The 142,946-nt window shown below is 47.3% G+C and overlaps 3 protein-coding genes across 5 annotated transcripts in view; 1 reads left to right on the top strand and 2 right to left on the bottom strand.

Moving 5' to 3' along the window:
• Positions 1-37,630: 37,630 nt before the first annotated feature.
• Positions 37,631-38,165, top strand: CRH (corticotropin releasing hormone; the record flags this gene model as incomplete). Its single annotated transcript, XM_082480122.1, has 1 exon — positions 37,631-38,165. One exon carries the CDS (start codon positions 37,631-37,633, stop codon positions 38,153-38,155), a length of 525 nt encoding a protein of 174 aa, XP_082336248.1. The 3' UTR covers positions 38,156-38,165.
• Positions 38,166-38,230: 65 nt separating this feature from the next.
• TRIM55 (tripartite motif containing 55) lies at positions 38,231-78,506 on the bottom strand. Of its 3 annotated transcripts, none has more exons than XM_082480119.1 (10): positions 78,223-78,506; positions 77,645-77,817; positions 69,840-70,005; positions 68,018-68,113; positions 63,806-64,039; positions 62,740-62,762; positions 62,523-62,647; positions 60,086-60,360; positions 57,923-58,210; positions 38,231-40,965 (listed from the first exon to the last, which is right to left on the bottom strand). In XM_082480119.1, the coding sequence occupies exons 1-10, from the start codon at positions 78,409-78,411 to the stop codon at positions 40,846-40,848; spliced, it is 1,689 nt and encodes a 562-aa protein (XP_082336245.1). In that variant the 5' UTR covers positions 78,412-78,506; the 3' UTR covers positions 38,231-40,845. The 3 variants fall into 3 exon arrangements, with proteins under 3 accessions (XP_082336245.1, XP_082336246.1, XP_082336244.1); XM_082480118.1 differs by lacking the exon at positions 38,231-40,965 and adding an exon at positions 55,307-55,567; XM_082480120.1 differs by lacking the exon at positions 57,923-58,210.
• A 24,397-nt stretch (positions 78,507-102,903) lies between these two features.
• The window catches only part of DNAJC5B (DnaJ heat shock protein family (Hsp40) member C5 beta), a gene marked incomplete at both ends in the record, with an annotated part of 53,131 nt that continues 13,088 nt past the window's right edge, over positions 102,904-142,946 (bottom strand). The window contains 3 exons of the mRNA XM_082499703.1: positions 102,904-102,998; positions 108,564-108,738; positions 112,612-112,825. Of these exons, the coding sequence (XP_082355829.1) occupies positions 102,904-102,998; positions 108,564-108,738; positions 112,612-112,825 (484 nt within the window). The remainder of the gene's footprint in view (positions 102,999-108,563; positions 108,739-112,611; positions 112,826-142,946) is intronic.

Genomic DNA, 142,946 nt, shown 5'->3' with positions numbered 1-142,946 from the left:
TCTTTCTTGGCTGCCTCATAGCCTCTGTCTCTCTAAACACTTACTGCAAAATAGACCAACCTGAAAAGGTCAAACTGCATGGATAACCCTTGCCTACTTTTTAGGACGTTCAAGAAGAGTGCAGTTGAAGGACATTCATATCCACTGGTGGCCTTTTTCAGGGTGGGGATTTCAAAATAAACTCCCCTGTCTCCCAGTGGGCACCCCAGCTACCTCCAGTAGACTGCTGTCAGGTGGTACAATCCCAGCTGGGAGCTGTATAGGACACTGGGCAAATGTAAGCAGAAAGTGACTAATGTGCCTCATGTTTAGGCTCCTCAGGAAGGTGAAAATTGTAGGACTTTTTTTCCCCACAAAAAAATGTAATACCAACCAATTAAGATATTGGGGCTTTTCTTGCCTCCCCTGTCCTCTATTCCTTCCAAGTGGAGCCTGATATTTAGGACACTCTTTGGATTCAGCTCCCGTCATACAAAGGAGATAACTGCAGTCAGGTCTTCCATATCCAAAGAAAGAAGAATGTCCTTTAGGGATCCCAGTCTAATTGATTAAAGACTAGTGTACAAGCATTATCTATAATTTTAATTTAGAAAATGTTGGGATCATTGGCCTTTCCCTTCCCAGAAAAGCCAGCCCTCACCATATAGCTTGGTGTCTGAGAGGTCTCATAGGCTTCCGGCCAAAGACATAGAAAGGAGCACCACACCATAGTATGAAAGGGGAGAAATCCAATACACTTTGAGGTCAAGTGAGTCTTTCCATCTGTTTTGATGGATCTTGGATCAACCTTCAGGTGATGTTCATTTGCCACCTTTGTGAACATTTCACTGCTTGCTTTATGCCTGAAAGAAATATACTTAAACCCTGGTTGTTATACAGCATGAAAAGTATACCAAATTTAATGGGCCTGATTTTCTTCTCTCAGCATAAATTCTTGCTGGTTATAAGCCTAGTGATATCACTGGTACTATACACATACATCATTGATGCAAAAGAATGAAGAACGAGGCTTATGGACTGTTCTATATTAGCTGGACATGAAACTGGTGTGCTTTATTTTAACAGTACCACAGAAGTTCCACTTGTCTTTAATTAATAAGTCACTTGCATTCAAACATTCATCAGAAGAATCCCTAGAGGAAAATTTTGAATAAGTCTGTTATCATTTCTGTATCTTACATACATAAACATTTGATGATATAAACTCTTCTGGCAATTATCATTTAATACATGTAACACTAGTATAACTTAAAAAAATAATAAGATTGCTGTTATCTTTTCAGGATAGACCCATTTGTTTTCCTTTTTCATCATATCCTAGTCTGATATTTTTGTTATCTCTTTCAGGTTATCTTTCTGTTTTACATTTCTACTATATATTCAGGAGCATCAGAATAGACAAGGCATAAACCATAACATTTTACTTATATTTACTTAAAGAAGAAAGAAATAGTAAATATTTATCAGTGCATTCCAGTATCCTGCAAAGGTAGAAGTCCTCTTTTTAAAGGGCAAAGCAGAGAAATGTTTGTCAAAGTCTTGGTGCTGATGGCCTAAATCTACTCTGCAGTATTTTGCTGTTCCTATCTTTGTTTTCCTTCTCCTTACTTCCCTCCATGATTCAATTTCTTTTCTCTATGGTGGTCCCCAAATACAGTGTTTTAAAGTGAGATGCCCAGAGGATATGGGCATTTTAAGACTCAGCATCTTGGAACTGACAGGCAGCATCAGCAAAAGTCTGTATGGTTGGCCCCAGGGCAACAGGGGACTTGGTTTGAATTTTGTAGTCATTATTGGAGTAATAGTCTAAGGACAAATTTAAGGAGGGTAGTAGTGAAGAGATAATAGGCATGCTAAAAGATGTGGGCAAGATCTAAAAAGCATTGTCACAAAAGATCTAGGCTGGCAAGAAGCTTCATCTTGATGTGAGTCAGAAATGCTAGCAGGAGAAGTGAGGATTCCTGACAAGAGGTCAAGAAATATGGTCTTAAGAGCTGTACGTTGACTTGCAGTTGCTAAATGGCAATCGAAGTCTCGGTATTGACTTTCTTTGCAAAACCCAATTTCCTGCCACTTCTTTTGCAAGCTCTGAAAAATCCCAGTGTTTGGAGTAATTTTAATTCAGCGTCCTAATAATGTTTCACACATGAGCAGAAACTAACCCCTGTGAGCAAAGGAGTTAAGCTCTGACGTTCAAGGAGGCAAAATTTTTTGAAAGGCTGGCTTTTTTCTGCATATACTTTGAAAAAACTGGTGGGGCCTTTCCTGTCCATTGCATGTCTTTACACTGACCAGGGAGCAAACAAACAATCTGAACAAGTTTATTTTTTCTGTAAAGCGCTATGTGTTGGGAATTTATAAATAAAATGCTGTTGTTCAAATATCAGGAAGAGTTCCTGAATATCATCATGATGTGTGAGAAATGTGAAACTGGGTCTGAATAAGGAGTCAGCTCGGGAGTCTTAGAGGATTTAACTTCAGGACAGACAGTCACCTGCTTCATTTACTCAGAATTTCTGTGGATATAAGTGAGAACAAAGTCTCCCTGGTATCTTAAAAGGCAGATTAGTGCTGGATGTGCCAAATCAGTCTGGGAAACTTTGTGTTTGGGTTGGGAGAAAAACAGTAAGAACTTGCACAGACTGCAGCAGATAGGTCAGTTCTTCACACCTCCAACCTTGGATGGAAAAGAGAAAACCATTAGATCACTGGAAGATGTTACAGATGTGTTTAAAGTAAAGGTCACTGATTTGATTTATTTCTGTTGGGTACTTAGCACTTTCTTTTCCAGAAGTAGGTATTGCAAAAGTCAACCTGAGCCTTTCAGGTATGGTGCATCATTCTGAGAAAGGTCAGAGCAAGCAGCAGCTCCTCTTCTTGAAAGGAGTCAAGACACCAAAAGGTTTCTATTGAGACTTGTTCTGCAAAGTAATGCCTAGACTTTGAGCAGACTATTTTCAGATGCAAACAGAAAATTTTTCTTACAGGAGAATTCTCTCTTTCAGGTGTTTTAAGATATGGTGAGCCAGTCTGTTAGACAACAGCTGTCTCATGATAAATCAATAGTATAAACCATTTTAAATTGAGAACATAATAGGATTACTTACTATGGTTACATTTATTTTTCCACCAGTAAATGACCATGAAACTTCTTCGAATTTTTTTTATTCAGATGGAGCCATGCAAATTAAGAATTAAAAGTGCAGTATATAGTCAATTTGGTGTAGTTGGAAGAGTTTTTTTACTTCTGCTGTCAACTAAATAAACATTTATTAGCACAATTCATGAAGTAAGGAGTACTTTGTATGTCAATGGTTACTCTGGCTATTTAAAGTCATAACTCTGGTACTGCCATTTTGTAAGATTAAAATGATGAGTGATATTAAAATGGTAAACTGGAAATGCGCCCACGATATAAGAACGTGATACAAAGGTAGAAAAATCAGTCCAAGAGAAGTGTATCTGGAGACTGATGCGTGCGTTTTCCTGTACAGATTAAGAAATTTTGTACACAGCATACAAAACTGAGTGTTGTGAGCTGCTTGCTGTTAGCTAGATATCTATGCCAAATACATATGATATTTAAGACCAAATTTAAAATCTGTAAGGCACATAATTTGTAGCCCTGCCCCAGTACGTTGTGAGTATATCAGACCTCATTTGCTGGGTAACTGTGGAGTCTATTGCAAATCCAAGTATCATTTCAGGAATAGGGTGTAAAGTTTCCAGCTTTCACTTGTGCAGATATTTGCGTCAGACAGAATACATATAAGATGCTAACAGGTCAGGGTAGTAGGGATATATTGCCACTGATGTATGTTACCAGAATTTTACCGTCTTCAAGGCTGCCTCTCACTTGGCTTCTCTTGGCTGGAGCCTCTGTGCTGGCCCCAAAGTCTGCTGCTATAGTTGGCCATTAAGGAGTAAAATAGTGAGCTGTTATTGCTGGCAGGATTGTTGAGACAGAGAATCCAGCTTTATTCTGTTTGCTTTGGGTACAAAGACACCATTTCTGGCAATATGGACCATAGAGACTCTATGATTTCCTGATGATCAGTGTATGCCAAGATGAACCGAGAACTACACTGGTTATGACTTTTAACTGGAAGAAGAGCAAAACAAGCTCATCTCTGCCTGCAGAAATCCATGTAGACATATTTGGCTGTTTGATGATCTGCCTCTTGTATCAGTGGAGTTGATTTCATTAAAGCTGAACTTCCTCTTTGTCACTTCATTCTTTTTCCTTCAGACTAATACACCTTCTGAATGAACGATGCCCAGAGGTGCTATCAGAGTCCACCCAAAGGCAGTTGTTCTGGTACAAGATTCATTCTGGTGATAACTCATCCCCCTTAGAAAACTGTAGCTCTTGAGCCATCCTAGTAGAGCTACAGTGAGAAGGTTATCGTAGCATAGTTAAAGTTGGGCTGATGGAGAAGTGCAGATAGCTGGAGAACTTGTTCTGAATCTGGAACAGAAGTAGGTCGCACTTGAACCAGACATCTTGAGTATGCCCAGCCTATATCTGTGTGTGAGGATGGGCAGCTCATGAGTCTACACTCAACAAAAATCTAACCTCTTGTTTTTTGCATACGTATAGGGTAGAGAAGACCCAAGAACATTATTACTGGCACTGTTTTAGATTATCCTTTTCCATTAAGCTGTGGCACAAAGCTCAGTCTGTTGATTGAAACCTGACTGAATCTTTAGTGGGTGCAAATCAATGCAGCTCCACAAAAGCTGATGGGTTCACGCTAATTTATATCACTTAATGGATGTCCCACGATTTGCTGCTGACCTCTTCAGTCTGCCCAAATCTTTGGTGCCTTGTGCCTCCTATAATCACTTAAAGCTTTACTGAGGGACTGGGTTAAGATAAAGCGTTTTCTGTTTACTTGGCACTGAGTGGGCATGGGTTCTGAAGGAACTTTGGGATAGCTGAATCCTACTGAATTCCTTTAGAAGTTGGACATCTGCCTCCCACAGGCTCTTTTGAATATCACTTCCATAACCTCTCAGTCAGATGTAAGATCGGAGAGAGCGGGGCCCAGAATTGGCTAAGAACTGCAGTAATAACTTAAGTGACTTCAAGTGAGGTAAATACTAAATATAAATTTCAAGTCTGAGACAGAATCCACTGACAGCACCATAATCTGAGATCCTTTCATCATGCATGATTATAAGCACTTATTGGCATGAGGCACCTATCTGTCACATTTATAGTTAGAAGCAGTGGAGGCAGCTGACATCTGACAGGGATGAGGCAGACCTGACAGGCACCCCCATCTTGGCTTGCTTCTCCTCTCCCTTTCATTCTTGTCTTTCAGAGGCTGGTACGACATCTCCCTACGGCACAGGCTCTGCCTGCCCTGCTTTCACTGCCACTGGAGGCAAATGTGCCTTTATGGGATGACTTCACGACGTCACCGCTGTCCTGATGGTAGCCATCAGGGCATGGGTCTTTGAAATGGGCAAGTAATTCCTCAAAGAACAGAAACCCATTTCAGGCAGGGCACGCGCACATTCTGTTTCCTCATGGTCAGGGACTTTCTCTCTACCTGGGTACACTACCTAGGTACCTTTTAAAAACTCGGTGGTAGTGGATCCTTCCTTAATACGGGTTTGGTAATATGGATTGCTGTGGCTGTGTGTATTTAGCAGAGTGCGACGATCCTTCCAGACCAAGCTGGGTGCCAGATCTCTGCCATGAGGAATGTGCAGTCTATGAGCTGATTAGCCCTACAGAAATCAATCCTACATTATCAGAGAAGATGACGAATAACCGAATAGTGACTAAATAAGTGTTTTAAACTCTGTTTCTTTGTCATTCCTTGAAGAGGACGATGTCTTCCTGCCCTTTTCCTGGCAAAGCTCACCTCTTTCCTCACACTTGTTTACTGCTGGAAGTCATCACCCTGGGGGAGGTCATTGTCCATCCACACCCACTCTGTGGTGACTCACTCCCTCCCCATCCACAAATGGATCAAAGAATCAGCTCAGAAGCTGGTGGTATCCTGTTCCCTGAACACAGTTAATATGTTTATAATGCTTCCTAACTTTGCTCAACATACATATAAAATTGTCTATAAAATAGCTTCAACAAACCAAGGGAGCACAGTGAATACGGTCAGTAGTGAATGAATGAATGCACACATAAACATTCATTTTATTTCTAGGATTTCCCTTCATTTTTGCTAAAACTTGCTATGAAAAGGACCAGGAATTTCTAACAGTTTATTTCACTGTATTAGACTGATGCTGTCTAAAGCTGAGACTTGTTAATAAAATTTACCTTTGATACCTAACAGGCAACTATCTTACTTATCTTCTGAACTGCTATACCACAACCATGACACTTTTATGGTCTTCCCATTGCTGAAACAAGGAAACACAGTTTCCTCTTATTTTCTTACACCAGCATAAATCTCAAACACTGCCATTGAACTCAGTGGCACAATTTGGCCTATCAACATTTTGTGAGTTTTAAAAACAGCGAGGAATTGAAAAGAAGTCCGTTGTCTCCAACTTTAGAAGAGGAACTTTATCTATCAGGCAGCTGCTGTAGTCTACCTGCAGTTGATTGATGTTAGCTTAATAATGATGATCGATTAGATCATCAGTGTCATCCTTAGAAAGAATGTACTTTAGCTAATGACATCAGTTGACTAATAGATTCCTGTTTAAATGTCAAGGGGCCAGAGAAAGACACTCTGCTAAGTACTTACATTATACCTATTGAAAAAAATCACATCAAGTCGACCTTACAAAGGACTTTTGTGCCATAGTTATAAGGCCTCTATTTCCTCTACTACAGACAAGCAAATTTTGCTTGAAGTTACAACTGTGTAAAGCTGAGAGTTACTCCATTTGTCTTCGAAGTTTGGCTCTTTCTAGAGACCACCAGATCTAAATCCCTGAGCTGCTGCCTGAACGCTTCTTTCCCTGCTGTCCTTACAGAGGGCACATCTCCAGCCCTGAAGCCAGAGGTGTGGAAGGTGGGTTCTTTGTCCACTGCTGTCTCAGAAAAATATGTTTTGGGTTGAATTTTCTCTTCCAGTGTGTTTGCTTTTGGAGAAACTCGAATTCTCTTCTTCTAACTATATGCACTTCCTGTGAACATCTTGAGAATATCTCACATCATTATTGCTGTAAACAAACTGCATTTCCCTTCCCCTCAAGCAGAAGATTCTGAATAAAGCTTACATTAACTTATGCACAAGCTAATGAATCCAGTCAGCTATATTGTGCTGTGAAACTTTCAAACACAATATCCAATTGATTTTTAAATTAGCATTAAAGGAAATACTTTCTTAAGGCAGACTTGGAGTGGGTAAATATGAATGGGAATGCTATTCTATTACTACCTTCTGTATAGATTTCTTATGGAGAGGTACAATTTATGACAAGATGTGACTAACGTTTTTCTAATATAAAGAGGTGGTTGAATGAGGGGCATAGTATTCTGTGTACAGATGCATAATTGCACAGTAGAAGAGAATTTTGTACTTTGAATTTGAATCAAAATGCACAGAACCATGAGCAGACCAGTTCACCTTATTTTAATAGTATATCTAAAAACTTTCTTACACTAAAGTTAAATTGCCAGGCAGATTTATCACTGCCAGTACAAAAATAAGTTGCAGAGCTGACTGAGCGAGCATTTCAGGTACATATATAAATTTCTTTGTCCACAAGCAACCGTGCATTTAAATCCAGCTGCCCACCCAGCAGCAGTTATATTTTTATAACTGGAATTTGAATGTGTTTAAGTGAATGAATTATTTGCATGACTCTGGCTCTCAAAAAACTTCATGGGAAGTCAGCCAAAGATGCTGCCTGAGCAAAACAAACAAAGAAACCAAAATTACCGAGTGAGGATATTTGCTTAGAGACCATCACAAATTCAGTTGCTGCTGATATTCAGTTCACTTGAACACGCTCCTTCTGGAGGAGGTCGATCGGAGAGGACTATTGCAGGCAGCAGCAAGGAAAAAGTGAATTAGCACTGCTGATCCCGAGAGAGTCAGAGGAGAGTCTCTACCTGAAGGATGATCTGTAGCTGCCACTGAGGTCTCAGGGAGGTGGAGCAGGGCGACAGCTTTGCGGAGGAGAGATGCTCTTCCTTGTTTATCACTGTCCAGAGCAGGGGAGGAAGGAAGCTAGGGAAATACATATGCAGGACAATATCCCATCATCCCAGCAAAAACCAGGAGGATGAAACACTGAGGCTGGTGTGAGTATTTGCAGCATGTAATTTTACTTGTCCGTCTTAAGCAGCTAAGGTTATTCAAAGCAGGCTCACCCCCAAAAGACTATTATTGGACTGCACCCTGACTGGCAATGGACAGAATCTACTACAGCCTGAATTCATACCAAGGTTTTTCAACTGGCATCTTTGGCCCTCAGCCATGCCACCTTGCTCCATCAGCGTGGAGGGTTATTCACAATGTATGAGCATCACAGACTGGTGCTCGCTTTTTTTTCCTTGCATCAAACTACCTTGCACTGCTGGGAAGGCAAAGACAAAGGCAGTTCAGCGGCTAACGCAGCCATGACCTTCCTGGATGCAGAGAAGGACTTTGTTTGTGGAGGTGTCTGCTCTTCACAGGTGCAATGTAACCTGGAGAGACCTGAGGAAGTTTTAAATGAGCTAGTTCTACTCCCAGAAAAGCCTAGATACAGCAGTATGGCACTCGGAGTGAAACAAGCTGTAGTCAATCTCTCCTGGATGCGGCTCTGCCAGTAGAAGATGTATTGCTCCAGCTTTTCATCGCTACCCACTCTCAGGGGCTATTGCTACTCTGATCTGATCACTCAACTACTTGTGCGAGTGCTCCCAAACCCATCTCAGTGCAAAGGAGCAAAATAAATCTGAATCTGCTGTTTAAATTAGTCTGCTTAAATTGACCTGCCTCACACAAGCGGCTCAGTGGGCAGCAATAGAGAAGCCAGCTCTGTGAGCTGGGAGGTCATGGAACGTGGGGAGCTGTAACCACAGCAGTGGGCTCTAAGTTTCTGTCTGTGCCTCCAGTGTGCCCCCATGCACAGACACGCTGTGGTCCCTGTCAGAGGAGGGCTGCAGCTCTGTAAAGATACTTCATAGTAGGCTGGAAGGGTCCAGGGGCTTATTTTTAAGAGCATGACCTATCTCTCATATATGTCTGACTTCAGGGGACATGGAACTGGGACCAAAGTTCCAGTGATCCAAAGATGCTGAGATGCTCCACAACACCCAACTGCTAGATGACTCTGTGGGGCTCAGGTTCTGCTGTGAGCTCAGGGGACCAAACGGAGGTCAGACAGAAGATAAAATCCTGCTATGAAGGTAACAGCTCAATAAGTGATGTGAGTTTGAAATTCAACCAGGTATTGTCACGAAAGTGCTAACAATACAGCTCAAAAGCTCTTTGCAATTTCAGGATAAGGAGAAGCATTCTTTGTCTTGCTGCATGTTGCATAGCTTGCTCATTTCACCTTTATCTTATCTAGAGAATAAAAACATACTGAGAATGTCTTTTAGCAAGAAGAAAAACAACTTGAAAAGAACATTTCTATCGCTGTCTACCTACCTATCTATCTACCTATCTGTTAATTTAAGTCTTTAAAAGAGAATCATATATTACAACCAGGAATCCAGACCTAAACAACGTATGAAGAAGAATTTGGCATTTTTAGAAGTTTTTTTTTAATTATTTTTTTTAACATTTTTGTTTCCCAGGATGAAAAATGAAATATTTTAATGGTGGGTTTTGCAAAAGCGTCTTTTAAAATTTTCTGCCCAATACATCATGCTGTGACTCACGGCATAGAGTTGTATAGGTCACATCAGACTTCTTTCTTTAAGAAAAACATGATGTCACATATATGGCCCAGTGTGATGTGTCAGAGCACATGAGAGGTCATGCCTGAAATGTGACAGAAACAGTTCTCAAATTCACTTAAAATCTAAGGACAAACAGCAAAGTGCTAGATAAAGCTGTCTCATGATGTTAATAGTATTAACTCTTATGCTTTTCCATAGCACCTTTAATCCTGAAATGTGACCATCTCTGCAACAAAAAAATAAATTTCTATTTTAAGTATGGTTTAACAGGATCTTTTTTTTTTTAAAATATGTATATAAATAATTTTCCTTAGGAAATAATGGCTGAGATTGGATCTCTTTATTTTAGTGACCTACCTAGATTTAGGCTACAAAATAAAATCTTGTGAGATACTGAGAGCCTTAGGTATATGGTTTTGATTTCACTTGATGTGGTACTCTTGTGCCAAGAGTTTTGCTTCAGTAATAACATGAAAAGAAAGGTATCACCTATAAATCTTCCTCCTTGAAGATGTTAAAAAACTGTCTGGACATGGTCCTGGGACACTGATTCTGTACAAAATCAATCTGAAAGCAGACAAACACATTACTCAAAGCACTTGGGAAACCACAGTAATAGGTATTTAACCTATTGGTTGGACAAGATGCCCTCCAGAGGTCACTTCCCACCTCAGCCATTCTGTGATTCTGTGAAATCGGCAGCAGTACATTGACCCACAGCTACAAACATATCCTGAGTCCACGACTAAAGACAGCTTTTTTTTAGATTTAGATTCCCTTTGATGACCAGCAGCCCTATGCAATGCTTGGGTCAGTTAAATGCCTATTACTGTGGCTTCCCAAGTGCTTTGAGTAATGTGTTTGTCTGCTTTCAGATTGATTTTGTACAGAGCAGCACCAACGACAAGAAGGAGGTTTCGGTTAAAATAGACTGACAATTACAATATTTAAATTATTCTCCATCTGAAGCCATGAACACATGTATATACGTGCATTTCATAAATTAATAAAAATTTGAGTTTTATTTTTCTGAACGTAGACACATAGTTCTTCATAATATATTTTATGAAAGTGGCCACAGTTATCATCTCAATAAGAATTTACTCTTAATATTTAATCCCAAAGTTTCTTACAAAAAAGAGGAATCCATTTTACAATATAACATTATGATAAATCTTTGACCGGATCTGCTCAAAAGTCTGCACAGCATTTCTCTTTGCTTAAGCTCAGGCCTGCTTTGATGCGTGATACAGATTCATTTCTGTATGTGGTAATTAACTGTTTCTAATTATTCATCTATAAACCATTGCAGCTCAGTTTTGTCTCAATTGTGTCACATTGGTGCAGTCTTTTTTTCCTCTTTACCTGCACTAAGGCGAAGAAAATTATGCACTGTGTTCATCCCACGAGTCTATCAAACAATAGATCTATATTGCATTACTGTATTTGTATTTAAAAAACTCAGGATTTCTAAATATTCCTTAACACAGCAACTGTTAATGGGAATATTTGTCAGATGAAAAGTATTATGTCTAAGTTGTCTGCTTATTAACATTTAGCAACTTCTTTGGAGTAATTAATTGTCCTTTCCTATTGAAAATCTTCATTGTTTGGTAAAAGTGCCAGGTTTTTTGAAGTGTGGGACCAAAATTCATTTGATCTCTTTGCCTAAAAAAAAATCTTTAATTTCCTGACTCTTCTGTGAGAACAAGTGTGGTTAAAAAGGGCTGATTGCTCTTTTCTCGTGCTGCCATTGGAGTTATGTTCAGGGAGATGCAAGTCATCATTTCTTCTTCTCCTAAGCTCTTCTAAAATGTCACTCTTGACATATACTGTATATACACTGCAAAGTGTGCCCAGATCCCAGATCCAGGCTCAGATCCAAACCTCTGGTCTGGCCAAATTTTTGTTTTTGACTGCATACAATCCACGCGCATGCCTTTGCTTCTATTCTGGTACCTCACTTTGGAGAGAGTTTGGTGCGAAGGAGTTATAGGAAGGTGTCCCAGACTCCTTAATACCCCCTTAAATAGAGCCACTTGAAGGACTACCTCATGGGAGAAACCTGTCTGCCCATCAGCTACCTCAGCCTGTGTCTGGTGTGCCCCAGGCTGAACCCGGGCAGGCACACGTTTCCCACGGGAGGTGACTGGATTTACTTAGTTCCTGGTTTACCTACTGAGATGAGGAGGAGGTGTCTGGCTGTATTTCGCTGTAATGAGACCCGGGTTTGGTCCAGCTAAATCAGAAAAAGTGCAGAAGGGGAAAGCCAGGCCCTGCAGGGGCACAGACCGGCCGAGCATGGCACAGCTGGTAGGCAAGGCTGAGAATGAGAATGGGGCAGCAGTGGGGACCTGTCTTTTCTGCTTACTGGGCATCACAAAGCAAGCATGACATGCTAAATTAAAACTAATTAGGCGCTAACAAATAGACATGTTTATACACCACAGTCCCAGTGAGAAAGCACCTGGGCCCGTGCCCCGGGGAGCAGCAGCCAGAGATATACCCCAGTTTACAGTTGAGGAAGAACCAGTGCAGACACATCTGGGCAGGAGGCAGGGAGTTCTTGGGCTGCGGACTGAGTCACTGACAGGTTCCCGTCTGACCAGTCTGGCTACCACAGGCTTTGCAGTTTTATACAGACAAGGTACAGAGTCAAGAAAGGTTAACCCCCCAGCAAAATACATTCACTCATCTTCAGAGATACATCGGCCTCCATGAATAACACCTCATCCCAAACCCTTGCTTCAGTTTGTTCCCTGCTCCTGTCTACATTCAGAACAAAAATGGAAGCTAGCTCCTTAAAATATTTATAAAGCATTTTGTGCAACTAGTTTGAGTTCTAAATTTAACTTTCCCCCTAAAGCCACAAAACATTCTTGGTAATAAATTATCTCTTTTTTCCTATTTGGGAAGGAAAAGAAATTGTTTATTTTTAACAATTCAGTTCAGAGGAAAAATTGTAGCATAGTGAATAGCAAGTAAATTAGCATTTCTGTCTATTATCCAAACCAGCAGGTCTTCTATTAACAAGGGCAGTTTGTGGCCCCTGAATTACGAGATCAATCAGGCAGTTCATTTTTCTTTAATTTCAGGGAATTAAGTAATTGTGAATCATCAAAAGCAGCATATAGGACTTGTATTTACCTATGCACTGAGTTGATTGAGCTGATTTAAAACCACTTTCTTACTCGTTCTGATTTATCTTTTGAAGCTGAGGTTGCTGGTTGTGTGTAATTTATCCCAGATTAAGGGCAGTTATTAAGGACTCTCTACAGCAAATCTGAGGCAGACAACACCTTCACTCTTACTTTAAGAAATGCGTTTAGACAGCCTGATGCTCAGCCAAAGGGATGTTAAAGATACATAGGCTGGGAAAGGGGAGCTATTCCATCTACTCTGTTTTGTTTGCAAATTTAATGGCAGACTTTTTTTTTTTTTAATCAGGCATGTATCTTGGCACATAGAGCAGCTGGTGGGTTAGCAGGCCAAGGAAGCTCAAATGAAACTTAAATGCAGAAGTCAACTTTCATGTCCCCCTTCTGAAGCTGGATTTTACCCAATTGTAGTAGAAAGCTCTAAGCAGTACATAGAGGCTACCATTGTGCATAGAGGCTAGGATTGAGGAGGAAACATCCAACTCTGTATTTTCTCTTTCTTAAAAAGACAAATGAGACCAGAGTTCCTCTTTACATGTAGGTCTGTACTGTCTGCTGGCCATGCCTAGGAAGCAGGAAGCCTTGCATTTGGTTTCTTCTAGATCACTTGACTACCCACAGACATTTGCCCTGTGTCAGCCTCCAACTTTATGGTCCAAAGGCAGTAGCAGCTACATCTGTACATGCACCTCAAGCTCTTCTTCTGAACTGATGCCACTGAGTGGAGTCAGATTCAAACCAGTTGATGCTGGGAAGCCTGGAGTCTGAGCTAGGGAAAAGAGGATCATGGCGAGATGATACTACAGCCATTGGCCTCACCACCTCCTGCAGCCTTAGAGGGACATGAAGCCCAGCAGAATTGAAGACTGCCCTGAAATATGCCATGGTCTAAATCAGTTTCTTGGAGCCAGAGGTGAACTGAAACCGTGCTGGTAAGCTCTAGGGTAACTGAAGGTCTGTTTTATGACATAGGTGCACAACCAGAGATCTTCCTTAGAAATTCAAACAGCAGTCAACTGCACTGCTGGATTGCGTCGTTCCACCTCTGAAGATTAAAAGAATTGGATGGCTGAGATTAAAGTATATTTTTACTGTGTGAAGGCATACAATCCACCTACTCAGAGAATTAGATGAGTCATTCAAAAATTCAGTGCATCGATACATTATTTTTTAAACGCAAACAAAATCTGAATTGATAATGGCAGCGAGTTTGAAAATGATGTGAATGGGCACATACTTGCTTATGAACCTTTGGTGGAAAACATTTATGGTGAAGATGATGCCAGTTTTAAAAAAATAAAACGTTTTCTAGAAAGGTTAACATCAGATGAGAGATAGTAGATGTACTTCTCAAGGTTGGTCCCTGCTGCTCATTCTGCACCATCAAGGACAAAATAGATACGAAGATGGATGGTATTTAAGGCCAGAAAGCATCTTTAGATCATCTAGCCAGAAATCCTTTGTGTATCACATACATGCAGGTCATTCTCACCTCTAAGTTGGATTCAGTAACATGTTTGACGAAAGACCTCCCAGAAAGGCACCGAGTCCTGTTTTGAAAACACTTGAGAACTGGAGAGCCTAGCTTTTGACTAGGCAGTCTGTGACAACAGTTACCCTGTTTCATGATAAAAACGGTATGTCTTGTCTCTGACTTGGAGCTCACATTTACCTCCAGCACCCACATCTTCTTATGCCTTTCCCCACTGGATTAGAGAGCTCAACGGATCAGCGCAGTTGGCACCACTTTTCCGTGGATCAGATGTCTTAATTACAATGCCAGCTGTACGGATGATTCAGGAGAGGAGCTTTGCTGGAGCACCGAAGGCTGTAGCATAGGCTAGGACTGCTCTGCTGCTCCCAGGAGGCTGCGTTACCCTCCACAACTGTAAGACTGCAATTGTGCAAAGGTGATTCAGCTTTTTAGGACCCGGTACCTCAGGAATAATGGTGTGGTCTGTACCCTGACTGTATTCTTCCACAGAAGAATCTGTGGAATGCTCCTCCACCCTCACTGCCCTGTGGCTAAGGGCAGAATCCAGCCACAAAATTAACGGCAACTGTAAAATGCGGCCAGCTCCAGACCATACAGTCAAATCACCTCTTTTTGGCAGCATAAAGGTTCTTCAGTTCTGCTTTGGCAATGCAGAGGTGCCTTACAGTGAATAACTGTCGTATTTTACATTCACTTAAAGGGATCTTTTTGTTGCCAAAGTAGCAAAAGGAGGCCATAACTGAGATGCAAGCTGACGTTTTGGGAAGATGTATCTATGCTATGCAAAGGAGCAAAATGCAGAAATTCATAGGGCAAGCTCCCTGATCTAACTAGTACCTCCACAATGTACAGGACAGTCATAGAATCATAGAATCGCTGAGGTTGGAAGGGACCTTTAAGATCATCAAGTCCAACCATTCACCTACCCTGACAAAACCACTTCTAAAACATGTCCCTAAGTACCACATCTACCCTTTTTTTTAAACACCTCCAGGGATGGCGAATCCTCCACCTCCCTGGGCAACCTATTCCAATGTTTAATAACGCTTTCAGTGAAAAAATGTTTCCTAATATCCAATCTAAACCTCCCTTGACATAACTTGAACCCATTTCCTCTCGTCCTATCCCTTGCCACCAGGGAGAAGAGGTCAGCCCCCACCTCTCTACACCTCTACTCCTGTGAGGCAGTACTAGCTTGTGTCTTCTATAGGAGCTAAGAAGTCCCACCTCTCAGTAAGGTTAGCAGATGTGGGTGTAGTGTGTAGCAGATGCAGTGGGACTGCTGGTGGTTCCTGAACAAGAGGTCTACAGACCCTCAACAAAGCATATGAATTGATGTGTCAAAACCCTGTGCTCAAGCTTTTGAACTTGCAAATGTTAGCAGTCTGCAGTTTCTGTGATGAGACATGAGTGTGTTGATTTGGAGGCCTTTACTACCCTGTTCTCTTTACAACAGTGTATAAATGGACTCTACTGCCTGGGCCTCATCTGGAAAAGAAGAAATCCAGCTGTACATGTTCTAGTGCTCCTTCAGCTCTGCTGCCTCATCCTTGGGATGACACATGTCGCAGGTGATATAATGTTTTCTTCCAGAGCTCAGGAGCAGACTTGTTAGTCATTGGAGAACTCAGCACAACTCAATTAAATTTCTTCCACTACCTAATTGACATTTAGTCAGCTAGGAAGAAAACAACACCAACAGAAAACAGTCCTTGCTTTCAGTTAAGACGTTATGAAACTTCATAACATCCCAACTGGCCAAATGTGAGGAAGAAATGAGGAAAATCTAATTAGACATTGCATGGCCTCTCCTCCAAGATTAAATGTAATATATTTGTGGTTACAGCTTCCCTTGAGGATCCTCCTACTCATGTCAGGCGTACAAAAGTGTTAAAACATCTGTGACAGCGTGGTGCATAACATAATACGTAATCTGTGGTCACAAGACTGGGGTTAACCCTTCTAGCCAAAGAAGGCAATATGTCTGCTGAAGGGTTGAGGCACTGAGCATCTGTGGTAAACTTAATCTCTGAAAGTGAGATGGACATGCACAGCCATTGCCATAGTAATGTGAAGCATGCATCAGCTCTGAATGTTGTAGGAGATTGCCCTTGAGAGTGACGCAGGATGGTGTGTCCATCTTTGGGAACACCTTACAGTTTCCAGGACTTACCAACCCCTAACACCACTCTTTGAGCTATTGTGTTTTTTCCTAACAATTCCTGAAATCATATAAACTTAAGAAAGCATATAGTCGTCAGGATCCTACAGCCTCTTAGCTAAAGTACTGTGACGCTGAGACACAAAACATATGGACTCTCATTTTTCTCAAGAACTTGGGAGGAGGTTAATCAAGAAGAAACAGATGAAACTTGACTCCAATAGATTTTTCACACTGTCACAGGGGTATTTGTCTTAAGCAGTATAGAGGAACCTGGTCTAGATCAAGTTTCTTTCTGATAGTCTCTGGACTGACCTCTAGTCTTTTGTAAGATATCAGAGGTGAGTTGCAAAATGATTACTAACCACAGTTAAAAAGAAATGTGTGCACATTCCCATGGATGGGGGGAATGCAAAACAAGGAGGAAGGAGAAATAAGCTTTCATCTAGCTTTCACCACACCTAATTCTCATGTGGTGACATTGCACATGATGATCCATGGATTTATTTTTTTTTCAAGAGTTGAGTGGTTCTTGTTGAATAAGGTTGAAGAAGATTGCTCTACACGAAAATGCAATACAGCCAGTGCAAATGTAGTTTAATAAACCTTGTTCAGACCATAGTTACAATTACCTTTCCAACTGAGGACATGCATCCAAGGAGTTATAACCTGAGCTTGATACTCAGATTTTCATTAATGGTTTGGATGATGGAATAGAGAATACACCTATTAAACGTGCATGTGACAACCATCTGGGAGCATAAATGGCAAAGGACATAAGTGTTCTTGACAAACTGGAAAAAAAAAACACTGGGCTAAAAGGCTGCAGCCCAATAAGCAAAATTCTATTATTAGGAAGAAAAAATGCACAAACTTAAAATGAGGGTCTTCCGTAGACAGAGATCTACTGAGAAGAGTCTAGGAATTACAGTAGATCACAACTGAACTTACATTAACCATGTCACGTTGTTTGGATAAAAAAGCAGACACCTCACCAGGATGTGTAAAAAGGAATGCTTTAATCACTACTGATAAAGCTTCACTTTAGTCTTGTGTCCACCCTCCTGCAAGACAGGTGTAGGATCCAGAGGAGAGTAGTCTGGGTGATGCAGTCCTAGGAAAAAAAGTGTATATGGATAGACAAAAGCAACCAAGAGGGGTTAATACAAAGAAGACTGGGTGAGACAGAGTCACAGTCTCCAAATAATGTTTTGATAGGATGAAAACTCATGGGCTGCGTCAATATTGCAGCTACGTGTTACGAAACTGTGGCAATGATAAGGAAAGTTTGATACAAGAGAATGTGGAGTCTCTGTGATCCTACCTTGAGGAAAGATCATAGAATCATAGAATGGTTTAGAGTTGGAAAGGACCTTGAAGATCATTGAGTTCCAACCCCCCTGCCATAGACAGGGACACCTCCCACTAGACCAGGTTGCCCAAGGCCATGTCCAGCCCGGCCTTGAACATCTCCAGGGATGGGGCCTCAACAACCTCTCTGCGCAACCTGTTCCAGTGCCTTACAACCCTCAAAGTGAAAAACTTCTTCCTAATGTTTAATCTAAACCTGCCCTCTTCCAGTTTAAAGCCATTCTCCCTTGTCCTATCGCTACGTGCCCTAGTAAAAAGTCCTTCCCCAGCTTTCCTGTAGGCCCCCTTTAGGTACTGGGAGGCCGCAATAAGATCTCCCTGGAGCCTTCTCTTCTCCAGGCTGAACAACCCCAACTCTTTCAGCCTCTCCTCATAGGAGAGGTGCTCCAGCCCTCAGATCATCCTTGTGGCTCTCCTTTGGACCCGCTCCAGCAGGACCATGTCCTTCTTATGTTGGTGACTCCAGAGCTGGTTGAAGTACCCCAGGTGGGGTCTCACGAGAGTGGAGTAGAGGGGAAGAATCACCTCCTTTGACCTGCTGGCCACACTTCTTTTGATGCATCCCAGGATACGGTTGGCCTTCTGGGCTGCTATCGCACATTGCTGGCTCATGTTGAGCTTCTCGTCAATCACCACCCCCAGGTCCTTCTCCTCAGGGCTGTTCTCCAGCTATTCCCTGATGAGCCTGTATTTGTGCTTGGGATTGCCCAAACCCAGATGTAGGACCTTGCACTTGGCCTTGTTGAAGTGCATGAGGTTAGCTTGGGCCCACCTCTGCAGCCTGTCCAGGTCCCTCTGGATGGCATCCCTCCCCTCCAGCGTGTCTACCTCACCAAACAGCTTGCTGTCATTGGCAAACTTGCTGAGGGTGCACTTGACCCCACTGTCCATGTTGCCGACAAAGATGTTGAGCAGTACAGGCCCCAGTACCGTCCCCTGAGGAACGCCACTCATCACTTGTCTCCACTAGGACATTGAGCCATTGACCGCAACTGTTTGAGTGCGACCATCCAGCCAGTTCTTTATCCACCAAGTGGTCCATTTGTTGAACCCATGTCTCTTCATTTTAGAGACCAGGATATTGTGTAGGATGGTGTGAAACGCTTTGCACAATTCCAGGTAGATGACATCAGTTATCTTCCCTTGTCCACTGCTGCTGTAACCTCTTCGTAGAAAGCCATCAAATTTATCAGGCATGACTTGCCCTTGTTGAAGCCATTCTGGCTGTCACCAATCACCTCCTTGTTTTTCGTGTGCCTCAGCAGAGTTTCCAGGAGGATCTGCTCCATGATCTTGCCAGGCACAGAGGTGAGACTGACTGGCCTGTAGTTCCCTGGGTCTTCCTTATTTCCCTTTTTGAATATAAGGGTTATGTTTCCCCTTTTCCAGTCAGCAGGAACCTCGCCAGATCATGACAAAATAATAATCTATATTTCACCACATGGTTCAGAAACCACAGAAGGCCTCTACTATTCAGATATTAGAGAGTATAGTAAGAATTACTGACAAAGCTGAGGTTCACAGTGTCTGTAAAGCAGGTAGGGCTCCTGAGTATGTAGGAAACAATAAAGGAGACAAGTTGCACTAAGCAGAACGTAGCAGTTAAGAGTAGTGCCTTGAAGCAAGTATGTTTATGGCTGAGGGAAAAAACAGGCTCAAAGAAACTTGACTCATGATATATTATCATAAGATCAGCTTCAGTCCCAATGGACTTAAGCTTCTCACACTGATTTTGATTAAACTCTTGTCACATGTAATATTGATTTCAACTGAATTATTTCTGTTTACACAATGTGAAAGAGGCGGTCTGTCCCTATAAGCGTCGAAGGTCTGTGCGTCCTTCAGAAAATATATAGAAAGTAGTCTGCCCTTCCAGCATCGATTATTGTTTCAATACATGCAGGAACAGGAAAGCATTATGCATGTGCATTTCCCAATGGCTAGTTTCAGCACTAAAGGGAGAAGTAACATTTGCATTCCTTAAAGAACTGATTGAGATTCTAAAAACAGATTGGAAACTTAATGGTAAGAAAGGCACAGCTTGAAAGTCTTTACTTTTTGGCATGAAAGTGTGGACCAGATTGACACAATCTGTGACGTAGTTTCTAATGAAGCATTTGTAATGAGACATTTAAAGCAGCTCAAGAGGCCTCTCTATCCTGTTGGGAAAGGAACACAAGGAGCACATATTTGAAATTCATTCAGCAATGAATACATAAGCTGATCTTGACATGAATTTAGAGTAGGATTCAATTGTAGATAGGTGCTTGGGGAAGAAGTTGCTTGTAGCAAAAAAAAAAAAAAAGGAAGAAAAGAAAAGAGAGAGATATAAATTAAGAGCTAAAATAGTTGGAGGAAACTCTTGGGAAAATTACCAAGAAGAGAGAGAGGTTTCTGCTTGTTGAACTGTTGAATCATGGAACTGATTTCAGTTGGAAAACTTTGTGCTGAAATTTCATGCAGTGACAAATTTGGTTTTCTTGGTAGTTAGGTGGGAAGGATGGAATCTCCTGAATTCTGTTTCTTGTTCACATTTTGCTTACCCCAGGCAGGTAGGTGTCTTTGGTGCTCACGAACACACTGTAACAAGCCCATTTTAAACCTCTGCTGTAGCTGGGGGGAGTGTGAGATAAACAATATTTTTCTTAGTGTTTAAATGTTTATTAATTAGGCAACTGAAAACATCCCACTAGGCTTGACCTTGACCCACTAACATCTGTTAAAATCATAGTTTACCTTATTTCCCTGTTGAAAAACACCTGTTTCCCTACAGAAAGCCACAACAAATGAATGACTGTGCTCTAATGATCTGACCTTGCTTCTGTAGCTCTGTTTTCTGATCCTAAAATATTGTTTTTGCTTGCTTCCTTTGCTAATTAGTTAGGGATTAATTTTCTACCTAATCTGCTTCTGTAGCTCTTTGAATATAAAGTGTTTTAAAGTGCCAAATATTGCTGTTACTGCTGATTAGGTTATTAGGTAATAATCAGTAGCCAAAATAGGACTTCCCAGAATGAGAAACAAGCATGGCACTCCTCCATCCTCTTTCCCGTCTGTGGAACGGCTGACTCGCCCTGAAGCGCCTGTACAGCGCCCTGGGGCGTATATAGCTATGTGACATAGTCATATATAGAGGGGCGCTTTAACACCTGATCATGAAATTAACTTTTGGATGCAATGGCAGCTATGGCTTTCAATGACTTGAGTAGCATGTGCCACTCTGCAGCCATCCTTCAAGACAATAATCCAGAGATGTGAAAATCTGAAAAGACTAATGCCTTCGTTCACGTGGTCTGACTTTTGCCCCAGTTTCTGTGCCTAATATTTCCTCTTGGCTGGCTGCAGGCCTTCAGAGGTGCTAATTGAAAACACTAGGCATGAGGAATTAGGTGGAAGTTGGGCTGAGTGAACCTGGGCACAAGCTGTCTCACGTAGCACACGGACGTCAGAGAAATGGCTGATTGAAAAGCTATCATCTTCCTCAATAGTCATGAGTTGAAGTCTAGCACAGGCACGGGGAATATCCTTGTCCTGGAGACTCTTTTTGATTGATTTCACTGTCAGGATTTAAGTCAGGAAGGCGCTCCCAACTTTAGCCTCCAAGACTAGGTCTGCAGCGTCTTTTAGGCCTGGGCTGATGGTACTCTGCTGAACTGCGTCACAGAAGGAGCTGGCTTTATGTTGTCAAGTGCAATAAACCCAAATGTTAGTACAAATTTGCTAACAAATGAAGGTAATTGGGTTCTTTAGGAGGGAATGAGATGACAGCTTTTACTGTACTTCAAATATCAGTCCCAATTACTGTAAATACGATCATGATGCAAAACATTAATTAGGAAAATCTGAACTGTTTGAAATGTAGAGTCCCATATGAATGATTAACTACATGCAAAATATTGTGCCTGATTAGAGGCATTCTACTGAGACATCCATCTGTGAGCTCTGAAATAAACGTGGTAGGAGAGGAGAAGAGATCACAGCACTGAGGGAATGGCACAGCTGAGATGACCTGGGAACCTACTGGGCGATCTGTATCTCGTATAGGGTCATAGGGTTTCCAGGACAGTAATGTCTGTGTACCCTCTATTCTTTACTGTAAGCATCTTCAGAAAGAATATTTCATAGATAAGGAAGTCAGGCACTGAAAGAGTACATAGCTTGCCCAAAGTCACCTAGGATGACAGCAGCAGAGAAAGGAACTGAGCATTGGTCTTCCAAGTCTCAGCCTAAGTCTAGTTATTGTTTCTTACGCAAGGGTGGAAGTGACTGTCCACAAAAAAAGTGGGAAATAAAACTTCTCAAAAAAGACAATAGTGAGCACACAATTATGGAAAGACCAGGTATTGCAAAGTTGCTGCTAGGGCACCCCAAGTGCTCTTTCTGGTGGTGTAAATTCTTGTGATATCTCATTAGAAAGCATTCAACAACTGCTAATGAAAGAACGTGCGTGGAAATGCTGGGTCCAGGTATTTCCTACGGGATAAACACATCTGCCATTTACCTCCACCGAGTCATGGGCAAAGCCTAAATGGTGAAGGACATTCTACTGGGCCTTTAGGACATAATAGATTTAGGGGGAAAAAAAAAGGAAAGAAATAATCTCCAATCATGTGACTTCGTTTTATGTGTGTGTTCTTTGGCAGAGAGGGGGACCATGAGAGCTCAAAACACTATCTGCTGGTTTGTATCTTATTTGAAATGCATCGGTCTTCTCAGTTTATTAAAAATACTAAATAACTACGTTATTGCTGTTTTATTATGAAACTTGCATACATGTTGCCAAATGGGCTATTTTAAGCAAAATATTCTGTTGTAGTCTAAATGTACTATTGTTCCCCATTTGGACATGAGTCTGTAGCCACTGAAACATAAAAGCTGACAAAATGGTGTTTCTTTGTCAAAACCTTGGTGAAAGAATCAAGCGACAAAGGATAATTGCTCATAGTTTGGACTCCTTTTTCAGTCAGCTCTTAGCCTGAAAGTCCCCTCTCTTTTTTTGATGGTGGTGCCACATTCATTGCTGGTAGAACTGCTCACCACCAGATCACCCACCGATCCAGCTGGAGCATGAATATATGCTCCCATTTCTGTCAAATTACTCGCATCACGTGCTGTGGTATTTATACTGCTTCCATCTCCTGTGCCAGCTTTAGGGGGAACAGATGATACCCAGAGCCGCACAAACCCCGCTGGTACAAAATTAACTTGCTTTTGAAGAATTTTGATCCAGCAGCACTTTGCACCAGGTGGCTGCAGCACTTTTGATCCAATACTGGCGGGCGCCAGGTCAGATTTGCAGTGCTGAGTACTCAGAGCTCTGTGCCCAGAGCTTGCTCTGATCATGTCATGAGTTTTTCTGCTTTTCTTTCTCAGCAGCTTTAGTCTTCTCAGCCTCTTTCAGATAGATAGTCTTCCAAAACCAACATCCAATAAACTTCCCCTGCTAGTTATGCTGATGTATGGCTTTATTGGTGACGTGTGCTCATTTTGGGGACAGAGAATAGTATCGTTTATTGTCTGATTCTCTAGAGTACTATAATTGATGCTTACGTTTATCCCAAAATGGAAGATGGCTGTTACATTGTTCCAAAGAAAATTGGTCTAGTGCATAACAATGCAATGTTATACAAATTATATAAGAATATAATAATGAAAAATTACGTAATATCCTAGCATGTGAATTTGTTATCTCAGTATGCTCTTTTTACGGTGAAATAAAACCAGGTTTATTCATAAGCAGCTTACAAAAATTTCACTTCAAGTGCTCTATCAGCTAATTATTTAGGAGTTCCTCAAGAAATTCCCTAACCAATGATCATGATGCTACAATTTATTAGCTACCTCTTGTTGATTCTGAAGTAACGGTCTTTAGTGGGCTGTTTTCATAGGATAAATGAAGTAGATGAAGGAGACTTAATTGTCCAGATTTTAATGGAGATAAATATATAAAACGCACTGAAGCTATAAGAGGAGAGTTCTTTGGGGGCCTTTTAAAATCAGTTGCTAAAGGGTGGTGCAGGTAACAAACGACAGGTACTGTTAGCTGGTATTAAAAATGGTAATCCACTGCTCTCATTGTCTCTGCTTTGATTGGTTTGGAAAGGTCTGTGCTGCAAAATTGCTACTGAAACCTCTCTGTGTGGTTCTCTCAGCAGACACGTACCTGCTCTTCCTAACTTTGCTCAAATTTCCACTGGCAGCACCAACGTTGCCCTTTGAGGATGGCTGTATAGAGGCAACAATTCCCAGGGCAGTGATTTCCCAGTTCAGCCATACACCAGCAGGGCAAGAAAAGCCTCAGCTATGGCAGATGCTCCTGTCAGTGATGCTGTAAGTATCTCCTTTGTTCTTCTTGCTTTCTTACTCAAGGCCCTTAACCTGAAATGTAGTGCGATTCACTGCCACTGAAAGAGCTTCTGGTAATTCATCCCCAAAGTAGGACATTTGTCACTGATGAAAGGCCTGGTGTTAGTTTTAAGCATGATTTGACTCACGCATATTTGGTAGTGTTGCTCTAGTGCTCAATTTAGGGACAATGAGACGAGATTAACTCATGAATATTTGCATCTGAGGTAGTTGTTCTCATTATATTGATAATGAGCGCTTCTGGATGTAGCCGAGGAGTGAACAGTTTCAAGACCTTTAGGAAGCGAGCAGGAAGAATTGAGGATGATTGCTTTCCAGAACAGCTAGCCCCTAAAACTACAAAACAGGTTATACTCTTCCTAAGAGCACAGACAGCTGAGAGAGACTAAACAACATAAGTTGGAAATACTATAAAGCATAACGAGCACAGCCATCTTTTACATCTTTCCACCTGAAAACCAGATGGAATAGATGTTCGCTGGGAACAAGATAGCTGAGTTCTAGCACCACCTCTTGGCTCCCACCTGTAGGTATGGGATGTTTCAAGCTAAATAAATGAATAATGGGGAATCAGGAAGCTTAGCCTTTTTGGATAAAGATCATTTTATTCTTCTCTTTTTCTTGGAGGTAGGTTATTTCCTCAGCTAGAGGCACAAAGCAAGCAGTCTACCAGCCTTACAAAGCACTGCTGAAATTTCTGGCATTTCCACTGGAAATCTGAGCTGTGAGTGCTCATCTGCATTGTTGAGGTTGTAGAAGAATCAATGCTTCTATAATCAATTGTAAAATCAATTCCTTCCTTTTCCAGTGTAAGGCCAGCAATGTCAGGTGCAAAGATGTCTTTCCTAGGAAAAGCAGGCTCTCGTGGGTTTTGTGGATGGATTGTATAACTGAAGTTCTCTTTTTCCTATCGCAGTCACGTTACATGTTAGGATCTGTAACGGGGCTTGTTTATTTTTAATGCAGGTGTCATTCACAGACGGAGCACTTCTCAATCAATCTTTGCTCAGACATATTCATGAAAGAAAACTCTATATTATTCCATTAAAATTCTATTCTGTTAAACACAAAGCCTGTCACTGGATCACAAAGTCCCTAAGCTGCAGACCGCTTCCCGTCAGAGCTCCGGCGCAGAGAGCTGCGTGATCAGGCCCTAGCTGGTGGAGTAGGGGGCAGAGAGCACCATTTGACTGAAGGCTCAGTCAAACGAATGACAGACCTGTGGCGTATTTGTGAAGTATGGTAAGTCCTGTAGTAGTTGTTACTTCTTCAGCACTCAGAAAGATAGTACAGTTGAAGCCACAGCTAGTTTATGGCTAGGAAGTGAGGCATCTGTTAGTTCCCAAGGGAAAAATTAGCTCAGGATGAGTGCAGTCAGGAGATGCAATCTGAGACTGGCATCCCGGGTAGTGGCATGATGCTGATGCTGTGCCTGGAGAATCGGAGAAGGCCAGTGCCCCATCTGAAACTGTGCTATCAAAATATTACTTTATATTTCTCCAAAACCACCAGGGGTTATACATGCCATGAGTTCACAACAACTTAGTTCATTCGCTGTCAGAAGAGACAAGCCACTGGAAGATTTATTTCAGCTTAGATTCGTGGAAACATCTTAGTCTGTCTCAAGCTACATCCTAACCATACCCAAAGGCTGAAGGATAAGTAGACTATCTGGTTTTGATAATGAACAGACATTGGTTATCTGTAGGTCTCAGTGAGCATGAAAAAATTCACCAGACTGTTGTCTGCAACTCCTCTGCCATCAGCATTGATCATGTCCAATTCTTAGAAGACAAAAGTCACGCTGAATAGGATCTCTGTGATGCTGTGGTGGAAATACACACAGATGGAAAACTTATTCCCTGTGGCTCATAATGACAGATAGTATGCAAAGATATTTAAGCTACAGCACTCGTTCTTTGGAGCATGAAGTGGCTCTGCCTCAAGCTCCGTGTAGTATCTCAGGCAGAATCGTGCAGAGACAAGGCTGCACTTCAGGATGGTGTTCAAGGTTTGAAATTTGGCCTTGATCGCAAAGTGGGACTTTGTTTTCATTACAAAGGAAGAGTCAAATAATGCCTTTATTTTCCCCATCAGCTGGTTTTGACTCTAATGGATTTTTGAAGGGATTATTATGTAGGTCATTTTTTGAAATGAAGACCTGTTCTGAGGGGCCAAAACTGGGATGTTTTCCCATTAGATAGGTATCTAGGATGTGTTGTTTGTTAGAAGTTTGTCCTCACATGCCGCTAAGCAGCTGAAAAGGGGAGAAGCAGCAAGAGACACAGTTCCCAGCTACAACAAAAAAACCACGTGCCACAATTCCTTCACTCTCAGAATGGATTAATACCTCCTTTCCTTGATCCCTGAAAGACCTATGGGAGTGTTTCCTGGGCCTAGATAGAGCTATGCTGGAAACATTGGTTGATTGTAAAATGTACAATATTCCTTCTTGCTCATTTCTTTATTTTGAGGTTTGTTAATAGAAATAGTAAAAGGATACAGACAGAAATTCCACCTCTTAGGCACAGTTACTGTAGTAGTGAAATTGGAGGGTATCTTGAGTCACACATATGTACCTACTGTCATTGTTCCATTGTTCTTGCTGACATGATAAAGACATGATGTTGCAGTTCAATCACCCATTGCCATGTAGAAGCCAGTTCATTTACTGCTGCTCTTCTTTTCCAGTTCACCAGTTTCCTGTTATTGGCATCTCCTTCCCATTCCTGTTCTGCAACAGTCAGCCAGCCTCCATCACACGGCTCTGCCAAAAGCTCTGCCAAGACAAATAGGAGGAAAGTGTGTGCTTTTCAGTTTGGGGCCAAAACAAGTTTAATTACAGTCAGTGTCAAAACCCTAGATTTCAGGATGCATAATTTCATCCCCCCCTGAGTCAAAGCCAGTACCTTTTCCCCCTCAGGATCATTAATACAGGTAGGACAAGCAAAAGACTGAGATGTACTCCCCACATTACACCCAGGGACCCTCCTCCTTCTCCTACTAGCAGAGGGAAAGACTTTTCTCACTCTCAAACCTAAGCGCAATTCTGACTAAGCTTGAAGTGCTTTTGTGTCAACCCTTTTATTCGATGTGTTTCCAGGTTCCTCTGAATCCGTCTCTCATGGCAGCGGCATTGCTGAGCAGACTTCCTGGGATGGCATCTCTTGGAGGTTCAGATGAGCTGTCTGGTTGAGCCAAGGATTTTTAAAATCTTCCTCGAGCACAAGATACTCGTAGAAAACTGAAAAGAGACAACCTCAGGGAGTTTATTATTATTCATGCTGCTGTCTTACAGCAACACCCAAAGGTCAATGGCACTCACTGTTAACACCTCAAATTTGTCTGTTCTAAAATTATTTTTCACAAAGCCTTCACTAAAGGAACTGAAAAAGCCTTTTAGGGACATTCCCAACCTTTGTATGCCCATATACGTGGCTGCCTCAGAAGAGACACTATCAACTCAAGTATTGCTTAAAATTAGATTTCATTTACTGATTACAGTTCTGGTGTTATTTTTTTAAATTTAAAAAAAGCTTTGGCCCCCCTGGTAGCAGCTGTCTTCTCCCATTTGAAAGCATCCTAGGAGGAGCTGTGAAGTTGTAGCTTCTAATGTATTTGAGGCCACCCTATGGCTCTCTGCTTTAGTTATTCACTCCTAAAATCTCATCCTTCCTCTGTCATTTAGTAAAAACCTCATCGGGATGAGCCAGGTTATGTCAGAGATGGGTGCTGAAGAGCTCTTGGCATTTATCCAGATGGTTTTAGCCAAGTTTCAGTTTAACTCTTGGTCCAAGGGCATGTACAGCAGAGCACAGTCAGAGCGCTGAGCTACTGCTGCTCCAAACCTATGTGCCTGCTCTTGCAAAGAGAAGTGAGGAGCCACCGGCCCTCAGCAAGACTCTTACACAAGATGTGGCATTGCGTTGCCGGAGCAGTGTGATGCAAGCTTGAGTAGTCCAAGCATCTCTGCGCCCATTACATGAGGTAGGCTTGCTGGTAACACCCCCATCCTGCAGCCTTGCTTGGATGCAGTATCCATTCGCACGTCCTGGTGCTACTTTTAGCCCAGTCTGTGGGCCTTGATTCTGAGTGGTGTTGGACTATCTCGGTACAGAATTCATTTCAGTGCTAAACAAAATTAGGTATATATGGCTATTCATTAACTTCATTAACTTCAGTGGTAATATTTGCAAAGCAGTTTGAGATTTGCTTCTTATCAAGTAGCCTGATGTCAGGCCTCTGGTACTGCTCTTTCCTGGTGAAGGAGAAATAAAAAACTTAGTGCCTAGGAATTTTCACAGTCCATCTTACTTGATTTTCATATCCACTAGCTTGGCATAGAGGATTTTTTAATGACACCCCAGGGCAAAGGTATACCTGCTTCTAAGTTTACTGAAAGCTCCTAGTTGTAGAGAAACAGCTACAATACCTCCATTGTTACTTGCCTTTGCCCTCCTAGCATCAGGAGTTAATACTAAAATCTTCCTCTTCTGCTAAAAGAGTAAGATATGATGATGTGCGTATGGCAGCACCCTCCATAGCCCCTGTCATTAAATCTGTGATGTGATGATGACAAAGCAGAAGAGAGATGAAGGAAACCATCCAGTGAGTAAATTCATTAAGTGCATGCTTTGCAATAGCAGTAACCCACAGTGAGAATGGGAACAGTTGAGAAATCTGGAGACTTTTTCTGGTGGAGACCGATCATTTCTTCCACTTATTGGTTGGCACAATTTGTGTTTTCTGTACTTTGATTCCTTCACCTAGTCTTTCATCTTGGCTCCGTCAAAACCTACTCCAGTGCTTCCAGACACTGCAGCCCTGAATTAGAGGAACCAGACAAAAAGTCCTGCCAAATTCCTGAGAGTAAACTGTAGGTTTGTGTTAGCATTGTCTTCTCCTCATAAAAATGAAGCATTTGCAAACAAAACTCCATTGGCCCCTGGCTTAGAGAAATGTTTGTTGATCCTGTACATCAGAGATGCTGATGAAAACCACCTTCATGTTCCCAGCTAATTTAATACCACTATTTACTATAATGTACTGCTTGAATTGCAGTAGCACTTAGGATTCCTAGTCACAGACTAGGGCGTCACTGTGCTAGACACCAGGCAGGCATGGAACAAAAAAGAAAGTCCCTTCCCTAAAGAATTTGCAGTCTTTGGCATGAGTATGGTCATTATAAAGATAACAATCTTTTTTTCCAAGAAACGCCTCATCTTGTTCATTATCCCTTGCAATTAGTCTCATGGGGCTCCACTTCCAGCAACACGCACCTGTTGATAAGTGCAGCCTCGTCGGAGCTTAGAGAGACTTTGATTCTTCCATTTTTTAATGAACAACAAATGGTGCATTAGAGATGTTTGCTCCTTCAAATATGCAGACATCTGAATTTCTAATTGTTTAGCATTAGTCATAACTTAAGTAGGACAGAGCAGATTCTATATATAGCTCGTTGCCCAGCCATTCAAGACAGATAGTGTGTTTGTATTTCTTCCCATATTTCCTCACTTGAAAGGAGTGAGAAGGCAGTTGCAACATCTCTAGCCTCGAGTATTCCAAAATTATGCTGCCCCCATCTCCTTCTCCCCCAGATATTGAGATTCTTTTCAGAATCATGAGATTTTTAAAGAAGATGACTTTCTCAGCTCTTCTGGTGTTTATTTGAGGGTTCTCAGCCCTGACGGTATAGCTGAGTGATGTCTTTAATCTTGAAGGCCTAACTTTTTTTTCTTTTTTTTTTAGCAACAGTTGAGGTTGTAACAGGATTCCAGGAGCAGGAGTTGCCCTTGGTATCACAAACCTCCTTTAAATTGCACTGATCATTTTCCCTCTCTACTCAGTTTTCATTTCTCAGTCTCATTCTCACGTTGTATATGCTCTTACATGTGAATGTATCACGTGTCTTACGGTACGAACGAAATCCTCGCTCTCAACAAACACACACGGTGGATGCTTTGCCATTGAGTGAGGGTTTTGCTTTCTGCAAATTCTGACTCCAACTTTTCTCCCATTATCTTCTCCTCCAAGTGGGACAGCAGTGGGTTTGCCACTGAAAAAAAACATAGCCCCAGAAGTTTGCTCAAATTGCTTCTGTCTGGATGCTGAAAAATGCCACACCAGCCCAGCTCTGCTCAAATGTTTCTCTTGATTCTCATGGTGGTGCTCAGATCTGTCACCCCAGCAGCATGGTTTCCCCATGTCTGTGACATGGCTACAACTTTACAGCTGAATGAACTCAATTTTGCTGCTGGCGCTAATGGTGAATGGCAGGCCTGGTGCTGCATGTGAGGAGAGCAAGGAGAGGTCCCTGGGTCAAGGGTGTGTTTGATGGCTGAAGCCGTCACTGGCTCAGTGGCCCTTTCCATTGGGATGTCACAGAATGGTCAGTTTTGGAAGGGACCTCTGGAGATCATCTAGTCCAACCCCCCTGCCCGAGCAGGGTCACCTACAGCAAGTTGCACAGGATGGCATCCAGGCGTCCTAGCTGAACAGATGGGCTGTCATCTGCTCCTGGCCTTTGATGGACAGTTCCTCGCAGGCTCCCTGGAGCCAGCCCTCAAGCAGCCGTCGGCAGTATGGTCATAGTGTTGTGGACTCCCCTCTGTGCCCTTCTCCCAGTGCTGAATAAAGGGGCAGCTCTGGGCTATAACTTCCCAAGGGCAGGGACGTGCCTGGGGAGAAGCAATGGGGGGATTCCCACCTGCCCTTCCCTGAAGGCCCACCCCGGTCTCCCCTACCTCCCCTTGGCTGGTGGCTTGGGTGCACAACTCCTGCTCTCCTCAGGTTCAGCACCCCCCCTCCTGCTCACTGGAGCCCGTACCCTGCTGCCCGTACAGGTTGTGTGTGTCCTTCTCTCTGCCACTGCGGACTAGGGTGAACCTGGTGATTTCAGTGGGTTGTTCCAATGCGTGTGAGATGCAAACCCAAACCCCTGTCTTTGCCCTGGCCTATGCCAAAGACAGACAGGCAGATCAGACGCTCAGCTAATCAGTAGTATAACCAGTAGTTTCTCTCATTACCAAATGTACCCAGACACCAAGACAACCAGGAATACCGATTCCTCGGTGCTCTCAGGGAGTGCTTGTTTGATGGATTTCCTTGTTGCTACCAATAATTGTGAGATGAGTTCCTGCAGCATTGTCATTAACGGCATAAAGGGCTTGCACATGTACCCCTGCAGCCTTCTCCAGCCCTTGTTTGAGAGCGAGAATAGCAACTGATGAGTCTTGTGAGGTAAATATAAAGGTCAGCTGTTGCCTCCCTGGATGAGGGCTGTCAGGTGGAGAGAGGAGCAGCCCTCGCCGCCTGCATGCTTCTCCCAGCCTAGGTCTGCAACTTCCCTTCCCTGCTCAGGAGAGAGTAAGGCCATGAGGCCTCCAAAAGTGCTTTTTAGTGATGTCCAAGAGGGTATGGGCTCAGCTCCTCCCCATGTTAAATGCGCTGGTGGGAATACCTGCCCTGCCCCGGGCATGTGGGGTTTCGGGCACAGGGAAGGTTCTGTGCTGGGGCAGAAGGTCCATGCTTGAGATTCCTGAGCGGAGTGTGCTGGCGTCTTCTCAGCTGGGGGTCAGGCTTTGGGAGGAAAACCATCCCTGCAAATCCACCCGTGCGTGTGTGCCTCTGTGAACCGGCTGTGTTCTCCCCAGACATGGTGGAACCGAGAGGATATTCCTGAGGAATTTTTCTTGCTGCTGGGACCCCTAGCCCAAAGAAGTGTATATGGTGGGCAGCCGCCCAGCCGCCTGGGATCAAGAATATGAACATTAAGTCATGAATGAAAATAGTTCTCTGACTGAGCTTATGAACTTGGTCTCAGAAAATGCAAGATTCACTCTTGCCTTGTACACAAATCCTTGAGGTACACTACATAAATCCCTTCATCCTCTCATGTTTTTCCCCACTGGAAAGTTTGGGAAATTAAGGTGCTTTCCTCTCTCACACAGGATGGTAGGAAAACCTGTTATAAGTTACAGGTGGAGGTCTGATATGAGATGAGATTGTTGTGGTTTAACCCCAGACAACAACTAAGCACCACGCAGCCACTCGCTCACTCCCACTGGTGGGATGGGGGAGACAATGGCAAGAGTGAAAATGAGAAAACTCGTGGGTTAAGGTAAAGACAGTTTAATCGGTAAAGCAAAAGCTGCGCGCACGAGCAAAGCAAAACAAGGAATTCATTCACTGCTTCCCATCTCCCCAAACGCAGGGCTCCATCACATATCATGGTTACTTGGGAAGACAAATGCCATCATTACGAACGTCTGCCCCTTTCTTCTTCTTCCCCTAGCTTTTATTGCCGAGCATGCCATCATATGGTATGGAATATGCCTTTGGTCAGTTGGGGTCAGCTGTCCCAGCTGTGTCCCCTTCCAGCCTCTTGTGCACCCCCAGCCTGCTCGCTGGTGGGGTGGTGTGAGGAGCAGAAAAGGCCCTCACTCTGTGTAAGCGCTGCTCAGCAGTAGCTAAAACATCTCTGTGTTATCTACGCTGTTTCCAGCACAAATGGAAGACATAGCCCTGTACTAGCTACTATGAAGAAAATTAACTTTACCCCAGTCAAAACCAGCATAGGCATACCACAGAAAATCCCTGTGACATGAGCATGTGATTCCCTCCCTGGAGTGAGATCACTGAAAAACTGGAGGGGAAATTAAAACTGAATGAGACCATTTTGGAGACTTCTGGGGTCAGAAGAAAGGGCAGGCAGCTGAGCTCCTTATCAGTTTTGTTCTTCATCCTGACCTAGAACATACCCTTTTGTATTTAATTGATTTATTTTTATTGATTGTTTTATAACTCACTTTAATTGAGGTTCTCTATGACTGGTCTAGCAAATTCAGTCTGCTGAGGAGTAATAGGCAAATGTATTTTGTTCTTAAAATGACTTACCAACTTCAGGCATAGTAAGAAACCTTGAATTTTTTTCTTTTTGTCTAGATCACCCTATAATCCATAACATTTATGATCATCAGATTTTGATTTTGTAGTATTCGGAATACCAATGGATGAAATGGAAATGGAATGTATAGATGTGCCAGTGTATGATTGCTGGCACCTCGGAGTGGGCGAGATGCACCGAGCTCACCTGAAATAGTCACAGAATATAAGATCGCATGTTAGAGAGCTGATTGCAGGGACCAAGTAACGATGGTGATCGCACGCAGTGGTTATGTGAGATGATGCAGAAATTCAACAAGACCAGAAATCCTTACCTCCTTCTGACAAAAGCTGGAGTGGTAATGAAATAATATGCCATGGTAGAAAGCTGATCTACATGTAGTGTGTGTTCTTCCATGTTTGTAGTTAGACATCTTCAAAAATACCTGGGATAAGAGCCATGCCCTCAGTTTAACATCATCCCTTCTGTAATGCTGTTTTTAGAACTCTGTGATCTCTGCTATGGTCAATCAGTGAGGAGGGGATTCTTCTCGCCTCACATTAGCTATCTAAATACTCAGTGACGAGGTGAAGGGAGTTGTCTGCACTCCCCTTATAGGCAAGGGAATGAGGTGAGCTTCTCCAGAAACCTGAAGGTACTATTTTGCGATGGGATGTATCATGCTCTGGGCATGCTTTTGCTTTCCATTAGCTACCTCAGAGTAGCTATAATTGCCCTTCAGTAGGTGCCTGAGTTTGAGATCACTGAGGCTAAAGGGCAGGCGCACCCAACCCAAATCAGCGGAGAGGAGATGGGCCTCGCTAGCGCTTTGTACTTCAAGACAATGTTGTTTTGTGATTCACTGCAAAAATTCTGTTTGCCCCGATGTTTGCAGAATGAGTCAAACATGAATACTTTTCTTGTGAAGGGTATGCTAATCTCAAACTATATCACTAAACGTAAAACTCTAATCCAGATATACCTGCTCTCTGCTTTGTCTCTCTCTTTTCCCTCTGGTGAGAATCCAGGATTTCTTCTGTTGTATCCTCCTTCAGGAGTGACAGCTGAGACTTCACCCAGAAACTGGTGACTCCGGAGAAGGGATTTCTATGTTCCTAGGTAGTCAGTTCTACATTTGAAGTGCTGAGGGAACTACTTTTTGGTTTGTGTATCTGTGATATTTTATATTCCTCCTTATCAAGGCATCCAAATGTCTCACAGTCTTCCTTGCATTTAAATTGTTGTAAGCCATCTCACACATAATTCAGGATCTATGGGGAAAATGGGGTAATATGACCATTTTGGGTAAGAAACAAGCGTGTGTGAGACACTGCAGACCCTGCTCCCAGCCAGGGGTCAGGAAAAAGGGGAGAAGAACCTGGCAGGTTGTACAGCTCTTGTGAAAATTGCAGGAGCTCTCCTAGCCCGCTCTTGTGCTCTATTTGCTACCCTTGTAATTCTTCAAGGGACCAAATTGTCTGCCTAAAGGGACCTAAATAATATTGTAAATGATGAAAAACATAAAATAATTTGAGCCAGTTGTCACTGGCATCAATCTTTTGGAGAGATGCAGCTCTATGTCTTATTCAGATCTCACCCACGACAGTAAAAAATGTATTTGGATCAGAATGCTTCCTTCTTTACATTTATGTTCACATTATTTTAAGAGGTTTCATGCCTTTAAAAGTTATATTAAACCTAGAAATGGAGACACTGTTATAAAACCCAACCCAGAGTACTTCTGGAGGGTTTGAGTTTAATAAGTGCCTGCCTCTTGCATTTTCCATCAACTGATTGAACTTAGCTCCTGTTTCTTTGAACCTCTTGTTGTTCTCACTGAAAGCTGTGCTGACATGCTTTAAAAGCATACAAATAGCTTCTGCTGTGACTATCTACACAATGTATTCCATTCCTTTTTCCTTGTAATACGCATTTCAGTTCATGAATGCCTGAGCTAACAGAGGTAATGCAGAGATAAATCTCTGGTATTACTACTTGTTTTTCCATTTGTTTCTTTATGATGCACAAGATCAGATTTTTTGGCACTTCACCAACAGCGTCCAAGGCTGGAGGTAGGTATAACAAAAATTAAAGTGTATAGCATCCCTAGGGAGATAGATACTCAGAATTGGGCTGTGGCCAACCTCATATATTAAGTTGTTTGAACTTTGTTATTTTATTAAGGAAATGGATTTCAGATTCATCGCTGATTTAACATTGAAAGCATATGACCACCTTCCATGGTCTGTTGAAACTCCTCACTGTGGTAGGAGACGTGCAAGTACATGACCCCAAGCATTTACTGTCTAGGCAGGATAAAACCAGTAGGTTTTCTGTGCATTTAAAGGGAAGGACATGATTAACGTTGCAACAGAGGCAGTGGAGAGGCAGGACTGAGATGTAGTGGCAAGGCTGATGGGATGCAAGAACTGAAGAAGGCACATTACGCATGGAATGGGCGTTGGGCAGAAGTTATTTCTATAGGTAGCACTACCTCCTCGAAAAGGAGGCCTGAGGGTAAGCAGCCCAGCTGGAGACATTGGTGGAATACAGTCTGGAGCCTGCAGACATAATGGAGACGTCACAGCACTTCAAAGAGAGCTCAATGTGGGATTAGGACACCTTGGAGGGTAGGGTCTTAGCTGAGGAGGGCAAACAGGGAAACACGTGGCCGTGGGAGTGAAGAGGTGGGGAAGATCAGCGGGGGTGGGGGGGAGGGGGAATAAAGGAAAAAAGAGCAGTTGGTAGCTCCACGCGAGAAATGGGAAGACTATGGAGAGAAGCAAGGGCCAGAAGGAGGGAGTGGGAGCCGGCAGCGCGGAGGCCGGGCCGAGCAGGCGGCGGTGGCGGCGGCAGCAGGGGAGGAGGAGCGGGCGGAGCGGTGCCCGGACTGCAGTCCCCTGCCCCGGCGGCGGCATCCCCGGCCCTCCCCGCCGCCCCCGCGGTCCTTCCGCCCCCTCTCCCGGCGGCGGACCCCCCCCCGCCCCCCCGGGCGGGCCCGTACGACGTGACGGTGTCGGCGGTGCCGCGGGTCCCCGCCGCCACCTGCCCTAGCCCGGCGGGGCTTGGCCGCGCTCCTGCCCGCTTCGCAGGTGGAAGCGCTGCCCCGACCCGGGGCCGGCCCCAGGCGCCCAGCAAAGACGGGATCTGCGCAAAACCCGCGCCCCGCGGAGCCTCCCGCGCCGGCCGGTCTCAAGCGCCCCGTGCGAGCGGGCCCGGAGGCGGCGGGGGGGCGGAGGGCCAGGGAGCGCCGGGGATGGGGGAAGGAGAGCGCCCCGGATAGCAGCCCTGGTCCCGGGCGGGTCGGGTCCCACCCCGCGGGCCGGCCCGCGAGTGGAAAGTTTCCCCGGAGTGACCTCTCATAGTACGCGTCCGCTAGGAGATCTCATTCAAGTATTTTTGTCAATGGGGTGTGTGTGTTTGGGGGGGGGGGGGCACCCTGCTCCCCGGCCCCCGGCCCGGCTGACGTCACCGCAGAGGCGATAAATATCTGTTGATATAATTGGACGTGAGATTTGGGGTTGCGATAGCGAAACTCGGCCCATCGCCGCTCCGACGGGCCCCCATGATTTATTCAGCAGTGGATCGGGGCACGCAATCGGGCTGTCAGGAGAGCGTCAGCTTATTAGGCAAGTTCTGCGTGATTCCAGGAGAGGGTCTAAGCTATAAAAATCCCGCGCCCCGGCTCTGATTAGGACCAAATCTGATCCCAAGTTCGCCGGGAGCCGGCTCCGAGGGAGACCGAGAGGAAGGGACGCCGGGCACCGCCGACCCCCGCCGCCGCCTGCCCTCCCCTGCCGCCGCCGCCGCCCCAGGTAGGTGCGGGGCCGCGCCCGGGCGCGGAGCGGGCTGCGCTGCCCTGCGCTGCCCTGCGTGGGGCTGAGCGCGGCGTCCCGCGGGAGGCGGGGAGCTCCCCCGGCCGGGCAGGGAGCGGGGAGGCGCGGGGGAGCCGGGCGCCAGCACCCCGCAGCTCCTGGGGACAGCCGCCCCGCCGCAGGTACCCCACGCTGCCCCCCGACCCGGGTGGGTGAAGAGGCACGGGTCCGCGCACACGCGTGGGCTCTCTCCGCGGGGGCTCAGCCCATCCCTGTCCCCGGCAGCCGCTGCCGACGGAGGCTATTCGTGGGTGGGCGGACGCTTCGACGGCAGGGGCCGGCCGGGCCGGAGCTGAGCGCGGCCGGGCCGCGGTGTGCGGGGCGCGGAGGGACGCGGAGGGACGCGGAGGGGCGCGTTTCAGCACCGGGACAGCGGCGGCGGGGGGCGCCCCCTCCCCGGTCCCGCGCTGCCCTCCCCGCCGCCGCGGCTCGGCTGTATAACCCTCCTCCCCTCCGCCCCCCCCCCCCTCTGCCCCCGGCAGGTTTGAGCCCCGACCATGAAGATCCCGTTGCTGGTCTCCACGGGAATCCTGCTGGTCGCCCTCCTGCCCTGCCAGGAGTGCAGAGCTCTCAGCAAGAGCCCGGTAGCCACCCACGGGGCTCTGCACCAGCCAGATTTCTTCCAGCAGCAGCAGCAGCAGCAGCAGCAAACTCTGCCCGTCCTGCTCCGCATGGGAGAAGAGTATTTCCTCCGCCTGGGCAACCTCAACAAGAGACCCGTCGGCTCTTTCTCCGCCTCTTCCAGCGGCACCAGCCACCTACAGCCTGAAGCCTCCGCCAGCAACTTTTTCCGGGCGGCTGTGCCACAGCTGCAGCAGCTGCCCGAGCGCTCGCCGGGGAGCCCCGAGGAGGGCGAAGCCGAGGGTGAGGCCGTGGAGAGGGAGAAGCGATCCGAGGAGCCCCCTATTTCTCTGGATCTGACTTTCCACCTCCTGCGAGAAGTCTTGGAGATGGCCCGAGCCGAGCAGTTAGCGCAGCAAGCTCACAGCAACAGGAAACTGATGGAGATAATCGGGAAATGAAACGGCCCCTCCCCGCCTTGCCAAAGAGATTCCGCAGTTAGCACAAGAATAATTACACCGTCCGATGTACCATAGTGCTGCTCTGATGTCATCTCTTTATTTTTATATAGCTTTAAACCTAGAAGGGTGTACTCCGAACAGCCTCTGTCCCTTGACTAGCATGCACAACCGTGTACCAAGTGCAGAAACACGAGTGTCGTTCGTAACCTCCCCTACCTTTATTTATTTCTCCATTTCCCAGTTATTCTAGTGCCATCGCTACGTAGGGATGTGTGAGCATTGGAAGAAATGGTGCCAAGAAGACAGATAACTTTTCTGCTGGGGGCAGGGAGGTGGGAGGGGGAATCTCTGTAAGCTACTTTAAACCCACTTTTTTCCTGTAAACATTTTCACAATAAAACATCTTTTCAGCGCTCGGTCGATTTTGTTGTGTAAGAGAATGTTTAATATTTATATTTTTAATAAAAGCTGCAAAGTAACGATGGCTTGATAGACTTTCTTGCCTAGACGGCCGAGGGCGGCTCCGCCTCCCTCAGCGCTTAACGGGGCGGCGGGCGGGGGGGCACCCACGGCCGCGGACACCCAGAGCCGCGGAGAGCCCCAAATGACCCCCGGGGATGTTTTTTCCCCTCCCCGCCCCGGGGAGCCCCCGTCCATGCGGGGTGTCCCAGGCCCGACGTGCCGCCGGCCCCGGGCGCCGGGCAGGGACTGCCCCACTCTGCCGCCCTCGGCACCGGTTGCTCCCGGGGACGGGGCACGGGGGTCGGGGCCGGTCGGTCCCCCCCAGCCCTGCCGACTCCCACCTCAGCAGCCCCCCGAGGGGGCTCCCCGGCTTCTGCCGCTGCGGCAGGGGTCGGGCAGAGCCTCCTATAGGCAGAGCGCAGCGATGGGAAACGGCTGAGGCGCTGCCGCATCTCTTTTCTGTTTACTTTCTCCTTCTGCTCATCCTCCCCGCACCCCAAAAGGGCAAGTTCCTCCCTGCTTCACCTTCCCCCCACCCCGTCCCAGCGGCGGTGCCCAAACCGGGTCCCTGCCAGGGGCGCTGGGGAGGTGGTGATGCCTGTGGGGAAACTTCCCGGGAGGAACGGAGGAAAATCTGCCAGGACAAGAGGGAGAAAATAGGAAATCCCTCACCTCAAACCACATGCCGGGGAAAAAAGCTGCTCCAGCAGCCGGAGGCGATGCGGTGGCAGTGGCGGTGCAGAGTGGCTGGTCTGTGTGGGTCTCAAAGCCCTGCATGGAGCTGGCCTACACAGCCCTCCAAAATTCCGCTTGCAGGAAGGTTTTCCAGAGAAACGGATACAAATGAGGGTCGATGAGCCTCAGCCCTGTAGCGAGGGATGGCCGGGAGTGGGGCTGATCCCTCACAGCCTGCGAACCAGGCGCTGCCTGGCGCCTGCCCTACCACCTCACCGGTCCCGCTGGGGCGCAGTGCAGCCCTATGCCCTGGCACCGTCCCCTGCCAAAATGGTGTGTGTTTAGGGCCTGGCTCAGGGCTCCTGGAAAGATGCACACATAACTCTAGTGCAGAGCTTGACACATGGTCCGCCATGGCACCGAGCACTCCCAGAAACCTGCCAATGTCTCTTAAACACTACTGAGCATTGCCACCCTGTCCCCAGTGACAAAACTTGCAGAGTGTCACCTTCAGTACAACTTGTAGAGCTTCTTTTAAGACACTAATTTGATTTCATTAGATGGCTCAACATCTGCCATGCACGCAGAACAGGACATTCGGCATTTACCTTCTATACAGGCCATGGGGCCTTCAAATTACACCCTGAATAAATACCTGCGACCACCTCCCCGCATCCTGGTCTCATGCAGGAACACTCCCCTTTTCCTACACACATGACAACATGACAGAGAAGACATAGACACAGATAATAGCTGGGCAGATGTGGGCAGCACTCTAGTGTCTGCCCCACAGGCTCAGAGCTGTGTCCTGCATCCATGCGCAGGGGGTGGCCAGTGCTTTCGGCATGTGCATCATCCTCATCCCTGTTGCTGGGCACCTTCCCTACAAATAACTGTTTATGTGAGTGTTATCTGTTGTGGCTTAGCCGGGGAGAGCAAGTGCAAAGGAAGAAATGGCAGCTGCCTTCTCCTCTCCCATGTTCAGCCTCCGCAGCCGAGGAGGCACGGCTACTGCGGGGACTATGAGTGACTGCAGGGAGGTGGTTAGACACAACCCTGCCTTGGGGCTGCCAGGGGCATGACAGTGTCACTGAAGTCACAGTGCTGACGAGCAGGGACGCGGGAGGGTACTGAGGAGAAACACTATGTTGGCAAAGGGTGCTACTACTGAATTTCATACCAGCGTTTTAGCTAACAACATTGGTGAAGCATTTACACCTATATGGGGATGTGCCCAAAAGTGAAAAACAAAACACTAGCAGTGCTCAGCCCACAGCTGTAAGTGATGCTATCTTCCCCTTGGAAACAAGAAATTATTGGAAAACACTCTGACTACAATACGGTATAGCAATTTGTCCCCATGCTTCCATCCCTCTCAGGACTGTCATCTCAAGGGCCAGGTACGATGTGGAGGTCAGCTGAGTTCCTGGGAACGAAACCTGCTCGGATATCCCTTTCCAGGCCAGTTTCTTTGGTGATTAGAGCCAGGCTGCCTGCGCTCGCGGTCCCTTCGAGGAGAAGCACACCAGAAGCCAGCCGGAGTGACTCATCATTCATTCATTCAGTGAGTTCAACCAGGAGAAGGAGAAGACATGACGAGCCGGCTCGTCACCCCTCTCATTGCTCACGGGAGTTTCCTCCACTCGTCCTTGAGGGGATGGTTCAGAACCAGTCTGTAAAGGAAGGAAAGGTTGACAAATGGAAGAGGAAAAGATGAATTGCAACAAAATCCTTAAGATTTCACAACACACAGAAAACCAGAATGAAGTGGGAAAGAGAGGAAAATGCAGGGAGGATGAAAATTCGGCGAGGCCAGCCAGGCTTCTAATGCCAGAGAAGTCGGAGGGACTTTTGCCACGGACAGTGGCAGAGGAAGGATTACGCTGGGTGAGCGTGTCACACCTGTGCAAAAGGCTTAGTCCTGATTTGGACCTCTGGAATATTATGGCACCAAAGGTGATAACTGTGTGTTTAGAAGTGATCCTGAGCCAGCTTGGCTTGTGTAGCTGGGCCTCCAGATTGATGTGGACCAAAGCCAAAAGTTATTGTCAGTGCATTGCCACTCAAAATGATACTTGTTCTGCTGTCATGAAATCTGCCTTAGATGTGTTGTTGTTTTTTTGTTTTTTTTTTTTCTTTAAAGTCTTTTATTATTTATTTTACAGAGATAGAAGCTTCTGCTTATATCCCAGGCCAAACTCTGCTTTTGTTTGCACAGGTATCCTACGCTTACAGTAAAAAAAGGAAGCTGGACATGATATGCTGTAGCTGCTAATTACAGGAATTAACATTATTTTTAAAATTAGCTGAATATTTAACAGGCCAGTATGATATACAGAAATATTTTTACTAGTTCCAGTGGTTTCAGATCCCTTTGGCAGAGAATGAAGACCAGCTTTGTGATAGTATCAGAAATCCTATTAAAGATAAAATATACAAAAATGGATGATTAGGTAGCTTGTGTCTTCATCATTAAAATCACAATTTAACGTGCAGTATACAGGATTTTTTTCCCCCTCTACGTTCCTAGATATGCACATACATTATTGTACATTCTTAAAATTAAAATAGCCAATACTGCCAGCCTTCTCTGTGCAGGGTTTCACCTTATTTTGGGAACTTCAGCATGATCTCAGGAGAACTATTTGATGTCAAGATACTACTCGACAGAGGGAAAATGACAGAGCAGCGTCCTCTGAATTTTAACATGTCTCAATCATTTATAATACTGTCCTAAAATGGAAAGTGATGCTAACAGACATATCCAGGAACAATGAAGCAGGGATGCTTGTGAGGAACTGAAGCATGGGGTGGATGGTTTTCATAAGCATTTTTGTAAGTGCTTAATGTTAAAGTGTACCACGGGAATTAGTCAGAACTAATGGTATGTTAACTATAAATTGGCTACTGGGCTTCATTCCAGTTACTACCTATTTGAGTGTCATGACACCAACAGACAAGACAGCATGGAGGTATGAAAAAAGTAGCTCCCTATTTCTTTATTTATATCTAATTAAAGTTCATAGCTCCTTCTTTAGACCCAGATCCCCAGTTACTCTAGACTGGAATAGACCTACTTGTTCCAGTGAAATACTACCTGAGAACCTGCTTTAATATTTGAAATGCAGACTAATCTTCGACTTAGATTCATATTTTCAAAGCAAGGCACTCACTGCTACTCACTGCAAAATACAGGGCTCAGAAAGGATTTTTATGGACAAGGATCTTGTAGGAGAACATAGGCTTTGCTTGCTAACTTGATAATGTACTTTAATGAGAGCACAAGCATGGTGAAACATCTGGGAGAAACAGCTGCCTACTTGAATACAAAAGTCCATTTTCAGCAATGCTGGTGAGAAGGGTTGTCTCTGAGGCTTATGCAAAAGTATTGTAAAGAATTGGGCCCACGGGGCCAGATCTTCAGCTGAAAAGGCAGGTAGCTAATTGAATCCTGATTATAGAAGATCTGCCTCTCAGCCCAGGAAAGTGCGGAATGCAAACCTTTCAACCCGATTACAAAAGTCAGGTATCAGCAGTAAATACATGGCTCAACTTTCTGAGTCGTAAGGGATTCTGCGCTCTCTTGTTCTCGGTAGATGCAGGAGTGTAGGTGGTTTATTAGTCCTTCGTGATGTTGAAAATTTTGCCTTTTATTTTTGGAAGGACAGCCAGAATGCCTGGACTAGCAAAAAGTCATTTTGAAATTGGTTGTGCAATTCTGTGCACCGAGCCCTTAGCAGTGTGTGTAAGCAGGCGTGGGATAGCCCTCCTCGCTTCTCCTCACTCTGCAGAGGAATAGGACTGACAAGAGGTTTAAAAAAGAATTTCCTGTGGTTTTATTCTTTTTTACTTAAAAACACACTGTCACCTTGCAATTTCTCTTCCTGTGCAAGCACTTCCTCTTGCTATTTCAACCAGCCATAATCTGAGCATATACATTAAACTAAAATTCACTTTGAAGCAAAGAACTATCCATGGGCCTAAAGTTAAATAGCTTGTTTCATAGGATTTGGACCTAACATGTTAGAAGAAATAACACAGTGTAATGACTGAGACTGGCCAGGTGACTGCATTATCTTGTTAACCAACACTGCTGGTACTGCATTTCAAACAAAACAATCTTTGTCTGCATCACTGCCAAAACTGTATTTCATAATGTGTTAACTCCTTCATATTCTGCTGTGATGACATCTTCCTGTGTCAGCAAAACAATTTCGGGGCTCCAGCATATTCCCACTGGGTTTGGCTGGATGAAGCATTTACTCCCTGCACCTCGCTGGACTCAGCAGGGTGCCAGTCTGCAATACCTCGATGTGCCTTTCCAAGAGCAATCATTTGCCATCACACCCAGCCAGGAGTGAAGCAAGCACAGAACTGACAATAGAGCCATTCCTTGGCTTTTAGACTTGTGTTTTCACTCCTTTGACACTTTAGTATTTGTGCTCTGAGTCATACAGTGGCTGAGGTATGCTATCCTCATGGGAGGCAAGAGACCATCAAAAGGTGCAAGGAGCAACTCTCTCCACATTATTAAGTCTGTTCCCCCCTTCCAATGGCAGTCCACACAACTCAGTGTTATACAGTGTGCTGGTGCTGTCTGAGACAAAGAATTCAGCTGTAGACTTTCACAGAAAACAACTTTTTTGAACCAGGAGGTGATTCAGAAAGCAAAAGTAGGTTCCCTCAGTGTCAGCAGCATTTGGGCACCCGACCCCTCTATAGGTGCTTGCAATCTCACCCAGGATCACCTCGCTCTCCCTGCTACCGCAGCCCTACTCTGCTGCCAGAGAAAAGTTTTCTGCTGAGCACGGCAGAGCCCTTGGCACATGCCTTTCAGATGGTTCAGATTCAACACTTCATTGTGTCTCTTCATTGCTATTAGGTAACTGTTGTTAAGCTTCTACCCGAGCATTATCTTAGTCTTGGAGATCTCATGGGTAGGGCTTGTTTTCTCACACTACCTGGAATAACAAGTCCCAACCCTTGATTTGGGTCCCTAACAGTAATAAGGAATAACTGAAGTGTTTACCTCAGATTACATTAATCGCATTAGGCCAATGCTGAGAGAGTGCTGAATACTTACACTTTGATTTATATTTTCCCCTGTGGTGTCGAGTGACATCAGATGATGCTTTCAATAAGCACCAGGAATTTTCACCAGGCCAGCTCATGAAGCGGGGAGGGAAGCACACCCTGCATGACTGATGGTTGGATTTGTTTTTCCCATAAGCAAAGTCCAGGCTGGAGTTTACATGCCAATCCTTTGGAGGTGCTGAGCAACCACAACTCCCACTGAGCAGCCATTCAGCACTCCTCAGCATCTGGCACGCTAGAATTAGCATGGTTAAACAGTATAAGGATCTCGGAGTTTAACCTGATGAGTCGTATCAAAGTTGCAGGTATTCGGCATCTTTCAGCATTTGCTTCCTTAAGCAGAGCACTACTTAAATCTGTATAAGGGTTTTGTAAAACGTGTGGAGGGGAGGAAAGGGGTGAGTGGCATGGCTTTGTCATAACGTTTTCATTTATTAGGGCTCAGCAGTTACGCTATTTACACTGGGGAAAAACAGGCAGTCTAGGCCTTCTAGATATTTGAAACACAATGAAGTCTACACACTGTTTTCTGCTTTACCACCGCTAACCTTCATAGTCTTTAGGTACCAAAGACTGGGATCCATGTTACCAAACTTCAGTCATCCAGAAATGAGATATCCACTCAAGCAAACGGTATTCATCCTCTCTAATGAGCGTGATGTGAGAAAGGCACCACCAGAGGGTGATTTGTCCCATCCTAAAAGAAGTGTCTAGAGGGTGGAGTGTGCTCTGGAGGTACCTGTTTCTCTCTACTGACTCCAGAGACACTCTTGGTGACCAGGTTAGACTAGATCTGGCTTTTAAGTAGTACACAAGAAAGATTCCAGACAAATACTTCAGGATATCAGAAAACTGCTTGAGAGGAATTGAGAACTTTGACTGCACTATCACTTTTTACAAGATCAGTAACTCTTAAATTTAGGGAGTGGGGAGGAAAGGTGAAGGGTCTTCACAGTCGTCTTTGGTTTGCTTTCTGTTTGGCAATTTTTGATGACTTCTGATAAGGTAGAATCTGGAGAAACTATTGTTATAATGGGTCTCTCAGAGGTTATATCACACCAACTTGCAGGGAGATGTGAGAAATGAAAGAAATGAGGCCCGAAATGATTGTTTCCTTAAGGGCTGTAGATCACCTAGCAGTAAGTTTTATCTGGATTGAGCGTAACTAAATGACAACAATTTTTGGTAATTAATCAGAAAAAAAATGGTTGCTAGTTTTATGCCAGCCGCAGGAGAATTGATTATGCCTTTGTTGACATAGCAAAAATGACCTGCTCACATTTTTGAAGAAATATGGTTCTTCCTAGTGAATTTGTAGTAGTTGAACACTTTTTGTCACCCAAGTATGTTATTTCTGACCTACTGCTGAATTCTCCAAAAGTACATTTACCATCTCGTGGAGTCATGGTCTCAGTTTTGACCAAATTAATGAGAAAGGTCTAGATTTACAGTGAAATAAGTAAGAAAAGAATGCATATTAGAATTCAGTATGCCCTAGGATAGGCGGTTATTCCTTACAATTACGCAGATAGATGGGATGGTTGGTTAGAAATAGCCTTCTTGTGCAGCTATATGAATGTTTTCTGGAGCAACAATGCTAACCAAAGCAGGTCCTGCCCCTTGGCTCCCCATCCACCTTCTTCCTGCTTTGCCTCTATGGTTCACTGTCCATTTGCATTGCTGCAGCTGTTTGCAGGGCTGTGCTAAGAACGGGAATGTCACTGGAATGACATCAATTTTGGGTTGTTTTTTGAGGTGAAGGAAGATATTTTTAAGCTGGACTATTTGATTCCAACACAGCCCAACACACAGCTGCCTCAGCACAAATGCCACATGAATGGTGGCATCCGGGCAGGAATAAGAAGCAGGGCCATTTGGCAAGAAACTCCTAAATCACCTTTGCTGACAAAGAAAAACATGGATCTACACCCTCAGAGGCATGTGAACCACCCAATGCCTTCACTGCCTCCTCTTGATCCAGCAGGAATGCAAGAGTGAGAATTTGTTAAAAAATGTGGGTCTTGGAGAGAGAAGCAGTGAAAATACAAGCTTCTTGCTTCTACAGTTTCTGTAGCCTCAGAAAATGATTTAGAAACTAAAGCTAATTCACATATTTTAGCTGGCTTGTTTAGAAACAACCCCCAGTGTTGACAAGAACAGGCATGATTAAAAAATGCTAGCTGGTCGCAAAGCCATCACAGAATCTGTAGGCTCGATTTGTCCGCCTCAAATGTCAAGTGTTACACTTCTGGCACTCAATACTTCCAGGCAGCGGAAACAAAGGGAGCACAACAGGTTATTTTTAAATAGTTTAAACCTTAGTTCAAGCATTTTGTTTTCATATTTTTATGCAGTCTAGCTCCTTCAGCATAACACCTGGCAGCTGTCACATATATCACAACAATATTGTTTCAAGCTAAGAGGCTGCTTATTTTGTATGGATCTTTTCTTTTTATTAGTGGGAACCAACAGAATATTCTCGGAAATAATTGCTACAATTACCTGCCACGGAAACACATATGGTGGCAGACAAAATAATATGCATAGACAAGCTCCATCACTCACAGTACTAGAACTGTTGATCTCCTAGTAGTGGTCAGTAATGAGTTTTAAAAGTCCATTGGGAGGAAATGCCTTTCTTCAATAGATTTTCATTAAATGGCAATTAACATTATGTGGGTAATGTCTAATGCAATGTCTCTTACATAATGACCTTAAAGAGACCAAATATAGTTCAGAAGATAACAGCCCGGCTAGCTTATTTCGGTATGGGATCTGCACACCTCCCGTGGGTTCCAAAGGTCCAGACACTTGAACCAGTGGTGGAAACAATTTTAGAGAATGATGTGAGAGAGCAGCTTTCTTCTAAATGTTACTTGGGACAAAGGAAATACAATTCCCTTATTTATGCCACCTATCTTTTCCATGACTCAAACAAAAAAGCCAGAAATAAGACACTTGTTTAATATTTCACCCATTGCTGTCCCTCACTGACATTGCTTTTTGTTGAGAGGGATTAACTACAGATTTGTATGAAACCTAGTCCCGCCACTGTCCAGGAAAATGAAGGAAACCCAAGAGGAGAGTCTTACAAACATGTGAATGTTAAGGCTGCATGATCAGAACAGTGTTTTCTGGACCTACCGACACCATTCTTCGTTCCTCTCAGAGTGAAGTTTTTGAGGACCTCCTGATCAGTCAGCTATCATTTCTGCTCCCTTCCAGCCCTGCTGGAGAACTGTCTAGAAAAGGAATGATCATCCTGAGAGGCTGTTGGAGTCAGTGCTATGAACTGGCCACCAGTGCCAGAAAGCTGCTCGCGCCTACCAGTCCTCCTCCCTTCCTCCTACTTCTATTTCATCAGACAAGTAGATATGACTTCACATCACCAAGTTAAACGTGAGGTAAAGACCTTCCAAGAACTTCTCTGTGGCAGTAACCCATCCAGTCCATGTCAGAGAAACTTTCTTACTAGCTTTCAGAGAGAAGTAGCAAACATAGCAATGGCTTAATGTTATGTTCGTCTCTGTCATATAGTCTTTCCTTTGAGTAATACGGGTGTTGCAAATTAAAGCTTTTTCTTCCTCTGCAAACGGTCTTTTTGTAAATCCAATGAATGAGACAGAATGCCAGTTCAGACTGTGACTCACCCTGGAGCTCCATTCACAGGATCAGATAACGGAGCCAGTGTGGAGACACATACCATGCTTCGGAGGTTGGAGCACTGTTCACATCATGAAGGACTGACTTACTTGGGCTGTTGTAAATATGTGGAGGGTAATATATATGAGCTGTGGACACAGCACACCTTCTCTGAGAGGCAAAAACACACTGATGGAGATGCAGGAAGAAAGGCTGTAACATCAGCTAAAGCAGCAGGTTGCCATCCTCTAAAGCCACCATGAAACAGAAACTGTCTTGGCCACAGTTCAACTATTTACCATTTTCCCCTTATAACCTGTTGCTGCTGTTACTTTTCTTTAGTGTGCTCATTTTTGTATGTCTTCCTTTGCCTGAATCTTCTTCTTACTATGACTACAGAAACCGAAGCTGGTAGCCAAGAAATGATTCTACTCCAACAATAATACATTGCTCAGTGAGCAGCACCATGACTTCCTGGACAGACATCTGTCATATCACATCTCACTTTGTAATCTCTGCTCACCCACTAGCAATGCTGTCTTGCTTGCACAGCACTCAGCCAACTGATGAGCAGGATATTAAATCAAGCTTCCTTCTGCCCATCTCGCACTGTTCCCAGGGTAAGTCCAAGGAAGCTGTGATAAATACTCCTCTTAAGGCCTTGGATTCAATCACAGTTATTGACTAGGTTGTTATGGAGTATAGAGCACAGATTGCAGACAACTGTTACCAGAGACAATCTTGGAACTGACCTGCATCTGGGCAGGCACCAGGTCCGTATTTAAAAAAAAAAAAAAATCAATTTATTTTATAAAATTAAATGATGAAATTGTGCATAAATATAAAAATAAATGTATTTAAAAAAATAAATCTGGTGTCAGACATTGAAAAGGCTTACCATCACTGAGTTGGGAAACAACTACCTTTCCTCGATAAGGCATTTTGTAATAGAGCGAGTCAAACAGCAAGTGTTTCATCGTGAAAAATAGCCACTTCTTCTGTGTGCAGAAGTGCTGAGCCAAGAGTGCTCTAAGAGACTGGGTCTGTATTTCGATCACCGCCTTCGCTAGCTGAGATAGACTCAGGCAGATTCTATAGAGTGCTCTCTAAATTAAAAGGAACAATGAGAAATTTAGATCACTTTGTCTCCAGAACTGTGAGATCCTCATTCTCTGCTCAGTCAAAGGTGTGACATCTAAGTCGGACACCTGAAGCATGATTTGACCATTGCTGCACCTATCTATGTCCATTGGCCAGTAGCCTGGGATAACAGGTTTTCTGAATTAGTCACTGGTCTCTTACTTAATGACCTGAAGATCAGTGTAAAGATGTCAGGAATATGTATCATCTGCATATGTATCATGCTTGATATGTTCCTCTCCTTTTTTTTTTCTGTTTCATTTTGGCTGTACAGGTAGCCACCCAACCCATAATTCCATTTCAAGCAACAGGTAGGTGGGCACAGAATCCTGCAGGGTGCTGCGGTCCAGCCTCTTGCCTGCTCACAAGTCAGGAAAGCCTAGAAGTGGCAGGATACGATATCCAAACACAAAGACTAAGGCTCAGTTTACTAATTACTGCCAATGGGATTTTCAGTCAGATGATCCATCTCCAGTGGTTACAGGATTACAAACACTGCTTTCCACAGACGAGTGTATGGCTAAACTGAGAGCCTGAACTGTCTCAAAACAGTAGGATGACAACTCACCAAGTGTTTTACAAACAGATGGCTTGTGTTGTTTTGACACAAATCTACTGTAATGTGATATAAACCAGCAACAGTTCATCTATGATTAAGAAATATTTTTTGTTTAAATTCTATTTTCCTTTCCGAACGCCTTAACAATGAGCAGAATGAGCGATGCTTGGAGGAGGAGGTCGAGTGGAGGTAGGGTTCAGTACATAAATGAGCTAGTCACAGAAAGACAACATCTAGGTGAGCCTGGCTTTGTATTAATTTGAACAGGAGAAATAATTTTGTCCACACGGTCATTGTGGAGGTCTTTTTGCTAGTAATGGACTGAAAAAAATGAAATACACATAAATCAGATGGTATCTATGACTCACCAGACAAATCACAGAGCAGACTATTCGAGGTAAGACTTCAGGTGAAGTATTTGCAGCCATATTAATTATGAGAAAGTGTTGTCTGAAAGCCGGTCTTAATGCATTGCCCTCACGACTCATCACTGCTGCCTCTGAATCACTCAGATAATTCTCAGAAGCAAGGGAGAGGTGTTTAAAGAGGAACAATCAAGACTTTCCTGATTTTCTCTGCATGTATTTGCTAAACCGAGGGGAAAAAAAATCTCACCTGAAGCACAAAGTCAAGACACAAAATGGAAATTTACAGGTGGAATTTGCCACCGACTAAACATCAGCCTGAGTGGCCACAGACCCAACCACAAGTCCCAACTCAGTCAAATTATGGAGAAGCAAAGGTGGAATTTTTGGACTGTTAACTGAGATTCTTGCATCTAGTATTTGCCCTGTATTTCAGCTACAGGCTGAGCACTTGCCTCCCCCCCCCCCCCCCCCTTTCTTCCCCCAAAGTGAAATTTAAGAGATGTTTAGGAAGAAGCTTCCAACAGAATTTAATTTGGTCTTGTATACTAGCTGATTCATGGCTCTCCTTTAAAAGGCTCAACTTCACGGAGGATAGATGACCCGCTTTTCATTCACTCAAACCTTGCAGATTTTTTAACTGTACAGAAATAAACCCATCCAGTTTTCTACCTAAGAAATGATACAGTACAAGTACACCCAGACCTAGATAGGAAACATCAAGTTGACTTTTGCTCTCTGCATTCCCAGATCTTTCATTAGCACTGAACGTGGTTGTTGCAGGGAGCAGAGAGCCTTCAGAGCAGCAGCTTCCTGGGAGAGAGCTGCTTGGGCTGTGCCCACCGCTGACGCTAACAAACTTGTCCTGCTCTGGGGGCAAACTGTGGGAAGGCTGTGTCGAGTGGGCCAGGGGGGAGGGAGACCCTCGCCTAGCATTGTTCCCGCAAGATCCAGCCTTGCAAGACTGCCTTCTCTCGAGCAAGCAATACCCTCTCTTGGAGCAGGTGGCTTGAAGAGGGGGACTTAGCTTCCTTACCTGGCAGACTGGCAAGACTGAGTTTCCATTCGGAGAAGAGAAAGGAAATTATTATTTGTGTACCACCGCCACGCTTGTGCAATCATTCCAGAGCAGCGCTGCACTAAAATGGGACTGTACCTTTTATAGAGTGGTGGAAAAGCAGAGGTACATGGGCAGCGAGCACAACGTGATCTCTCTTGGGCTTATTTTGATTTTAAATGATCGTATTTTGTCTGTGTTGTCTGCATACTGACATCACAACCAATTGGCTAAAACTTAGCTATGTACTGACCTCTCTGACATGTGATTTAAAGCTGTCTCATAGAAAAATATTTGAAGGATCACCAGCTGAAATTGAAGTATTCAGCAGCAGGGTAAAGAGAACTACAGTACGTGCATACAGAGAGGACTGTCCCTATGGTAATTCTGGCAGATGGCATAAGGTTGCAAGCAAGTAATAGAAAATTTTAAAACTAATGAAACAAGATTAACATAGGCCACTCCATTAGTATTTCTCCTCCCAAACAGCTCAGTCCTGATTATATTTTATATCCTCATGGAATTAAAGCACTGTACTTACTGGCAGCAAAGGGAAATTAGATCAGAATACTGTTTGTGGATGATTAACTCGCATTTCGTTTCAAACTAAATGTATGCGCTTGAGTCCTTCGGAGCAACAGACAGCCACTTTTCCGACAGGTAATTTGAGCAACAGAATATGGGGTCCAGTACTTCAGCTTAGCTGAAATAAACTGGATAACCAGAGACCCAGGTGAGTACAAGACTTTCATAAACTCTCACAAATTTATATGGTGTCACTGCCTGAGGGATGTTGCCTACAAAAATCTGATTATGGAAAAAACACAACAAACTTTTCCTTATGCATCCATTGCCCTCTGTATTTTAACCAGACTGAAATAATTTGAGCAGTTACAAGGTATTTTGGATCTGCTTTCTTCCAGTGACAACACAAGTTTTGTTATAAAATACCTGTCACTGCTGATTTTTGGGATTCATCTCTTACAAAACAAGGGGTAGAGTGGTTCCACATGTGAAGACATTTTTAAGGACTACACATGCCCAGAAAGTGGTTTCACTGTTCTTGATGGGCATGGCTTTCTCTAGCTATCAGAGGTCTGCACCTCTGAGGGAATTGAAGGGCAGAACTCAGGGCCAGCTTTTCACGTTTGGTTGCTTAAAGCTGGGCAGCAAGAGGGGCTTACGTACCTGGCTTGTTAGCTGGGAGTATCGAGCGTTTGCACTGTTAGAAGTGATAGATGTTCAGCACTCCTGCAAACTAATCTTACTACTGAAGACGACTCAGTGCATATTTAGAAGTCAGATTTCCAAGAGCCTGAAGGGCCATATACCCCTTCAGGTGTGCCAGTCCAACAGTTAGATGTCACAGGCATTTACAAAACACACATCATTCTTCATATGCCTAAAGCTTCACACCTATATGCCTTGGTTGCATCCTCCAGATATAAAGAGTACAAAACCATGTGCATGAGTCCTGGAATGCGAAACAAGTGAATGAGTTTCTGAAGTCTAATGCACAAAACATGTGTTCTTCTTCCTAGCTCTCTTAGCCTGTCATAGCCTGAGACCGAACACAAGAAGAGAATTTATGACTAGGTGAAGGCTTGCTTCACCTTCTTCTGTAACTCATCTCACAGTCTGTCTCTAAGCTGTCGAAGTTTTTGGTTTGGAATCCAAGATCTCTTTCTCCCATGCACTGGAATGAGCTTCTTGTTAATGTTTACGTCACCCTCCACTAATACGTTACTCCCCATGGTGGCAAGGCAGCTCATTGATTCTATCTGTGTTTTTTAATCATTCACTCCCGGTCGTCATCTGCAGAGGCTCAGACTCACTTCAAAAGACTCCCCCAACTTTAGACATTGAGCAGAGGCACCTGGGTTAGGAGCGATGTCACCTTACACTCAGCGGGCAGGTGTGAAGATGTGCCAAGTGAGAACCAGCAGCAGCTGGTGAACTGTCTCTCACTGGAGATGCCTCTCGTCCTCTGTCAGACGCAGAAGCAGCCTGTGGTGACTGTACTTCTGCCTTAGGCACTCCCTTAAGCAGGATGTGGCTCTCTAGTGCTGAGTTATCGATTTTGTTCATGCTGAATCATTTCCTTCCATCCCTTCTTAGACCAAGCAATCTGTACAACTGTGGGCTGCACCTCTTATTGCCGTACCCCTGCTGATATACCCTCCTGTGCTCTGGAGGAAATTTCTTAGTGCATCAATACAATTTCTTAGAGTGCACCGGCCTTTAAATAAAGTAAATTTTGGGAATTAATAGGTGGAACTGACCTATTTTTGCTGCTGAAAAAACAAGGAAACCCCTACCAGTACGTTCTATTAAATAGCCTGAAAATAAATTATATGCTGCTTTTATGATGACAGTCATGCAGATTTATATTATTATTATTATTATTATTATTATTAATTATTATTACAGTTATTTCAAGTAATTTTGTTATTTGGCGTTCACGGGCTCATCACACAAAAAGAAAAAGGGGCAGTGACCTGACATCTCTCACGAAAGATAAAGACACATAAACTGTCTAAACAGCCACCTCATGACACATGGAGAAGAAAATAATTTTTATGCAAATAGAGTCTGAGACCAAAATGCCTTTCTCCCTCACCTCCTTTCTATTTCATGATTAAATAAATCATCAAGCTGTCACTAGAGACTGCATAGAAAGAGGTCTCAAATGGTAGAAATGAGAGCTCTCTGCATTTGTCTGTTTTTAATTTCAAAAGGTATTTTGAATTAAAAAAGAAAGAGAGGGAAAAAAGAGCATCGTGCTATTCGCATGCCTGATTTCCCAGGAGTACAAACAAGCTCTATGTCCTCTTGTCATAATACAATGAATTTTCAAAACCAAAAACAAATAAATGAAAATTAAACTATGATCCATAAATTTAATTGAGATTCACAGTGTCCAATGCTTTTCAAATTCAATTTACCACCAGACAGTGCATCTTTTTGCATAACTCAGGCAACTAAACAGTAGCTGATAACTTCTCCCCTCTCCTTTTTTTTAGGAAGAGATATACTTCATAGTGCTGGAATTTTTGGACATAAAAGCCGAATAATAATTTATCATTTTTCATAGATGCACAATATCATGTTATACAGTCCTTAAAGTGCAGTACAAAAAGTAGCAGGGAAGAACAAGCATTTTTGTCTTGAAGAATAGACTAAAATTGAATTCTTCTGTTATTAGAGCAAATACTCAAAGGTAACTACAGTTGCTTTGTGTCAGAGGCTTTTGGTCTCCAGTAAATAAGATTACACATCCCAGTGGTAACACAGAATTCTCTGCAGATCAGGCATATCACTTTGGAAATTGAATATACAGATATGTCTTGCCTAACAACGGTGGGAATTTGGAGCTGGAAGAACTAAATCATGGACAGTGTCTACCAAAAATAAGCTACTCCCCAAGAAATATTACAGAATAGTTAAGGTTTAATTTACAGTATCTGCACTCAGGAAAGCTTCACTGGGTAGTGAAGTTCTTAGTCCTTGATCTTGTAGGTATTTCAGCTCTTAATTAGTGTGACCTAAGGAAAAAACAGCCTTTGCCACAGAAAAACATTTTTTAAGCATGGATATTTAAAAGCACACATAGAGCGTTGGATGTCTAAAGGGCTGGGATCCCCCCCAGCTATATGGGGATGCATTTCAGGGCCATGTTTGGTACTCCACGCTCACTGGGAATGTGGGACAGGTGGCTTTGGATGCCTTTTGGTGGAAAAAGGACCTGAACCCTCAATGTGTGGGGTGTGCTGTGTGGGCTAGGGTGTGAAGGGGACTCTCTCCATGGTGGTGTTCCCTCAGGGATGTGACTCAAATCCTGCTCTCTGGAGGTCCTTGAGGGAGCACCGTTGGTTTGATCACAGTGGGAATCCTGGCAGAAGGATTATTCAGTGGATTTTTCTTCCTGATGTTTACCCCTCTGATGATGAGCATTGCTTCCCAGATCTTCCTCCCCTATTTTTTGGACTAAAAAAGGTTGGGGCTCTTCACGTGTCCCGGTCAACCCACAGGTTCTCCATCCTGCTGGTCATCTGAACAGCAACTGAAATATAAGCCCATATACTGAGGGAATAAAGGTATCTTGTAATTTTGAACCAGGGAGGTGCGATGTTTAACCATGCAGGAGTAAGCTGAAGGGTGGCGTTTCAAAGGTGTGAGGAAGAAATGTTTTAGGCAGCTTGTATTGTAAACTAGCATGATGTTTTTGGATGGGAAGAAAGGGAAAAAATCCTTTAAAACTATGTAGGAACATCACCAGAGACACTATTTTAACTGTTAGTTAATGGTAAAACAAAATATTTCCTACCCATGAAAGTACAAATCATGTATTGAATCAGATTCCAAAGATGATGTAGTATGATAAGAAATGCCAAAAGTGATATGCAGAATGCTAACTCCTGTGAGAAAATAAGAAGAGTGCTTCACCAGTGTTGTCATGACACGAAGTAGTCATTATCACTATATTCAGTGAAAAAGCTCTGTTTCCACAGCACTTTTCCATGATATTCTTTTAATTGGAGGAAGGGAGTAAAAACAGTGGTGTGAGGAACATCAGTAGCGGTTTCAAAAAAAATAAACAAATACGGCATTTCAGAGTGGGTTGTGTAAAAATCACATGCAGGAAAAAAACAAAGTTGAAGTTCACATACTTAAAAATGATCACTGCCACATGACAGAGGCCATTTTGCTTGTAACATAGACACATTTCAGCTCAGATCCACAAATCTGACCACGGTGTCATCTCACGGCATCACCCTTCCTAGATTCGTCACTCTGCTTTTTCTGTTCTTCAGCACACTTCGCACCTTTCTGCTTCCCGAGATCTCCTATCCCTTCCTCTATCTCCAGCCCAGGGACAACTCAGTCCTCAGCTGTGTTCCCTTCTCCTTTCTCCCCCCATTCCCAGGATCACTTGCTACTCTTTTCAACATCCTCCTCCTCCCAAAATGTCAGTGTCACTCATGGGAAAATATCGAAACCCAGCACCCCCAAATTCACATGCCAACAGGAACTGGCATCTTTACCATGTGCCTGTTTTCGTTCTGGGTACCTAATGATGAAGAGAGCTGGCTACCATATTGCTGCTTTGGTGTGACTGAAAACCACTGCCACTCTTTTTTCAAACAGCTGGTCACATCAAACCTTAATTTTACTCCTTTACTTGCTGCTGGTAAGTTAGGACCCAGGGAAGAGGACCACAGTCAGGCAAGCTCCCAGGGAATTTACCCAGTAAGGACTTTACCTGCCTCCAGAGAGGTTTGGCTGCCCAGTAATTAGTTGAACTGATACAAAGAAACAGCAGCAATTAATTTCACTGTGAATTTACCTGCTTTTACCAGCTTGTTTGAAATATACTTGAGAAGACAAGACCATAGCAGATTTGGTAATTTTAAAATAATCTTTTTTGTTGTTGTTGTTCCACTCAAATATTCTCAAACCAAACCCTGACTTGAAAAATAGCTACTGAAATTTGGGGGTCAAATATTGTTTTTTTAAGACTGAAGTTGGTGAGGATCCTTCCATCAAATTCAAGTGTCACTGATTAAAGCCTCCAGCTAAAAGATAAGTGCCCCTTTTATCATATCTATATGAACTCCTTCTAACTTTTTCCCCTCCATGTGTTGATTTATCATGGTAGGGCTGCTTATGGATGCTGAATGTTCTACTCCAACTTTAAAGGAAACAGCATGAAATACTTACTACCCGCTTGTGCTTTTTCACACACACACACACACACACACACGCACATAATCTCCTCTTGTCGCACACATACAGGTAATCGCTCTGTGAAAACATATGGCTTAAGCCTGTAAATCAGGACGTCCTAATTTAGAGAGTGCTGCTCATGGGCTGGTAGCCAGGCACTAGAGTAGGAGCAGGTGTAGTGTGCAAATGCTTCACACACAGGTCCCTTATCTCTGTTTCTTGGATATTTAATCCCTGTGAAGTTTGTACATATAGGCAGAAGAAGGAATATCCAAATTCAGGTTATCCCAACTGATAACATTGTCATTTTAAAGGAAACACCCTCATGTACCCAACACATCAGTTTCTGTTATTCCATCATGCTGCTGGTAGGCTAACACAGAACTGGAATATTTTATCTTCATGCTCTCCTTTAATCAAGTCCCAATAATCCTTGGAGGAAACCTTCTTCAACAGGTCTGAACCCAGGAAATCACACTGCTTACTGAGAGGCAGTCAAACACACAAGAAGGCTCCGGGTATTTGCACAGCTGCATGTTCACATGGGGAAGCCATATGCTCCAGGTGCAGCCTTAAAGCTGCAGAAGGCAAAGCCAAGCCATAGCTGCTCTAACAGTAGTGGTAGGATGGCATGTGATGTACACGGGCTTTCAACAGGTGACGAGAATAATATCATGCACAGGATTTGTCTGCTACTAATGCATGCAAACATCTGACTGCGCAGAGATATCGCCAGCCTCTCCGACAGCTCCCGAACGTGTCTGTGAGCAACTTGGATAACAGCTCGCACAAGCGAGGTGCACTGGCAGTTAAGCACAAGCAACCGTCAGCATGCTACTCTGAAGCTGAAAAGTCAGCCTGTCACATACTGAAACCATCTGTAAACCCAGTGGATCTGCTGAAACAATTTATGCTGTTTCCATATTTCTGAAATTATTCTTATTCTTTAGCATGCAGAAGAAAATTAAGTCACATTTTCCTTAACAATTGCCATTCCCGCCTTGCTGCCCATCACAGCACTCTAGGGTGACTTCGGTAGCACTGACCTTGGATGTTGCTGCAGTGGCATTACTTTCCTTACCACTCCCCGGCGCACTCTCCTCGATCGCTGGCGCTGCTGGGGCTTCTGCCTTCTTTGCACTTGTTTCCAGAGAAACAGGAGGCCCTACTTTCCCCAACCCACTCACTGGGGTTGAGCTTGAACTGCTTGATTGCCGTGACTGAGCCTTATACCAGCTAGGGTAAAACAAGGGATCGATGGTTTCTGCTGTGGCCGGCACTTGAGTGTCAGACTCTGGGGTCTGTTGAGAACCACTTGGTGTCACAACCTCATCCTTAATCAGGACAGATAAAGAGAAGAACAAGCAGAGTGTACCACGTTACGTTCCTGTTGTAGCCATGTTGCTCTGCATGCCGTGTTTTTTATATCTCACTGCAAGGAATAGATTTACCCTAATACATGGTCCGAAAGAATTACAGCCAAAACATGAAGCAAACGCAACTATCATTTGATTAACACAGATATGGGAAAGAAATACATTACCCCAAAAATAGAACAGGAGGGTAGAATTATCTGGGAAGGGATGCTGACTGAGAAAGGAGTGAGCAAGCAGTTCCTTAATTCAGATCAACACCCAACTCAATCCTAAAAATATAAGAAATTCTGCATAAGAACCTCATGAACTGGTACCAGCCATGAACGACAGGGTAGGTACCTTCAAATGACTTGTTGGGTTTTGTGTTAAGAACAACACGTTTGCCAATGAGTCTTGATATAAGCAGTCAGAATAAGGGGAATACAAAGACACTGGAGAGAAACATTTGCCCACCAGCCTTACTATCAGTGCTATAAGTCAAGCATGGTTGCTCTGCCAGGAAGAGGAATAGCCGGCTGAACTGCACCTCTCCACCTGCATGAAGCTCTCAGGGCTCACCCACATGGTACCTGCTATCACCACAGCATTTCTGCTTTGCCTCTCTTACACCAGAAGGCAAAAGCTGAAATACAGGTATCCCACACACAGCAATACCCACATGCCATGTCTGACTCCACGTCTGACCATCTCCTAATGTCATTTCACAATTGCTACAGCAGCATGCTGTACCTTTCCCATGTTAGCCTTAGAAGCGAGGGACTTCATGTGAGTGGGCAGAATTACTTATGTCTAGTTCTCATTTGCATAAAAACCTACATATATTAGGCAACATAATTTTAGTTAAGTCAGTGGAAATGCTGAAAAGAAACTTTGGTTAAATCAAGAAAGACTGATTTAAGAGCATCTTCACATAACTGGTGCAAACTCATGTATGACTTTAAATCAAAGCAAGAATGAATCTATAGTATTTATTTTCCCTTGTTTTATGTGGGGAGCTTGCTACAATCAAAGATTCTTTATTTGTTCTCTTGTTTTCACACTGGCCTCCTAAAATATCTTCAAAGCAGCCTTTACCCGCTCAGCAACTTCATTGGGTAAATTGCATAAGAGAAGAATTTGCTAAGTTAATTGTATGTAAGACCAGCTAAAGTAGCAGATGATGTGTATTTTTTATGTAAGTCTTTTAGAATATGCGGCAATTATGATCTCATTGTAATCACATTCCTTAAGAAACAGTGCTGGCCTGAATTATTCACACCCTGAATCTGTTTGCTACTAGGTTGTACGAGGCAGTTTCCTCTCCTGTTTGGTGTATGATATCCCTGCATCCACCTGGACGATATCCCTAGGATGACCAGAGCAGAAGGTAGCAAAAGCCATTCACAGAAAACAGATTAGAAGCATGATCTAAAAATTGGTGGTGGAAAGCTTACAAAATCCAGAGGGAATGCCAAATACTCTTAGTATAAATATTTTAATATTAATTTGTAATAGTTAGTCTAAGTTAAATCACAGCAAGAAGAACATCCATTGTAATGTGCTTACCTCCTGAACTGAATCTTTTATCTATATCTTATGTGTCCCATATATATCTCAATTTATCTAGCAGCATAAGTTTTTGCTTATCAAGCGATATATACACAGGTCGAGAGGACAGGGTACGGTTGTGTATATGTGTGCAAGGGCAACAAACAATTTTGCTCTCCAGTGCATCGACTCCCTTAGCTGTGCTCCTGATGTATAGTACCTACAGGCCACAGAGGAGTCATTTCTTGCTCTGCCAGGGCGCACTCAACATAACTGGCAGGACAATGGGGCACTGGCGGCACTTACCTGACCAGCTGGGGTGGCAGGCTGTGGCACTGGAGCGGGTTCGACCGGCTGTGGCACCGGAGTGGGTTCGACCGGCTGTGGCACCGGAGCGGGTTCGGCCGAGGGTTCTCCCACTGCACTCTGTGGTTCAGGGTCCTGCTGAGGTGGCTGTGATGCTTTCTCAGCCCCTTCCTCCTCCACCTCTTCCTCCTCCTCCTCTCCTGATGTCTCAGTGTGGACTTCATCCAAATCTTCACCATCCACTGTCTCTTCCTCTTCCTCTTCTCCCTCCTCCTCTGATAGGACACAGGTAAAAGGATAGGGCTGAGCACCACATGAAGTCTTTATGTAATTAAAAAGCCATTTACAATTGCATGGCAAAGCTATTGATAATCTGTTGCCTGGCAGAGGACACAGGCTGGGGAGAGAGCATTGGGGAGGAGCCTGCTCCCACCATCCTGGACTGGGCATTGCCATGGAGCTTCCAGCAGGCGCTTCACAGCAGGGAGGACACCGAACACACACGCTTGTTAAAATCTTAAGCTAGCCCTTTCCATGGGAAGGAGTTACCCTCATGAGGGATGTGCAGCACGGCCCTGCAATTTCTGGGGAAAGGATACCTGGTTTGGCACAATCTGCCAGGAAAAAAAGTCCCTCTTGCAATTTTAGGTATCTATTTGTTTTAATTGCCATTAACCTTTACCAGGTCAGTGCAACCTCCCTAAGACCAGACTGTCAAACTTGATCAAACCGTGGTTTTTGCGTCATCTGACAAATCCTGTTGTCAGCATTTGTGGCTCGGCTTGTTTCCAGAGGGAGCCCTCTAACAATGCATTTTCTTTTGCATAATCACACTATTCATCCTCACAAACGTCGGATGTTGTTCAGAGCCATCCTAGCACTTCAGAGAAATAAACTTAGATGGATGCATTAACCCAAGCTCCAAATTGGCTGCACATTTTGCACAGGTTATGGTTCTGCCTGAGTATGTAGGTGGAATGTAGATCTGCAGATTAAGTAATACCCTCATAATGGAGAAATATTTCTGTAGACAAATATGCTCCTATAAGCAGAGTGCTGAATCTCTGCTCCCATGTCCCCCAGCTGCAGAGGACCTCATTGACTGTAGTAGGAGTTTCAAATGCAGGACTGAACTCCCAATTGCCAAAGCCCTTGCTAACGCCTTGTCCCCAGGAGGCTGGTGTCACATTCCCCATCACGTGGTGGGGGTGTGCGCCTGGAGCATGAGGTCACGATCTTGGCAGATGTAGGTGTGTGGCAGGGATGTGGCAGCTGTGGCGGATCACAGGAATGAACTGAGCATGAGGCTGTGACTAGGGATCATCCCTGCCAGGACAAATCCGTGGAAGTTCATGACCCTGCGAGATGGCACCTGGTGCTCTGTTGCTGACTGGTGCCACAGCTGCTGTACCACTACATGGACCCCTGTGCCCAGTACTGCTAGTCTGCAGATCCCAACCTACAGACTGCACAACAGGCACCCAAAGTCCCTCACAGGGAGCAGCCACACACTCTGAAGTTAGTATAAGTTGTGGCAGAGGAGTAAGTGATGGGTACCATCTACATAAGACTTAGCTGGGCTGATAAAGGTGAATGTAAATATACTAGCAGAATCCCATGCTAGCAAGAAAATTAGAGATATCCAGGTAAATATTACTGCTGCCTTTTAGTAAGAGAGATCTGCTTATTTATCTCTGTTTATCTCCATTAACTTCTTGTGGCTTACCCTGTAAGGTAAAGCATAGATAAGCCTACTTTGGTAAAGGTAGAATTACAACTTTGCATTATTATGTAGACATATTAAACATGTTTAGTCATGATGTCATGACAAATGACATGGCACAAGACGTTAAATGCATGAAAGATGATGACATTTTTTGCTTCACTCTATAACTCTTTGATCTTGAATTTCGATTACATTTCTACTACATTACAATTATTATAAAAAAAGAGTTTAAAAAAGGTGTCTTTCATGAGTACTTTTAGTAGTAAAGAATCTATTTCTTTAATGATTTTCTAGAGCAGACAGGCCACAGAAATATGGCATCTTTTAGGGAAAAAAGGACTTTACAGACCAAGATAAAAGCTTAATTTTGTGGTCCCTTCATAGGAGGAATCAGTAAAGATCACGGGCTTAGGAAAGTGTTGAAGCCACATAAAAGGTAAGATCATAGAATCATAGAATCACAGAATGGTTTAGGTTGGAAAGGACCTTGAAGATCACTGAGTTCCAACCCAAGATGAATGGTGTCAACAGGTTATGTGATGTTTTGTCTGGGATAGATTTTTATTTTTTATTATAATTGATACAAAATCGTCTAGATACACTTTGGGATGGAGAGAAATATCTGATTCAAGCTTTCCTACTCAGCATCATCATGTAAATTACACACAGCTCCAATTTAAGAAAGCAATTTAGGTGAAATAAATTACATACCTCTATCAAAATCAATTTCTCGTATTATCTTTTCTTCTCTACTAAGGTTCACTGTGAATTGGTTCATATTTTCATACCCATCCTCTATTTTTTCCATTTGAAATCCTTTAGATGCTTCGGTAATTCTAAAACAGAGAGATTGGTTGTTGGCATTTGGATTTGCAGATAAATTTGTAATTCATTATAAAGATCAAGAGTCTCAGGTTTAAATACTTACTTTTGTAGCAATGTTTTGGCATTCTGTGAAAAAAAAAAAAAGGAAATAACTGTCTTCTTAAAAGGTTCCACTTTTTCAGAGATTTTATGCATTGAGATCTAATTCTTACATTGGCTGCTTCTAAACGCACTAATATGGATCTCCTAAATGACAAACATGAGATCTATGAATGAGATCAAATTTAGATGGTAATTAGTATACAGCTGAGTAAACCTTTTAGTTCATTGAAGACTTTTTAATTAAAATATGAATATGATGGGAAATACATACAATTTCTACAAAAATGAAATGGAAATATTTTTTCTCTTTAGTGTGTGTGGTAACAAGCAAGTGTTCCTTTACCATCTTTAGGCATGGTAACTGTATCTTTGATTATCCATTAGGGTATACTTCTGGAGACACAAAATTTTATTTGTCTGGAAAGAATATTGTACTCTTCAAAGGCAATTCTTTGATGAAAATAAGGGAGTGTTGTGTGGTTTATTTTTCTGTAGAAAAAACCCTTCCACCCTTTAATATAGAGTAATTGTAAACTTGCAGGACAGAAATCCTACACAAATTAATTTAGTGGACAGGCTGCTAATCATTTCCTAATCAGCTCTCCTAAGTTTATAGTAAGAAAAGAGAAGAAAAAAAAATGAAGTGAAGGCACAAAAATGTGACTTAGAACGTAAATATTTAATTATTGGAAAGTTAGTCACTCTGTCAGTATGCAAATGAAACCTATAACTCATAGAAGTTCATATACACATATATTATAGTGGTGGGACAATAAGGATATGTTGGAAAAAGTTAAAATTTCTAGTTCTTCTTTGGGGACCAGATATTCATACATGGGATAGTATATATTGGTGCAAATAGCAAAATACTCACGTTCTTGGTTTGTATAGTATTCACAAGAAGACTAGTAATTTCTCTGTGCTGATACAAGATTTTAAAAAATGAGTTTGCATAAATGTTCACTCAAAGATGACCAAACTCTGAATGTGCCTAAAATTGAGAATGCTTAAATAGTATTTTAATAAACCCATCATTCTTTTTCTATCTGTATTTCTAGACTTTATACCTGCAAAAACACAGCCATTTCTGGTTCTTCCATGAACTGGATTCCCGATTCAACCAGCTTTGACACAGCTTCCAAATGATCCGCATACTTCTTCATCAAGGAGCGGACGTGTTCCAGTTTCTCCTCTTGGGTTCTAGTGATTATTTGTGTCATCTCATTTTTTCTTTCTTCCAGTACAGAATAGAGATAATCAAATTTTTCACACAGCTGCTCTTTCTGTCGTCTGCAGCATTCCTGTGAATCATTTGGTTTATGTTAAACATGTTATGTTCTTAAAAGAGTTTCTATTTTTATAGTTACTTGGAAGCAATTTCATCAAAGAAATTCCTCTTTCTGAACAGTGCAAAGGATTCTGAATGACCCCAGAGACTATTATAATTTTCAAAGTCCAAGCTATTGGAACAAAAGTTTCTAAACTGTTCTCAAACTCTGAGTTTCACGCCACTGAAAGCTCCCAAACAGGTAATTGTATAACTTGTCAGTCTGCTAAAAATTGTGAAAGGTATTTATGATGTCTGTAGTAATACATCAAAGTCTGCAGAAAAAGTACCCCCCCCCCCCCCTCCCATATTAGCAGCTGGGTTCAGTTGCATGAACAGAACATTTTTTAAAGGAGCTATCATCTCAAATCAGCTCTGGAGAATTTTCTTTTTCTACCAGAGATCCTGGAACTGTCCTGGCTGGGCTTGGTTTTCACATATGCCCTCTTAGACTCTATTTAGACAATAAGTGTCCATCATATTCCATTTACTGTGCACTGAATGAGGTAGAGGTACCACAAAGAAAACGGTGTGTGACAAAAGCACAAAGACAAGAAGGAGGAATCAGGCCCCAATCCTACCTTCAGGCACTGATTTCACATCATTTTTTGTGACACCTATATTGTCCTTCCAACCAGACAACACTGCATATTTCACTGAGTAAGGAGGCTGGGTTTGATGACTGCTTCATTGAGCACTCTCTAACAAGAACACACCGCACTTGCAAGGGAGGATTTATGGGGAGGAAATTAGAGACAGGTTATCTATAATGTCTGAGGTCTACCAAATAGAAGTACTTGAGTCATCTGTGTGCCTCAGGGCACACTGATAGGCATAACCTTATTGTGATTGTATCTGGTTGCGGATGGTGGTGATTATTTAAATCTCTTTCCTAGGAGCAGAGGCTGAATCAATTCCTCATCTTTGTCCCTTGAGGCATAATGCAGAGATCCTGGCAGCACAGGATTATTAACAGTCACACAGTACTTTTGGAAGTGATAAGACTGATTATTCATAGCACTTGACCAGAGAGAATCCCACTTTTTTCTTGACTGTCAGCCAGAGCTCTTTCCTATGAGTGGTCACAGTCTGCTCTGTATTGTTCAAAGGAGAAAGCCTTTCGAAGATGGATGTGTGGCCAAAAATCACTGTCTGCGTTGAGGGGTGGGGAGCAAATACAGATCTTGTTGCATCGACCCAAGCATCTGCCTCCGCTTCCCCATGAGGAAGACTAGGCTGAACAGGCACTCCTAATTTAAAACTCCTTAGTGGGGGCAGGGGATGAGTGGGCTTGTTCTGCCCTTCTGGAGGTGCTTGCCACTTCCCAGAAATTCTCGATTAGTGAATTATAGGGTGGGGATAAGCAAGCTTTTGAATCAAGTGCTTAATGGCTCCTGGGTGTCATTCTGTTGTTCAAACCTCATACAATCTTCCTCTCCTCTTTCACTCCTCTCCTAGCTTTCTCCCAGTGTTTCCTGCCATTCCACTTGCTCCAGACTCCTCTTTGGTTCAGTCTACAATGACCTCCTCTGAAATGTCACTCAGATCACTTGTTAAACAACCTTAATTTCAAGACAGGTGTGTGCTATCTTTGCCATTTGACACAGGACAAGCTTTAGGGGAAGAAGAACAACAGAGTGATAGCAAGGTGCCTTTACAGGTCCTTCCCTATCTCTAAGCTCTAATGTATAATATTTCCTGTCAGCAGACACTACAGACTTGTGAACCTTAAGTGAGAGTGCAAAACAGGTTCCTAACCGCAACTGCTGAAATATTTCTGAAATATTCTCTTTCTGTATAAAATGTTCCCATACAAAATGTCTGCCTGATGGAATTACCCTAATCAGATTCTGAGTAATGAAAAAGGTTAACAAATACATGACTTTCCATTCTAAAAAGTTCTCAGGCTTTTTGTTTTTTAAAGCTCAGCTACAGGAAAAGAAAAGGAGTCCTTGCCACTGAGCATGAGTTACACTGCTTGCGCTGAAGTATCTGTATTGACTGGCCTATGCTATTTGCATTTGAAAGAAACACTGTAATTAGTCTGTCATTATTTGACTCATATTGTTTACAGGGCTAAACAGTACCTAATTATTTATTATTCTTTTCCAGTATTTAGTATTTTATATTCCCTTTTTTATTTTCAGTATGATATGTGAGTTTGGTCTACCTTTCAATCAGTTGAAGGCTGTACAAGTATTAATCAGGTTTTTCTCTTTGTTTTTCTTTTTAGGCTTGGATAGGAGCAATAGCTAAATATAGAACTGTAGACTATTTCTTGCTCCAGCTAAAAGAAAAATGATCATGTATTTTCTGCTAGAGCACATATTTATTGCTCTCTGCAAAGCGTTAAGTAGAGAGAAGAGACAATCCTGTATTATAAGCGTTATTTCCATGTGTGCACATTTCTGAGCTCCAGATGTAGCTTTTCATCTTCAAGGACAAACTGATGTTGATTCAGACAAAGCTCTTGTATGGCAGGAAATGTGATTTGCTTGAAATGTAACAGGGAAGTGGCAAGGTAAGCTCTAAGATCTATTTTCTGCAATCTTTGTCTTTAAAGGTGAAAAGCCTGTTAAAACATCTGAAGGTAAAATGGCTGCACTTTCTTTGGGCTTTGAGTTTAAAGGTTAGACTTTAAAATGAGTGGATGAGTCTGAGGAAGCTAGTTGCAGAAACTGTTGTATTTTTTAAGGTATTTTTAGCACAGTGTTTTCTCCATACTTCAGACTAGATGTTTGAAGTTTTGTTTCTGGTTCAGCTGGTTCAACTTAAATGAATATAATCTTTTGCTTTTGTATCATTCAAATTTCTGCAGTTAACCTACTTGAAAGGCTCATTTCTGTCTGCAAAGTCCTGATAGCAGCCAATTTCATCCTTGCGACGTGAAGGCTTCCTGACTACAAAGTTCTGACTGTTGCTAACACGGTGCTCTCATTTACTTGAGCTAAGGGTTTTATGTTCTTTGAACCAAACTTGGGACATTTTCTGTTCTTCCTTGCTCTGAAGAAATAGGAGCCTTGGGCAATTGTGTACATAGATTGTGGAATCAATTTTTCTTACCAATTAGAATCTATACATCTTGGATTAACTTCTTTTTGTTGGCGGTTTCTCTTTTCTACTCTAGCTCTGAAGGGTCAATATAATTCTAATTGGGCTGAGAGGGATGCAACTCCTTCACTAGATGCTTCATCAAACTCTGATCATAAAATCAATTCATATGAGCTCCTTTCAGCCTATTGCTCTGTGATGCTCAAATTGGTCAGAACTGATATTTATATTTGCTTTGCTGGTGCAAACCTCTTAGAGGAAATGAAAACCACTTCTGCTCTTGAATGACACAAAACTAATTCCAGCGCTGCCAGGGCAAGACCATTACCAGAAAATCCAGACTTACAGTAAGAACCCAAACTCTTCCCTCCTATGAGCAACAAAACAAGACTCCTTAAAGGACAACATAAGCATATTAAGTAACTACTTCTGCATAGGAGGCAAAGTAACCAAAGACAGAGTTCACTGACATACCTGGGAGCTGCACTGTGGCTACCCTGTGGCTGAGACTATGGCTCTGTTCACAGGACCCGTCAGGCTTTAGACTAATACCGGTATTTTACAGCTTTAGCACCTGATCTTAGATGTTGAATGAACTGGGAGTTGATGGCATTTTGTTGGATCTGCTTTTAACTTCAGCGATATCCTATGCCACTAAGAATGCTGAGCAAGACATGCTGATGTGGATTATCCTCAGTTTTTGTCCTCAGCCACGTGGCCGATGTCAGAGGCAGGGTGCCAAGCAGAACATATCCCTCAGTTGAGGCAGTACAGCTGATACTGTACAAAGCCACTGATTATGGTTTAGCGAAACGATGTGGCAATGTACGTCGGTAAAATGTCTGTTAAAGAATGATCATTACCATCATTTAAAAGATGCATATAAAGTTTTGGTACCTACCTCAACTGTCTTGCAGGTCTCCTCCAGCTGTGTGACTATCCCTTGCACTCTGTCATTGCTCCCCACCAGGACTGCAATGCCATCACTCAGCTCAGACTAGGCAGTAAGAGAAGAGCAAGCGGTAGGGGGTTAGACACCATCCCACTTCAGGGTGGTACATCTAACTGTGGGGAGCAGGGGACGAATGAGCCGTACCAGAGTATTAGCTCTTCTTTCCACCAGAACCGAGGAAAATTGGAGCTTTGCTTGACCACAAATTACCCACTAGTACTTTGACATTTGTTACATCTCCCAAAACACTGTGAAAACATTGACATTTTGAAACTTTTTATGGAGGAGAAGCTGTGATTTAGAAAGGAGGAAGCACTTTGCCCTAGGAGGCCCTTCTAGATGCTTTTGGCTGAAGCGCTATGTTTCAACAGCCCCAAAATATTCCCTTTGGGTTTGTTGAGAGAAAAGTCTTTGTCTCTTGAAGGATTTATTTTTTTTTTTAGTGTCTGGGTCTACCAGTACCACTGTAGTATTTCACTGAAGACTGTAGCTCTCAGAGAAGAGGTGGCCCACGGACCTGGAGGGATCAGGGTGCTACAGAGCCCCTAGCATAAGTGCAGTGGGGCTGGGGCTGCGGTGAGACGGGAAGGAAGGAAGAAAAGGAGGAGGAGAAGGTGAAGGCTGAGCTACTGGCATGAGGGAAACAAGTGGAAGGAGGGAATGGCCTGAGTGTTGTGAGTGGGATTACTGTGGGGTGTCCTTAGAAGAGGAGAGAGAGCGAGAAGCTAGTCCCTAGGGAACTAAGTGAGGGTGCTGGGGAGGGAGAGGGGCCCTTGGCACAAGGCTGTAGTGACAGAGGCAACCGTCTCCGTGGCCTCCACAGCTTTGTAAAGGACCCTCTGAAGCACACATCCTCCAGCCTCCAGGTTATGCCTCCAGTCTTGGGCATGACAGCCCGTTCCGCAGGCACGCTGGGAGGGAAACCACTGCTTGCAAAGCTCCATGCAAAGGGAGTGATCAGGGTGATGGATTTGGTCCAAGAAATGTCTCCCCCTTCTCCCTCCCTTTTTGATTGGAAAGGATGTTTGTTACTACTTTCCTAAAGTGACTTCTCATTTGTAGTTTCCACACACAAGCATCTGTGTGACAAAGTTGGAGGCTGGGATTGCAAACTTGGCCTGTCTGATTGCTTGCCCCACTGGGGCCCTCCAGAAAAATGAGCTGTTTATCTCAGGAGGATAACCCAGTGAGTCAGGTTTTAAATTAATACTGTATTAAAAATAAACAAGTCTTTTACTGGTGACAGCAAGGGCAGAGGATGTTAGGTACATCCTGTGCTGCCAACTATTGAATATTCCTGCATTCACTTGCAGGAGGAGGTTTTTCACTTAACTTTTCTTAAAACTGGGATGCTTAAAGGCAAAAGTACCTGATAGATAACTATTTGATTCGTAATGGTCTGTTCTCTTTCCAGTTCATGTGTTGGAAATCCCACTTGTTTTTCTGATCTAAAAGCACTGAAAAAAAAGAGATTAGGAACCTCAAAAGAGGGATCCTCAGCTTCACATCAAATCGCTGTCTAAAATGTTTGCTCACTATACTAACAAAAATTGGGACACCGTAATATCTTTCTGTGTGATTTCTCATAAATTTGTTTTCCTGTGTTCCTAAACGGTTCCTATAGATTTGTGTGAGCCTTTCCCTCACACACGGGAATGGCAAAAGCACCTCTACACCCCTTTGGAAACTCGCACGAAGCCCATGGGAATAATTCCCTGTCGATGGTCCTGTCAGTTGCTGGGAGGACTATGAGATACAAAAAGATATTTACCTTCTGTCGCTGGTAAACGTTTGTGAGAGGAGCAACTTGACAGTCTTTGTGGGCACCAAAGACTTTGCACAAGGAGCAGGTGGGCATTTCACAGTTCAAGCAGTAGATATTAATTCTCTCATCTTCATGTTCTTCGCACATTGGCTGGTCACACTTCCTTTCGGGTCTGCAAAAGAAAACAAGTTTAAAGCAAACTGGGTGCTCATGAGTTTCTGATGACAACACTTAGGGTATCAGCATGAAATAGGGTAGACTTAAACCTGCTGTACAGGATGACTAAATAGACAGTGGTTCAGCTTAATGTCTTAACACAACAGGATGTGATGACAGTATAGCAACATGACTTCACATGGGGATTCCAGCTGGGAGTGTGACTGAACCCTCGCTCATATTTAAAAATGTAAATAACCTCACAGAGATTAATCTCAGACTACTCATGTACTTTAATCAGCAAGTTATCCAACATCTGTCTGAAATATGAAACGTATGTAATTCCTTTAGAGTTCATCATGCAAAATGTTGGGCACTTGGCCTTAATGCAGCAAAGCTCTTATTCAGGGGGCTAATTTGAAGTGAGAGTTTGTAGGTATTGATGGATCTTCATGCCCTTAACTTTATATCTCTGCTGATGAGCTTTGTGAGATTGAGGTCAGGACTGTCAATATCAAACAGAACTGGGTCCTTATGGCCTTTACACTAGGCCAGCAATCAAAACAAGGTCTCACACAAATTAATATTAGCTGGGTGGCACTTATCTAGCTTGTACAGTGTTGAAGTTTTAACAGTAGCTACTCAATTGTACCAATCACCAAGGACATGGGTTACACAAGAATTGCTCCTCTCCTGTGCTAAGCCAGGAGCTGTCACCAGTCTATGGCTCAGTCCTGATCTTCTCTTCACCAAAATGATTTAGCCATATACACACAAGTCAATCCCTGCTATTTTAGGAACTAATTTAGTTGTAGCTTCCTTTAAACAAGCCACTTAACAGACATTCCCAGTGTAAGTGAAAGCTCTGGTCCAGTGTGAGTGGGCAGGCTGATGCTTTTCTGAGCCCACGCTTCAGGCTTAGCACCCTGAGCACGTCTGCAGCAAGCACGTGAGTGTGTGAGGATGTGGTACCAGAGCACAGAGTTAGTAGATCAATGGAGGGAGCGGACCTGGAGGTTCAAGCCTCCAAAGGTTGCCACTCCTACTGTGGCAACATTAAATCTTTCCAATATAGGCCATTATCCATTTCTGCTACCATTTGGAAGGAGAACTATGACTACGAGCAGTAGCAAGTGGAGCAATGGCATCGCAGAAATATATCTTTTTGTCATTAGATAGAAAATATTTTCCAAAACTATAAAATTTAATGGAATTAAATACCAACAACTTTTACAAGCCATTCTAGAGAGCTTGGTAGCAAGGAGGCAACCAGTCATGCCACTACAAGTTTAAAAATTTATGGAAAGATAATTATTTTAGATTATATTACAATAGAGTTTTCCCATACAGTTTGGTAGAGTGGACATGGCATTTATTTTTTAATGAAAAAATTTTTTACAGTTTTTTTCTTCTGAAGAGAATGGAATGTGATCAATTAGATGTGTTTAAAAAAAGATCAAGCACTGAAGAAAATGTCTCATGCATTCATATATTCTAATTTCAGGAGGGAACTGGAATTTAAAGGGTTCATAAGGAAAATTCTGTAATTTGCAATATAACACGATACACCAGAGTAAAACAAGACAGACACTTCTGAAGGAAGCCTGTATTATTTGGGTCAAATTTCCAGCATACCTTTACATAAGGCACTCAGTGTGTCAAATCCAGAACCATTTCAATGCTAGTCAAAAGAGGTGTGTCTCCACTATAAGGAATGCTTTACATTGTTTGCAAATGACTGCAAACAGCCCCTAATATATTCATGTTACAGTGCACCAGTGGGAGAGCCTGTGTCCCCCTGCATGCGAGGGCAATAACAGACAATGAATTTCAAAGTGATTAATTAAGCCTGAAATAGCTGCTTTTCCTGCAAATATTTACAGGACCAGAACCAGAAACTACTAGAATGTTATCTGACACTGGAACTGTGCCACTAGCGTGACAGACACATCGCACAGGGCAAAAAGGCGATGGTGTCAAGCAAGTTCAGCCAGAAGTAGCCAACCTTCAAAGGTGCCGCAAAGAGCTGAAAGAAACCTGGCAGAACTCCCTGAACTAGTGAGGCCCTTAAGACAGTGACAGAAGACTAGAAATAAACAGCTCTACTCCCTAGGCTTTGCTAAAGGAAAGAGTTTTAGCAGAACGTTCCCTGACTTCAGAGGAGATCCTCTAGGTCTATGTAGGTGCAGCAAAGGCCAAAACGCAACCTCTGAGTTTAAAATGGTGGCTACTCCTGAAATGGATGGTTAAAGAGTAGTCAATAGGAATGTGACAGCATGGCTTATGCAGAAGAAAAGATTCATCACAAATGTGCTTGTGACCAAAGAAGTGGCAGGCAGCTTAAATGACCTAATCACTTTGAGCTTTTATTCTCTGACTCTGCTCTTTGAGATGTTAAGCCTGTGTTTGACTGCTACAGGCTTATTCTTTTCCATTAAAATTGGGTTTGGACCTTAACGTGTGGAGTGTTGTGCATGTTTTACGGAGAGGAAGATTCTCAGCACTGGTGAGGCCATACCTGGAGTACTGTGTCGAGTTCTGGGCTCCCCAGTATACAAGAGATATGGTCATACCAGAGAGAGTCCAGCAAATGGCCCTGAAGATGATTAAGGGACTGGAGCATCTCTCCTGTGAGGAAAGGCTGAGATAGTTGGGACTTTCAGCCGGGATGAGAGAAGGTTCAGGGGGATCTTAACAATGACCTTGATCTTATCAATACCTTCAGATATCTAAGTACCTGAAAGGAGGGTGTAATGACGATAGACACAGGCTCTTTGCAGTGGCGCCCAGTGACAGGACCAAGAGGCAATAGGCACAAACTGAAACACAGGAGGTTCTCTCTGAACATCAGGAAACACTTTTCCACTGTGAGGGTGACTAAGCACTGGCACAGGTTGCCCAGAGAGGTTGAAGAGTCTCCTTCCTTGGAGGTACTCAATAACCATCTGGACACAGTCCTGGGCAACTGGCTCTGGGTGGCCCTGCTCGAGCAGCAGTATTGGACCAGGTGCCCTCCAGATGTCCTGTCCAACCTCAGCCATTTTGTGATTCTGTGATTTGGTGAGAAAATGCAAAGTTGCTGGGCAAATAAAGGAACACACCTTGATTAAGGACATAGTGAAAACTTAGCAAAACCACTGTTTAATTAGAAGACATGTTTTCCTTTGGATTTCTACAAACCCAGAAAGGTCTCTACTGAAATCCTGACTCCAACTTTGATACTGTTTTTACTGAGGACCTTAAGACAGCTGTAGCCCTTCCTGCATCACCACATCACCTAGTGCCTGCACCTGGTTCCAACCAGGATGGAGAGAATTTGCATGACTGTACGACACACAGTCAGGTCATTAGTGAAGATGTGAAACTGTATTGACCCCAGTATCAATTTTGGTCATACACCACTAATGACTGTCCTCCACCTGACTTCATGCTGCTCACCGTAACCCTTTGAGTCTGGCAGTTCATCCAGTTTTCAGTCCACTTCAGTGTCCACTCTAGACCTTATTTCATCAGTTTGTCAATAAAGTTGTTACAGGGGACAGTGTCGAGTCTAGGTAAGCAACATGCACTGCTCTCCTCTCATTCATGACCAGCCTGTAGTTCCCTGGATTCTCCTTCTTGCACTTCTTGGAGTAACATTTGCTTTCTTCCAGTCCAGCTCTCCGGAACCTATCCTGATTACCATGACATTTCAAAGATTATTGAAAGTGGTCTTCAAATGATGTCATCCAGCTCCCTCATCACTCATGGGTGCCTCCCACTACGATGCCCTTTTTTTTTAATGTTCCCTAACCTGATCCCCCTCCACTGAGGGTAAATCTTCCTTGCTCTAGACTGTCCTGCTTGTCTCAGGAACCTGGGGTTCCTGAAGGCCGATCTTACAGTAAAGACCGAGGTCAAGAAAGCATTGAGTACCTTGGTCTTTTCCATGGCCTTTGTCACAGGAGCCCCTGCCCCATTTAGCAGTGGGTCCACACTCTCCCTAATGATCCTTTGGCTGCTGATGTACCTGTAGAAGCTTTTCTGGTTAGCCTTTACGTCCCTCACCAGATTCAGTTCCAGATGGGCTTTGGCTTTCCTAACTCCATCTGTACATGCTTGTACAGTGTCTCAAAATATTCCCGTGTCACCTGCCCACCTTCTTTTTGGCTTCCTTTTAAATGTTTTATTTTTATCAGGGGATCCTTGTTAAAAAATTTTGGTATCCTGCCACCATTACTTGAGTTCCTGTATATGGGGATGGACCATTCTTGAGCTTGGAGGAGGTGGTCCTTGAAAATCAATCACAATGATGAACTCTCCCAAAAGCAGTGAAAAGTTCATCAATACCCAGGGTAGAAAACTGAGAACACCAAAAAAGTTCATATGGACAAAGGGATTCCTGCAGCTCCATTACACTAGTACTACTGTGAATGCCTGGCCCAAGAAAACCATTGGCATGGGTGAGCTTGGGGCTTTGACTCTGTGGGGAGTTGGAGATGATCCAGCTGATCTCTCTCCTCATCTGTTTCACTGCACAGTCTGTGGGTCTTCTCCTGCAGCTTCCTTGCTTGGTGACCTGTGGGCAGGGAGTCCATCTCCTTGGCCCAGCCTATCTGAGATCCCCAGGCATCCCTGCAACCTATCCTGGAGACCCATGTCCTCCTTTTGGAGTTCTGCCTGAGGCCTCTGAAGTGTCAGGGATAGCTGCTCCTGGTGGTGCTGGCTGCCCTATCCTGCAGCACATCACCACCATTGCAGAGCTAGTGCATGCTGCTTTCAGCCCAGTGTCTGGTCCCTGCTGAGCACACTGTTGCATGCACTGCTCCATATGTGCTCAGGGATGCAGGGACAGCCTGTACCTAGGGCTCTCCCTCATAGGTGCACAGCAGAAAAAGCACTCCACCCTCTCTGGTCAGAATTCAGCTGGAAACAAAGCTCAAAACACCTTTTGATCAGGCATAGCCAGCCAAGCTTGTTAGAGGCTGCCAGAGCATGTGAGAAGTCACAGCCTCCTGTTGCTACTCTTTCCTGGTGGCAGCAGGCACCCTGATGTTCCTCAGATAGTTCAGGGAATCAGTGGCCTACAGGCTTTCAAGCATTGGTTTAATATTTTAGCCAACTCTTTTTCCACTGGGTTCAGTCCTTTGCCCTCCTTTAAAACTTTGTAGGAGCCACATCCTGATTGAAGGTTTTTTTCCTTGCATTGCTAATAGATTCTAAACTGGGCAACAGGCTACGCTGCCACCAGCTGGAATTTGATGAGCAATGGGATACAAGACCACACGATGTGATTTTTAGTAATAGGAGGGGCTGTGTGTGAGGGCTTGGGTAGACCCTCCCAACCCCATAGCCCAGCTTCTGCCCCAGGTTTTATCTAAAAAAAATTCAAATAGAAACTCAAATTAAAAAAAAAAAAAAGAATTAAATTATTTTTACCTAAGCAGGAGACAAAGCTTGTTCCCTAGCTTTCCCTCACTTTCCTAAGTTAATGTGAAATGCAGCTGGGAGCTGGCATCATTCTGGCACACGCAGTTATGGTCAATTATACCCACAGAAGGACTCGGGGGGACGAGAGTCCTGTCTGTAAATCACAGGTGTTGCCAGTTTGAAGGGATGTCTTGGGAAGAAACAAGGAGGCAAAAGTCACATCTCTTATGTAACTCTGCCAGACCCCAGCGTACAGTTTGGAAGAGACTGCTAGAAAAGGAAGAAGCGGAGAAGACTTGATTTCCCTTGACTTTTGGGTTCGGTGGGACAGCACAGGGTAAAGCCATGGCAGATCTTGCTCGCACTCTCATGGGAGTCTAAGGAATGTTAGGCAGAGGGAGATAAGCAGCTGAGGCCTACAAAGTACCAAATAGTTTAGATAATGCTGCTATGCATTGCTGCAGCTATGTAACCCTGATGATAACTTTCATTCTAAGGTCATACATGAAGGTTAGCTAAGCACCTTAACAGACTAAATAAACGAACCTTTTGGACAAACATCTAAGCAAATACATGTTCATATTTATATTTTTTTCTATTCTCCCCTTTTATTCATCATGCTGTGTTTTACTTTTGTGGAATTTAAGAAAAAAAAAAACCTACTAAATCTCTGACATTTCTATTTAACTGAATTTTGTTCCAATTGCCCATGAACTGCATGGGAAAAGGAACTGCATTATTTTATTTTTTACGTTAAATGCAACTGTGAGCTAAAAAAAAAGAAAAAAACAAAATGAAGAAAGACATGAGGCCACACATGTCCAGCTTATTTGGTCAAAAGCAAAGTCCACCACCACAGCTTTGCTGATTCATTTCCTCTGAGATTTTCCTGACTAAAATAATATTTGGGTATCAATGACACACACAAGGGTAGCTGATCTTCCCTTGGCACTGAGCGCGAAGGGCAGCAGAAAGGACAATTTTAAGCCAACTTTGTCCTCTCTGACACTTTGGAGCTCCAGCCTATGCCCAGCTACAACAGTCCCCGATGGGATTCAAACAGCAAAGAACAGCCAAAGACACCATCAGGCTCTTAAAGCTCCTCTCTGCTGGTGACTGTCCTCCTCTGCCGGAGGAAGGTAGAAGTGCCCTAAGCCACCAGAGGCTCTGGGGTCCAATGGTTTGTGTCCACCTGCTCCAGTAATATCACTTCATTGTGCCTGTGAAACCCAGCTCTTTATTGAGGTGGGATGGGAAGACTGTCAGGGAGCATGGCCAGGATTAAATCTCCCTTCAGGTGTACAAAACTTTGCCATACAAAATTGGCCCTACAGATGTACTCTGGTGACAACAGGTGGCTTCCCCAGGTGAAGGCTGCTTTCTTGGCAGCCTGGGACCAGGCTTAGCTTCTCCCCTACTAAGTTCCCCAAGGTGGTACCATGTGCCTGACCCATCCCAGGGTGAAAGAGATGAGAAAGCAATATTTTTTTCTGTTGCTGGATCTGTTATACATCCAATGGAGGCAATTAACATTCAGGAGTAATCTTAATTTTTAGGATTAACCTATTCCTCTGCCCTGGGGTCCTGATTCTTGTGCACAACCACATAGCGCTGATACATATTATTTCTGGCTATTGCTTCTCTTTTATGGAGTCCTAAATAAGACTTGATTTCATGAGTTCACATCCCAAGCTGGCAGGAATAGAGTTTTTTTTATTGAATTTTGATTTGACATTATGATGCAGGGTATCTCCTGTGTGAAATTCAGTTTTCTTCTTGTTTGCGCTGTCTGTCCCTCAGGATTTTCTAACAAGATTTGAAATTTCTTTCCCTTCTTTTAGCATGAGAACACACAGGTTAAAGACAAATAAAAATCGCCTAAACTGTTTTTAAATTAAACAATGTGAGCCTAGCTACTTTCCCCTTATTCATGTGAGTAGCCTTGCTGACCTGAAGGACTGTGTTTGCATAGGTAAGTGTTCATGTGAATAAGCATGGCACAAGTGGAACCAGGAAAATTCAGCATCTATTTGAATATCGTGTTCTGTGCTCAGTGAGAGCTGACTTCATCGCACAGCAAAGAGCAGGCATGCATGGCAGCACGATCCTTTTCGGCATTGCCAAGAGATAAAACAACTAAATCAACCTCACGTGTGCCAAACGGAAAGACCAAAGGCCACTAGTCCCCTAAGCCATGCCTGCTTTTGCAGGAAACCTCCTCTCAAGGGCACGCATTCACTTGTTACCTTGTGGACTCCTGCTTGTAGATGTCGATGATGTTCTCCACCAGCAGGTTCCTCTGCAGCCCGTAGACGCCGTGCCGGTCGAGGACCACCTCGTGCCTGCAGGAGGGACAGCGAAAGCGGCCTCCCGACGCCACGGTTGTGCCTCCCCTGGTCGGCAGGTAGGGGTTGGAGGCCTGCTCTTGCCAAGCAGCACAAAGAAAGGGGAGTAAGGCCGTGTAAAACCATTAAAACCTGTTCCAAAAGCCCCGGGGCAAAAACACTCTTGTAGGAAACTGTTCATCAATATGCCCAAGGAGAGGGCAACAAGCCACCCGCGGGAAAGCACCCGGCGAATGCCGCCAGTTCCTCCGCTCACACAGGCGGCCATGTCCCCCCAGCCAACAGGTGACACTTTAATCTGCTGTGAGCTCAGCCCTGGCCCCCGAGGACACTCAACTTCTGCTTTAAATCATGCCCCTCCCTTCCGACTTACTGACCATTAAAAGCAATCAACCAAAACATGTTAAAAAATCAGGCTTTTCCGCCCATTTCAGCCAGTGTCGCTTGGGAAGCAGAGCTTTCTGTGGGGAAAAACCTACCTGGAAAATATCACTGGCGCATTTCCGACAGAGGTTGTGCTGGCAGGGCAGGATGACCACGGGCTTGGTGAACATCTCCAGGCAGATGGGGCAAATCAGCTGTTTCTCCAGGTTGTCCATGGTTTGCTGCTCTTTGGAGAAGGATTTGTAGCTCAGGGAGGTGCTCATCCCTAGCTTTTCCAGGGGCATACGCTCGGGATCACGGCCTCGTGGAGGGGCTTCCGGGTTAATTTCCCTTGAAGTAAGTCCAAGGCTGTGCTGCGATCAGAGGCTCTCTGGGTTGCTCTGGCTGGAGGACATTGTTTAAGCAAGGGGCCGAAGGGAGCCGGGGCTGTTTTTAGCAGCGCGGCGTCACCAGATGCCATCCTGCCGTGCCCATATAAGCGCGTGAGAGGAGGACAGGCTGGGACAGGTGACGGCTGGCTGGGGGGGGTGGTGGTGTTGCTAGCAGGGCCCTGGCTCTCCTCACTCGCACATGGCGGCCTTCACCCCTCAGGGGGGAGGAGGAGGAGGGCGAGCGATAAGCAAATGCGATCCGCTCCCCCTCTTATCTCTGCATGGCGGCGGAGGGCCCAGGGCTGCCCCAATCTGCTCAGCTGCAGGCTGCAGCCTAATAAATGCTCCGTTTGGAGCAAGCAGCCGCGGCTGTGAGGCGCAGGATGTAATTTTTCCTGTGTGTTTTGGCAGGTTCCGGGTTCTTGCCTTTCCAAGGTGCGAGGCACACGCGGTTGCTGGAGAAGACAACAGGAGCGATGGCAGTGCCGGAGCTCAGACACTTCAGGGCATAAACATGTCACCACCTTGAAAACCAGTTAAAAACAATTACCTGCCTATAACTGTGCTTAAGTTTCTTCTGGTATGCTTTTTTTTAATTATTATTATTATTAGGAGCTGTAACAGAAAAATCTAACACAACTATTTGAGCTATAAACTCTGCAGTGGCTTAAATATGCACCAAAACCATAATTTGAATTTCCTGATGAGAAAGAGACAGAAAAAATACAGTATGAAAAGCTTTCATTTGTACTGCTAGAGAATAGGTGCTAATTTTATACGCTTTCTCAATGCATAGTTTAATTCAAATATATTTTAGTTTTGGGCACTGCTGTGTTTATATCTGTTTATTAGACACTGATATCCCTCTCAGCTTGGCACTTGTTCCAGAGTTATTTTTAAAATGACAATTTCCCAGATAATTTGTGGCATGTGATGCCTGATCTTAAGGGAAAGCCATCTGTGCTTCTACTTGCCAATAGTTTATCACACAACTGTACAAGCAATAAATATCTCATCCTCAAATTTAAGCCAAAGCCCTGCATGTACTGTATAAAATCATTTTGCCACTGTACTGTACATGTAATCAGAATATTGTCTTCTCTTTTAATCAATAACTACTTTCTTTGTTAAGGATTTTGTAGAACGTTCTCATGTTTATTCTACCTCAGTATAGGGTTTGCATCTGAAATATGCTGTAGAGCGGCTGAGTGAGTTCCCTATGCATCCAGGGGCAGACCCTGACTCCAAAGCAGGGCCCTTTATCTGCATGCAACACCAGTCTGGAAACTGCAGGGAAATATAAAAGTGAAGGTTTTAATTGATTTCTGCATGAAAATGAATACTGTTCTTTGCAAGCAATGGCAATGAATCACATTACATTAAATGTATTATTGACTATTTTATTTTCAAGTCCTTGAATGCTTTTTAAGTGTTTGGGAGAAAATCCTGTGCCCATTTGCAGCCCACCAAGCTGGAATTTCCCCTATGTAAACATACACATTTATCAGCAGCCACATAAAAACAAATAGGTTTTTCTGAAGTCTTGCATTCACAGGAAATTTGTGATAGCTTGGTTAAACCCATTTGAAACCACACCTTTGCTTCAACTGCCTGATGCAGACGAGAGCCTGGAGCCGAGTGTGAGAAGCTGCTCCAGCAGCTGAGCCACTGACAGCTGGGGCTTTGGCGTGGCCGGCAGGGATCCTTTCTTGGCAACAGCGAGAAGATATTCCTCTTCTTCCCCTCCCCTCTGTGACTGGGTCAGAGGTGACTTTTTCATCTGGAAGAATTTGAAAGCCTCATTCCTACCCTCCTAGCTCTGAGTCAGCTGCCCCTTGTGCATCAAAACCTGCTTTAATAAGGGGCTTTGAATTAGATGAGGAAAGCCATCCTTGCCCGGTGAGACAGGCACTTCCACCTCGCCGCACAGGCAGAAACAGAAAAATTCTGGGAAGAAAAGCTGAAGGTTAGAAATGTCAGCACACAGAAATGCCTGCATATGGTGATGTAGGGAAGGGGGTGTTCAAGGCATGGAAAAAAAGCTGGGGATCGATTCACTGTGCTGGCCCTTTGGACAGTGAACTGAGGCACCATTCAGGGTGTAATGTGCCTCTGGGATGTAATTCTGGTGAATTTACACTTACCTGTGGTAGCCCACAAAAGTCTTCTGTTAACAGGCTGAGTGTGACACCTGATGCATCTGCAGAGGACACCCCATGGCAACAAGGTGAGAGACAGTCTGCTGCTGGTTTTCCCCTTTCTGTGTGCTGAAGCACGCTAACGCAGAACAGATAATAAACAGCACAATCACAAAAAAAAGATGACAAAACAAAGATAAACTCACCTTCTACAGCCAGGCCTAAGCTGAGGTAATTTTCTGGCAGGAATATGTAGCTCAGACATGTAAAAAATTAGTACAGGTTTTTCCATCAAAGCATTATGAACTACAGCAGTGATTATATGTAAAGAAATGCAGAGGCTCAGCTGTGTTTGCGAAGGCTGGATGAGAAGTGCCAGGAAAGCCACGCATTGTACAACCGCACTGCAAAATGGAGGAAGAGAAGAGCAAAGCCCAAAAGGCTGCGGAGCCAGGGGAGGGTCCTGCAGACAGTCTTCAGGAGGGATAGCTTAGGCTGGACTCGCACTGAGAAAAAGCCTGGCACCTCCCGTCTCTCCCTGGCAACCCTGTCACTCTCTTCTTCCTTCCCTTCCACACCCACAAGGGAAGACCACCAGCACACACAGCTGTCCACTCCAAAGGGTCACCAAGCCAAGCCATCTCTCAAGGGACTAACAAAGGGCAAGAGGACCTGCTTTAACCCTGCTCCTGGACAGAAACTCTGGATGTCTGCCAACCACCACCAAGGAGAAAATATCATTTTTTATGATATTTCTTTGCAGTATTACTTGGCCAGGAACGTTACCTGGCTTTGTTGACACAACCACAACACTAGTTCCCAGACATACGCTTGCTTTTACAGACATTGCTTCTAACAACTCCTCTATTTTTGCAGCTGAATAACAGCTTGCAGGCTGTGGACTGATGGCCAGGAGAGCCTGGAAGGCTGGCTGCAAATCAGTGGGTTTAGAAGAGGGATTTGAAGGAGGAAGGAGAGGTTGAGTGATGTCCAGGTTCATATTTCAATGCCATAATGACATCTCTGGATTTTGCGTTCGCAGAATTCCCCTCTGCAACCTCTTATCTTGTACCAGTGCTGTGAAGCTCTTGTGTGTCAGTCACAGAAAATCTGTCCTGTGGCTCTCTTGCATGACTGGAAAACAAAGAGAAAAAGTGTATTTTTGCCAGACAATAACTCCCATGTGACTTACTTACCTCCCCACCGAGCCCAGCAGAGACAAAGCCTGCTCTGCAAGCACCAGGTTCCTTGCCCAGGCACCCTGACCTGGATGTGGTGGGTGACGTAGATCATCCTGGTCCATGGGATGATGGTGCCCTGGCCTGCTGCCACCCCACCTCTTACCTGTCCTTGGGGATGAGCAAACACCCTGCCACCCCTGCTACCCAGCCCAGGGCAGGCAGACCCCTCCACAGCAGTTGCCTTAAGCAGGTGGGCAGCTGCCCGGCATCCCTGGGGCAGGGATGGACACCTGCCCCCACCCTGCTATCCCCAGCAGCTCCCTGCACTCCCAAGGCTGGGGGGACTCACCAAAGGGCTTTGCATGAGAGCTCTGCTGGAAGAGGGCAGGGATGGTGGGTATGGGGCAGGAGGGGAGAGCAGCCACTGCCGTTGCACAGGGAGACCCCCGGACCCACCTGCCTGTCTCCCCTCAGCCTTGCCCTGCCTTGCTCACCTCTGGAGAGAAGTCCTGGCTGCCTGAGCAATACAGTGTGTTGCTGCCTCCATTTCTGCCCACCTGAATGTGAGATTTAGAGTAAAATGACGATGTGGCCTTCCCCTCTCCCCATCCTGCTAATTCGGCTTATTGCTTTCACTGAAAATATTTGCACTTTCAGCCAAGCATCCCTCAGGGAAGTTGGGGGGAGGGTCTCCACCCGCCTCAGCTTTTGTCTGTGCCCATTTACCCTGCAGTGAGCAGTCCCCAGCAGCGCATGCTGAGCACGGGCATTCCCACCTACAGCCGGCATGTTGCAGAAACTCAGATTTCACTTACATTTGCAACAACTTACCAAGCAAATGAGCCAGCTATAAGATTAATCCCTCCTACCTATACAAGTGCAAACTTCAAACAGTATGTTGCATTTCATGATTTTATTGTGATCACTAAACATCCCACAATAAATACCAAAACTACGCTTGTACGTGTCTCAATTTATGCAGTGAAAGAGCCTCCACAACAGAGACAAGTGCTTTCAAAAACAGTTTTGAGACTGACTTTTTACCACTCAACATATATATTTGTTTTTGTGTACCTCATACATGATGATAGGCCATATGCAGTCACTGTTTGGAGACCTTCTAAAAGTAGTTGGACACTGACCTGAGCTGAAGCAGGCTCGAAAGCAGCCTTCTCTGGGCTTATCCATCCTCAAGGAGCTTCCACAGTTTGCAACAGACAGACAGAAACATGGGATAAAAGGGTAGATTATAACTAGGTTACAATTTCTGTTCCAGATTCATGAGCAGAAAAAACTCAGAGATTTGGATCAAAAGACCCTGAAACAGGAAGAGTCCGCAGACGAACTCCATAGGGGAGTCACCTCCGCACACCACAGTTTTGCCACCGGCAAGACACCAAGCCATGGAGTGGTTGCTCCTGGCTGCCTGCCTGGGAGAAGGAGGGTCCTGTGGCTTCTTGCTGCCCTACAGCAATGCCAGCAGGCCAGCGTGGACCCCTGTGTCACCCGGCTTTAGGGGCTACAGGGAAACAGAAAGCCCTCCAAACAGAAAGTGCTGGTTTCCTCACAGTCCTCGAGATCAGGATGAGAAATGGTGGCTGGGCCATACCCTTCAGGGAGGCAGGGTGACCCCGGAACGGTGATTAAGACGAGGTGTTTATCATCTTCCCTGCAATTTTCTTTATTCTCAAAAGTCTCAAAATCGGTGAACCTGAAAAGACAGGCTGCTGGTGCTGTGGAATAACAAACATGAGATTAGTGGTTCAGCATCTCTCTGAGCCATACACAACTTCACAAGCCCAGAGGTTCCCAAACCCTCATCCCTTCAACACGTTATTGCTGGAAAGGGATCTACATTTCACAGGCAAGGCATAAAAGCATGCCTGAAGCACTACAGGGAGGAAGTACTGCGTGCGGGGAAGAAATAGCCCCACACTACTGCCTACCTAATAATAGGTCCTCTCCAGGGCTAGGGACAAATTTCACAGATAACAGGCACAGGCTTGCTTTTCCACACCCCTGAAATGTGCCCTGCAGTGAGAATGAGATGTGAAGGAAGAAAGGATATAAATAAAATAAAACCAGTTAGAAAAATGGGAGAACACACCAGTTAGAAAAGTGGGAGAATTCCACTTCCTGTTGCAGAGTAAGCGACCAAGTCCTTTACTATTTTAACATGGTCCCCTGCTGTTCAAATGCAGCCCTGACCCTTTCCACTCTACTTTGTCATCACAGTGTCCCATGGGAGCCTGTTTGTAGATCATTGCTACACATCTACCCTGCTAGCAGAGAGGAAGGAATGATGGCTCCTCCTCAAATTCCTGCATTTTACGGAATAACATGAGTGTTTAGTGCTGGGCTCACAGCGGATGAGTTGGTGCTCTGGCATGGGGCTGGACACAGGTGGCACATCCAGGGCAGTGCTAGGGGGTCTCCCAAGCATACCGGAATCTAAGGAAAAGGTGACTGCAGAGTTTTAACAGTACGAATTTTGACTGAGGGACAGATTTGATTTCTGCTTTGGCCTTAAGAAGCTGTGGCACTCCCCTTTAAACCCTGCTGCTGCAACCCCAGCTCTGTCATTAGGAAAGAAGAGTGATGTTCAATAGAGAATTGACTTGTGTTTCACAGCACAGGTCTGGCTCAGGCTTCCCAGCTGGTGTCAGCTCATCACTTCGCAGAGATACAGCCCTGTCCCAGGGTCATGTTTCTCCCCAGCCTTGGTCTGCTCAGCGTAAGCCACTCTTGATGCTATTTTAGTACAACCCCTCCATAGCTCATCTGGCAGAGCAGAGGAGCACGGGTATTTTGTTCTCCAGGGCAATGATGAGGTCTGTAGTTCAAAGGAGAGACTGGTTTTAAGGTTATACTCAGCACATGACTTTACACCATGTCAGAGACCTGCTGAGACTCCATCCCAGCTCCCTAGACTGGTCTAGGTTATTTTTTCACCCATTCCCATCTAGAGGGTAATTTCTCCAGGACAGAATAGAAATTCAGTGTTGGAAGATAACAGATCGAACATTATGGGATTATAGTAAAAAATAATACCGGGGGGGGGGGGGGGGGGGGGGGGGGAGGCAGGAAGGCTTTCACACAGCAAGGCATTACCAGAACCAAACACCTGCTTAGCACATGACCGGTGACAGAAGTCATACCTCCATCTTTTAGCTTTTTTCAGACACCTCTGTTCTCCTTTCATGTGTTCCTTTGCCCTGTAAATGTTCTTTAGGCATATAACAAAACCAGCATGACTATTCATTTCTGAGTGCCAATGCCTTTTTTTCTTTTGAAAGTCAGATTAGAAGAGCAAGTTTGCCTTTTGGCCATTTTCCAGCCAAGTTCTTTTCCCCACTCCCTCACGTGAGATTCACGTGAATGTAGGGCAGCACAATGCGTGAGAGAGATGCAGGTGTTTGCAAGGACAACAACAGCTGGAAATGCCTTCAAGCCAGGCGGGAGCTGAATTAATGCACTTTAAGCTATGATGAGGGATGCCATCCACTGTGCCATAGAGTTCATGGTACCAAGCAGCCGTTTATTAGATTAACGTCCTTTTGAATTATCACTTCAGGAAGCAGCTCAAGCACGCTGGCTCATGGCCGCACACGCGGTGTTGCATTCCCCTCTCCCATCAGACTGTTCCCCAGGAGTCAGCCTTTCTGATTCTGGCTGACTTTAGGGAATGCAAGGAAAGAAAGGGCAGACAGCAAGTCCCTTGGCCACAAAACAAATCAAATTTCAGGTGGCTCTTCAAAGGCTTTGACCTTGCCATGGAAGGGGCAGCTTTGCAGTAAAATTCATGTTTCTCATGGTCTGCCTGAGGATGCACATCTCCCACCGTGAAGTCCTGCCCCCCTGCAGTCACGGTTGGGCAATACAACCGAGTAGTTCATGGCAGCAAACTACATCATAGTAGTCTGATACCATGATCTGGGAAGAAAAGAGTTTGAGGCTTTCTCTCTCCTCTCTCCCTCCATTCTCCCCTTGCCTCCACCTCACCCAGCTAAGCACAGCCCAGAAGGTGACCCAGCCATCAGTGGTGAGGGAGGCTGCTCTGGCGCAAGCGCAAAGTCAGTCCTCTGATGGATCTGCTTGTTGAGAGTTTTGCCTCCTCGCGTCACTTGTATTGCTGTTTTCCTAATGCTGTGGGGTCAGATCTCGCTCATCTCTGCCCCCTTGCAGGTGTGCAGGGAATCTTACTTCAGGGAAACCTTGGGAGGTGACAAGCTGGAGCAGTTACACAGCATGTTCCTGCTGCTTCTGATAATCCCAAAGACTGTAATGCAAACATGAGAGGGGTGATAATAGATTTATGTATGGGTAGACTACAAATCACATCTCTTCCAGTTATCTACGTAGTATGGCCTTGGTGTTATTTCCATCCCTAATCATTAATATGAAGCACTTCACAGCGAGGTGACAGCTTTGCAGCAGCATCGCATTGTGCAGAAATTTGTATTCAAGGTGCCTTTTAGGCCTTGGTTCCCCATATCCCACAGTGATGCATCTGCCACTTGGCATCACGCTGACGGGACTGGGGACGCTGTGGGATCCTGCCGGGAGTCTCTCTCAGGACCGCATCTCTCATCCTTTAATAGCTCAGCTCCCAGGGTGGAGGGCTGTGGTGCTTTCAGAGTAATCCTTAGTCACTGGTTCCAATTCCAGCTCAAAAGAGAGGGGATTTAGGAGTGGTCAGGAAGGGTCCTGCTCATCACCGAGCTTCTTATCGGACCCCTGACAGACAACCTGAGGAACCTCAGGAATCAAGGCTGGGGCCGATCTCTCATTCCACACCAAACAGTGTCCCCGGTTACCTGTGCTAGCAGAGGATGCCTCTGCCATCCCTGACCTCCACCAGAGTGCTCACCAGAGAGCTTGCTCCTGCAGCCAAAACAGGGCAGGCGTGGCTATCGCCATCCTTTAGCACTCTGGAGAACATGCCAGGAGCCTGACATGAGTTAGGTGGCTACAGGGTAGCAATTCACCGTAACCTTCAGCAAGCAATGCCAGCGGGCAACCAGTAACACTGAAATCCCACTCAGTCCAGGAGAGATAAAACAAAATCACAAAGAAAATAATTTATCTATGACAAATCCATAGATATCCATCAAAAATAGATGATATTTATAGAATACTTAAAAATGCTAAACAGACTCCAACCCTTACCCATCTAAACCAGCAAGACCTCTCACCCGTCACTGGCTGGTGTGAGGTGATTGCCCTGAGAAGCTACCGTGCTTCCTTAAAAGCTTCCTCAAAAGCTTCCTCTGCAGGTCATGGCTCAGGTTGCATTCATTAGAGTGCTCCTGATATGTCAGATCTCATCGACAATTCCTTGGGCTCATAGCAGACTTTGATCTGAAATGTGTGCAGACTGGCTGCTCGCTCCCAGGAACTGAAATCAGCTGTGGTTCACTTCCAGGGAAGTACAGATGTCTCTTTATCAAGCCAGGTGTCACTGAGTCAAACATCAACTCCTTTCCCTGGAGAAGGTGACAAATATCCCATCCTTCCTCTGGTGACTTAACGTGTTCCCATGTGAAAAGCTCTTTACAGTTGACCCTCACAGGTTGCATCAGGCTGGAAACTGAGCAATAAAGCATCTGAAGGGGATGATGTATAGGGCCGGAAGCTCCACCTTTTTCCATATTGGTGATTCTGTTTCTATTCTTTCCCTCACTTTACAGCTGGAGATTGTTTCTGAGGGAAGCGTGCCTGTCATAGAATTGTCTAGGTTGGAAGAGACCTTTAAGATCATTGAGTCCAACCATTAGCCTAACACTACCAAGTCCACCACTAAACCATGTCCCTAAGCACCACGTCTACACATCTTTTAAATACCCGCAGGAATGGCGATTCAACCACTTTTCTGGGCAGCCTGTTCCAATGTTTGATAACCCTTCCTGTGAAGAAATTTTTCCTAATATCCATCCTAAACCTCTCCTGGCACAACTCGAGGCCATTTCCTCTTGTCCCATTGCTGTGACTGGGGAGAAGAGACTGAGCCCCACCTTGCTACAATCTCCTTTCAGGTAGTTATAGAGAGTGATAAGGTCTCTCCTGAGCCTCCTTTTCTCCAGACTAAATCCCAGTTCCCTCAGCCTCTCCTCATAAGATTTGTGCTCTAGACCCTTCACCACCTTTGTTGCCCTTCTCTGGACATGCTCCAGAATCTCAGTGTCTTTCTTATAGTGAGGGGCCCAAAACTGAACACAGTATTCGAGGTGCAGCGTCACCAGTGCCAAGTGCAGGGGAACAATGACTTCCCCAGTCCTGCTCACTGTCCAGCCTGTGAGAGGCAGCAGGATCAGTGCCTCTGCTCTCCAGCCCTGGGCTAGTGTTGTCTCCATTCCTCCTCCAGCTCCATATACTGCAGGAGTTGTGCAGGGGGACAGAAAGGTGCCTGGGCCATTTCCTTCCAGTCAAGGGAGGAAACTGTGCCACCAGCTGGATAATGGGGATATCTGTGTAGTCCCTGTGTGAGGCCAACTTGGAAAACTGGAAGGAGAAAGTTTGCAGAGGCAAACAGAAGATGTGAAGAGAAAAAGACAAAATAAGAGTAAGAAAGGACACCGCATGAGCACACAGTCCCAGGATGTCCTCTGCATTGAACAAGCCCTTTGAACTGTTTCCCCAAGCTCAGCAAAACTCTCCCACCTCCCCTTCTACTTCTCAGAATTTGCCCTTCCCACATCAACCTTCAGCTTCTTTATCCTTTTCCATGAAGGGAGTGGACTGTCTCACCCTCTCCCTGAAAAGACAAGTCCCATCAACCAAAGAGCAACCTCTGCTAGAGCAGGCAGAAACTGCTCCCCTCGCTCCCGATCCCAGCACTAGCTTGAAGCAGGACATCCCCTCCAAACCAAGGCTGATTACGTGCACACACTTTGCCATATGCCCACCAGAATAATGATAGCAGGCAGGGCAAAGAGGAGATGTTTACATTATTACAGAACAAAAAGTTTAGGGAAAAAAAAAAACTAAAAAAAAAAAAAAAGGAAATGGTGGCATCCAGGCACCAAGCCAATGCCTTTCCCTTGGCAGCACTCTGGCTTAGCACTTAAGCCAAGGTATTGTTAGCTGGCCAGGTAATGCTAAAGGAATGACATCATTCTTATTTTTGCCAAGAGGAAGGGCCAGCGCATCTCCTGGACAGGGAAGAAATAAGAGAAGCTCCATACTAAAGTGATGGACCTCCCTGAAAGGGAAGAATTTGTTTTTTTAGGGGGAAATCAGACACGAGATGCACTTTGTTCCCCTACAAGGAAATACTTCTTGGTCAACACAGCCTGAGGTGTAAGGTGTGGAGGAAGATAGGTTCTCTGCTCCTCACTGTGTCAGGAGAGCCTATGGCAAAATGCCTGGATGTGAGGGAATGGCCTTGCTGATTTAATCTTCAAAGCCAGTAACTGAAGCCTGGTTTTCTCTCATTTCTCCACCTACCTCTTTTATAAGTTTATCTATCTTGGCAGCTGTGAGTAAATGTTTTTATTTGCTTTTTGTCTTAACCTGTCTTGAATTAAGTATGATTTCAGTGTAATTGGATACTAATGACTTGTTCCTTGCCAAAGGATGTGGTAAATCTCCACGTAGAGCTTGAGGCACCTTACAAGCACTCTGTGTTGCCAGTTTGTTCTCCACAATATCCAAAGCATTACTGAATGCGCTGTCCCTCAGCTGCAGGGCCCTGCTCGACCTACAATTACCAGAGAGGAAGAAGTGTCTTCTAGGGATGGGAGCAACCAGGAAGACCTGAATCCCAGGGGCTTCTGTGGGGTTTGTTGGAGGATTTATGATTTGGTGAAAGAACATGTGGTTCTTGCACCATATGCTGAGCAAGAAGAAAGGAGAGAACCCCCCAACAGCCAGAACTGAACCAGCAAATTAACGCTTGTAAAAAACTACATATATTTGTAGCCTGCCTCACTGTCGGGAGAGCTATCAAAAGAAGTTAGGAGCAGCCACCAAAGGTAAGCTTGGCATACTGTCAGGCACACCCATCCTTCCCTACCTGCCCACCCCTTTGTATCACCCCTTCTCATTTCCAGCACTTACTGGATGTATTCATCCCTTCCCTGGGCCATCAGCCCGATTTCCCAGCTCTGGCTCCAGCTTCGTCCAGGCATGAGGATGGTTCCCTGCTTGACTGAAGTTTCACTTCAAAGCGTTATTCTTGTCTGCAGCCCTGTCCTGGGTGCAAGCAGGGCCCGTCTCACTGGGACCTGCTTTCTGAATTGCAGAGCACCACAACACAGCTGTTCTTGCATGCAGTACGTGCGCTGTTAGCCAGAACTGAGTGGCCTCACTACGCTCAGAGCAATTCTGTTGGAGGAGCATGGATATCTGAGAAACTATCCTTTTCTAACATCATCCTTCATCCCACCATGGCAGCAGAGGTAACATCCCTGGGATCTCAGCAAATCTGTGGGATCCCTCTGTCCTGCCTGGCCTGGGCATGCGGTTGATTATTTCTCTGGCTGCCAACTGGAGGAATTAGGTGCAAGTCCAAGCTGCCCAACTAGAAAAAGGCACTACCTCCACCCCTGCAAACTCCTGTTTGGAATTACATTCTTCCTGCTGCTACATGCCCACCAGCCATTTGGGCTTGCTCACTCCCTTTCATTCACTCTGTGGTTTTTCATGATTAATTCAGGGGAAAAAACTAAAACCCATCTGCAAAAGAGGAGCTATTTGCAAGTCCCTGCTTATGAAGGAGCTGCTCCCCTCAGTGCTTACCCCTCTGCACCAGCCTGAGGCAATCAGGAGGAATTTGGCCTCATCTTCACCACCCACCTTATTAGCACCTGTGAAAAATAGAGAGCAAGAAGGAAAACGAAGAGAGGATGGAAATAACAGATCAAAAGTGAGGTGCCTGTGGAGGCAGACAATGGCTCTACCTCTTGCCTACTGGATACCTTCTCCACTTCTGACACCACGCTCCCACTCCATGTCTTCTGCTTCGTTGTCTCAGCATGACACTCCTCCTTCGGGCTGCAGTTTGACAAGCAACTGCCAGCAGCTGAGCTGCTCTGGCCAGAGGGATGGGGCAGCCCTCGTCTTCCTCATGCTGGCCCTGGCTGCAAGGTTTCATCCCCTCCTATGCACCAGCGGAGCTGATTCACCTCACAGACCATTAGAAGTTTACCCACTTTTTTGTTGGATTATCAACTTGACCCAGGTGCCAGGAGTGACCACAGACCACCAGAGCAAGGACGAGGCAAGTTGTGTAGCTGAGCCCAGTGGAGAAGAGGGGAGGAGAGGTGGGACCTCTTTACTTTGGAGCAAGGAGCTGCTAAACTGGCTCACCCTCCTTTCAAACTTCACCTGCGACACCCAGAATGTACATCCAGAATGTAATACCTTCAGTACCCCACAAGATGGTCCATGACTTGAAGCAGTGCTCACAAGGAAGTCAAGCCAAAAGTCATCACTTATCACAGCAGTGTGGCAAAATCACCGCTACTGAGGGAGGCGCAGGAGCAGTGCATGTTCTGATAGGGTAGTGGTGATTAATGTCTGTCTCCAAGAGCTCCCGGCATTTTCCCTGGCAGCAGGTTACATGAATCCCATCCTGCTCCTAAGCAATGGAAAAAAAAGAACCATTCATGTTTTTTCATGCTCCCTAAAGTCCAATGCTGGCTAACTGGTTGGTTGGTTTTTGTTTGTTTGCCTAATGTAGCTAGGGCTAAATATGCAGAGTTTGTTTTCAGTGGATGGGCTCTGTCTAGTACAGACCTGTTTATGAAAGTCTGAATGGACAAGTGCCAGGCCAGAAATCAAATGGTAATCAAAGGCTGCCATCGGAAAGAGCCCAGCATCCCATGGACACCCAGATTATTACCAGCGATGGGCCAACACATTTGGCTGCTGTAAGGTCAGCGAAGGGCTCAGAAAAGCAGGCAGCAAGTGTCATCAAGAAGTCTTGAGACTGAATCCAAAATGTTACACATCTGTGAGGTGTTCCCTGGCCCTCTCTGGAAAAGCAAAACTTACTTTGAAGCTGATTGACAAAGGAAAACTGGAAAACAAATTCTGGGATGTTGTAGCCTTTGCGCAGCATACCAAGTGGCCAAGTGACCACAGCCACTGGTGCACTGGTCTCCTTACTGAAGCACCAACATGATGTTTTGTATGGATTCAAAGGCAAAGCCCATCTTGGCAGTCTGAAGAGAATTGTCTGAGCTGCAGGGAGAAAATATGGGGTACAGACCAAGAGGAACTCAGAGCTCGGGGCAGGAACTAATGTGCAGGCGTGAATCAGGCAGGCTGTAACGGGAAAGGTATCGGTGTGACAGTGGAGGAGGGGTCACCTGGAAGAAAAGGTGCTGATGCTATTTTGGTATCTTCAGAGCGGCCCTTATCCCTCTGAATGGATCTGCTCTGGAAGGTGATCCTTCCACGCAGCCTGTCCCAGCCCTGCAGGTCCTGTCTGTCTGCTCTGGTGTCCTTCTGTGGAGGCAGGACCAAACTTGGGGTAAAGGCTACAAGGCTCTTCTGCTACAGCATCGTGGAAGCTGAGGTAGATCCCACCAGCTGGGTTTCCTCCTCCAGACACCACAGGAGCAAACAGGCTCTGCCAGCCCCAGGGGCTGCTGGGGTTTGGGGGAACAGAGTTTATGACACAACTCCCCGCATTTGGGAACTGGATGACACAATGTTTTTCTTTTTTCCTTTTGGCATAGATATTGCAGCAGGTGACACGACGTGACTTGTTCCCAGCTTGCAGAGCTCTTCATCGCAGTGGAGCAACATCAGATATGGAGCTTGGACCCGGATGCCAGTGGGAAAATGGGATTTCCACTGCACGACCTCCACCTGCTGCTGGAGAATTTCAGGTTCCCCCCCCAAAAAAAACTCCACAAAACCCAAGCAGCATCAGGGGCTCAACACTCTTTACTCCTGCCCTGCAGCCCTGCGTTTTGGCGGTTGAGCGTCGGGCAGACCCACAACACGACCCGCGCTGCCGTCGATTGCCGCTAGGGGCCAGTGGCGCAATGGATAACGCGTCTGACTACGGATCAGAAGATTGTAGGTTCGACTCCTGCCTGGCTCGTTTTTTTTTTTTGTTTGTTTTTTGTTTTTATTTTAGCTTTCCGAGGCACTGTTTCCTCTCCGGTCCCCGCCCAACCGGGGCATGGGTGGAAGGAAAAGTAGGAAACTTGAGGGGAAAAAACAAAACCCCAAACCCCAAAACAGTTAGAAAGCTGGAGATGCGGATTTCCTCATTAAGGGATTTTTTTTTTTTTTTTAACCTAAGTTGATACCTGCACATCCTGCTCAGCATCCTTGAGAGCTTATAGCTGGGTCCACTCCATCTGCAAAGAGATTTATTTTTTAAAAATCTTGCTTATTCCAGGGATCTTTCCCAGCCTTACTAGGAAGCAGCAAGTCTATTCCCAACATCTTCCAGTTTTCCACTGTCATGCACTGACTCGGCTGACCCCGAAGGATGCTTGCTCACCCAGCTCCTGCTGCTGAAATGGGGCAGGTTTGGCTGCTCTGGGGAATGTCCTGGAGAGCTAAAAATTATGTCTAAGTGCCCAGGACATCAGCTGAGAGAGCTCCCGTTAGCTGAGTGATAACTGTATAGATCTGGTGACCCCAAAATCCCACTTAACTCAAGCCAGGTGAAGAGTAGGTACAAATAGAAGTGTGTGTTTACAGTATTCAAAATCGGTACGCTGACAAGAGTACCTAAGTCAAGAAATAATAAAGTTTCAGATACTAATAAAATCAGGAAAAGATGCTCTCTCATTTCCAGTGTTTTCCCACCCATGTGAGCAGCAGGACATCTTGTCTGTGCACCTGCCACGTATCTCAAACTGCATCCATCTGCCAGCACCCCGTCATGCGGGAACATTTTCACCCTTGAAATCCTCCAGACAGTCTGAAATTTGTTATCCTTACACTCCAGCTCCCCTGAGATTCATTCTATTTCCCCTGTTCTCCAGGAGAAGAGGCAGATTTTGCTAGAAATGAAAACAAACCTTTTCTTACAACGCGGGAGCTGAAAATTTCTTTTTGTTGGGGCAGGTGTCCCCCTGTACCTGTCAGGCCATTCAACAACCCTTGATCCACTTGTTTGCCTGCCCACCTCACTATGGTGACCCAGTGTATCAGTGAAACGTCTTATCAATGGGATTTTTATAATCTCTAGCATCTTTCGTTATTAAGTGATCCAAATTATTAAATAGGATGTGCACACACAGCTCATTATTGGCCCTTGCTGGAGACCAGATAGTGAAATAATTAAACACTCGCAGGTGACTGGCCGCTAATAATTTTCTCCTAAATGAAGTATTTAGCAAGCTACACTATCATCTAATCACTGAATAGGTTGTTATTGTAGTAAAAAGCATTTAGTACATTTAAATACATGATCATGTCCTGGAAGAATGGGAAGCTGAGCCAAGCAGTTACACTAATGTAAAAGGATCATAGCTCAACAGGCAGAAGAGTTTCTTAGCATATAACAAGTCCTGAGATAGGTGCCTAAATTTTCTGTGGTTTGGGTTTTTTTTCTGGTGCATTTTTCCTGGCTTTCATTCCATTGTACTTTTATCTTTTTTTTTTTTGTTTTGTTTTTTTGCTCTGCCTTCCTATTCACTTATACACTGTGGCACAGAAATGCATGCATGTCAATACCTTCTGGGTGGGTGGGAGAGAGAAAATATCTTGGAGATACAGATGGACGGGGAAAGAAGACAGTCCCTTCTCCAGAAGAAGCTCTACATATGCTTTTATTTTGTGAGCTATCCTTTAGAACAAGGAAAAAGGGGTGCCACTGACTGAGTGAAAAGGAATGAAGGAGGTTGCATGAACTTCTGCAAAAAGCAGGAGCAGATGCATTTATATAGGAAGGAGTGAACCTTAACCAAGAAAAAAATCAATCCTGTGGCTCTGGATGGAGTCTGTGCCTTGTCCCACACCGGGGAGTGGCACAGGGATGTGCTTTTGGACTGTGGATTCAGATTTGACTGCTAATGTGTGCAGACATGTATGGATAATAGACACCTGAGGAAACGGATGCATTCCCTCAATTTATGCTCACTGGGTTGCCCCTGTTCCCATCCAGGCAGGATTTTCATGCCTGGATTGTTCCTGAGAGAGTTTCCGAGAGGGATGCACTGCATCGCACTGGAAGAGAAAGGAGAAAAGCTGGTGTGTGTATGTGTGTGTGTCTCCATATGCACGCACAGAAACGTACTAATTAATAAAGAGGTAGCCGGGGCCAGGGACGTAATGCATAAAGCGTGCAACGACAGAGCAGAAGCTTGCAGGTCTGACTCCTGCTGAGCGTCTAGAAATCTGTTTCCCTGCTGATAATCTTGCTTGTACTATATTCCCACAGATAGTGGGTCTTTCTTGCTCTCATATCTGAAATCTACCCCAGAGAAACACTCTCACACAGAGAAGACTCCTTCTGGGTTCTTTTGAAGGAGACAACTTCCATCCTTCCCCTGCTATGCAGGCAGATGTGGCTGCCATCAGACACGTTTACTCTCTCCAAGCCAGGAGTCGCTGCCAAGCGTGTTTTTCTGCACACCATGTAGCACCTGTAATGGAAAAGAAGACTTGAAGGGAAAAGGAGAGGAGATGGCAAATCAACAGAACAGAAAACAGGAAAAAAAAAGCAGAGTATGAGTGTAGGCCCTGTTAGTTACAACACGTTAAGCAAGCCTGTGACCGTCTGCATTAAATCCCGTCTGTAAAAGGGACCCCTGTGCCCTCTCCCACCGCTCCACCTCCTCCCACACCATCCCGTGGATGGTGGACATCACGTCCCTCACCTCAAGTCAAGAGACCGTGGAGCACTTTTATCTGCTCCCATCAGCCAGGATGCTCGGAGCCCTCATCCATAAGGATTATCGGGCATCTTACAAAGCAAAACCAGTAAGGATTAATTGGCATCCTGTTCAGCAACACCCAAAACGAGGGGAGCCTGTCCAGAGCTGAACTGACACCTCAAGGATCACCCTGGAAAAGGTGACTTAATAAAACTATTGAGCTAAAAATGCCTAATTTTTTGGCTTCACATAAGACAATGCCAAATAGATATCATTATAAGACTATATTATTATTAAATACGTTATTAAATTATTTACTATTAATTACAGGATCATTAATAGCCATTAATGTTATTGCAAAAACGACGCAGCTTGCCTGGGCGGATTTCAACACTTGCTGCAGGGCTGCCGCCTCTCTGCAGTTATTTTCTTATTTCTTTTTTTTTTATTTTATTATTACACATGTTCGAAACGCCAGCGCCGTTGCCGCTTCCCGCCTCTCCGCGTCTCTCCCGGCGGGAGAGGGGGAAAAAAAAAAGGCGTCTCCTTCGAGCCGGAATCGAACCAGCGACCTAAGGATTTCCGCGGGGCGGTGCCTCTACAGTCCTCCGCTCTACCAGCTGAGCTATCGAAGGAACCTGCCAAGAGCCTCCCAGCGGCCGCCCAAGCTGCCGCGTCCTTGTGAGCATGCGCATTGCGAAAGCAGCGGGCGGTGGAGTTGAGAGCGGCGCATGCGCGCAGCCGGCCTGCCGCGGGAGACGAGTTGGGTGAGCCGGTGGCGGCGGGGCCCTCAGTCGCGTGCAGGGCCAGTGGCGCAATGGATAACGCGTCTGACTACGGATCAGAAGATTGTAGGTTCGACTCCTGCCTGGCTCGCGGTGCTTTTTGGTGCCATGCTGCGATTTCGCTCTTCCGCTGAGAGGAAATCCAACCCAGCCTGGCCTCTCTCCCTTCCCCGGTGGGCACCAAAACCCCATCGTACTTTCACAGAAACTTGCAGAACACAGTGACCTTGGGTGTGCCCATCTTTTTCTCTTAGACGGACATCTCCCAAGTTACATATTCTCCGGAAAGTGTTCTGGATAGGACTCCCAGTGCCCGTTACGCAAGTGTGAGCAACGACCCAAAATGAGGGTCACCAGGAGGTGGTGGGTTGCCCTTGCCTTGTGCCACATCTTGCCTGTCTGTGCACCCTGGTGTTGGGACCGTCACCAGCACCGGGCACCAGCGTAGCAAAATAAAGCCTGGCAATTCCAAACGCCAGCAGCGCTAACAGGCTCCCTAGGTCATTTATTCATGACGGCATGAAGCACTTTGTATAGTAAACTTGCACCGAATCCACAGGTTGTGGCTATTCCGAAGCTGTGGGATATTCTGGAGCCTACCCACTGGGACGGCCTTCCTCGCCCCCCGCGGTTGCAGGCTGTTCTTTGCGCACTCCATAGCCTTTATATGGGTCAAAAATTGGTGGTTTTTTTTTTTTGCAAAATCACACACTTTTCATTCAACTGCACAACAAAGATGGTCCCGCGCTTCTTAAGACTAATGCGTAATGGCTGTGAAAGTAGTCCTCTTCCTCACAGCAGCGTTGCCTGCTGCCTTCAGAGACCTCACGGTTATCTCCCATGATGTAGTTCGTAAAACTAACCATACTGTGTCAGGCCCATGATGAGCACAGTGCTCCCCTCCCAGGGCTGGCCTAAAGGATTTTTCCCTGTGTAATTTATCGGTGTGTTAATTAGGTTAATTTGTTGGCTCTGCTGACGCATTTGATGAAACCCACATTTAGACTGTTTGAAAAGCGTAAGCCTAAATCGTATTTTATGTTTTTTTACGTTGCCTTCTTTGCTTTGGGATACACGGGCGTGTAAGGGTATTACCTGATGAACTCAGATTAAAACCAATCCCCTATCATAATGATTGTACAGCTGCGACGGGAGAAAAGTGAGAAAAACAGATACGAGCCAGGCAGGAGTCGAACCTACAATCTTCTGATCCGTAGTCAGACGCGTTATCCATTGCGCCACTGGCCCCATCCGCAAAATGTGTCTCCTCGCCCCGCTGTGTACCCCGGCGCCCCGGCGCCCCGCCCCCACCCCAGCGCTGTGCGCGCTGCGCATGCGCCAAAGCATACGCAAACGCTGTAGTAGGTTGTTAATCGATGGCGGAGACGCATTTCATAGCTCCCTTCGATAGCTCAGCTGGTAGAGCGGAGGACTGTAGAGGCACGCTGCTATGGAAATCCTTAGGTCGCTGGTTCGATTCCGGCTCGAAGGAGAAGCATTATTTTTGCTTCACTCTCCGCAAACGGTTTCTCGTAAGCAGTTGCTGACACGGTGGTTTTTGTGGGAGCGACCCGGGTGCATTGCAAACCGAGCCGCCTCCGCCGCGCCGCGCCGGCTTGCAGCGGGAGCAATTGCTACGGGAGGAGAGGATGCGGCGGCTGCCAACGGCTCGTTAATTTTTTAAAGGAAAACAAGGTGTATGTTGCCCTTGTTCAAATTTACCACAAAGCAAGTTAGTGCAGGAGGATACCTGTAGAGATCCCTTCGTCTCATCGCAGTTAATTGGGATGTTGAAATCCTGAGGGGCTTCTTTCCAAACCTCCCCTCCTTTACCCCAAATGTCTAGACACTATTTTTCCAGAATAAGGCTGTACCTATACGTTTACATGCTGCCACCAGAGGAACACATTGTCAAATCCAGCCAGGTGATACTCTGCACATGTTGACTTTCTCCGCTAGTGGGAAATTGCATGTCTGTACCAGTGACTTTCCGAGATTATTTTATAGGTGTCAGGTACCACACAGCTGTCCCATACTATCACCATCCCGACCCTGGGATGGGTGATGCTGGCGTGAGAAACTTAGTCAGCCCCATACCTGTTCGTCCCTCTGAAAGTGAAAGGAGATGCTGGATGTGATGGTTTACCTGACTTCAGTTTGTGGAGGGAAGGAAGGGGACTACCGTCTTCTGTGGTCTTTCTCCCTGCTTTGTAACAGCACAATGAATGCTTTATTTCCTATGGAAAATGATAGCATGGGAAAAGAAATCAGTAATTTTAATTTTGATCAGTTTTGCGTGCTTCATCATTTTTCTTTAATGATTTTATTCTAAAAAGAGGCAGAAATTTTTTTTTTTTTTGACTGAAATCATACCCATACCTTGGGTTTTCATTCTGAGGGCTGGTAAGCATTGAAATTAAATTACATACAAGTAACTATGTTTTGATGTTTTTTGGATTAAGCAGAGTGGTTTATCATACAAGCTTGTTGTGGATAGAAAAGTGCACAAAATACCTAAATAACTGCTTATGTTGATGGTAGGCTTAAATCTTCTACAATGCCTCTCCCACTTGCTATTTTGAGTGAATTTGGGTATGAATTAACATGCAAAAGGACAGCTCTTTGAGGAGACATACAGCCAAAACAGTTGCCCCGTGTCTGTTTTTCAAATACTTGGGCTTCTGTGGTCACAGATTCTGGATACCATCCTAGTGAGAAATATCCCTGTCCCGTAACAGGCCCAGAGGATCTGGCACTCTGATCTTGGACACATGCAAAACCCCCGAGTGACTTGCTGGCCCCAGGGGAGCTCAAGGGACGGCTGCCATTGTCCTCAGCAGCATCACCGTTTCACCCTTTGCTGGGGGGAATCATTCCATAAGGATACTGACACCAGTAAAAAGACCGTAATATATCACCGTGCTGAAATTTTCTTACATAGACAAACATTTTGCACAATATAAAGGAGGCGTTTGCAACGTGTGGCTGAACCTCTGGCTGCTTTGCATAGGTAGGCTCATCTGCCACAATCCAAGACCAAGTTCCTCTTTGGGGAAACCCTGAGTTGTCGCTTGCCACTTGTCAGGGTGCAAAGCTATCATTTTGGACAGCTGTCTCAACAGCTTTTCTAGCTGTTACCGGAATGAAGTTGTTGATAGCGTGGAAAAGTAAAGGGAGTGCTGCAACTCATACATACAACCTTTATTAGTCAGAGTGGTTGACAGCAAAGGTAGATTTGAATACATAGTACTTTACATATAAATAAATGCAGCAAAACAGAACAAAATTGCGAGGATCTGTACATTTTGAGAAGATTAAGGGGTGTGCAACTGAACTTTACACAGAAACAGAACGTATAAGCATAGCTATGTTCACGTTAGGATCTTTCCTGAAAAGCAAACAAGTAAAATAACATCGGAGAGCTAAGTCCTGAAGTTCTTATTCATCCTTTCTTCAGGCATCCTCGGAATAGCTGATCCTGACAGCAGTGAGACAGGCAAATCCTCTGGTACCCTGAAAACTAAGTTTCCTCTTTGGAATTAAACTATGGGTTCAGACGCTCAGATCTTTAGGCTGCAAGTCCTGGAGAACCCACTCAGAGCCTTGATCACCGGTTTGTTCTGAGGTTTTTGGCTAACTGGGATAATGCATTGTGGCTCTTCTGCAGAGATCCCCATGTCAGTAAAAAGGCCTTGCAAACATGCAGCAGCTCGTCCACATTTGCATCACACTGCAAGACCAAGTCATAAATCTTTTCTAAGAAAAAACTCACGTTTAGAAAGAGTGAATAGGAACCACATGACTTATGGTACATCTCAAGCCCATGAAAATAATTTCCTTGATTTCAGTAAACTTTGGATCTGGCCCATAGAGTGGGGTCCAGAGGGATGTCAAAAGTGTTGCGTGTGAAAAAAAATCCCCAATTGCTTTTACTAATCTGGGATATACCTTCCCCTCCTTGGCTTTAGGACTGATCTGTAGCTGTTTTTGAAATCAAGGGTGCAATTCCATGGAAGCAGGACGAGGGATTTCACATGGGAAAATGATACTGCTTATAATGTGTAGCTTTACACTAGACTTCTCTCCCAAAACCGTTTCCATCTCTGCTGGAAATAGTCACTACATAGCGTGTGCACATTTTCACAGTGAATTTCTCTACCAGCCGGTAAAACTTAAGAAATCACTTAGCCTGCAGATTTGTCACATGCTACACACTCTCCCTACTCCTTTGTTGGGTGATAACATCTTACATCAGAGCAAACACCGTGCAAAAGGAAATAGCGAAGAAAGCCAAAAGACGCATGTGTGCACGCACGCATGCGCTGGGGAAAGTGGGTGCTGGTGTCCCCCAGCATGTCTCGCAGCACTAGCTCCCCAATGCACATGCTGTCTGATCCGGCCACCCGGTGGGAAGATTCGGGGCACTCAGCTGCTGTTGGGAACATGCCTTCTGGGGTCACATCTCCCCAGTGGCAGGATGGTGTCGCCAGCCCTCCTCCCCTGGGACTGCCAGGATGGATGGGCACATTCCCCCGGCACCACTGGGCAGGTGGGACAGCAGTCTGGATTTACAGATGTATCAATGGCCTCCAAAATTATTTGCAATATGCGACTGAGGATAAAGAGGAGCCCCTGGGTGGGAGGGGAGCGAGTGCCTGTGCACAGCCCCAGCCATGCCAGGACTTTCCCTCTTCTTGGAAGCAGAAAATAGGGCTGTCTCTGAGGGCGATGTGAGCTTTAGCTGGCCCCAGTTCCTGTGCCTGGAGAACAGATAAATAACCTGAATTGGAATTAATGGCTTTTAAAATCTCCATGTGTTATGGGAACTTTAAAGAAATGTTAAAAGTACTGTTTCTTGACTTTGGAATTAGAGCTAGTGTGATGAAACGCACTCTTTTCCCATATATTTAGCTGCCACTGAATGACATTTGATGTGAAAGGTGAGAATAGAAGGAAGACAATAATGTTTCACGACCGCAGGATCCAATTTTAAGGAAGGGAATAACACTTTTGACTAGCTATATATTCACTGGTCTATATAATTTAGTGTTGCATTACATCCCCCTTTGGACTGCAGCACTGTGATTAGAGGAGCAAAAAAAGGAAATGCAGAGAACTGACAATGATTGATGTAACATGATCAATAAAGAGAAATTCAGCTGTCTAAGGCTTAAAGTGCTATGTCAAACCAGTGAAGTGCTAAGTTGAAGATCTCAGAGGTATTTCTTTAGCTCTTAAAAATTAGGGGCCTGATTTCTTCATGCTTGCTTTATCGCTACCCACACGTATCTCCACTGATTTGTGCAGCAGTACACCTGAACACACATCTCAACCCTACCTCTTTCTTTAAAAATCACACCATGTGCTCTTAAAGTGCCTGTGGCTGGGGCAGAGGGAAGGACCACAGCTCACCCCGATGAGCTGGGCTGTGAGGAGGACGGTCACTCCTCTGCTGCTTGCCTGCCCTGCCAAGTCCTTGCTGCTCCTGCAGCCCCGGTGCCAGCGCTGGGGTGATGGCTCCTAGCCCAGTGACAGCAGGGCAGCGGGGCTGGCAGCCAGGAGTACCGTGGAATAAGCAAGCCCGCAGAAAGCTGTTGGCTGGAGACCAGTTTCCAGCACATTGCAGCTGCTGCCGGAGAAGCCCGGGCCACCCAACATGGGTGGCAGGCCCGTCCAGGCAGGATCAGGGGAGCTTTGCCACAGGGCTGTCACCAGCTACAGGGAGAGGAGAGAGGCTCTGGGGCAGCCCAGGGCCAGTCTCCCCCTCCATGGGGTGTTTCCCCACCGTCTCTTGGCTTTGCAGCTTGTGCAGGGGAGGACACAGAGCCTACATATGCTTCTGGTGCTGGATGAGGCTTCTGGATTTGGAGGGACCTGTGGTGTAACCGCCAGCAGAACGATCCCTGAGCACCTTGTCTTGCCTCAGGCTTGTAATTGCCAGGGCTGGGCCCCAGCAAGCCACTAGCTGCTTTCCAAAGAGTTTTTCCTCTCTGGGAAGGACAGCCCTGTCTGCTTTGCCACTGACTTTCCCTCTGCAGTCTGATAAAAAGCATTTCCAGGGCTCCCTCATGGGAACATTTCACATACAGTAACACTGCTGCACACGAGGAGCATTCCCGGGACAGGGAGGGACGGAGCCGGTGTGTCTGGAAAGGGACTCGGGACTGTGTCTGGGAGGTGAAACCCCGGCTGAGGGCAGAGATGAGGTCAATTATACCAAAGGGAGTATTATTAGAGGGAAAGACCGTGCCGAGCCTGGCAGTTTGAAGCCATGAGAGACCAGCATGCTGGTCTGTAGAGCTCTGCACTGGCCATAAGTATCTCCTAGCAGAGTGCAGATATCAACCTGTTGGAAGCGGCCTAGAGGGAGAGTCTGCCTTGATAGGAAATTACTCTCAGGTTAGTCTTGATTAGCTTAAAGACAACTACAAATATAGGCTGCAGAACTTATCACGTGTTTTTCTTGCTGTGACACTCAGTGGGAAGTGCCAACAGGTCCCATTTGCCTGCTCTAGGAGTCTGTGCAATAGCTCCGATGGCTGTCTCCTATTAGCTGTGTCTTCTCGGTTGCGTTAGTCGGCTGAAGCAGGATAGGAGTTTCTCCATCTACATTGGGGAAGAAGGCAAAAAATACTTTAAGCATCCTTCGCTTGCTACCAAAGTCAGACTTCTTGTTGGCGTCACATTATTTCACCTGCTGTTGTGGCTATGGCTTAACCTTGGCTTCACAGGCAGCTGTGTGCGTAGTGAGGAGGCAGCAATGCCCCCACCGAGTCTACAAATGCTCTTACTCCTTGTCCACGTGTAATGGCAGATTTCTGGGTGACTACTGCCATTGTTATTAAACTGGACATTAGCATCACCTGGTGCTTTGCAGAGATTGCAAGATCAGGGTCCCTGCCTGTTCCAATTGCAAGTGCTTTCTCCTGCAAGTGTCTGAGTATAATGAGCACTGTTGTGAGTCAGCAAGCGCTAACCTTGACAGTGTTTGTGAGAACGGGCCAGAAACGAGTCTTGAAGAAGGCAAAGTCAACAGTAAAGAAAGAAGAGAATTAAAAGGAAAAAAATGCTTGAGCAGTAATATATCTGTGAGGGAAGAAATCATATATATCCTGAAAGCCAGCTAGTTAAATAAAAACGTTAAATTGCATTTTGAAGTAAGTCTTATGTAATATATTTACAATAGGATTTTGAGAATTACTGTTTTAATGAGTTCGGAACTGCCAAAAACTCATATTACCGCTATATAAACCCTTGTTGCTTTGTACTTTCTCATTCTGTGCAGTTTTGTGTTTGGTTTCCCAATATATCCGTAAAAAAGGCTTTTGTTGTAGCGTGGAGGAAAGCGAAGTCCTAACAGGGTTCCCTGATGGCTGTTGTGTTCCGTCTGATAATGAACAAGGTTTGGCTGCCCTTCTCCTGGGCCTCTTTCCAATCCACTCTTTTGTGGAGGGGGAGGAGGGGACTAAAGACTCAGAGACTGACTTTTAAAGGTTCAGCCATCTCAGTGAAGTGTTTTCATACGAAAAATTTTGGACTATCTATATCTTGATACTAGCACAGCCTTCACGGTAATTGAATACAAATGATGACTTTTTTGCCAAATGACCGAATGTTCAGAAAAAAACTCATCTGACATTTCCTCCTGTTTACATGACAGTTGATGGGATGAATCATGGGCAAAAGATGTAATGTACAGGAGTAACTTAACCCAGAGCAGGAATCTAATTGCATGCCATACGGCTTCCCCTCAGTGGGGGTAGAACAACTTTAACTCTGTCAAGGTGAAAGGCAAGAATGATTAAATGCCAAGCAGCTTCTCTGTATGGGCAATTCTGTATTTAGACACAAGGTCAAATACAGACATGTTTCATAACTTCTAAAAGTATATGAGTAATTAATGCTTAGAGCTCAGCTCGGGCTCAGATTAGTTTGGCAGTTCCAATCCATTTTTAAGTTATGGTGTATTTTCTAGATTTCTGAGCAGCACTCCCTCCCACCCTCTGCTGCCTCCAAGTTGTTCATTTTATGGAAGACCATTGATGGAGGGCAGAGCCTAGCAGTTCATTTTGCTGTGGTACCCAGATGTGCAGCAAGAGAATAGGACCCACTGCAAACATTGTCGCATTGGTTCCAGGTGATCTGCAGACAGTTCTGAGCTGACACCTTCCCCAACTATTTTGCTGCCTGCACTCTTCTAAAATTTATGGTGTTTTTTATCAGATCAGGGACTCATGGTATAATAAAGTGTACAAATATAGCCTGCTAATGGAGAGCTGCAGAATGGAGGTGCGGCAGAATTCACAGTTTAAACTGTTTTCTATAGATAGCTCTTGCTCACTGTTCGCCTACATTGGTATCATATGGAGTGCGGAGGAGACAATGAAGTGCTAAAAACTTATTGCTTCTGAGTTGGGAAAGTATTTTGTTATTCAGGTTCTTTTTTCTTTCTCTTTTTTTTTTTTCTCTGCCAGAATTCATTCTCTCTAAAATGAAAGTTGGTCTAGAAATGCCTTGCTTTGTTCTTACGTTGATAACCAAACAGGAGAGGAGAAAAAAGATGCTTGAGTGCATCACTACAGCATGAAGTGCCAAGGGAATCCGAATTCCAACGGCACCTCCTCTGGGACCACAGAAGTCAACAAAAGGTTTGCCATCAACTTCAGTGGAAGCAAAATCTGGCAGCCTGCCCCTGTGTGCACGAGTGAAAGTGATGAACCATTGCACGTGTCCATGCTGCAGATGAGTGAGTGACACTTCCCTCTGCCAGTATATTTTCGCAGGTCACCTGTAACATCATGGTATGATACCACAGATTACCCTACTTTGCACTTTTTAAATTGTCATGTTTGATCTGAAGCTCTAAAAAATGTAATAATTACATTTAAAATGTAATAATCCAAATGTAAGACTTATTTTGGAAAGTGATCATCCATGATACATTAGGCCACAGTCCTCTGTGGTGCAAATCAATAGTTTTGAGGAGAAATCACTGTAACCTAAGTATGGGCCAGGGCTTGCAAATCCCTAAGTTCCTTTAGTTCTGATGGTCATCCTACCGATGGAAGTACATGCTGTAAACCAAATCTCTCACAGGAGATATTCAACTAGCTGAGCGCTAGAACTAGTCAAATACATTTGAATAAAACTTTCTTCTAGAGGAATATGCCATTTTATCAGAATTGAAGCCTTTGACATGATTGTGTTGGTTTCAGTGACAACTCACTTTGCTTTTACATTTCAGGGAATAGATGACTGAATTTTTGGCCTCACACTTCTTTTTTTACTAATAACTATATTTTATGGTATGTTAATTTGAGGAATGAAATCAAACGTGTAACACCTTAATTGTGTTAAGGAGAAATATAAGGGATTCTGAAAATTATTACTGTTGTGCCAATTCACAAGATGAAGTCTAGACCACAAGTGCCACAACACGCATATTGCCTCTTCTGTGCTGTACAGATGGCTCCGAGCAGCTCCCACTGAGCGTAGCAACAACTTCTGGAGACTTGCTCTCAGGGGTTTTCAGCGTCAGGAATGGTGATGTTTTACCGATGTTGCATTCCTCAGAAAAGCAATGACTGACTACAAAATATTTGGATGAATTAAAGTATGGCCTTAGCTTGAGAATCTATATTTTGACATTAGCAAAAAAGTTGTGGCCGGCAACAAAATAGATACTGGGGAGAGCAGGAAGCAAAGAAATTGATTACCAGCTAGAATGCTCAGTCTGTGGGCAGAGGGTATGAAAAGAATTTGGATCCTAATAGGATTTCCTCTTCCAAAATGAAATCTGCTGCAGGAATGATTACAATTTGTTTCTGAATTACCTACAGGAACATTTCTATTATTTACATAAAGGAAGCCATGTGTATTCATTTCTATGGTCCAGCATTTGAAAATATCTGGTGGAAAAGCCCAATCTTTGCCATTCTAAGTCAGCTGCATCTTTTTGGCCAGCATCTCTAAAATTCTGGGGGGAGAGGGAGGGAGAAAGTGCAGTTTGAGCTGGTTATCATTCACTTTTCTAAATGCAGGATCTGTTTTCCTTTCAGCTGGAGAAAAGATGCTCACATTATCCTCTGTCATGAAGGCTTTACTTTTATTCCTGATATGTTGCTCTTTTCATCTAATTTTAAAATATAGATAATTCTACTCTACCGAAGTAAGATGGCTTTGATTGCTAGGAAAATGGAGCAAGACTGAAAAGAAGGGTAGGAAAGGTACAAATATCGAGTTTTCTTCAGGCCCTACTCATATATTTAATATTGCCTTCAAAATACTTAAAATACGTAATTCCATATTCTGTTAATTTCTCAGACCGGTACTTTGCTAAACATTTTAAATTATTCTTAAAAATTGACATCTCAGTGAGACTTGGTGGGAGTAAAGGGATGGGAGGTGGCCTAAAATTACTGAATACCAATAAATACCACCTGTGCTGGAAGGAGGGAGAATTTTTTTTCTGTGACTGGGGAATTTTGTGCTGGATTTTGAGAGAGCAAAATACCTGTGAAATTACAAAAAAGGCAGAATTAAAAAAATGTTATCCTTCAAAGTTCCATCTTCATATTTCAAACTTGGCTTTGGTGTCATAGACCTGTAATTATCAAGACACATTTTAGATTTGCACTTTTCCAGTGCCTCAAGTCGTAGAGTACATTACATTTATTTCAAATAATGCATTGTGGTTACAAAGCTTTCACTAGAAGTTTTTGTTGCCTTTGCAGAGCCTGATCAAGTATGATGAGTTTTTAAGCTGACTGTATTTACCTTGATATGCCTCTAGGAAAAACCAATTTAAAAACACCACCACACGTTGGCATATCAGCTATATAAATAGCATTTGTTTCAACTACTACAAGTGTTTTGTTACATATTTATGGAAGGGTAAATTTGTGTGAAAAGTTTTTTGGAAAAAAAAATATCTTCATGCTAAGGGAACATGACATTTGCAATCTGGCAGTGCTAATTTAAGCGTAAGAAACGTAAGAATATAACAGAGTAAGACCTTCCGTAACAATGGAAGAGGAGTGAGCTGACTGCTTAGGTCCTTCCTCATAAAAAAACATCATCCTAATCATAGTCTATATCAATCTGCAACTGAAAAGTGGCCTAGGTCTTCCTCTGACACCTTGGCCTGTTATTGCAAGGATCATTGCTTCTCTCAGCCTGTCCTGCAAGTTTCCAAATCTGCTTTGAGATGTTTCTGCTTCCCCTGAAGATGAAGGCAAAACTCTGCCCCACTTCAGAAGATTAGGACAGGGCTCTTCGTTTAAAATATGTAACCCATGCTAGTGCCAAATTCAGAAATCACCATCATCACCTGTTGGTATAGCCAAAACCTGTATAGGCAGCTGGGGGATGCAGTGAAGCCAAGAAAAGAGGGTGACCTGCTGCGAAGAGAGTCCTGCTGCCCTCAGCCCATGTTCCCAGCTGGGTGCTCTTGCTCCCTTCTTTGAGCCAGCGTTAGCACTTGGCCTGCCCCACCACGAGGCACGGCAGGGAGTTAAACGGGCAGGGAACTACAGACATTTTTGAGAGGATTAGTTTTCACACGGATCGTATCCAAGGTCTGGCTCCTGGTAAGGCAGGACAACGGCTACTGCCAGTGCAGAAGAGAATGAGCTGGGGGCTGGATGGGAGGGGGCAGGACCGCGGCAGCTCCCATGCAAACTGTCTTAGGTTACTGCACCACTTTACTGTTGGAAGCTCTGCATCTTGAATGGGTACAGTTGGCCCACCACAGTTGGCAATAAATTTTACATTAATAAAAACCGAATGACAGCTTATTCAGGCAGATCAAATGTGGCAAGCATCAGTCCAGGCAGGGCCTAATCTATAAGTTCAGGATCTAGGATATGAAGCCACGTGGGCATGGGTGCTAGAGGGTGAACATCATCTCTTAAGACGAGCCCTGAGACTTCTAATCTTTAAGCGTCTCATAAAAGATACCGGAGATATTTAATTGTTAGTGCCATAAGTTTAGTTTTTCATTAAGACAAAACTTGGGAAGTTCATCAGGTCATTGTGTTAGCTGGATTGAATTGGCACATCTCCATTGATGTCTGGAAGCAGCCTCAGCATCATGAGCAGAACATCTGGCCAACAGGCTTTAAAGATTGTTGCGAACAGCTTTGCCACACAGTAAGCCTGTATAATACACACCTCTTTCCATGTCGTTCTTAATTTGCTCTTCCAAATCTTCTGGAGACACACAAAACTCCTGCTCTTCCCCGTCGGGTGCTTTGGGTTTACACTTTCCACAGCAGCAGTTGAAGCAGCAGCAGAGGCAGCAGCAAAGGTAGCAGCCCGTCAGCAGGCCACAGACTGCAAACAGACCCTGGGTCAAACACAGTGGGAGGGAAACCCCGTGAGCAATGATCTTCCTGAAACTCTTGGCAGCTGAAGGCAGATTGTCAAAGGAACTCAGGTTCCCCAGTGCTTGGCAGAGGAGCACAGCCACTGGCCAAGTGCCTAAACAAGGACCACAAAGTCCTCCTCACCCACCAGCTCCTACTTGCCACTCAGGACCACGTCCACAAAGAAGACACCACCCAACAGGCCCCTGCATGCTCAACTTTTGAAAGTTTGTCTTCAGCTGACGGACCTCAGAAAAAGCTTCCAGGCGGTATGCAAAACTCCACCCACCTTAAAATGACTCATTTCCGTCTTAAAATGACTCATTTGCCCAAGATCATTTTCGCAAACACTTATTTACTGGCAAGTTCTTGTCAATAACAAAGCCGAGAGAAAAAGAAGCAAAGACCCAGATGCATCCCACATAACTTCAGGCACCGAACTAAGGCACCCAAATTAGGACTGTAGCCCCCGTGGGCTCCCCACATAGTCAATGAGAAGTTAAAACACATAGTCAATGGGAAGTTAAAAGCCCTTCCAGAGGAGGAGGATTTGAATTGCCCGTTGGGGTGTCTCTCTCTCCTCATTAGCCTGTGAAGAAGCACACAGGTGACAAGTCCTAAATTATACTCCTCAGGCTGTGGTTTCTTGATCTTGGGACTCAGATGGCAAGAAGTGCCCACCTGCGTCGCCCTCTGCTCACTCCTGTCCCTTTGGCATAGAGCACGGAGGCTTCAGCGGAGCCAGCACAACTGCCTGGGGCTGAGACCAGAGATCTTGGCCAGATTCAACAGCCAGAAAACTTTAATTTGCAGAGCTTTTCTTCCTCCAGGCCAGGTCACTGCCTGGGTACGCAGCACAGCTCCACAGCTGCTTGCACTGGGGGCTGCGTGCCAAGTGGCACGGGGGGCTGCAGGAGGGGAGCCCTTAGGCTGGTATCACCGCCCCGTGCTCGATGGGTGCATGATGGCAGCCCTGGCTCCTGACCCAGGGCGGATCCAGGCCTGCACCCAGATGTTTGTGGCAAAGGAGAAACCTCCACGTCTCTTCATGGCCATAGTGGCGTAAGAGCAAAGGAAAGTCAGTGACATTCCTGAAAAGCAAGTCAAAGCTGATATGTGGAATGTGTATGTAAAGACAGCACAGCTTTGTGGCCACCAGGCATATACGGGTTGAACGTATAGCCAGGCTTCAGCATTATAGTTATACAATCTGCCCTTTACTAACTATTTGTTATATTCATAAGAAAACATGCTGCTGAAGAAGAAAGTAAGCACAAACGTCAGGATATTGCCAACCTTTGACAATGAAGCAATGTAAATAACCTTCAGTTAGTATACACATCTCAGGCAACATAAGCAGGAGCCAACTGGAGCATCTTTGAACCTAATAAGAATATTTACATGCCTAATATTAATATAGGCATATATCAAGAGTGAGTGAGGTGCTTTTAAATGAAAAGAAGGACTGTGACTTTTTGTTTTAAAATGTTTTTCTTCCAATGGACACCTGAAACTGTTATATAAATCTGTAACCCCTGAAATAAGTTATCTGGCTGTTTATCATTTATGTTGTAAAGGTGAATAAATCACCGCAATGGACAGAATGAGAAAAAACAAACAAACAAACAAACAAACAAAACCAAAACAGAATAAAAGCATATAGAGGAAAAAATATACTCAAATTCATTCATGGTACCTTAAATGATACAAGATTTCTTGTGCTTATGTTATCATAGTTGGTCTGGCACTCCAAAGAAAAGTAATGTTCACTTTGCATTCCTCCTTTCGTTTTAGTTTCCTTACTTCTAATGAGACACCTCACAATTGACAGGTTTTCTGAGTATGTGTGATAGGGAAGAGGATTTACCAGGAATGTTCGCAGTTGAAGAGAAAGATAACAAGGGAAAGCTGTGATCCCTACTGTCTTCTACCAGAATGGAGAAAATTAGGGGTCATCTGCAGATGATGCCTCAGACTCAAATAGCATTATGATGGCCAATATTAAAATCTAAAACTGACCCAGCGTTTGTGTATCAGTTAAAAAGAGATGAAGAATAGTGAGTTCAGCTTGCAAAAAAACAATTGGTCTGTTTATGCTTTGGAGGTGGCAAGATTTTGCGTTGGTGGAGGGACAGAGACCACCTGTGACAATCCTCAAATGAGTCCATATGCATATATATTTTGGATTTTTTGCACAAAATTCTTAAAACCCAGGAAACAGTGATTACTTTTGCTGGGATATTCAACATGTCTTGTCTCACCTCTGGGATACAGCTCCCTTGAAACAATCCACACATTCATCCTTTAGCTGTTAGGGACTTAACTAGCTTCTCTCTGTACTCTCCACTGCTCTCCTTATGAGTCAAAGCCACAGCAGCTATTTCTGTTCCTGATTTTCTAACCACAGAGGATTTTATACTTCATAAAATCTCCATTAAAGATGGGTAAGCAGAAGAGGAAATAAAAGCTAAAGATGCAGCAAATAGTAAAGAAAACCTTGTTTACCAAGACTGTTAGAGGAGTCAATACTGCTGCTGTCTCAGCTCTAAGGTGATGCTTCCTGGCACCTGAACTGTGACAAAGAGGCCAAAGGAGAAGGTGGACAACAAAGAAAAGAGGGAATGATCCAGCAGGAGAAGACAACGTCCGTGGTGGGGAGTCCAGCCTGCAGCAGGAGGCAGCTACAGGCAGCTGCTGGCCGGCAGCCTCCAGCCTGCTTCTGAGGGTGCAACTGCGCCTTTGCAAGTGCAATTTAAACACCAGTATTTTATTCATTAGTTTCATTCACTGTTCTGCATTTGAGCAGCTTCCGTCTCATCCTGATTCAGCGTACAAATTATGGTTTCTCTGACCCACAGAAGCGCTCAAGCGACTTCCCAGTCTGAAAGGGGACTGCAGGCCAGTGAAGTACTGGCCTGATCCATGCTGAACACAGGAATCCATGTTCCACAGTTCTCAGATGAAAGCAGTGCTTGCTTCACACAGTACAGATCATTTCCCTATGTATTCCAGCAGAGTTCTTGCTTTCCTGTGCTTCTATTGCTGGAAATAGCTGGGAACAGCATGGATTTTGTGCATTGCATTTCTGTTGGTTTGTTACACTTTTGTAACATTTCAATATTTGCAGAAACACTCCCATTTGACACATGCAAACGTCAGGCGACACCAGTGACATAAGAGAGCACATGAACGCAGCTCCTTTCGGACTAGAGCAGCTCATGATGTGTTTTTCCTTGAGCAATATGCCAGCTTTTGATGCATCACTCTCTTCCTTCCCTGCTCTCTTCCTCCACTCCACCCTTCTCACCTTTTCTTCCACTTCCTTTCTCTCACGCCCTCACCAGGGCACACATATGACACCATAATCACGGAGTGTTATGTATTATTATTGCTTACTTACGCTGTGTGCTATATATAGCAAAGAACACAGCTAAATTTGCTCTGTAATAAGTTATTAACTGGTTGTCACATAAGTGGGACTTCTCGTTTTTGAACAATGAGTCATTTTTATTTAGTCATTACTGAAAAGAAAATCAAAATTAACCTGGAGCACTAGATTCAAATCTAATTAATGTCTGAAAGTCTTACAAAACATGCACTCTATTTAACTATCTACCAAGCTAAAAAGAAAAAGAAAACATTCTATATTAGCCCTATTCTGAGCCGTTTTTACATTCTGCCACTGTCGATTTTCCAGATAATGTTGTTTAATTAAGCTTTTAGTAGTGGTTTAGATTCAGATCCTACTATTTGTTAAGCCTGTAGAGAGACCGTGTTTTTCAGGGGGTTCCTTGTGTATGTAATTGTCTGTGTGCATCATAACATTTGCTTTCCAACAAAAAATAACAGCTTACCTTTGCCCACCAGCTTGAGAGCATGAAGTAGGTGTTAACATTTTCCTCACCAAACTGTTCTGCCACATAGAGGCCTAATGATCCATACTTGTCATATATGTTTCGCTTGGACAGATCAGTCAGTGTTGCATGAGCATTGTTGATCTCTTTAAATTTTTCTGCCGCCTCTGGATTGTCAGGATTCTTGTCGGGATGATATTTCAGAGCAAGTTTTCTTAAACATGAAAAGAAAAAGAAGGAAAAAATATCTGTATATGTGTGCATGTAAACAGACACTTACAAAACATCACAAAATATTTTAGTAGAGTTATAAACATTCTGAACAGCATGTTCAGCCATCTTTTTTCCAGCTCTGATGTGCACAGAGGAGTCGGTGGAAGGAAAGCAAGACAATGTAACTGAATATGAAAGTTTTGGTAAAAGAGGTGTTCCGATGACACTGAGCGTGAACTTTGTGTATTGATACCAGGTCAGCTACCTTGTTAAAGGAGGCAGTGATACATGCTGAAAGCACAGATTGCAGCATGATAATAAAGCGCACACATTTGTTGCATTATGATTGCCAACTGATTTGCATCATTTAGCAGGTTTCAACAAAGACAAAGATTTTTTTAAAGGTTGTTTTAAAACATGATGATCACACTGCTTATCCCATCAACATTCTCTTCTTTATAGCAAAGGAAATTCCATATTTGATTGCCTATCAATAGTAGCTATAATAAAATTTTGTAAACAGTGTCTGTGTTTGCAGAAGCCCAGACAGCGATGACGGAAAACTCAGTTAGGAGTTGCAATAGAAAGGAAGCATCCATCTGAAGCACGAGGTGGAAAAGCCTAGTGAGTTAGCCCCAGTTTCAGGCACCTGTCTTTTGGCCTAATTCTCCACTGTCACAATTCTGACCCTTAAAGCAGCTGATTGTCAACTGTTTTGGGCTGTTTATGCTGGTGGGAGGCCTTTGCTCGGACAGGGTTAGGTACTGCCTTTTTCCCCTGACTGTACTCAGCGCTATGGCATCCAAGGACAGGTGCAGTTTGAAAGGAACAGTATGGGACCATCAGCTCACGGACAGCTTTGAGAAGAAAGGGTTTGCTTCCAACCCTATTGAAGCACTGGCAGTGTGAGCTCACTCAGACTTGCAAAACAAGCGCAGACAGAAGTGTATCTCTCCAAAAATCTTCACTCCCTTTGAGGAACTGGGAATAAGATTTTTCCAGGACGTTTATTTAATGACTAATGCTGACCTCTAGTGGCATCAAAAGTGATTTAGTAGTGTTATAAATTCCATGATCCTCACCTCAGTCAAGCTATGTTGCATTTTGCAAATATTCTCTCCGAATGTTTCAGGAGCTAGCCATGACTGTTACGCCAAAAAATATTATTTGTGGTGTGAAGGCAGTGTATCCACACTTCTTCTAACAAACTTATCTTTAGAGTAGGGTCTTGCTTGACTTTCCACTGAAGTCTCAGTACAGGTTATTCCCCCAGTGAAATGTAACTGCTTTGCTCTTGATGACAGTTCCTGCCTTGGAGACATTCTGCCAATATCAAGACTGATATGAGCTTGGGAACAGCCTCTGCCAAAGATGAACGTGTGCTGAACCCAATTCATCTTCTCACAGAAAATAAATAACTCCTTAAACGTGTCTCTAAAGGCATGAAGGGATTCACATTCAGCCATATTTAATATACTGTGCCTGTGGTAACTTAAACATAAATTTTCAGTCATATTTAGGATATGGAACCTTAAACATAATAAAAGATGAAATAGGAGAACTGGAAAAACAAGCTAAGTCTTGCATGACTAATGACATTATGTATCCAAGTATGTAAGTAGCTTATGCAATCTATCCCTTTTCTTAGCTGAAAACAAACCCCAGCAATTAGAATTAATAAAAATGGGAGAGGTACTACTTTCAAAACCCATGTGTGGTTGAAGGCATTGGACAATCAATCTCCAGCCTTTCTTTTCCCACAAATCCAGACACCTTCTGCACTCTCCATATCCCCAACAATCTCACAAAAAATAAGAAATCAACCAAAATGTAGCTTTGAAAAGGCGAAAAACTTTAGTTGCACACTCACTTTACTTAGTGTTGTTTTAGAATACTAACAGAATTACATTCAACATAGAACAGGTGACAAAAGATATGTTCTTATTCTGATTTTGGGAAAAATAGCCTCACTGTAAATAGTACTTTAAGAAAACAACTCCCTGCAAAACAAATTGACATATACTAATTGGTAATGATTTAGTGCTGGGAAATAGATCTATATACTAGTAGTGCAATTCGTATGAGTGAGAGAAAGGACTAAGCGAGGTCCAACACAACAAACAATAAAGCTAAGGATAAATAATACATGGCACAACATAAAGTATCAGCTATATAGAAGCTCCCCTGAGGGTCCCTGGAAAAGTGACATTCCAAGTTATGTGATAATTGTGGTTAATTATAAGTAGAGAAAAAAAAATAAATGGAGAGTGAAATGAACACTAGAGTTTGCTGGGTACGTCCTGTACCAAACGCATGGATTTACGCCCATTAAGATGTTTCTCATGATGAATGGCCTTCTCCTGCAATACCTCGGGACCACTGACCACAGCAGCCCTTCACAGCTGCAACAGATGTGATGTGTTTGGGACAGAAAAGTGACAACAGGCAGAGAAATAGCCATCCAACAAGATATACGGGGCACTTCTGGAGATGAAGTAAGGGACATACGCCCAGCACCTCTCTCAGTAGAAGGACTAGAATGAGAGGTGAGATCAGGTTAGTCTGCGCTGCAAGGGTGGGTCTAATTAGAATACATACGCATGGAGAGAGCAACATTTAGGAGTCAAGAAAATATATTGTATAGGGTGACATATTACTATGCCATGGAGTATTAAATGCTGTAAGGCACAGCCCAAAAACCCCCTCAATAGCTCAGCTGGTAGAGCAGAGGACTGTAGGCTTCCTTGCACGGCCATCCTTAGGTCGCTGGTTCAACTCCGGCTCGAAGGAGTGTCCTTTTGGCTCTGGCCCAGACCCTGCGGTGCCTCTGCCTATTGGCCCCGCGCGGGTGGTGGCTCCCCTCCGAGGGCTGCCCAGCCTTGGGCTCTTGCCTGAGGTGGGAAGACGACCAGCCAAGGCAGTTTTGGGTGAGCCCTGGGCAGGAAATGGTGGTCCTGAGCACTGGGGTTTTGAGGGGTCACCTCCGTGAGGAAAGTGAGTGGGTGGGTGGATATGGGTGTGAGAGCGAGGCCGACGGGAAGCCCGGGCTGCGGGTGCGAGGCGGGCAGCCTGGGTCAGGGGTGGGTGCCTGGCAGGGGAAAGGACCTCGGGCAGAGGCCGTGGGCTGGGGAATTAGCTCAAGTGGTAGAGCGCTCGCTTAGCATGTGAGAGGCAGCGGGATCGATGCCCGCATTCTCCAACGCTTTTCATTCCCCTTGCCTGGACACAGGGCCCTTTGCCTGGGGCCGTGTCCTCTGGAAGCTCCTAGGAAGCTCCTGGTCTGCCCAGCCTGCAACGGAAAATGGCAGCATGCAGGCGTGCACGTAGAGTACCACGGGCTCGGGATCAAGGGAAGGGATTCTCCCCCTTTGCTCAGCATCTGATCGACGGCATGTAGAATGCGGTGCCCAACTTTGGGGCTCTATGCAGAAGAGAGAGAGAGACCAAGCACAGGAACTTCAGAAGGCGGCCACCAGGACTACTGGGAGCAGGCGCACATGCCCTGTGAGGAGAGGCCAATGGCTGCGGGCTTGTGCGGAGGCTGGAGAAGAGGGGGCTTTGGTGAAGCTAAGCAGCATCTTTCCAATGCTTCTTGGGAGGGGTTTAATTCAAGAGTTGGGCTTTTTAGTGGTGCGATTGGTGGAGAAATGATTAACAAGAGGGCAGAGAGCTGAAGCAAGACACGTTCCGTGTTTTCTCCCCTCCCAGCAGGCAGGCAGGCAGGAGAAGAAGGGTGCGCAGGGGGCTGTGCAGGCTCCATGCGTGGAGGTTGGGCAGGAGCTGACGGGCTGAAGCCTTGAGCGAGCTGGTGTGAAGTTGTGGACGTCCCACCCCTGGAAGTGTTCAAGGCCAGGCTGGATGGGGCTTTGAGCAACCTGGTCTAGTGGGAGGTGTCCCTGCCCGTGGCAGGAGGGTTGGAACTAGATGGTCTTTCAGGTCCCTTCCAACCTAAGCGGTTCTATGATTCTGCGATCCCTGAGCTCAGGCTGCTTGGAGGAGATTTTGGGAGAGATGTCCCGAGGGCTCATCCGTGCCGATTGCTTTGACTGCCCTGTCCCAGTGAGCTCTGGAGTGACTTCCTGGCATGTCGTTGTCCTTGCCTCCCTATGGCAATGGTGCCTTCTGCTTGTTGAGTCTCTCTGAGAGCAAGCCACCATGGCTTGGTCTGCCCGGGTGAGGTGTTGTGGGCCTGAGAGGTTGTGGCCAATATGGGTCTAAGGCCAGTGTTTGTTTTTTCCTGCTGAAGAGAGTCACGCAGGTATAGGGGAGTGGTGTGAGAGCGGTCCGGTTGGATGAGCATGCGATGAAGGCGTGAGGTGACAACGTCCCATGATTCCTTCGATAGCTCAGCTGGTAGAGCGGAGGACTGTAGGCTCCCTTGCACGGCCATCCTTAGGTCGCTGGTTCAACTCCGGCTCGAAGGAGTGTCCTTTTGGCTCTGGCCCAGACCCTGCGGTGCCTCTGCCTATTGGCCCCGCGCGGGTGGTGGCTCCCCTCCGAGGGCTGCCCAGCCTTGGGCTCTTGCCTGAGGTGGGAAGACGACCAGCCAAGGCAGTTTTGGGTGAGCCCTGGGCAGGAAATGGTGGTCCTGAGCACTGGGGTTTTGAGGGGTCACCTCCGTGAGGAAAGCGAGTGGGTGGGTGGATATGGGTGTGAGAGCGAGGCCGACGGGAAGCCCGGGCTGCGGGTGCGAGGCGGGCAGCCTGGGTCAGGGGTGGGTGCCTGGCAGGGGAAAGGACCTCGGGCAGAGGCCGTGGGCTGGGGAATTAGCTCAAGTGGTAGAGCGCTCGCTTAGCATGTGAGAGGCAGCGGGATCGATGCCCGCATTCTCCAACGCTTTTCATTCCCCTTGCCTGGACACAGGGCCCTTTGCCTGGGGCCGTGTCCTCTGGAAGCTCCTAGGAAGCTCCTGGTCTGCCCAGCCTGCAACGGAAAATGGCAGCATGCAGGCGTGCACGTAGAGTACCACGGGCTTGGGATCAAGGGAAGGGATTCTCCCCCTTTGCTCAGCATCTGATCGACAGCATGTAGAATGCGGTGCCCAACTTTGGGGCTCTATGCAGAAGAGAGAGAGAGACCAAGCACAGGAACTTCAGAAGGCGGCCACCAGGATTACTGGGAGCAGGCGCACATGCCCTGTGAGGAGAGGCCAATGGCTGTGGGCTTGTGCGGAGGCTGGAGAAGAGGGGGCTTTGGTGAAGCTAAGCAGCATCTTTCCAATGCTTCTTGGGAGGGGTTTAATTCAAGAGTTGGGCTTTTTAGTGGTGCGATTGGTGGAGAAATGATTAACAAGAGGGCAGAGAGCTGAAGCAAGACACGTTCCGTGTTTTTTCCCCTCCCAGCAGGCAGGCAGGCAGGAGAAGAAGGGTGCGCAGGGGGCTGTGCAGGCTCCATGCGTGGAGGTTGGGCAGGAGCTGACGGGCTGAAGCCTTGAGCGAGCTGGTGTGAAGTTGTGGACGTCCCACCCCTGGAAGTGTTCAAGGCCAGGCTGGATGGGGCTTTGAGCAACCTGGTCTAGTGGGAGGTGTCCCTGCCCCTGGCAGGAGGGTTGGAACTAGATGGTCTTTCAGGTCCCTTCCAACCTAAGCGGTTCTACGATTCTGCGATCCCTGAGCTCAGGCTGCTTGGAGGAGATTTTGGGAGAGATGTCCCGAGGGCTCATCCGTGCCGATTGCTTTGACTGCCCTGTCCCAGTGAGCTCTGGAGTGATTTCCTGGCATGTCGTTGTCCTTGCCTCCCTATGGCAATGGTGCCTTCTGCTTGTTGAGTCTCTCTGAGAGCAAGCCACCATGGCTTGGTCTGCCCGGGTGAGGTGTTGTGGGCCTGAGAGGTTGTGGCCAATATGGGTCTAAGGCCAGTGTTTGTTTTTTCCTGCTGAAGAGAGTCACGCAGGTATAGGGGAGTGGTGTGAGAGCGGTCCGGTTGGATGAGCATGCGATGAAGGCGTGAGGTGACAACGTCCCATGATTCCTTCGATAGCTCAGCTGGTAGAGCGGAGGACTGTAGGCTCCCTTGCACGGCCATCCTTAGGTCGCTGGTTCAACTCCGGCTCGAAGGAGTGTCCTTTTGGCTCTGGCCCAGACCCTGCGGTGCCTCTGCCTATTGGCCCCGCGCGGGTGGTGGCTCCCCTCCGAGGGCTGCCCAGCCTTGGGCTCTTGCCTGAGGTGGGATGATGACCAGCCAAGGCAGTTTTGGGTGAGCCCTGGGCAGGAAATGGTGGTCCTGAGCACTGGGGTTTTGAGGGGTCACCTCCGTGAGGAAAGCGAGTGGGTGGGTGGATATGGGTGTGAGAGCGAGGCCGACGGGAAGCCCGGGCTGCGGGTGCGAGGCGGGCAGCCTGGGTCAGGGGTGGGTGCCTGGCAGGGGAAAGGACCTCGGGCAGAGGCCGTGGGCTGGGGAATTAGCTCAAGTGGTAGAGCGCTCGCTTAGCATGTGAGAGGCAGCGGGATCGATGCCCGCATTCTCCAACGCTTTTCATTCCCCTTGCCTGGACACAGGGCCCTTTGCCTGGGGCCGTGTCCTCTGGAAGCTCCTAGGAAGCTTCTGGTCTGCCCAGCCTGCAACGGAAAATGGCAGCATGCAGGCGTGCACGTAGAGTACCACGGGCTCGGGATCAAGGGAAGGGATTCTCCCCCTTTGCTCAGCATCTGATCGACGGCATGTAGAATGCGGTGCCCAACTTTGGGGCTCTATGCAGAAGAGAGAGAGAGACCAAGCACAGGAACTTCAGAAGGCGGCCACCAGGATTACTGGGAGCAGGCGCACATGCCCTGTGAGGAGAGGCCAATGGCTGCGGGCTTGTGCGGAGGCTGGAGAAGAGGGGGCTTTGGTGAAGCTAAGCAGCATCTTTCCAATGCTTCTTGGGAGGGGTTTAATTCAAGAGTTGGGCTTTTTAGTGGTGCGATTGGTGGAGAAATGATTAACAAGAGGGCAGAGAGCTGAAGCAAGACACGTTCCGTGTTTTCTCCCCTCCCAGCAGGCAGGCAGGCAGGAGAAGAAGGGTGCGCAGGGGGCTGTGCAGGCTCCATGCGTGGAGGTTGGGCAGGAGCTGACGGGCTGAAGCCTTGAGCGAGCTGGTGTGAAGTTGTGGACGTCCCACCCCTGGAAGTGTTCAAGGCCAGGCTGGATGGGGCTTTGAGCAACCTGGTCTAGTGGGAGGTGTCCCTGCCCGTGGCAGGAGGGTTGGAACTAGATGGTCTTTCAGGTCCCTTCCAACCTAAGCGGTTCTATGATTCTGCGATCCCTGAGCTCAGGCTGCTTGGAGGAGATTTTGGGAGAGATGTCCCGAGGGCTCATCCGTGCCGATTGCTTTGACTGCCCTGTCCCAGTGAGCTCTGGAGTGACTTCCTGGCATGTCGTTGTCCTTGCCTCCCTATGGCAATGGTGCCTTCTGCTTGTTGAGTCTCTCTGAGAGCAAGCCACCATGGCTTGGTCTGCCCGGGTGAGGTGTTGTGGGCCTGAGAGGTTGTGGCCAATATGGGTCTAAGGCCAGTGTTTGTTTTTTCCTGCTGAAGAGAGTCACGCAGGTATAGGGGAGTGGTGTGAGAGCGGTCCGGTTGGATGAGCATGCGATGAAGGCGTGAGGTGACAACGTCCCATGATTCCTTCGATAGCTCAGCTGGTAGAGCGGAGGACTGTAGGCTCCCTTGCACGGCCATCCTTAGGTCGCTGGTTCAACTCCGGCTCGAAGGAGTGTCCTTTTGGCTCTGGCCCAGACCCTGCGGTGCCTCTGCCTATTGGCCCCGCGCGGGTGGTGGCTCCCCTCCGAGGGCTGCCCAGCCTTGGGCTCTTGCCTGAGGTGGGAAGATGACCAGCCAAGGCAGTTTTGGGTGAGCCCTGGGCAGGAAATGGTGGTCCTGAGCACTGGGGTTTTGAGGGGTCACCTCCGTGAGGAAAGCGAGTGGGTGGGTGGATATGGGTGTGAGAGCGAGGCCGACGGGAAGCCCGGGCTGCGGGTGCGAGGCGGGCAGCCTGGGTCAGGGGTGGGTGCCTGGCAGGGGAAAGGACCTCGGGCAGAGGCCGTGGGCTGGGGAATTAGCTCAAGTGGTAGAGCGCTCGCTTAGCATGTGAGAGGCAGCGGGATCGATGCCCGCATTCTCCAACGCTTTTCATTCCCCTTGCCTGGACACAGGGCCCTTTGCCTGGGGCCGTGTCCTCTGGAAGCTCCTAGGAAGCTCCTGGTCTGCCCAGCCTGCAACGGAAAATGGCAGCATGCAGGCGTGCACGTAGAGTACCACGGGCTCGGGATCAAGGGAAGGGATTCTCCCCCTTTGCTCAGCATCTGATCGACGGCATGTAGAATGCGGTGCCCAACTTTGGGGCTCTATGCAGAAGAGAGAGAGAGACCAAGCACAGGAACTTCAGAAGGCGGCCACCAGGATTACTGGGAGCAGGCGCACATGCCCTGTGAGGAGAGGCCAATGGCTGCGGGCTTGTGCGGAGGCTGGAGAAGAGGGGGCTTTGGTGAAGCTAAGCAGCATCTTTCCAATGCTTCTTGGGAGGGGTTTAATTCAAGAGTTGGGCTTTTTAGTGGTGCGATTGGTGGAGAAATGATTAACAAGAGGGCAGAGAGCTGAAGCAAGACACGTTCCGTGTTTTCTCCCCTCCCAGCAGGCAGGCAGGCAGGAGAAGAAGGGTGCGCAGGGGGCTGTGCAGGCTCCATGCGTGGAGGTTGGGCAGGAGCTGACGGGCTGAAGCCTTGAGCGAGCTGGTGTGAAGTTGTGGACGTCCCACCCCTGGAAGTGTTCAAGGCCAGGCTGGATGGGGCTTTGAGCAACCTGGTCTAGTGGGAGGTGTCCCTGCCCGTGGCAGGAGGGTTGGAACTAGATGGTCTTTCAGGTCCCTTCCAACCTAAGCGGTTCTATGATTCTGCGATCCCTGAGCTCAGGCTGCTTGGAGGAGATTTTGGGAGAGATGTCCCGAGGGCTCATCCGTGCCGATTGCTTTGACTGCCCTGTCCCAGTGAGCTCTGGAGTGACTTCCTGGCATGTCGTTGTCCTTGCCTCCCTATGGCAATGGTGCCTTCTGCTTGTTGAGTCTCTCTGAGAGCAAGCCACCATGGCTTGGTCTGCCCGGGTGAGGTGTTGTGGGCCTGAGAGGTTGTGGCCAATATGGGTCTAAGGCCAGTGTTTGTTTTTTCCTGCTGAAGAGAGTCACGCAGGTATAGGGGAGTGGTGTGAGAGCGGTCCGGTTGGATGAGCATGCGATGAAGGCGTGAGGTGACAACGTCCCATGATTCCTTCGATAGCTCAGCTGGTAGAGCGGAGGACTGTAGGCTCCCTTGCACGGCCATCCTTAGGTCGCTGGTTCAACTCCGGCTCGAAGGAGTGTCCTTTTGGCTCTGGCCCAGACCCTGCGGTGCCTCTGCCTATTGGCCCCGCGCGGGTGGTGGCTCCCCTCCGAGGGCTGCCCAGCCTTGGGCTCTTGCCTGAGGTGGGAAGACGACCAGCCAAGGCAGTTTTGGGTGAGCCCTGGGCAGGAAATGGTGGTCCTGAGCACTGGGGTTTTGAGGGGTCACCTCCGTGAGGAAAGCGAGTGGGTGGGTGGATATGGGTGTGAGAGCGAGGCCGACGGGAAGCCCGGGCTGCGGGTGCGAGGCGGGCAGCCTGGGTCAGGGGTGGGTGCCTGGCAGGGGAAAGGACCTCGGGCAGAGGCCGTGGGCTGGGGAATTAGCTCAAGTGGTAGAGCGCTCGCTTAGCATGTGAGAGGCAGCGGGATCGATGCCCGCATTCTCCAACGCTTTTCATTCCCCTTGCCTGGACACAGGGCCCTTTGCCTGGGGCCGTGTCCTCTGGAAGCTCCTAGGAAGCTCCTGGTCTGCCCAGCCTGCAACGGAAAATGGCAGCATGCAGGCGTGCACGTAGAGTACCACGGGCTCGGGATCAAGGGAAGGGATTCTCCCCCTTTGCTCAGCATCTGATCGACGGCATGTAGAATGCGGTGCCCAACTTTGGGGCTCTATGCAGAAGAGAGAGAGAGACCAAGCACAGGAACTTCAGAAGGCGGCCACCAGGATTACTGGGAGCAGGCGCACATGCCCTGTGAGGAGAGGCCAATGGCTGCGGGCTTGTGCGGAGGCTGGAGAAGAGGGGGCTTTGGTGAAGCTAAGCAGCATCTTTCCAATGCTTCTTGGGAGGGGTTTAATTCAAGAGTTGGGCTTTTTAGTGGTGCGATTGGTGGAGAAATGATTAACAAGAGGGCAGAGAGCTGAAGCAAGACACGTTCCGTGTTTTCTCCCCTCCCAGCAGGCAGGCAGGCAGGAGAAGAAGGGTGCGCAGGGGGCTGTGCAGGCTCCATGCGTGGAGGTTGGGCAGGAGCTGACGGGCTGAAGCCTTGAGCGAGCTGGTGTGAAGTTGTGGACGTCCCACCCCTGGAAGTGTTCAAGGCCAGGCTGGATGGGGCTTTGAGCAACCTGGTCTAGTGGGAGGTGTCCCTGCCCGTGGCAGGAGGGTTGGAACTAGATGGTCTTTCAGGTCCCTTCCAACCTAAGCGGTTCTATGATTCTGCGATCCCTGAGCTCAGGCTGCTTGGAGGAGATTTTGGGAGAGATGTCCCGAGGGCTCATCCGTGCCGATTGCTTTGACTGCCCTGTCCCAGTGAGCTCTGGAGTGACTTCCTGGCATGTCGTTGTCCTTGCCTCCCTATGGCAATGGTGCCTTCTGCTTGTTGAGTCTCTCTGAGAGCAAGCCACCATGGCTTGGTCTGCCCGGGTGAGGTGTTGTGGGCCTGAGAGGTTGTGGCCAATATGGGTCTAAGGCCAGTGTTTGTTTTTTCCTGCTGAAGAGAGTCACGCAGGTATAGGGGAGTGGTGTGAGAGCGGTCCGGTTGGATGAGCATGCGATGAAGGCGTGAGGTGACAACGTCCCATGATTCCTTCGATAGCTCAGCTGGTAGAGCGGAGGACTGTAGGCTCCCTTGCACGGCCATCCTTAGGTCGCTGGTTCAACTCCGGCTCGAAGGAGTGTCCTTTTGGCTCTGGCCCAGACCCTGCGGTGCCTCTGCCTATTGGCCCCGCGCGGGTGGTGGCTCCCCTCCGAGGGCTGCCCAGCCTTGGGCTCTTGCCTGAGGTGGGAAGACGACCAGCCAAGGCAGTTTTGGGTGAGCCCTGGGCAGGAAATGGTGGTCCTGAGCACTGGGGTTTTGAGGGGTCACCTCCGTGAGGAAAGCGAGTGGGTGGGTGGATATGGGTGTGAGAGCGAGGCCGACGGGAAGCCCGGGCTGCGGGTGCGAGGCGGGCAGCCTGGGTCAGGGGTGGGTGCCTGGCAGGGGAAAGGACCTCGGGCAGAGGCCGTGGGCTGGGGAATTAGCTCAAGTGGTAGAGCGCTCGCTTAGCATGTGAGAGGCAGCGGGATCGATGCCCGCATTCTCCAACGCTTTTCATTCCCCTTGCCTGGACACAGGGCCCTTTGCCTGGGGCCGTGTCCTCTGGAAGCTCCTAGGAAGCTCCTGGTCTGCCCAGCCTGCAACGGAAAATGGCAGCATGCAGGCGTGCACGTAGAGTACCACGGGCTCGGGATCAAGGGAAGGGATTCTCCCCCTTTGCTCAGCATCTGATCGACGGCATGTAGAATGCGGTGCCCAACTATGGGGCTCTATGCAGAAGAGAGAGAGAGACCAAGCACAGGAACTTCAGAAGGCGGCCACCAGGATTACTGGGAGCAGGCGCACATGCCCTGTGAGGAGAGGCCAATGGCTGCGGGCTTGTGCGGAGGCTGGAGAAGAGGGGGCTTTGGTGAAGCTAAGCAGCATCTTTCCAATGCTTCTTGGGAGGGGTTTAATTCAAGAGTTGGGCTTTTTAGTGGTGCGATTGGTGGAGAAATGATTAACAAGAGGGCAGAGAGCTGAAGCAAGACACGTTCCGTGTTTTCTCCCCTCCCAGCAGGCAGGCAGGCAGGAGAAGAAGGGTGCGCAGGGGGCTGTGCAGGCTCCATGCGTGGAGGTTGGGCAGGAGCTGACGGGCTGAAGCCTTGAGCGAGCTGGTGTGAAGTTGTGGACGTCCCACCCCTGGAAGTGTTCAAGGCCAGGCTGGATGGGGCTTTGAGCAACCTGGTCTAGTGGGAGGTGTCCCTGCCCGTGGCAGGAGGGTTGGAACTAGATGGTCTTTCAGGTCCCTTCCAACCTAAGCGGTTCTATGATTCTGCGATCCCTGAGCTCAGGCTGCTTGGAGGAGATTTTGGGAGAGATGTCCCGAGGGCTCATCCGTGCCGATTGCTTTGACTGCCCTGTCCCAGTGAGCTCTGGAGTGACTTCCTGGCATGTCGTTGTCCTTGCCTCCCTATGGCAATGGTGCCTTCTGCTTGTTGAGTCTCTCTGAGAGCAAGCCACCATGGCTTGGTCTGCCCGGGTGAGGTGTTGTGGGCCTGAGAGGTTGTGGCCAATATGGGTCTAAGGCCAGTGTTTGTTTTTTCCTGCTGAAGAGAGTCACGCAGGTATAGGGGAGTGGTGTGAGAGCGGTCCGGTTGGATGAGCATGCGATGAAGGCGTGAGGTGACAACGTCCCATGATTCCTTCGATAGCTCAGCTGGTAGAGCGGAGGACTGTAGGCTCCCTTGCACGGCCATCCTTAGGTCGCTGGTTCAACTCCGGCTCGAAGGAGTGTCCTTTTGGCTCTGGCCCAGACCCTGCGGTGCCTCTGCCTATTGGCCCCGCGCGGGTGGTGGCTCCCCTCCGAGGGCTGCCCAGCCTTGGGCTCTTGCCTGAGGTGGGAAGACGACCAGCCAAGGCAGTTTTGGGTGAGCCCTGGGCAGGAAATGGTGGTCCTGAGCACTGGGGTTTTGAGGGGTCACCTCCGTGAGGAAAGCGAGTGGGTGGGTGGATATGGGTGTGAGAGCGAGGCCGACGGGAAGCCCGGGCTGCGGGTGCGAGGCGGGCAGCCTGGGTCAGGGGTGGGTGCCTGGCAGGGGAAAGGACCTCGGGCAGAGGCCGTGGGCTGGGGAATTAGCTCAAGTGGTAGAGCGCTCGCTTAGCATGTGAGAGGCAGCGGGATCGATGCCCGCATTCTCCAACGCTTTTCATTCCCCTTGCCTGGACACAGGGCCCTTTGCCTGGGGCCGTGTCCTCTGGAAGCTCCTAGGAAGCTCCTGGTCTGCCCAGCCTGCAACGGAAAATGGCAGCATGCAGGCGTGCACGTAGAGTACCACGGGCTCGGGATCAAGGGAAGGGATTCTCCCCCTTTGCTCAGCATCTGATCGACGGCATGTAGAATGCGGTGCCCAACTATGGGGCTCTATGCAGAAGAGAGAGAGAGACCAAGCACAGGAACTTCAGAAGGCGGCCACCAGGATTACTGGGAGCAGGCGCACATGCCCTGTGAGGAGAGGCCAATGGCTGCGGGCTTGTGCGGAGGCTGGAGAAGAGGGGGCTTTGGTGAAGCTAAGCAGCATCTTTCCAATGCTTCTTGGGAGGGGTTTAATTCAAGAGTTGGGCTTTTTAGTGGTGCGATTGGTGGAGAAATGATTAACAAGAGGGCAGAGAGCTGAAGCAAGACACGTTCCGTGTTTTCTCCCCTCCCAGCAGGCAGGCAGGCAGGAGAAGAAGGGTGCGCAGGGGGCTGTGCAGGCTCCATGCGTGGAGGTTGGGCAGGAGCTGACGGGCTGAAGCCTTGAGCGAGCTGGTGTGAAGTTGTGGACGTCCCACCCCTGGAAGTGTTCAAGGCCAGGCTGGATGGGGCTTTGAGCAACCTGGTCTAGTGGGAGGTGTCCCTGCCCGTGGCAGGAGGGTTGGAACTAGATGGTCTTTCAGGTCCCTTCCAACCTAAGCGGTTCTATGATTCTGCGATCCCTGAGCTCAGGCTGCTTGGAGGAGATTTTGGGAGAGATGTCCCGAGGGCTCATCCGTGCCGATTGCTTTGACTGCCCTGTCCCAGTGAGCTCTGGAGTGACTTCCTGGCATGTCGTTGTCCTTGCCTCCCTATGGCAATGGTGCCTTCTGCTTGTTGAGTCTCTCTGAGAGCAAGCCACCATGGCTTGGTCTGCCCGGGTGAGGTGTTGTGGGCCTGAGAGGTTGTGGCCAATATGGGTCTAAGGCCAGTGTTTGTTTTTTCCTGCTGAAGAGAGTCACGCAGGTATAGAGGAGTGGTGTGAGAGCGGTCCGGTTGGATGAGCATGCGATGAAGGCGTGAGGTGACAACGTCCCATGATTCCTTCGATAGCTCAGCTGGTAGAGCGGAGGACTGTAGGCTCCCTTGCACGGCCATCCTTAGGTCGCTGGTTCAACTCCGGCTCGAAGGAGTGTCCTTTTGGCTCTGGCCCAGACCCTGCGGTGCCTCTGCCTATTGGCCCCGCGCGGGTGGTGGCTCCCCTCCGAGGGCTGCCCAGCCTTGGGCTCTTGCCTGAGGTGGGAAGACGACCAGCCAAGGCAGTTTTGGGTGAGCCCTGGGCAGGAAATGGTGGTCCTGAGCACTGGGGTTTTGAGGGGTCACCTCCGTGAGGAAAGCGAGTGGGTGGGTGGATATGGGTGTGAGAGCGAGGCCGACGGGAAGCCCGGGCTGCGGGTGCGAGGCGGGCAGCCTGGGTCAGGGGTGGGTGCCTGGCAGGGGAAAGGACCTCGGGCAGAGGCCGTGGGCTGGGGAATTAGCTCAAGTGGTAGAGCGCTCGCTTAGCATGTGAGAGGCAGCGGGATCGATGCCCGCATTCTCCAACGCTTTTCATTCCCCTTGCCTGGACACAGGGCCCTTTGCCTGGGGCCGTGTCCTCTGGAAGCTCCTAGGAAGCTCCTGGTCTGCCCAGCCTGCAACGGAAAATGGCAGCATGCAGGCGTGCACGTAGAGTACCACGGGCTCGGGATCAAGGGAAGGGATTCTCCCCCTTTGCTCAGCATCTGATCGACGGCATGTAGAATGCGGTGCCCAACTTTGGGGCTCTATGCAGAAGAGAGAGAGAGACCAAGCACAGGAACTTCAGAAGGCGGCCACCAGGATTACTGGGAGCAGGCGCACATGCCCTGTGAGGAGAGGCCAATGGCTGCGGGCTTGTGCGGAGGCTGGAGAAGAGGGGGCTTTGGTGAAGCTAAGCAGCATCTTTCCAATGCTTCTTGGGAGGGGTTTAATTCAAGAGTTGGGCTTTTTAGTGGTGCGATTGGTGGAGAAATGATTAACAAGAGGGCAGAGAGCTGAAGCAAGACACGTTCCGTGTTTTCTCCCCTCCCAGCAGGCAGGCAGGCAGGAGAAGAAGGGTGCGCAGGGGGCTGTGCAGGCTCCATGCGTGGAGGTTGGGCAGGAGCTGACGGGCTGAAGCCTTGAGCGAGCTGGTGTGAAGTTGTGGACGTCCCACCCCTGGAAGTGTTCAAGGCCAGGCTGGATGGGGCTTTGAGCAACCTAGTCTAGTGGGAGGTGTCCCTGCCCGTGGCAGGAGGGTTGGAACTAGATGGTCTTTCAGGTCCCTTCCAACCTAAGCGGTTCTATGATTCTGCGATCCCTGAGCTCAGGCTGCTTGGAGGAGATTTTGGGAGAGATGTCCCGAGGGCTCATCCGTGCCGATTGCTTTGACTGCCCTGTCCCAGTGAGCTCTGGAGTGACTTCCTGGCATGTCGTTGTCCTTGCCTCCCTATGGCAATGGTGCCTTCTGCTTGTTGAGTCTCTCTGAGAGCAAGCCACCATGGCTTGGTCTGCCCGGGTGAGGTGTTGTGGGCCTGAGAGGTTGTGGCCAATATGGGTCTAAGGCCAGTGTTTGTTTTTTCCTGCTGAAGAGAGTCACGCAGGTATAGGGGAGTGGTGTGAGAGCGGTCCGGTTGGATGAGCATGCGATGAAGGCGTGAGGTGACAACGTCCCATGATTCCTTCGATAGCTCAGCTGGTAGAGCGGAGGACTGTAGGCTCCCTTGCACGGCCATCCTTAGGTCGCTGGTTCAACTCCGGCTCGAAGGAGTGTCCTTTTGGCTCTGGCCCAGACCCTGCGGTGCCTCTGCCTATTGGCCCCGCGCGGGTGGTGGCTCCCCTCCGAGGGCTGCCCAGCCTTGGGCTCTTGCCTGAGGTGGGAAGACGACCAGCCAAGGCAGTTTTGGGTGAGCCCTGGGCAGGAAATGGTGGTCCTGAGCACTGGGGTTTTGAGGGGTCACCTCCGTGAGGAAAGCGAGTGGGTGGGTGGATATGGGTGTGAGAGCGAGGCCGACGGGAAGCCCGGGCTGCGGGTGCGAGGCGGGCAGCCTGGGTCAGGGGTGGGTGCCTGGCAGGGGAAAGGACCTCGGGCAGAGGCCGTGGGCTGGGGAATTAGCTCAAGTGGTAGAGCGCTCGCTTAGCATGTGAGAGGCAGCGGGATCGATGCCCGCATTCTCCAACGCTTTTCATTCCCCTTGCCTGGACACAGGGCCCTTTGCCTGGGGCCGTGTCCTCTGGAAGCTCCTAGGAAGCTCCTGGTCTGCCCAGCCTGCAACGGAAAATGGCAGCATGCAGGCGTGCACGTAGAGTACCACGGGCTCGGGATCAAGGGAAGGGATTCTCCCCCTTTGCTCAGCATCTGATCGACGGCATGTAGAATGCGGTGCCCAACTTTGGGGCTCTATGCAGAAGAGAGAGAGAGACCAAGCACAGGAACTTCAGAAGGCGGCCACCAGGATTACTGGGAGCAGGCGCACATGCCCTGTGAGGAGAGGCCAATGGCTGCGGGCTTGTGCGGAGGCTGGAGAAGAGGGGGCTTTGGTGAAGCTAAGCAGCATCTTTCCAATGCTTCTTGGGAGGGGTTTAATTCAAGAGTTGGGCTTTTTAGTGGTGCGATTGGTGGAGAAATGATTAACAAGAGGGCAGAGAGCTGAAGCAAGACACGTTCCGTGTTTTCTCCCCTCCCAGCAGGCAGGCAGGCAGGAGAAGAAGGGTGCGCAGGGGGCTGTGCAGGCTCCATGCGTGGAGGTTGGGCAGGAGCTGACGGGCTGAAGCCTTGAGCGAGCTGGTGTGAAGTTGTGGACGTCCCACCCCTGGAAGTGTTCAAGGCCAGGCTGGATGGGGCTTTGAGCAACCTGGTCTAGTGGGAGGTGTCCCTGCCCGTGGCAGGAGGGTTGGAACTAGATGGTCTTTCAGGTCCCTTCCAACCTAAGCGGTTCTATGATTCTGCGATCCCTGAGCTCAGGCTGCTTGGAGGAGATTTTGGGAGAGATGTCCCGAGGGCTCATCCGTGCCGATTGCTTTGACTGCCCTGTCCCAGTGAGCTCTGGAGTGACTTCCTGGCATGTCGTTGTCCTTGCCTCCCTATGGCAATGGTGCCTTCTGCTTGTTGAGTCTCTCTGAGAGCAAGCCACCATGGCTTGGTCTGCCCGGGTGAGGTGTTGTGGGCCTGAGAGGTTGTGGCCAATATGGGTCTAAGGCCAGTGTTTGTTTTTTCCTGCTGAAGAGAGTCACGCAGGTATAGGGGAGTGGTGTGAGAGCGGTCCGGTTGGATGAGCATGCGATGAAGGCGTGAGGTGACAACGTCCCATGATTCCTTCGATAGCTCAGCTGGTAGAGCGGAGGACTGTAGGCTCCCTTGCACGGCCATCCTTAGGTCGCTGGTTCAACTCCGGCTCGAAGGAGTGTCCTTTTGGCTCTGGCCCAGACCCTGCGGTGCCTCTGCCTATTGGCCCCGCGCGGGTGGTGGCTCCCCTCCGAGGGCTGCCCAGCCTTGGGCTCTTGCCTGAGGTGGGAAGACGACCAGCCAAGGCAGTTTTGGGTGAGCCCTGGGCAGGAAATGGTGGTCCTGAGCACTGGGGTTTTGAGGGGTCACCTCCGTGAGGAAAGCGAGTGGGTGGGTGGATATGGGTGTGAGAGCGAGGCCGACGGGAAGCCCGGGCTGCGGGTGCGAGGCGGGCAGCCTGGGTCAGGGGTGGGTGCCTGGCAGGGGAAAGGACCTCGGGCAGAGGCCGTGGGCTGGGGAATTAGCTCAAGTGGTAGAGCGCTCGCTTAGCATGTGAGAGGCAGCGGGATCGATGCCCGCATTCTCCAACGCTTTTCATTCCCCTTGCCTGGACACAGGGCCCTTTGCCTGGGGCCGTGTCCTCTGGAAGCTCCTAGGAAGCTCCTGGTCTGCCCAGCCTGCAACGGAAAATGGCAGCATGCAGGCGTGCACGTAGAGTACCACGGGCTCGGGATCAAGGGAAGGGATTCTCCCCCTTTGCTCAGCATCTGATCGACGGCATGTAGAATGCGGTGCCCAACTATGGGGCTCTATGCAGAAGAGAGAGAGAGACCAAGCACAGGAACTTCAGAAGGCGGCCACCAGGATTACTGGGAGCAGGCGCACATGCCCTGTGAGGAGAGGCCAATGGCTGCGGGCTTGTGCGGAGGCTGGAGAAGAGGGGGCTTTGGTGAAGCTAAGCAGCATCTTTCCAATGCTTCTTGGGAGGGGTTTAATTCAAGAGTTGGGCTTTTTAGTGGTGCGATTGGTGGAGAAATGATTAACAAGAGGGCAGAGAGCTGAAGCAAGACACGTTCCGTGTTTTCTCCCCTCCCAGCAGGCAGGCAGGCAGGAGAAGAAGGGTGCGCAGGGGGCTGTGCAGGCTCCATGCGTGGAGGTTGGGCAGGAGCTGACGGGCTGAAGCCTTGAGCGAGCTGGTGTGAAGTTGTGGACGTCCCACCCCTGGAAGTGTTCAAGGCCAGGCTGGATGGGGCTTTGAGCAACCTGGTCTAGTGGGAGGTGTCCCTGCCCGTGGCAGGAGGGTTGGAACTAGATGGTCTTTCAGGTCCCTTCCAACCTAAGCGGTTCTATGATTCTGCGATCCCTGAGCTCAGGCTGCTTGGAGGAGATTTTGGGAGAGATGTCCCGAGGGCTCATCCGTGCCGATTGCTTTGACTGCCCTGTCCCAGTGAGCTCTGGAGTGACTTCCTGGCATGTCGTTGTCCTTGCCTCCCTATGGCAATGGTGCCTTCTGCTTGTTGAGTCTCTCTGAGAGCAAGCCACCATGGCTTGGTCTGCCCGGGTGAGGTGTTGTGGGCCTGAGAGGTTGTGGCCAATATGGGTCTAAGGCCAGTGTTTGTTTTTTCCTGCTGAAGAGAGTCACGCAGGTATAGAGGAGTGGTGTGAGAGCGGTCCGGTTGGATGAGCATGCGATGAAGGCGTGAGGTGACAACGTCCCATGATTCCTTCGATAGCTCAGCTGGTAGAGCGGAGGACTGTAGGCTCCCTTGCACGGCCATCCTTAGGTCGCTGGTTCAACTCCGGCTCGAAGGAGTGTCCTTTTGGCTCTGGCCCAGACCCTGCGGTGCCTCTGCCTATTGGCCCCGCGCGGGTGGTGGCTCCCCTCCGAGGGCTGCCCAGCCTTGGGCTCTTGCCTGAGGTGGGAAGACGACCAGCCAAGGCAGTTTTGGGTGAGCCCTGGGCAGGAAATGGTGGTCCTGAGCACTGGGGTTTTGAGGGGTCACCTCCGTGAGGAAAGCGAGTGGGTGGGTGGATATGGGTGTGAGAGCGAGGCCGACGGGAAGCCCGGGCTGCGGGTGCGAGGCGGGCAGCCTGGGTCAGGGGTGGGTGCCTGGCAGGGGAAAGGACCTCGGGCAGAGGCCGTGGGCTGGGGAATTAGCTCAAGTGGTAGAGCGCTCGCTTAGCATGTGAGAGGCAGCGGGATCGATGCCCGCATTCTCCAACGCTTTTCATTCCCCTTGCCTGGACACAGGGCCCTTTGCCTGGGGCCGTGTCCTCTGGAAGCTCCTAGGAAGCTCCTGGTCTGCCCAGCCTGCAACGGAAAATGGCAGCATGCAGGCGTGCACGTAGAGTACCACGGGCTCGGGATCAAGGGAAGGGATTCTCCCCCTTTGCTCAGCATCTGATCGACGGCATGTAGAATGCGGTGCCCAACTTTGGGGCTCTATGCAGAAGAGAGAGAGAGACCAAGCACAGGAACTTCAGAAGGCGGCCACCAGGATTACTGGGAGCAGGCGCACATGCCCTGTGAGGAGAGGCCAATGGCTGCGGGCTTGTGCGGAGGCTGGAGAAGAGGGGGCTTTGGTGAAGCTAAGCAGCATCTTTCCAATGCTTCTTGGGAGGGGTTTAATTCAAGAGTTGGGCTTTTTAGTGGTGCGATTGGTGGAGAAATGATTAACAAGAGGGCAGAGAGCTGAAGCAAGACACGTTCCGTGTTTTCTCCCCTCCCAGCAGGCAGGCAGGCAGGAGAAGAAGGGTGCGCAGGGGGCTGTGCAGGCTCCATGCGTGGAGGTTGGGCAGGAGCTGACGGGCTGAAGCCTTGAGCGAGCTGGTGTGAAGTTGTGGACGTCCCACCCCTGGAAGTGTTCAAGGCCAGGCTGGATGGGGCTTTGAGCAACCTGGTCTAGTGGGAGGTGTCCCTGCCCGTGGCAGGAGGGTTGGAACTAGATGGTCTTTCAGGTCCCTTCCAACCTAAGCGGTTCTATGATTCTGCGATCCCTGAGCTCAGGCTGCTTGGAGGAGATTTTGGGAGAGATGTCCCGAGGGCTCATCCGTGCCGATTGCTTTGACTGCCCTGTCCCAGTGAGCTCTGGAGTGACTTCCTGGCATGTCGTTGTCCTTGCCTCCCTATGGCAATGGTGCCTTCTGCTTGTTGAGTCTCTCTGAGAGCAAGCCACCATGGCTTGGTCTGCCCGGGTGAGGTGTTGTGGGCCTGAGAGGTTGTGGCCAATATGGGTCTAAGGCCAGTGTTTGTTTTTTCCTGCTGAAGAGAGTCACGCAGGTATAGGGGAGTGGTGTGAGAGCGGTCCGGTTGGATGAGCATGCGATGAAGGCGTGAGGTGACAACGTCCCATGATTCCTTCGATAGCTCAGCTGGTAGAGCGGAGGACTGTAGGCTCCCTTGCACGGCCATCCTTAGGTCGCTGGTTCAACTCCGGCTCGAAGGAGTGTCCTTTTGGCTCTGGCCCAGACCCTGCGGTGCCTCTGCCTATTGGCCCCGCGCGGGTGGTGGCTCCCCTCCGAGGGCTGCCCAGCCTTGGGCTCTTGCCTGAGGTGGGAAGACGACCAGCCAAGGCAGTTTTGGGTGAGCCCTGGGCAGGAAATGGTGGTCCTGAGCACTGGGGTTTTGAGGGGTCACCTCCGTGAGGAAAGCGAGTGGGTGGGTGGATATGGGTGTGAGAGCGAGGCCGACGGGAAGCCCGGGCTGCGGGTGCGAGGCGGGCAGCCTGGGTCAGGGGTGGGTGCCTGGCAGGGGAAAGGACCTCGGGCAGAGGCCGTGGGCTGGGGAATTAGCTCAAGTGGTAGAGCGCTCGCTTAGCATGTGAGAGGCAGCGGGATCGATGCCCGCATTCTCCAACGCTTTTCATTCCCCTTGCCTGGACACAGGGCCCTTTGCCTGGGGCCGTGTCCTCTGGAAGCTCCTAGGAAGCTCCTGGTCTGCCCAGCCTGCAACGGAAAATGGCAGCATGCAGGCGTGCACGTAGAGTACCACGGGCTCGGGATCAAGGGAAGGGATTCTCCCCCTTTGCTCAGCATCTGATCGACGGCATGTAGAATGCGGTGCCCAACTATGGGGCTCTATGCAGAAGAGAGAGAGAGACCAAGCACAGGAACTTCAGAAGGCGGCCACCAGGATTACTGGGAGCAGGCGCACATGCCCTGTGAGGAGAGGCCAATGGCTGCGGGCTTGTGCGGAGGCTGGAGAAGAGGGGGCTTTGGTGAAGCTAAGCAGCATCTTTCCAATGCTTCTTGGGAGGGGTTTAATTCAAGAGTTGGGCTTTTTAGTGGTGCGATTGGTGGAGAAATGATTAACAAGAGGGCAGAGAGCTGAAGCAAGACACGTTCCGTGTTTTCTCCCCTCCCAGCAGGCAGGCAGGCAGGAGAAGAAGGGTGCGCAGGGGGCTGTGCAGGCTCCATGCGTGGAGGTTGGGCAGGAGCTGACGGGCTGAAGCCTTGAGCGAGCTGGTGTGAAGTTGTGGACGTCCCACCCCTGGAAGTGTTCAAGGCCAGGCTGGATGGGGCTTTGAGCAACCTGGTCTAGTGGGAGGTGTCCCTGCCCGTGGCAGGAGGGTTGGAACTAGATGGTCTTTCAGGTCCCTTCCAACCTAAGCGGTTCTATGATTCTGCGATCCCTGAGCTCAGGCTGCTTGGAGGAGATTTTGGGAGAGATGTCCCGAGGGCTCATCCGTGCCGATTGCTTTGACTGCCCTGTCCCAGTGAGCTCTGGAGTGACTTCCTGGCATGTCGTTGTCCTTGCCTCCCTATGGCAATGGTGCCTTCTGCTTGTTGAGTCTCTCTGAGAGCAAGCCACCATGGCTTGGTCTGCCCGGGTGAGGTGTTGTGGGCCTGAGAGGTTGTGGCCAATATGGGTCTAAGGCCAGTGTTTGTTTTTTCCTGCTGAAGAGAGTCACGCAGGTATAGAGGAGTGGTGTGAGAGCGGTCCGGTTGGATGAGCATGCGATGAAGGCGTGAGGTGACAACGTCCCATGATTCCTTCGATAGCTCAGCTGGTAGAGCGGAGGACTGTAGGCTCCCTTGCACGGCCATCCTTAGGTCGCTGGTTCAACTCCGGCTCGAAGGAGTGTCCTTTTGGCTCTGGCCCAGACCCTGCGGTGCCTCTGCCTATTGGCCCCGCGCGGGTGGTGGCTCCCCTCCGAGGGCTGCCCAGCCTTGGGCTCTTGCCTGAGGTGGGAAGACGACCAGCCAAGGCAGTTTTGGGTGAGCCCTGGGCAGGAAATGGTGGTCCTGAGCACTGGGGTTTTGAGGGGTCACCTCCGTGAGGAAAGCGAGTGGGTGGGTGGATATGGGTGTGAGAGCGAGGCCGACGGGAAGCCCGGGCTGCGGGTGCGAGGCGGGCAGCCTGGGTCAGGGGTGGGTGCCTGGCAGGGGAAAGGACCTCGGGCAGAGGCCGTGGGCTGGGGAATTAGCTCAAGTGGTAGAGCGCTCGCTTAGCATGTGAGAGGCAGCGGGATCGATGCCCGCATTCTCCAACGCTTTTCATTCCCCTTGCCTGGACACAGGGCCCTTTGCCTGGGGCCGTGTCCTCTGGAAGCTCCTAGGAAGCTCCTGGTCTGCCCAGCCTGCAACGGAAAATGGCAGCATGCAGGCGTGCACGTAGAGTACCACGGGCTCGGGATCAAGGGAAGGGATTCTCCCCCTTTGCTCAGCATCTGATCGACGGCATGTAGAATGCGGTGCCCAACTTTGGGGCTCTATGCAGAAGAGAGAGAGAGACCAAGCACAGGAACTTCAGAAGGCGGCCACCAGGATTACTGGGAGCAGGCGCACATGCCCTGTGAGGAGAGGCCAATGGCTGCGGGCTTGTGCGGAGGCTGGAGAAGAGGGGGCTTTGGTGAAGCTAAGCAGCATCTTTCCAATGCTTCTTGGGAGGGGTTTAATTCAAGAGTTGGGCTTTTTAGTGGTGCGATTGGTGGAGAAATGATTAACAAGAGGGCAGAGAGCTGAAGCAAGACACGTTCCGTGTTTTCTCCCCTCCCAGCAGGCAGGCAGGCAGGAGAAGAAGGGTGCGCAGGGGGCTGTGCAGGCTCCATGCGTGGAGGTTGGGCAGGAGCTGACGGGCTGAAGCCTTGAGCGAGCTGGTGTGAAGTTGTGGACGTCCCACCCCTGGAAGTGTTCAAGGCCAGGCTGGATGGGGCTTTGAGCAACCTGGTCTAGTGGGAGGTGTCCCTGCCCGTGGCAGGAGGGTTGGAACTAGATGGTCTTTCAGGTCCCTTCCAACCTAAGCGGTTCTATGATTCTGCGATCCCTGAGCTCAGGCTGCTTGGAGGAGATTTTGGGAGAGATGTCCCGAGGGCTCATCCGTGCCGATTGCTTTGACTGCCCTGTCCCAGTGAGCTCTGGAGTGACTTCCTGGCATGTCGTTGTCCTTGCCTCCCTATGGCAATGGTGCCTTCTGCTTGTTGAGTCTCTCTGAGAGCAAGCCACCATGGCTTGGTCTGCCCGGGTGAGGTGTTGTGGGCCTGAGAGGTTGTGGCCAATATGGGTCTAAGGCCAGTGTTTGTTTTTTCCTGCTGAAGAGAGTCACGCAGGTATAGGGGAGTGGTGTGAGAGCGGTCCGGTTGGATGAGCATGCGATGAAGGCGTGAGGTGACAACGTCCCATGATTCCTTCGATAGCTCAGCTGGTAGAGCGGAGGACTGTAGGCTCCCTTGCACGGCCATCCTTAGGTCGCTGGTTCAACTCCGGCTCGAAGGAGTGTCCTTTTGGCTCTGGCCCAGACCCTGCGGTGCCTCTGCCTATTGGCCCCGCGCGGGTGGTGGCTCCCCTCCGAGGGCTGCCCAGCCTTGGGCTCTTGCCTGAGGTGGGAAGACGACCAGCCAAGGCAGTTTTGGGTGAGCCCTGGGCAGGAAATGGTGGTCCTGAGCACTGGGGTTTTGAGGGGTCACCTCCGTGAGGAAAGCGAGTGGGTGGGTGGATATGGGTGTGAGAGCGAGGCCGACGGGAAGCCCGGGCTGCGGGTGCGAGGCGGGCAGCCTGGGTCAGGGGTGGGTGCCTGGCAGGGGAAAGGACCTCGGGCAGAGGCCGTGGGCTGGGGAATTAGCTCAAGTGGTAGAGCGCTCGCTTAGCATGTGAGAGGCAGCGGGATCGATGCCCGCATTCTCCAACGCTTTTCATTCCCCTTGCCTGGACACAGGGCCCTTTGCCTGGGGCCGTGTCCTCTGGAAGCTCCTAGGAAGCTCCTGGTCTGCCCAGCCTGCAACGGAAAATGGCAGCATGCAGGCGTGCACGTAGAGTACCACGGGCTCGGGATCAAGGGAAGGGATTCTCCCCCTTTGCTCAGCATCTGATCGACGGCATGTAGAATGCGGTGCCCAACTTTGGGGCTCTATGCAGAAGAGAGAGAGAGACCAAGCACAGGAACTTCAGAAGGCGGCCACCAGGATTACTGGGAGCAGGCGCACATGCCCTGTGAGGAGAGGCCAATGGCTGCGGGCTTGTGCGGAGGCTGGAGAAGAGGGGGCTTTGGTGAAGCTAAGCAGCATCTTTCCAATGCTTCTTGGGAGGGGTTTAATTCAAGAGTTGGGCTTTTTAGTGGTGCGATTGGTGGAGAAATGATTAACAAGAGGGCAGAGAGCTGAAGCAAGACACGTTCCGTGTTTTCTCCCCTCCCAGCAGGCAGGCAGGCAGGAGAAGAAGGGTGCGCAGGGGGCTGTGCAGGCTCCATGCGTGGAGGTTGGGCAGGAGCTGACGGGCTGAAGCCTTGAGCGAGCTGGTGTGAAGTTGTGGACGTCCCACCCCTGGAAGTGTTCAAGGCCAGGCTGGATGGGGCTTTGAGCAACCTGGTCTAGTGGGAGGTGTCCCTGCCCGTGGCAGGAGGGTTGGAACTAGATGGTCTTTCAGGTCCCTTCCAACCTAAGCGGTTCTATGATTCTGCGATCCCTGAGCTCAGGCTGCTTGGAGGAGATTTTGGGAGAGATGTCCCGAGGGCTCATCCGTGCCGATTGCTTTGACTGCCCTGTCCCAGTGAGCTCTGGAGTGACTTCCTGGCATGTCGTTGTCCTTGCCTCCCTATGGCAATGGTGCCTTCTGCTTGTTGAGTCTCTCTGAGAGCAAGCCACCATGGCTTGGTCTGCCCGGGTGAGGTGTTGTGGGCCTGAGAGGTTGTGGCCAATATGGGTCTAAGGCCAGTGTTTGTTTTTTCCTGCTGAAGAGAGTCACGCAGGTATAGGGGAGTGGTGTGAGAGCGGTCCGGTTGGATGAGCATGCGATGAAGGCGTGAGGTGACAACATCCCATGATTCCTTCGATAGCTCAGCTGGTAGAGCGGAGGACTGTAGGCTCCCTTGCACGGCCATCCTTAGGTCGCTGGTTCAACTCCGGCTCGAAGGAGTGTCCTTTTGGCTCTGGCCCAGACCCTGCGGTGCCTCTGCCTATTGGCCCCGCGCGGGTGGTGGCTCCCCTCCGAGGGCTGCCCAGCCTTGGGCTCTTGCCTGAGGTGGGAAGACGACCAGCCAAGGCAGTTTTGGGTGAGCCCTGGGCAGGAAATGGTGGTCCTGAGCACTGGGGTTTTGAGGGGTCACCTCCGTGAGGAAAGCGAGTGGGTGGGTGGATATGGGTGTGAGAGCGAGGCCGACGGGAAGCCCGGGCTGCGGGTGCGAGGCGGGCAGCCTGGGTCAGGGGTGGGTGCCTGGCAGGGGAAAGGACCTCGGGCAGAGGCCGTGGGCTGGGGAATTAGCTCAAGTGGTAGAGCGCTCGCTTAGCATGTGAGAGGCAGCGGGATCGATGCCCGCATTCTCCAACGCTTTTCATTCCCCTTGCCTGGACACAGGGCCCTTTGCCTGGGGCCGTGTCCTCTGGAAGCTCCTAGGAAGCTCCTGGTCTGCCCAGCCTGCAACGGAAAATGGCAGCATGCAGGCGTGCACGTAGAGTACCACGGGCTCGGGATCAAGGGAAGGGATTCTCCCCCTTTGCTCAGCATCTGATCGACGGCATGTAGAATGCGGTGCCCAACTTTGGGGCTCTATGCAGAAGAGAGAGAGAGACCAAGCACAGGAACTTCAGAAGGCGGCCACCAGGATTACTGGGAGCAGGCGCACATGCCCTGTGAGGAGAGGCCAATGGCTGCGGGCTTGTGCGGAGGCTGGAGAAGAGGGGGCTTTGGTGAAGCTAAGCAGCATCTTTCCAATGCTTCTTGGGAGGGGTTTAATTCAAGAGTTGGGCTTTTTAGTGGTGCGATTGGTGGAGAAATGATTAACAAGAGGGCAGAGAGCTGAAGCAAGACACGTTCCGTGTTTTCTCCCCTCCCAGCAGGCAGGCAGGCAGGAGAAGAAGGGTGCGCAGGGGGCTGTGCAGGCTCCATGCGTGGAGGTTGGGCAGGAGCTGACGGGCTGAAGCCTTGAGCGAGCTGGTGTGAAGTTGTGGACGTCCCACCCCTGGAAGTGTTCAAGGCCAGGCTGGATGGGGCTTTGAGCAACCTGGTCTAGTGGGAGGTGTCCCTGCCCGTGGCAGGAGGGTTGGAACTAGATGGTCTTTCAGGTCCCTTCCAACCTAAGCGGTTCTATGATTCTGCGATCCCTGAGCTCAGGCTGCTTGGAGGAGATTTTGGGAGAGATGTCCCGAGGGCTCATCCGTGCCGATTGCTTTGACTGCCCTGTCCCAGTGAGCTCTGGAGTGACTTCCTGGCATGTCGTTGTCCTTGCCTCCCTATGGCAATGGTGCCTTCTGCTTGTTGAGTCTCTCTGAGAGCAAGCCACCATGGCTTGGTCTGCCCGGGTGAGGTGTTGTGGGCCTGAGAGGTTGTGGCCAATATGGGTCTAAGGCCAGTGTTTGTTTTTTCCTGCTGAAGAGAGTCACGCAGGTATAGGGGAGTGGTGTGAGAGCGGTCCGGTTGGATGAGCATGCGATGAAGGCGTGAGGTGACAACGTCCCATGATTCCTTCGATAGCTCAGCTGGTAGAGCGGAGGACTGTAGGCTCCCTTGCACGGCCATCCTTAGGTCGCTGGTTCAACTCCGGCTCGAAGGAGTGTCCTTTTGGCTCTGGCCCAGACCCTGCGGTGCCTCTGCCTATTGGCCCCGCGCGGGTGGTGGCTCCCCTCCGAGGGCTGCCCAGCCTTGGGCTCTTGCCTGAGGTGGGAAGACGACCAGCCAAGGCAGTTTTGGGTGAGCCCTGGGCAGGAAATGGTGGTCCTGAGCACTGGGGTTTTGAGGGGTCACCTCCGTGAGGAAAGCGAGTGGGTGGGTGGATATGGGTGTGAGAGCGAGGCCGACGGGAAGCCCGGGCTGCGGGTGCGAGGCGGGCAGCCTGGGTCAGGGGTGGGTGCCTGGCAGGGGAAAGGACCTCGGGCAGAGGCCGTGGGCTGGGGAATTAGCTCAAGTGGTAGAGCGCTCGCTTAGCATGTGAGAGGCAGCGGGATCGATGCCCGCATTCTCCAACGCTTTTCATTCCCCTTGCCTGGACACAGGGCCCTTTGCCTGGGGCCGTGTCCTCTGGAAGCTCCTAGGAAGCTCCTGGTCTGCCCAGCCTGCAACGGAAAATGGCAGCATGCAGGCGTGCACGTAGAGTACCACGGGCTCGGGATCAAGGGAAGGGATTCTCCCCCTTTGCTCAGCATCTGATCGACGGCATGTAGAATGCGGTGCCCAACTTTGGGGCTCTATGCAGAAGAGAGAGAGAGACCAAGCACAGGAACTTCAGAAGGCGGCCACCAGGATTACTGGGAGCAGGCGCACATGCCCTGTGAGGAGAGGCCAATGGCTGCGGGCTTGTGCGGAGGCTGGAGAAGAGGGGGCTTTGGTGAAGCTAAGCAGCATCTTTCCAATGCTTCTTGGGAGGGGTTTAATTCAAGAGTTGGGCTTTTTAGTGGTGCGATTGGTGGAGAAATGATTAACAAGAGGGCAGAGAGCTGAAGCAAGACACGTTCCGTGTTTTCTCCCCTCCCAGCAGGCAGGCAGGCAGGAGAAGAAGGGTGCGCAGGGGGCTGTGCAGGCTCCATGCGTGGAGGTTGGGCAGGAGCTGACGGGCTGAAGCCTTGAGCGAGCTGGTGTGAAGTTGTGGACGTCCCACCCCTGGAAGTGTTCAAGGCCAGGCTGGATGGGGCTTTGAGCAACCTGGTCTAGTGGGAGGTGTCCCTGCCCGTGGCAGGAGGGTTGGAACTAGATGGTCTTTCAGGTCCCTTCCAACCTAAGCGGTTCTATGATTCTGCGATCCCTGAGCTCAGGCTGCTTGGAGGAGATTTTGGGAGAGATGTCCCGAGGGCTCATCCGTGCCGATTGCTTTGACTGCCCTGTCCCAGTGAGCTCTGGAGTGACTTCCTGGCATGTCGTTGTCCTTGCCTCCCTATGGCAATGGTGCCTTCTGCTTGTTGAGTCTCTCTGAGAGCAAGCCACCATGGCTTGGTCTGCCCGGGTGAGGTGTTGTGGGCCTGAGAGGTTGTGGCCAATATGGGTCTAAGGCCAGTGTTTGTTTTTTCCTGCTGAAGAGAGTCACGCAGGTATAGGGGAGTGGTGTGAGAGCGGTCCGGTTGGATGAGCATGCGATGAAGGCGTGAGGTGACAACGTCCCATGATTCCTTCGATAGCTCAGCTGGTAGAGCGGAGGACTGTAGGCTCCCTTGCACGGCCATCCTTAGGTCGCTGGTTCAACTCCGGCTCGAAGGAGTGTCCTTTTGGCTCTGGCCCAGACCCTGCGGTGCCTCTGCCTATTGGCCCCGCGCGGGTGGTGGCTCCCCTCCGAGGGCTGCCCAGCCTTGGGCTCTTGCCTGAGGTGGGATGACGACCAGCCAAGGCAGTTTTGGGTGAGCCCTGGGCAGGAAATGGTGGTCCTGAGCACTGGGGTTTTGAGGGGTCACCTCCGTGAGGAAAGCGAGTGGGTGGGTGGATATGGGTGTGAGAGCGAGGCCGACGGGAAGCCCGGGCTGCGGGTGCGAGGCGGGCAGCCTGGGTCAGGGGTGGGTGCCTGGCAGGGGAAAGGACCTCGGGCAGAGGCCGTGGGCTGGGGAATTAGCTCAAGTGGTAGAGCGCTCGCTTAGCATGTGAGAGGCAGCGGGATCGATGCCCGCATTCTCCAACGCTTTTCATTCCCCTTGCCTGGACACAGGGCCCTTTGCCTGGGGCCGTGTCCTCTGGAAGCTCCTAGGAAGCTCCTGGTCTGCCCAGCCTGCAACGGAAAATGGCAGCATGCAGGCGTGCACGTAGAGTACCACGGGCTCGGGATCAAGGGAAGGGATTCTCCCCCTTTGCTCAGCATCTGATCGACGGCATGTAGAATGCGGTGCCCAACTTTGGGGCTCTATGCAGAAGAGAGAGAGAGACCAAGCACAGGAACTTCAGAAGGCGGCCACCAGGATTACTGGGAGCAGGCGCACATGCCCTGTGAGGAGAGGCCAATGGCTGCGGGCTTGTGCGGAGGCTGGAGAAGAGGGGGCTTTGGTGAAGCTAAGCAGCATCTTTCCAATGCTTCTTGGGAGGGGTTTAATTCAAGAGTTGGGCTTTTTAGTGGTGCGATTGGTGGAGAAATGATTAACAAGAGGGCAGAGAGCTGAAGCAAGACACGTTCCGTGTTTTCTCCCCTCCCAGCAGGCAGGCAGGCAGGAGAAGAAGGGTGCGCAGGGGGCTGTGCAGGCTCCATGCGTGGAGGTTGGGCAGGAGCTGACGGGCTGAAGCCTTGAGCGAGCTGGTGTGAAGTTGTGGACGTCCCACCCCTGGAAGTGTTCAAGGCCAGGCTGGATGGGGCTTTGAGCAACCTGGTCTAGTGGGAGGTGTCCCTGCCCGTGGCAGGAGGGTTGGAACTAGATGGTCTTTCAGGTCCCTTCCAACCTAAGCGGTTCTATGATTCTGCGATCCCTG

This window comes from Vanellus vanellus, assembly GCF_965231255.1.
Source record: "Vanellus vanellus genome assembly, chromosome: 2".
Taxonomy (NCBI): domain Eukaryota; kingdom Metazoa; phylum Chordata; class Aves; order Charadriiformes; family Charadriidae; genus Vanellus; species Vanellus vanellus.
The sequence above is the reverse complement of the archived record's forward strand: the minus strand, read 5'-3'. Positions and strand labels throughout refer to the sequence as shown.

Excerpts from the sequence above, each read along its gene's own strand:
- TRIM55 (XM_082480118.1), bottom strand. The coding sequence starts at position 78,411 with ATGCCCCTGGAAAAGCTAGGGATGAGCACCTCCCTGAGCTACAAATCC. Across the intron at positions 77,818-78,222 it reads GCGCCAGTGATATTTTCCAG|GCCTCCAACCCCTACCTGCC; the intron begins GTAGGTTTTTCC and ends TGGCAAGAGCAG. Across the intron at positions 68,114-69,839 it reads ACGTTTACCAGCGACAGAAG|TCTGAGCTGAGTGATGGCAT; the intron begins GTAAATATCTTT and ends CTTACTGCCTAG.